Source organism: Tenrec ecaudatus, chromosome 5 (assembly GCF_050624435.1).
Source record: "Tenrec ecaudatus isolate mTenEca1 chromosome 5, mTenEca1.hap1, whole genome shotgun sequence".
In the NCBI taxonomy this organism is placed as follows: domain Eukaryota; kingdom Metazoa; phylum Chordata; class Mammalia; order Afrosoricida; family Tenrecidae; genus Tenrec; species Tenrec ecaudatus.
Genome location: NC_134534.1, coordinates 113389365 through 113533543, shown reverse-complemented (window position 1 = coordinate 113533543; position 144179 = coordinate 113389365). Strand labels below are relative to the sequence as shown.

Below are 144179 nucleotides of genomic sequence, written 5' to 3'. Positions count from 1 at the left end.
GTTAAGGTGCTTAGCACGATTCTCTCCTCTTTTCATGTGTGCATTAATTGCAATAAAGTGACCTCTGATAACTGCTTTTGCTGTGTCCCACAAGTTTTAGTGTTTCTGTGCTATCGTTCTCTTTATTTTCTAGGAAATTCCTAATTTTCTCTCTTATTTCGGCTATTACCTAGTCTTCTTTTAGTAGTGTGTTGTTGCGTCTCCAAGTGATTGTCTTTTTTATTATTATTCTTTCTGTTATTGATTTCTAGCTTTATGTCCCTCTGGTCAGAGAAGATCGTTTGAATGATGTCTATGAGCTTGCATTTCCTCAAGCTTGCTTGTGATCTATTTTAGAATATGAGCCATGTGCATTGGAGAAGAATGAGTATTTTTTTGCTGTTGGTTGGAGAGCTCTGTAAATGTCTAGGGGTCCAGTTGTTTGATTGTGTTGTTTAGCTCTTCTGTTTCTTTATTGAGTTTCTTACCTGTTGATCTAAAATGGTGTATTGAGATCACCTACTATTATTGTTTATCTGGTGATTTCTCTTTTCATCCCTTTGAGGATTTGGTTGATGGATTTTGATGTTTTTTTGTTGGGTGCACATGTTTATTATGGCTAAGAGCTCTTGGTCTATTGATCTCTTGAGCATTATGTAATGCCCATTCTTGTCTCTCCTTATATCATGTACCTTGAGGTATATTTTGTCAGAGATTAATATTGTCACCCCTGCTTTCTTCTGGATTGCCATTAGCTTGGTAAATTTTTAAAAACATTTTATTAGGGACTCATACAACTCTTATCACAATCTATACATACATCAATTGTATGAAGCACATCTGTACATTCTTTGCCCTCATCATTTTCAAAGCATTTGCTCCCCACTTAAGCCCTATGCATCAAGTCCTCTTTTCCCCCTCCCTCCCCACTACCCTCTCCCTCACGAGTCCTTGATAATTTTTAAATTATTATTTTATCATACCTTGCCCTGTCCGGCATCTAGCTTGGTAAATTTTTTGCCAACCTTTGACTCTCAGTCCATTTTTGTCTATGAGTTTGAAATGTGCCTCTTGAAGGCAACAGATTGATGGGTCTTTTGTCTAATCCAATCTGATACCCTTTGTCTTTTTATTGGCGCATTTAGTCCACTGACATCCAGTGCAATTAAATCTAATTTTAGATTAGTCGCTGTCATCTTGTATTATTTGTGCTTGATATTTCCTCTACCCCCACCTCCTCTTATAGGGTGGTATATTTGAGGAGTTTATATTTGTCTTTGTTTCTCTGATAAATCTGTAATGTTTGGGGTACTGTTTTCACTTAGTGGGTTTCTAGGTGGTGTTACACCCTTTAGTGGTCTCATGTTTGATTGCTGCAGTTGTTGGTTTTCTGCCCATAACAAACTAGAAAGTATTTTGTTTTGTAATGTTGGTTTTGGTTTTATGGATTATCTAAATGTTCCCTTCTTGCAGAAAACTTTTATTTCTACCTTCAAATTTGATGGAAAGCTTTGCTGGATAAAGTATTCTTGGAATGCAATGTTGTCTTTTAACTTTTGGAATATGTTGCCCCAATTTCTTCTTTCCTGCATGTTCTCTGTGGAGAGGTGTGAGTTTTTTTTTAAATATGTTTATCTTTATATGTGACTGCTTTATTTCTTCTCAGGATTCTTTCCTTTTCCTTGAAGTTGGATAATATGACTACTATATGTCTTGATGGGGGTTTAATCTGTTTGGTGTTCTCACTGATTCCTGAATGGTTATAGTCTCTTACTTTGTGATATTGGCAAATTTTTCTTCCAAAAATTCCATTACTATTTTTATATAGACTTGTTTCTTCCTGCTCAGGTACTCCAACAATTCAAATATCATTTTGCTTCATGGTATACTACACCACTGTCAGGCTTTCTTCAGATTCCTTTGCTTTTTTGTTTGCTTTTCTCATTTGCTGAATTCTGCTTGGTTGTCTTCTAGTTCACTGGTTCCATTTTTTCATTTTTCCATTTTATTGGTCAGATCTTGTACTTTGTTTCTGTCTGCTGTGCCATTCCTAAGTGCCTCAATTTCCTTTGGGTGTGAAGTTTCTAGTATATCCTTTTTTTCATCTGTTTTCTGGATAGTTCCCCTAATCTCTTGTAAGGTCCTAAGCAGCAGTCTATTGTATTCTTTAACTGGCAATTTAAGGGCTTCTTTGTCAGAGTCCAGCTCCGGGAGGGTTGAACTGGATACCTGAAGAAGGTGTGGAGTCAGCAAACACAGATGAGACAGACACAAGAGATGTTCTGGTGGAAGCAATCTCTCTTGAGTTCTTCCAAACAGCTTTATTTATACCATAAAAAGTTTTGCAGATCACTACATAAAAACAATGCTTTATGATTAACTCCAAAATCACCCTTATGGTTTCTACTAAAACCTGATAAAAGACCATTATAAAGTCTGTAATTTTTTTTCTATCACTTTCTGTCTTCTTCCTGGTTGTTTCTTTCTGTACTGTTTGACTTATAAGTTGCATGCTATTCTTGATTGAGGTGTTCAGAAAATTTGGTTAGACTCATATCCTACTCACTGCCCTATTTTTTGCTCACAATGTTTCTTTCCTGGTTGACTAACTTAACATAATGAAACTACCTCCTATGCTACTTCAAAGCCTAATATCTACAAGCAGAGTTAAATGCTTCTCAAATCTTTTCCTTTACAAAGTCTCCCATGGTAGCTGTTCCATTGTCCTACGTGTCTTTTATATTTTATTCTCCTAAGGCACCATGGGGAGCCAAACCATCTGATTCTTTGCCAAAAACTTAATGTTTCCCCTTTTATGTGTTTTCTATTAATTTTAAACATTCTTTCTCCTTCTCTGTAAGCCCCCGTCCAAGGTAAAGGGGTGTCAGTTGGGAGAGGCAGTCTATAAGGTCTTCTATATCAGGGAGGCCAAAAGAGTCTCCCAGTGCCTAATCTGAATGGAGTCCAGGGTTTTTCAGCGGGGTAGATGTTCTCCTCTGACCTCAACTTTGGGGTTTCTCCCTCACTTAATTTCCACATATTCTCCTCAGAATTCCCAAAGATGTCTCGCTGTCTAAGCCTCTCCAATGCCTTTCCTTAAGGAAAAGCCCTAATATTGAATCAAGTTTTATATCTGATTCCATTCGTAATTCTCAAGACTGCCCTCGCATCCACTTCAGGTGTGGTGAACATGACAATGCACAAAATTCTCAAGAATGGAAAGATGGCAACGGAGTGACACATACTAGAGGGACTCTGCAGAATCCAGCCCAGGAGAGTTGCTTGGAGGGAAATTCAACGCTGCTGGATCACAGGAGGTGCATCATAAAGATAAGTAGGCACAGACCCATGGGGTTTTGAGGGGCTGGGGGATTTTGGCTTACCTCAGTGGAAGCCAACTGGGGCTTGACCTTAGCCCAGCCACTGCATCTGCCCGAGACGGGACCATTTGGAGCCTGTAGCGGGACTTGGTCTCAACACAGCCAGTTTTCCCCTGCGACAGGATCCTTGCAGCTTCACCGGGCAGGGATCGGGTTCAGATACATTCTTGCTTCTGTTTACATCTCTGCTCTTTAATCCCACCCATCCTTGGAAGACTGCACAGGGTTTTTTGTGTTTTTTTTCACGGCACAGCCACAGCTTTCCTCGCTGCTGTGAGCAGGTACTAAACCCAAACCCTCAGAGCTCCACAGGCAGGTATCAGGGTTCAGCTACATTGCTGCTTCTGTTAACATCTCTGCTCTCTGTTCCCCCACTTCTTTAAGGGCTGCTCAGCGGCTTTCTTGCGACTCTTCTTGCAGCTCAGCTGCAGCCTGCAGCTGGGGCTTGGGCAAGGAATAAACCCTTGCAGCTCCACAGGCAGGGAGTGGGACTCAGCTACATAGTTGCTTTTGCTTTCCTGGCTTCCCTATATCCCAAGCACACCTAAACAGTCTTACTTTTTAATTTTTCTCCTCCTCCTTGTCTCTGTCCTGTTCTATCACACTCCACCACAGACTTAGAGAACACTCCCTTTGCCCTAGGGCATTTACGCCTGGGGCACACCCAGCTAGGTGAGCTCCACCCGGCATAGCTATCCAAAGGCTAGGAAAAGGCCTGCTTTCTCTCCAGGTGATACTCCGCCCAACTTCTCACCAGGGAATTCCTGCTTGTGTGCCTGGGGGCATAAGGCAATTCAGCCAACATTTATCAACACTCCAAGAAATTGCAGGAACTTCAGCCCAACCTCTGCAACACCAAGGCAGGCAACCAACCAGCCTTCTGGGGCACTCCCTGATAGGGAAGCCACAGGAGGATAAAGTGGTAGGTTAATCCCATAGTAAAATCAGCTGTAGGCAGTTCGAAGAAGCATTCCTATAAGTCTTCCAGAGAGAACCTGGAAAAAGCACCTGGTCCCTCTAAAACAACTCAATGCAAACAGCCATCAGCCAACCTCAACGGAAAAACAGGAGAAACAAAAGGCAAAGGCAGAAGATGTCCTGAGCATAACAACATACATAGAAGAAGCAGACATTGAGATGCCACACAAAGAAATAATCAGAATGCTTCTGGGAGTCATACAGGATATGAGGGAAACAATACAGAAAAAGAATGAAACGATAGAGGAGATAAAAGCCATACACCAAAGGGAAATACAGGAGCTTAGGGAGTAGATAACAAAAAACAGTAGCAGAATCACGGTCCTTGAATCAATTGAAGGAATCAGAGAACCGCATCCGTGACTTGGAGGACAGCCAAGCAGACTTTAATAAACGTGAACAAAAATCTAATAAGATCATCAGAGAAGCTGAAGAAAACCTAAGAGCTATGTCTGATGCTATGAAGTGGAATAACATTAGAATTATTGGCTTACCGGAGGAAGACACAACAAAGAAGTCATCTGCAACAATAGTGAGATAATTCTTGGAGAAAAACTTCCCCAGCCTAATGAATGAAAAGCAGGCAACCATCCAGGAGGCTGAAAGAACACCAGCAAGATTGAACCCCAAGAAGGAGTCACCAAGGCACATAATAGTTAAACTATCCAAATTTGAGGAAAAGGAGAAAATCATGAGAGCAGCTAGGGAAAAACAAGCAATCACATATAAAGGTTTCCACATAAGAATATGCTCAGACCTATCAGCAGAAACTATGAAAAAGAGGAGAGAGTGGAGTAACATATTCCAAAAATTAAAGGAAAACAAGGCATATCCAAGATCACTCTACCCAGCCAAATTAACAATCAAGATCGATGGAGGAGTAAAAGTCTTCCCAGACAAGGAAAAACTCAAAGAATATGTTAGATTAAAATCCAGCCTTACAAAAGATCCTTGCCGACTCAGTATGGGCAGAAAAACAACACTCACCAAGCATAAATAAGAGACCGTCACATAGAACAACCTCACCCAGAGGGCAACAAAGATAAGACAGACCCCAAGACAACAATGGCTTAAGGATGGAAAGAAGTCAAGAATGATACACACACAAAACACACACTAATGAGAAAGGAAAGTAGGAAAACTCCCAACAAAAAGGAATAAAATGACATTACAGAGTCCGCACATGGAGATAAAAACCCTGAATATCAATGGCCTGAACTCAGGCATTAAAAGACTGAGACTAGCAGACTGGCTTAGAAAACACAACCCATCAATCTGCTGCCTACAGGAGACACATCTCCAGGCTACAGACAAAGGCTGGAATCAAAGGCTGGAGAAGGACCTACCATGCAAACAGCAATACAAAAAAAGCAGGGGTTGCAATCCTTATCTCGGATAAAATTGACCTCAAAGTGAAAACCATAAAAAGAGATGAGGAGGAACACTATATAATGCTCAAGGGAATCGTAGACAATGAACCACCAAGCACTGTAAACATATATTCCCCGAATGAGAGACCAGCTCAATACGTCAACCAAACACTCCAAAAGATTAAGAAAGAAATCACAGACTTGACAATTATAGTGGGTGACTTCAACACACCACTCACTGAGAAAGACAGATCACAGGGAAAGAAACTCAACAAGGAGATTAGAGAGCTAAACTCCACAATTAGACAATTTGATCTGATAGATATTTACAGAGCTTTTCATCCAAATATAAAAAATTTCACATTTTTTTCAAGTCCCCATGTCACATATTTGAAGATAGACCACATGCTGGGGCATAAGGCAACTCTACATAAATGTAAGCACATTGAAATAATACAGACCTCTCTCTCTGACCACTGTGCCATAAGACTGGAAATCAACAAAAAGAAGACAAAGAAAATAAGAGCAAATAATTGGAGGATGAATAACTCTCTACTGCAAAAGGAGTGTGTACTGGTGTAGATCAGAGATGAAATCAGGAAATTTCTAGAAACCAACGAAAATGAGCACACGCCGTACCAAAACTTATGGGACACAGCAAAGGCAGTCATCAGAGGAAGTTTCATAGCAATACATGCACACCTGAGAAAGGAAGAGAGACTCATGACTGATAGGCTGACACAAAATTTACAAAAACTAGAGCAGAGTCAGCAGGACAATTCTACTAAAAGCGAAAGAAAAGAAATTATAAAAATCAGGGCTGAGATACAGGAGAGGGAAAATAAGAAAACTATGGGGAAAATTAATATCGCTAAGAGTCGGTTCATTGAAAGGATAAACAAAATTGATAGAACACTGGCAAACCTAATCAAACAAAGGAGGGAATAAATCTCAATAGCAAGAATAAGGGATGAAAGAGGGGTCATTACAACAGACCCTAATGAAATCAAAAGGATAGTTACACAGTACCATGAAGGATTGTACTCCAATGAATTCAGCAATTTGGAAGACATGGACAAATTCCTGGAAAAACAATCCCTCCCTAGACTATCCCCGGTGGATATCAAGAATCTCAACAGACCCATAGCAATAGAAGCAATAGAAAAGCTTATCAAGGGATTACCAACAAAAAAAATCCCCTGGACCAGATGGCTACACTGGAGAATTCTACCAAGCATTCAGAGAAGAACTAACACCAATCCTACACAAACTTTTCCAGAACATAGAGAAAGATGGCAAACTCCCGAACACCTTCTATGAAGCTAGTATAACTCTGATACCCACACTGGATCCCACAAGAATCGACAACTACAGACCAATATCTCTAATGAACATTCATGCAAAAATCCTTAACAAAATCTCAGTCAACAGAATACAGAAGTATATAAAAAAATAATTCACCATGACCAAGTGGGATTCATACCAGGGATGCAGGGATGGTTCAACATACGAAAGACCATTAGTATTATTCGTCACATTGACATGAAAAAACTATAAGAACCACATGATAATATCAATAGACGCAGAAAAACCATTCGACAACATCCAACACCAATTCCTGTTTAAGACATTTGTGAAGATAGGAATGGAAGAAAAGTTTCTAAAGACAATACAAGCTATATATGAAAAACCAACAGTTAACGTGGTAGTCAATGGAGAAAAGACTAACACAATCCCACTGAAAAAGGAGACCAGACAAGGATGCCCCTTGTCCACATTCCTATTTAATATCGTGCTGGAGGTTTTAGCTAACAGCATAAGGCAAAGAAGAGACATCAAAGGTATTCATCTGTGGAAGGAAGAGGTGAAATTATCATTATTTGCAGATGATATGATTTTATATATGGAAAATCCCAAAAGTTCCACAAGGGGAGTACTGGAAGCAATAGAGGAGTTTGGCAGAGTGGCAGGATACAAGATCAACAAACCGAAGTCCATCAGACTGTTATACACATCAGCTAAGACCACAGAAGAAGAGATAAAAAAGGTGGTACCCTTCACAATAACTAAATACAAATTGAAATATCTAGGGATATATCTGACCGAAAAAACAAAAGATCTATACAGGGAAAACTATAGAACACTATTACAAGAAACCAAGAGCGACCTCAACAAATGGAAGAATATACTATGCTCATGGATTGGAACACTCAATATAGTTAAGATGTCAGTTCTGCCAAAAGCACTATATAAGTTTAATGCCATTCCGATACAATTACCCTCATCTTTCCATAAAGAAGTGGAAAAACTGATTAACAACTTCATATGGAGGGGGAAGAAGCCCAGAATTAGCAGAGAACTCCTCAAGAAGAAGGACACCGTGGGAGGACTTGCTTTGCCTGACTTTGGCACATACTATACAGCCACAGTTCTCAAAACTGCATGGTATTGGTACAATGACAGATACTCAGACCAATGGAAAAGAACTGAAAACCCATAAATAAAGTCATCAGCATACAGACAGCTGATTTTTGATAAGGGCCCCAAAAATATCAAATGGGAAGCAGATGCCCTCTTTAACAAGTGGTGCTGGAAAAATTATGGATATTTACCTGCAGAGAAATGAAGCAAGACCCTTATCTCACTCCATGCACAAGAATAAACTCAATGTGGATCACAGATCTTGAAGTTAAACCCCAAACTATTAGGGCCATCAATGAGGGAATTGGGACCAACTTGAGAACTTTGGCACAGGGAATACACAGGCTATCAGAAATAGGAAAGGACACAAACACAGAGGAGGCACAAATTGACAAATGGGATATATTGAAGATAAAACACTTGTGTACATCAAAAGAAGTCACCAAGAGAGTAATAAGAGAGTCCACAGACTGTGAAACCATCTTTAGCAATGACACATCAGACAAAGGCCTTATTACTAAAATCTGCAATACTCTGCTAGCTTCCAAAAAAAAGAAAAAAAACTAATAGGCCACTTGAGAGGTGGGCAAAGGACTTGAACAGAAGTTTCACAGGGGCAGAAATCCGAATGGCCAACAAACATAAGAGAAAATGTTCCCGATCTTTAGTCATAAGAGAAATGCAAATTAAAACAACGAGGTACCACCTGACACCCTCAAAGGTAGCCCAATTAAAAAAATCAGAAAGCAACAAGTGTTGGAGGGGCTGTGGGGAGACAGGAACTCTCATTCACTGCTGGTGGGCCTGTAAGTACGTACAGCCACTATGGAAATCAATCTGGCGATATCTAAAACAGATGGAAATAGAGTTATCATATGACCCAGCAATCCCCCTACTGGGCATATACCCAGAAGAGGCAAGAAACAAACCAAGGTCAGACATCTGTACTCCAATGTTCATTGTGGCACAGTTCACAATTGCAAGGAGCTGGAAGGAACCCAAATTTCCATCAACTGACAATTGGATTAAAAAACTGTGGTATGGTTGCTTAGAGAAGGGGTATACTCTAGCCCAGGTGGCGACGAAGCATGGTAGTGTGGCAGGAGGAAAGTCAAGGGAGATGGAGGAAAGAGATAGGAGTCAAAGGGCATTTATGGAGGTCTAGACAAAGACATGTACATGCAAATATATATAGGAGGATGGGGAAATAGATCTATGTGTCTGTATTTATAGGTTAAGTATTAAGGTGGCGGAAGGACCTTGGGCCTCTACTCAAACACTCCCTCTATGCACGAATACTTTCTCTTATTAAATTGGAACTCTATGATGCTCACTCTCCCGAAAAAACAAAACTGTGGTATATACATACCATGGAGTACTACGCATCACTAAAAAGCAGTGATGAACATATGAAGCACATAGCGGCATGGGAAGAACTGGAGGAAATCATGCTAAGCGAAATAAGTCAGGCACAAAAGGACAAGTACAACATGAGCCTGCTGAGGTAAGTATTTTTTTAAAAATGCAAAAGTGGCATAGGGGAAAAAGCTACTGTATACAAACATTTTTGGGTTGAAGACTGTGTAGTATGGCAGAGACCAGATCAAATCCAGTGATGCACATGGTAGATAATTGGGGAGGAGGTGGGGAAAGAAAAATAAAGGGGTGAATATAAGGAAGAAAAGGGGAGTGGGGGCATGGGGCACTAACCCACCCAAGGGGAGGGTATTGTTTATATCTCCACAGGGAAAGAGGGACCAGATTTCAACCTAGTGCTGTAAGGTGTGAATGCAACATTCCAATGTGGAGTAGCGAACCAGTTGAGTGGTCTGCGAGGCTGGCCCCAGTACCAAAGATTAAGTGAATGCCTGCCCTCCCCCCAGAAGAATTTGTTTCAAAGGACGACATTGATTCTGCAGCTCTGGGAGAGGTACATTTCTGATCAGAGCACACGGGAGCAGATGAATGGGGAGGATGAGAGAGTGGAGCACATCCTGGCCCACCAGGTCATGAGGATGATGTTCCTGAGTAGAGCAGCCAGTCCACAGAGAGAACAACATGGCTGGCCCCGCTATGAGACATGATGCCCCTCAGTGGCCAATGGTGCTACAGGGGACAGCACCGGAGACACATGTGCGAATTGCACCTGACCTGATCCCACCACACCGAGGCAAAGCTCTGGAGGAGTGCAGCAGAACAACAAGGGAATGGAGTGGCAAGGTCCTCAGGGAATGCTGAAAGTGGGGTGGGGTGCCCCAACAGACTGGACTGGAAAACATTCCTAAAGGCCACAAATGATCCTTGAACTAACTACAAGCTTTTCTTTCTTGATGTGTTTTGTTTTGTTCTTTGTCAGTGGTTTGTTGTGTACTGTTGCTTTGTTTTGCTATGTCTTTTTTTGTGCATGTTATTATCTCCACAGGTCTGTCTAAAGATAGGCTCGATGAACGACTTGGAGGAAAAACAGCGGGACCGACAGTTCTGGGGGGACTTGTGATAGGAGGATGTGGTGGGTAAAGAAGTAGTGTTAACTAACCCAGGGAAAAGGGAACAAAATAGGATCCAAATTGGTGGTGAGGGGGGAGTGGCAAGCCTGGTAGGGAATGATCAAGGGTAAGGTAACGTAAAGGAGATGTATAGCTGTAACCCAAGTGGGGACGGAGCATGATAGTGGAGCAGGAGGAAAGTCAAGGGAAATAGAGGAAAGAGCTAGGAGGCAAAGGGCATTTATAGAGGTCTAGACAAAGACATGTACATGCAAATATATATATGAGGATGGGGAAATAGAGCGATGTGTCTATATTTATAGGTTTAGTATTAAGGTGGCGGAAGGACCTTGGGCCTCTACTCAAGCACTCCCTCAATGCATGAATATTTTCTTCTATTAAATTGGCTTTTTTTTTGGTGGTGTTTTTCTTTTTTTTTTTTTTAATTTTAACAATTTATTGGGGCTCATACAATTCTTTTCACAGTTCATATATATACATACATCAATTGTATAAAGCACATCTGTACAGTCTTTGCCCTAATCATTTTTTCTCTTTTCTTCTTTTACATTTTATTAGGGACTCATACAACTCATACCACAATCCATACATATACATACATCAATTGTATAAAGCACATCCATACATTCCCTGCCCCAATCATTCTCAAGGCATTTGCTCTAAATTGGCATTTTATGATGATCACCCTCCGACAAAACTGCTGAAGCCAAAGCGGGTGAACAAGTAAATGTGGTGAAGAAAGCTGATGGTGCCTGGCTATCAAAAGAGAGAGCGTCTGGGGTCTTAAAGGCTTGAAGATAAACAAGTGGTCATCTAGCTCAGAAGCAACAAAGCCCACATGGAAGAAGCACACCAGCCTGTGTGATCACGAGGTGTCAAAGGGATCAGGTATAAGGCATCATAAAAAAAATCTTACCATAGTGAATGAAGGGGAACGTGCAGAGTGGAGAGCCAAAGCCCATTTGTCGGCCACTGGAGTTCCCTTCACAGAGGGGTCTAGGGGAGGAAATGAGTCAGTCAGGGTGTGATGTAGCATCGATGAAGAATACAGCTTTCCTCCGGTTCCTATATGCTTCCTCCTCCCATGCCCCCCTCCCCCCACTACCATGATCCGAATTCTACCTTGAAAGTCTGGATAGAGCAGAGGTTGTACACTGGTGCAGATAGGAGCTGGAGGCACACGGAATCCAGGGTGGATGATACCTTCAGGACCAGGGGTGTGAGGGGTGATAATGGGAGGGTAGTGGGGGAGTGTGTTGGAAAAGGGGAACTGATTACAAGGATCTACATGTGACATCCTCCCTGGGGGACAGACAACATAAAAGGGGGTGAAGGGAGACGCTGGATAGGGCAAGATATGACAAAATAATTTATAAATTATCAAGGGCTCATGAGGGAGAGGGTAGCGGGGAGGGCGGGGAAAAAAGGACTTGATGCAAAGAGCTTAAGTAGAATGCAAATGCTTTGAAAATGATGAGGGCAAAGAATGTACAGATGTGCTTTATACAATTGATGTATGTATATGTATGGATTGTGATAAGAGTTGTATGAGTCCCTAATAAAATGTTTTTTTAAAATCTCAAGAATGAATATAACAACAGCAAATATTTGAGGCATGTTGGAAACTCTCGCTGGGAAGCTCTGCTCTGTAGATGCTTCTTCTAACAGGCTTAGATTTGCTAGACAGCATGGCTGGGATGGCTCCCAACACTTCTTCTGTGAATATCATTGGATTTGGTTAATCTTCTGTTGTTGGCTTTGTGTCCCTTGGTTTTTTATGACAACTGCTGGTGGCTGTGAGTCACACCTTATAGTGATTGAGCTGTAGGTGATCCATAGTCTTTTGGGTTGTGTGTGTGGTGGGGTAGAGAGCACTTTAAGTTAGAGGAGGATCAGCTAGATGCTAGAAATCAAATTGTGTGTAGATGAGGAGAGAGTGATAGTTAGGTGGGTAGAAAGAATAAAATATAGGTGCTCAATTGTATGATTTAAGTGGTTGTATTTATTGTAGGAAGCCTCCTGGCTAAGTATAGTAATTTTTTTGAATTGGCGAAGAGGACTATAAAAGATGTGTTGTTACTTGGTAGATTATAAGAGCATGTGTGCTCCTCAAGCAGGGTCTTCAGATAATGATGGTTGAGCAGCTCAGGGTATATCAACAGTACCAAAGGCATTTATTAACTGTGTATATTATATAGGGATAGTGCTGTCCTTCTGTTTTTATGTTTATAACAGAAGGCCCTTTTATTGTGGCTTTCAGCAAAACTCAGTACTATCTACTCTTTGTTTGCGATCCCACAGTGGAAATAGGCTGTTGGAGTGGGGGCCCACAGTGGGGGTCAGGGGAGAGGGGAGACATCCAATCAGGAGGTGGTCCTGCTATAGGTCTAAGTACCTTTGTGCACCAGACACCTAAATAGGGGAATGGGGAGCTGCTGAGAAACACAGGAATGCTGGATTCTAATACCTCTGGTGAGAAAAAGAGTTTTATGGGTTTCTTACTCAAAAGAAAATAGGGGGAAATCTTATATACTCTTGTAGCCCCCAATGGATTAAATTTGTGTTCCTGTATTACTGGGGCCAGATCCATTTTGAGTTAACTGGGAATTTTTATCTGGCAGTCATTAGGGCTGTGCCCTCACAAGATGGGGAGGAGAAGGGATACAGTAACAGAGTGTAACTTCTACAAAAAATCAAGAGAGACAAAGCCAACAACAGAGATTAATCAAGTCCAATGGAATACACAGAAGAAGGGAGGATGGTGGCACTCGCCATCCGACTGAGCCTGCTAAGGTAGCAGAGAGGGAAGACTGTAGTGGGTCCCACTGCTCTCCCTACAAAAATTGGAGAGGACGGTCTAAAATAATCCTGGATTGCTGACAGTCCAAGTCCTTCATCTAAGTTCCCAGAATTAGCCTCCTCACCTATCAATCTCTGAGCCACTGCAAGGGGTGTTATAAGCAGGGGATTCTATCTCAGCACCATCTTTCTGGACCCTCCTCATGGTTGCAATCATTATGGCAACAGATCACCAGGCCTTTCTCCCATGGCACCATTGGATGAATTCAAACCAGCAACTCTTTCATTAGCAGTTGAGTGCACACTGCTAGTAGATGGGAAAAGAAGAAATAAGTTCAAGAAATCATTATAAGGCATATTGGACAAGCTTTGGGACCTAATTAAAGTTAACTGTCTGTCTACTCTTTGCTCACAATCTGTATCTGTTCCAATAGCAGTTCTTATTCACTCTACCAATGACCAAACTAGATTCTCTAACCGTTCTAAACGAGCATCTCTCCATTTCTACTGCTCTATGCATAATCTCCTCAGGCTCCCTTCCATCGAGTCAATTCTGGCTCATAGAAAAACCCCTGTGGGTTTCCAAGACTGTAACACAGGAGGAGAAAGCCCAGTCTTTCTCCTTCAGAAGTACTGGTGGTTTTGAACTGTTGACCAGGCAGTTCACAGCCCAACACATAAACACTATACCACAAGGGTTTGTAGATGATTATAATAGACTCCTAATGTTCCCACTCCCACCCAATTGCATAGAACAGCCAGAATGTTTTATTAAAATATAGATTACCCTGTGCTTAAAATCCTCTAGTAAATTCCATCACATTGAATGAAATTAATATTTTTATCTGACTTGCAGGATTTTACCCTGATTCTTTCTCTCACTTTATTGTGAATTCCCCTCTTGTACTGTGCTCAATAATGGGCACAGTGTGAATTCAAACATAATTGTCAGGATGGTACTGGACCCAAGCAGTGTTTTGTTTGGTTGTACATTGGGTTGCTATGAGTCAGAACCAACTTGGTGGCACCTTCCAGCAACAACTGTGCTCAAATAAAAATTTCAGAAAATATTACTTGCTAGTGACATAAATGGTATCACATCAAAACCAACCCTATAACTTTGAAGTTGAATTCCAACTCATAGTGTCCTTACAATCACATGGAACACCCCATTGTGTTTCCAAGGGTTTAATCTAAAGAAAGCTGATTTCTACATTCTTCTCCTTTGGAATTGCTGGGTGGATTCTAATCATACAACTTTTGGTTATCAGTCATGGGTGTAACTACTGTGCCACCTAGGTTCCTTAATGGAACATTATTCAGCCATAAGGAAAAATGAAGTGCTGAAAAATGCTGCAACATGGATGAACCTTGAAAACATGATGCTGAGTGAAATAAATCTGTCACAAAATAACAGATGTGGTATGATGCCAGTCTTATGAAATGTCTAGAATAGGCACAAGTAGAGAGATCAAAGTTTGTCAGGGTGGGAGGAAGGGGAAAAAGTCAAAGCACTTATAGGTCACTGAGATTCTGTCAAAGATAATAGAAAAATATGGTTGCTGTGAGAGCCGCTACCACTGGATCCCCAGGATTTTGCATCTACCGGCCAGTGATGTTTCTATGTTCTACATCATTGCATGTGGCTTCATGAGTCTGAAGAGGGATTTATGGACTACTATCAGATTTATGGGCTAGTATTGGACTAAAGGACTTGATCTGGATTGGGCTGGGATATTTGATATGTAATTACTCCTTGATATAAAGCTCTTTCTATACATAGATGAGTGTCTCGGGGTTTGTTTCTCTAGTCAACCCAGCCTAACACACAAAGGAAGAGAACCAGCAGCTAGTAATGACAGTATTGTGCCTGTTAGATACTTATATTGTTTCCATTTACTCTCAAACCAAGTCTGCAAATGACCTATTAGAATCCACCTGAAGCTCATAAGAAGCAAAAGGATTTTTCCAAGAACACAATTCTACGGAAAAGTCATAATTTGAGCCTGTGTCTCTGAAATCTAGTCCTGCAAAGAACACATTCCTCACAGAAATAAGGTCGAAGAGAAGTTCAGCTGAGGTAATGCTTATTCTGTTAGTGGGAAATGTTGGAATTAAAAATAATCCGCTGGGGCGGGGAATGTGTGGATGTGCTTTATACAATTGATGTATGTATATGTATGGATTGTGGTAAGAGTTGTTTGAGTCCCTAATAAAATGTAAAAGAAGAAAAGAGAAAAAAATGATTAGGGCAAAGACTGTACAGATGTGCTTTATACAATTGATGTATGTATATGTATGAACTGTGAAAAGAATTGTATCAGCCCCAATAAATTGTTAAAATAAAAAGAAAAAGGAAAAAAATAAAAATAATCCGCAAGCAAATCAAATTTTAAAAGGTTAGTAAATGGAAAAACAACAGGCTTGCCAGGAAAGGAAAGTTTAATCCATGTGTATGTTTTGAAACCCTAAAAAAAAATTAAATTAGATTTTAAAATGGCAAATTCATAGTTGAGGTGATTAAGAGAAAGCACAATAATTGGCATGATTGCAGTGAAAATGAATGCTGGCCTCTAAATCCAGGGGGAGAGCATACTCAAGGTCATATTTTGGTTCTGATGAGTTTGTTTTCATTTTCTTCAGTGTCGACTTGAACTTGCTTCTAAGCACTTGATGGTCTCCTTGACAGTTTTCCCCTGGACTTCAGACTGATGATACTGAGTGCCTCTATTGTCCCTTTCCGTAGATGTAGTCAATTTGATTCATGTGTATTCCATCTGACAAAGCCCACCATTTGTGTTATTGAAAAAATGTATTTTCAATAAATAAGTCGTTGGTTGTGCAAAACTTCATCATGAAATCTCTGATGCCATTTCTATCAACAGGATCATATATTCAAACCACTGTGCCAGAGGAAGACATACATACCTACACCTGTGAAGATTTTTCAGTCTTAGAAACTCTATGGAGCAGTTCTATTCTGTCCTATTTAAAATAAAGAAAAAGAAAGAACTATGTAATTTTCATCAATACTGACCCAGTAGGACAAGGTAGTACTGCCCCTATGAGTTTTTATCACTATAACTATTCAGAGGGTCACTCAAAACAAGCAAACCAAGTTCACTGCCATTGGTTTGATTCCAACTCACAGCAACCCTATGCGGTCCCAGTAGGGCCACTAGAACCTGAAATTGACCCAATGACAGCAGGTTTGGCTTGAGTTGGCCAAAAGAATGAACAAGTCTCTCATAGGAGGACAGCCAAATTGCTCCCTAGAAGTAACCATAGTGAGACTTTGTCTCAAATACTTTGGTTATGTTATCAGGAGGGATAAATCTCTAGAGAAGGGATTTCCCATGCTTGATAAGAGGGTTAGATAGAGTAAAAAAGGACCCTCATGAGATGGAATGACACTCTGGTTGCAAAAAATTGGCTCAAACATAGCAATGTTTGGAAGATGGCTTAGGACTGGGAAGTGTTTCATACTGTTGTGCATAGTATGGCTAAGAGTCAGAACCAATTAGAGCACACGTAACAACATCTGTGCTCTAGATGTTCTCTTTTTCCACAGCCAAACCCATCCTCACCTAAGTCTCTGCATAAACTACTTCTGATGGCTAGAATGCTCCCACCCACTGCACACACAAAATAAACAGTTAATTAAATTATAAAGTAGTACAAATGGCTCAGTGCAACTCACTCCCATGAGACAGTTGTGAGACACTGGTTATCCTTCAAGTCTTGAGGGCTGCTGGGTAGTCATCTGTAGAGAAATTCAGGCTATCTGGCCACAGGCAGCAAATAGCAAGGCAGGTCCCCAACAGTCAGCTAGATGACAGAGTCCGACAGTCCCCAGCTCAAGAGAACTTTCACCAGTAGCAGAGAACAAGCTAAGGCAGCCACACACTGGTCTAATCATCAAAGAGTAATCCCACATGTGTTCATTGGTCAGGTTGGCAAATAAACCTATTACAGTAGTTAAAGCAAACAGAAGAAATGATGAAGTCAGAGAGCTGGATAGAAAATATCAAAGGGCAGCTCCGGAAGAACAAGTCAAATATTATAATGAAATGTGCAAACATGTCATTGATATCACACACAGTAAAATCTTACTGAGGATCATCCAACAACAGTTGTATCCGTACATTGACAGGGAGCTAGCTGCCAAAGGTTCAGGCCAGATTCAGAAGACTTGGAACAAGGGATGTCATTGCTGATATCAGATATATCTTGACTCAAAGCACAGAATACCAGGAAAAGGTTTTATTCTCTATGTTCAGGCATTCGACTGTGTGGACTATAACAAACTATGAGTAACCTTAAGAAGAATGGGAATTCCAGAACATTTTATTGTGCTCATGAAAAAATACAAAAACTGTTCATGGATCAAGAGGCAGTTCTGCAAACAAAACAAAGGAAAACTGCATGGTTTAAAATTAAGGAAGGTGTGCATCAGGGTTGTATCTTCCCATCATACTTACTTGTAGAAAACAGAACCAGGAAGACAAATTCTCTATGCTCATATTTAATGATTCTGGGAGGCTAAGACTTTCGTGGAGGGAGGACTTCATGCTCATGAGTTGGAGATGCATCCCAGTCACATTCTCCTAAGTAAAAGTTGTTCCCCACGATGTGCCCCTGCAATAATGCCAAGTTTCAGGTACACTTGCATGCACATGGTTGCTTCCTATCTGCTTGAAGGTTTACAGCTTCTACCTGAAGGTTATATACCATCAAGAGCAACAAAACTGCCCCACCCTCAGTAGGGCCCATTTCCTTCTGATAAGGAGCACAGAATGTTCCCCTGGAGAAGAGCTCAGGACACTTAAGGTCAAGCCAGCTCAGAGACAACCAAGGTTAGGCTGCTATCTTAACTCTAGAACCCCCTGATCTTCTTACGTATGTACCTTCCTGTCATGTATATACCACTAGCTCATCCCCTTCCTGTCATGTGTATACCCCTAGCTCATCCTCTTCCTGTTACTTAGGCCTCTAACACAACCCCTTCCTGTTATGTATGTGTATGACATGGCTTATGTGCCCAACATTATATACACGTGTTAGGAGAATACATTACTCTCTCTGGTTCCAATCAACATGGAAGAAGTGAGTCTTTCATGCCTTGTTGGATATTTCTTTAATTTACCCTGCAAGTTCACAACCACCCCCTTGGACCCATTCAGTTGTGGAGGCTGGTCCCCACACTCATTCAATCTGTATACTGAGCAAATCATCAGAGAAACTGGATCATCTGAAGAAAAATGTGGCATCAGGATTGGAGGAAGGCTTATTAATAACCTGTGATCCACAGATGACACAACCGTACATGCTGAAAGTAAGGAGGACTTGAGGTACTTGCTAATTGGACTACAACACAGGGTCAAGAAAACCAAAATCCCCAGGACTGGACTAATAGGTAACATCAATTTTGAATTTGTCAAGGGTTTTGGGTTCCACAATCAATGCTCGTGGAAGTGTTCGGTTTCTGGAGTTGGCAATACCTCGGTTCTTTGCTTCTCACACTGAAAGAATTCATACTGATGCCTGTTTTGTAATTCAAGTGGGTTTTTATGAAGCACAGGACAGGTTTCAGGCTTTACGCTCTCAAAAGGCCCGGACAACCATGTGGAAAAGAGCACCCACACGTGCAAAACCGGTGGGGGGCAAATTCCAGGGACAGAGTGGTCAAGGATTAAAGGGGCAAGAAAGTGCCGAGGCCAGAAAGCAAGGCGACCAGAGTGCAGGGGCAAGAGGGTATCCCTGTCTTTATTCTAGTCCACCCCTGGCTGGAGGAAAACGTGGTTGAAGGTATTGGTTGACCCCATTGGCTGGGTTGAGCCCACCTGGTAATGTCATGAGCCTGAACCTAGTTTGGATGGACCAACCAGGTGTACCTCCCACCTGGCTCAGGGGATTGAGTATGAGCATGCCCAGTTTGGGGTCTTCATAGGCATCTGATGGTTGCCTAATTTCTTTCCAACCTCTTCTAGGGGATCTTTGCAGGCATGGGAAGGGACAACCCCCTGTCCCTAAATCTAGTTACCTAACAGAAGCAGAAGGCAAGAGATTTTTTTTAAAGTATTGCATTAGGAAAATCTTCCATGAGCCCTCTTTAGAGTATTGAAGAGCAAGAAAGTTATATTTAGGACTAAGGTACCTTGACCAAGCCATGGCATTTTCAATTGCCTCATATGCATGTGAAAGCTGGACACTGAGTAAGGAATACCACAAAGAACCAATGCATTTGAAAGATGGTATTGGAGAGAAATATGGAAAATATCATGGACTGCTAAAAGGACAAATGGATCTGTCTTCAAAGACGTACGTCCAGAGTTCTCCTTAGAGGCAAGGATGACAAGACTTTGTCTTACATACCTTGGACATGTTGTCAGGAGAGACTAACCAGTACCTGAAGGACATCATGCTTGGTAAATTGGAGGGACAATCAAAAAGTGGAAGGCCCTCAAAGAGATGGATTGACACATGGTTACAACAATGGGCTCAAGTATAGAAACAATTGCAAGGACAGTACAGGACTCAACAATTTTTCATTCTGTTGTTCATAGAACTTCTATGGATCATATTGGATTCAATGGTACCTAACAGCAACACTCTACAATTAAGAGTAAGTTTCAGTCTCTCTGACATCCACTTTGATCTTTTCTTTCTTCTTTGTGTTTTAATTATCTTTTTGATTTCTTCATAAATGATAATCTTAATATCATCTCACAGCTCATCAGCCCTTCTATCATTAGGGTTCAGGGCATCAAATCTGTTCTTGGGATGTTCAAGGAATTCTGCATGGGATCTCCTCGAGATGTATTTTGGGTCTAATTGAATTGTTTTAAGTTGACTTCAACTTCAACTTACACATGAGCAATTGATGGTCTGCTTACACAGTCACCCTTGGTCTGGTGTTAGCTGCTGATATTGAGCTTCTCCGTCATCTCTTTTTACAGACATAGTTTTTATGGGTTAAAATAAATGACAGCCACTATAATGTCTTGATAATTTAGAAGTGTCTATTTGGTTATAACAGGACTGCTAGAATCTAAAAGCAATTCTTTGATTTCAGTCCTGAGTACACATTTCACTCCATCCTTAAAGGCAAAAACTCATTTATCATTAGTTTAGGACTTAATCAAGAGTGGACAGAAGCAGAAAGCAAAATTAATGTTACTATTCTTCACAGTTAGTGAACATTACAGGGTACAGCATTGATTATAATAACCTGGTTCTGGTTGCAACTTCAAAAGGAACAATATTATTAATTACAATGTTCTGATTTCAAGAACATGAGAGTATATTCTAAAATCAATCGCTAGTGGGACTTTCTGGGATGGGAGGGAGAAGGAGGCAGATCATTCGCCAGCAACAAGAATGGAGTTTCTTTTGCTAGTCTGCCTCATAATCAATTTGATTTCTGTGAATTCCATCTGGAGAAGTCCATGCCTTTTGTGTTGTTGAAAAAAAGGTATTTGCTATGAAGTCTTTGGTTTTGCAATGTTCTACTATGCTATCTCCAACTTCATTTCAATGATAATGACTGTAGCTTCCAACTCTTGTTCCTTCCTCATTGTTTCCCACTTTTGCATTCTAATAAAGAAAACTGCATGATTCCTCAAATTCTGATTGAAGATGTTGGTAAAAATTTTTAATTTCTTCATCACTAGCTTAAGTTGTTAGACCATAACTTTGAATAATAATCATATTAATTGGATTTACTTGAAATTTGATAAATATAATCCTATCACAGACAGCATTGTGTTGCCATCGAGTAGATGCCAACTCATAGTGACCCTACAGGACAGGGTAGAACTGCCCCTTTGTGTTTCCAACACTGAAACTGTTCATGGGAAGAGACAGCCTCCTCTGTCCAGCAGCCCACATGAGTTGAAGAACTTCCAGTATATTAACTGTTCCACAAAAGTGAGTTGAACTCAGCCCTCTGTACTGCTGTGTGGACTAATTAGCTATTATATTCCTTAGTGCTGTATAAATATATGTATATGTATATGTATATTAAATGATTTTATGTAATACATATATATAACCATAAGTTTCCTGGTTTTATTTTTCTAGAGAACCCTGCCTTAGCACAGCATGCAATAAAGATTGTTGAATGAACATCAAGGATGGAGGAATAGTTTTGAAACTCTCTGATTATAGCATTCCAATAGTATGGTCACTTTCAGAGCACTTCTAACCTGTACTAGCACTTATTGCCTATTATTGTAATAAATTCTTTTATACATCAACTTTTCCCCTGCTTGTTCAGGTTAAGGACAATTTTATTATCTGACACATGGCACGACACAACTGTTTGTCAAACGAATTGATGAGTGAAATTTCTCAGCTGATTTTTAACTTATTGTTGAAAACATTCCTCCTGCATCGCTTCAAACACTATCTCTTCTCTTATTTGCAATGGAGACCTGCACATCAACATTTAACTGTCCTCCGGAAAGGAGATACCAACTAATCTTGGCTTCCCAAGTTATTGTTCCAAATTTTAAATAGCGAATACCCTCACAAAGTCAGTGGTTCAACTCCAACAATGGCATTTGGGGGGGAAGTTGAGGTTTTCTGCTCCTGTAAGATCTATGTTCTCACAAACCCAACATACAGTCACAATAAGTTGGAATCCACTCGGTAGCAGAGGATTTTTTGGTTTATGTCTTTCAACATAGACATATATTTATTTACACTTTTGGAGGTAATTTTTCTTCTTTTTTAAAGTATGAATAAATGATTTAGAGTAGAAAGTTTATCTCTGTTGTGCCTTTGTCTCTCACTCCCTAGCAGACACAACTGTGTGTACTATCTAGTGCATACTTCCAAAAACATTCTATGCATATGCTCTTAAAATTTTTAATTGTTTTATTTGCATGTAATTCACATATACTCTTTGATAGTTCAGCGATATTAAGAAGAGTTGTGCGATCATCACCACACTTCATAACCATTTCTTATTTCTCGTACTTATTAGGTCTCCATGTACCCTGCTATGCCCCTAGGTAAGTATTAATCTAGTTGCTATCTCTAATGGATATACCTATCCTGGATTCATATACCAAAAAATCATACAAAACAAGAAGCAGAAAAATAAAACAGAGAAAAACCTTAATTGGAAAGAAAGCAGAGAATATTTAAAAACTGAATCAACTTTAAAATGGGTCAAAGGAGAGATCAAACGATGTTTCATTTTAACTTAGCTGCATCCACCAGTCTGCTTTACAGTCTCTCTGTCTGATAGCACGGCTAGTCACATTCCTAGACGACGGTTTGAGCGGAATCACTGGAGGCTTAATCCAGGTGGGAACACTGAAAACGGATTTTAGGCTTCCACTGTCACCCATAGCCTTCTGCAAATAGACGTTCAGAATCTAAACTCGATACCCTTTCCATTCCTACCTCCCAATTTGGATCACACACCTTTTTCATATAAATGATCCCATAGCAACATTGTTCTGCAATGTTTATTCCTTTATAATGAGCACACTATCTCATTCTATAGCCCTCTCATTTTCCTTTGGTGTTGTTTATCTTTTTATCACTCATTTGTACTAGCCCCCACTTTTTTAGTAACTCTTTTCATCTGCAAAAATACTTCCCTAGCTTCTAGCTCTTGATTTTTTTTGCAAAGTTTTTCATACAGAGCTTTTCAATTTTATGTTGGGAATGTATCAAGTTCTTTGTTTATGGTTTTGTTTATAGTTCTGTTCATGTTTACAAAGGTGTTTCCTAATATATGGTTGTTCTTGTTTTCTATCGGTTTGGGGGGCAAAGGGTGTTGGTAATATTCTCATATCTATTAATATTTTCATGGACTACTTTTTAATATTTAACTTTTTAATCCTTCAATTTCTTTGTGCATAAAAAGTGAAGTTGGAATTCTACTTTTTTTCCTAAGATGATTACATGTTGACACATATATTTTATTTGCCCCTTTTCCCGTATTTAGTCAGTCATACTTTGTCCCACTGATTTGATATGCCACCTTTTCCATGTAAGAAATTCCTACAGGTGTTTGGGTTTGATGAACCTATTCTTTCTTAACTGCTTGACCTCAACTGCTGTTAAAGACAACCTGTGGCCTCTGGGGAAAGCATGTTCCTTTTCCTCATTCACTCATTAATGTGGGGGTGTTAAGACGCCTACTTGCACCTGTTTGTAAATGTACACTGCCAAGATCTCCAAAAGCTGCCCAGTGTTCTCAGTGTCCTTACTGATTAGAATGCGCTGCCCAGTTTTCAACAATGTCTATCACAGTTTGGTTCGGGCTGAGCAAAATACCAGCTCCAGGTAAGCAATGTGTCGCTGCTTGCCAGCATTAGCAGCACTTCCGTCTTTAAATGGGGAGGCATTTTGATCTCAATCCCATGAGCACCAGGTCTCACCAAGCAAACAACTATATTTTGATCCATCTGTAAAAGAATCTCTCTGTGAGGTGTCAGTTACCTCCACCCAATGTTTCCTTCTTCCCTCCCATGTTGTTTACTCACAGAACCAACCGGGAAAGGGAGTTTTTCTTGGCAAAATTTTGCTTTTTATTAAGCCCTCTCAAAACTCTTACTAAAAAGCTCTTATTCAACATAAGGCTTCTTAGTATTATTCAGTCCATCAAACAAGTATTTCCCAACGTAAAGAGGCTATGTTACCAAGGAGCTGTGAAGAACATAAAAGTAAAAATGGAGGCTTATGTGTGCCTGAGAAATTAGGGCACTTGACCTTTGCTATGGAAGAAAAGGAAATGCCAGAAGAAAGGCCAGAAAGGTGCATTTGTCCACATAGTTTTGCATTTAGCTCTTGTGGTATGCTTGGAGTGTGTGTGTGTGTGTGTGTGTGTGTGTGTGTGTGTTATTTGAATCCCCTGCAAAGAGAATATAATGTAGGATAACAGGTTTTACAAAGGTGGAGTGTGTTTGTCTGCTTGTTTCAAGATGACAGCCAGGAATCAAAGGCCAAAGTGCACCCACCAAAACACTTTGACTTGTGCACATTTCGAAGCTTCAGTTTAGAGGATGTGAAAATGCTAAGGAAGTTGAAAGCTGCTGAGGAAACTTCAGAAACAAATAACACACTCCTCATAGTACAATCAGAAACATCCCTGTAAGGGTAAAAGTTTGGCTGTGGGTTCATATTGGGTAAGTTTGGGCATAGTACCCAATCTTTCTGAGAACTACTTTTTCATCTGAATATTGGAATAAAAATGATACTTAACTTAAAACAAAAATTCATACAACTGGGTCAATGAGCAACGACATAATAAATGGAGAAAAACTGAAGTTGTCAAGAACTTCATTTTACTTGGACCCACAATGAAAGCAGAAGTCAAGAAATCAAACACTGCATTGCTTTGGACAGACCTGCTGCAAAATATCTCTTTAGAGTGTTAAAAACAGAGATGCTACTTTAAGGACCACACTTGACTCAAGTCATTATTTTCAATCTCATAAACAAGTGAAAGCTGGACAATGAACACAAAAGAATTTTTAAAAATTGATGCCTTTGAGTATGGTATGGTTAAAGAATAGTAAATATACCATAAACTCCCAGCATGAACAAATCAGTTTTTGGAAGAAGTACAGCCAGCTTGCTCCTTAGACTTGAGGATAGCAAAGCTTCATCCCATGCATTTTGGACATGTGATCAGGAGGGGCCAGTTTCTGGAGAAGGACAGCATGCGTGGTAAAGTAGAGGGTGAGCAAAAAAGTAGCAAGACCCTGATCACTATGGTTTGACAGAGTGGCTGTAACAATCGGCTCAAACAAAGCAACAATTGGGAAATGAAGTAGGACCAGGTCGTGCTTCATTCTGTTGTACATCAGGTTGCTATGATGTGGTGTCTAACAGTAACGCGGAAATAGTAGGGACATAAACAAGCACCAACATTAAAATTACACCCTTGAGTTACAATTAGTCTGTTTTCAGGCTGCACTAATATGAACTGTTGACTTGTTCATAGTAAAAACTGAAGTGACTGAACACTGTTTACACGAACAATGAGGGTTGGGGATAGGGCGATGCTGTCAACAACACTCATTCACCGAGCAGAACCATGCCTGCTGGAATTAAAGCATGCCATGAAAAAGCAAAGAGAGCGTAATACAAACACACTCCAAGCAAGTGATCTGAATCAAAGTCTTAGGTCGCCAATTCCATAAGCTTAGGATAGCAGTCATCTGCTCCTTCTCACGCTGGGACAGTTCAGCTAGAAGTCCAAGGAGGTGTTGCAGTTCTTAGATCTGCTCCAGGAGAGTTTAAGATAAAGTCCTCTGGGGTTTCCATATTAAGTTCTGCTGGTGCGACCTATGACAGATGTTGTGCACCTCAAAAAGACAGAGCCTAAAGTCTCAGTTGTCTCCAGCATGTGGCCTGGCACTATCTCTCCAGACTTCCAGACTGGTGTATATTCTAGGGGGAACCCTTAAGGAGGACAAAAACAAGAGAAGCCAAGTCATCCAGATGAAGGAGACAACAGCACTCAGGCTATAATAGAACAGATTCCCAGAAGTGAGGCCTCTTAACAGGAACATGGAGGACAAAGGAATCTGTCACAGAATCATGACTGGCAGCATCTCAATTCATTTCAGACACAGGCAGAACTACACAATGGAGAAGGGACTATGGTTGGGAAACTTAATTATTACACATTTGAAACAGTTACAAGATTGATTTAGAGCCCTCTGGCTACTTTAGTTGAGGTGTGAATCATGGTTATGTCCCTCAATTTCCACCAAGGCAAATTCCTGGTGGTGAGATTGTACCTCACTATGCTGGTGAGGAGAGTCTCAGTAAGCACACTCTTCCTGAGAGCAAAGTTTTTAACATTACCAATCAATGGTCAAAAAGAATTCAATAGAAACGGAATCCACTAGAGACACAAGCCATAGCCTTTTGCAGACTTCTCAACTGAGTCAATTCCAACTCTTAGGAGCCCTGGTTGCATAATAGGTTGCCTGTTGGGCTGCTAACTAACTGCAAGGTCAGTAGTTCAAAATCACCAGCAGCTTCTTAGGAGAGATGAGGCTTTCTACTCCTATAATAAGTTACAGTCTCGGAAACCCACAGGGGCAGTTCTACTCTATCCTAGAGGGTTGCTATCCTTTTTACAAACCTAGTACTCATGATTTAAACTCTAATGCAAAGCTAGAATCTAGAAAGGCTAAATGACTTGCCCAGAGCTGGAAAATAACTGAAAAATGGTGTCAAAGTCCAAGACCCACTGCCGTTGCTGCTTATATTGGGCACGTATTAAATCTTACATTCTGAGCACCAGGTGTGTGGAAGGCTAAGTTGATAGCCTGTGGGGTAAAAGCCTTCAGGATCTTCATTTTCTGCTGAGGCACAACTCAAAATAAAAAGAAACAGATGCACATATCTATTAATAAACAGAACCTGTAATGTATAAACCATGAATCTAGGAAAACTGGAAGTCATCCAAAATGAAATGTTACACGTAAAGATTGATATCCTAAGGTTTAGTGAGCTGAAATAAACTGATATTTGTCATTTTGAACCAGAAAATCAGATGATTTACTATGCTGGGAAATGACACAGCCAAGAGGAATGGCGGTGTAAGATTTTGTCTGACATACTTTGGACATATCAAGGATATCATACTGGTTCGTGTGCAACAGCAGCACAGGCAAGGAAGACTCTCACAAGATGGATTGATGCAGTGGCTGAAACAGGGCTTGGATTGGGACCGCTTGTGAGGACCTCACAGGACTATGAGGTGTTTCATTCTGTTATGCATGAGATCACTATGCTTAACTGACTCAATGGAACCTAACAACAACAACAACATGGATTAAAACTCTACTACGTTCCTTCTAACCCTTCACTAGGGATGAAAGTAGTCTTACCCTCAGGCAGAGTGTATTGGAAGGACATTACCTCCACCTCTCTCTAGTCAACCCAAGAAGCAATCTCCCACAGGGGCTTACCTGGGTATTTTCTTGATGGGCATCACATTATTGTGGCTGGTGCTGGGGATTACATAGCCATGAGTCACACCCTATCAGTCATGCCCTAACTATTTTGGTCAGAAGGCATGGACCAATCTTGTAGACTTCTCTAACATAATGTACATGTGCCAGTCTGTTATGTTACCACTTCTGTAGTTCCACCTGGAACTATGATGTATTGATCTGCTGGAACCATTCTTTTGTGACAGTCTCCTTTGCCCTTCCATGTCCTTCTTAAAGCTCTGTATCTCAGTAAACCTCCAGACACCATTTATGACCTCTTGCTAGTGGCCTCTCATCTAGATGATGCATCCCTGTCTTTATCCTGTTTAATAAATGTCCTTACGTGAGGGACGATGCTGGGAGAGTGGAGGGTGAGTGGGTTGGAAAGGGGGAACTGATTACAAGGAGCCACATGTGACCTCTTCCCTGGGAGAGGGACAGCAGAGAAGGGGGGAAGGGAGACCCCGAATAGGGCAAGATATGACAAAATAACGAGGTATAAATTACCAAGGGCATATGAGGGAGGGGGGAAAGGGGAGGGAGGGGGGAAAAAAAAGAGGACCTGATGCAAGGGGCTTAAGTGGAGAGCAAATGCCTTGAGAATGATTGGGGCAGGGAATGTATGGATGTGCTTTATACAATTGATGTATGTATATGTATGGATTGTGGTAAGAGTTGTTGGAGTCCCTAATAAAATGTAAAAGAAGAAAAGAGAAAAAAATGATTAGGGCAAAGACTGTACAGATGTGCTTTATACAATTGATGTATGTATATGTATGAACTGTGAAAAGAATTGTATCAGCCCCAATAAATTGTTAAAATAAATAAATAAATAAATAAATAAATAGATGTCCTTAAATTATATTTGAGATCAGGGTCTCTTTTGTACTCTAAAACACTAGTCACACAGCATGTTTCCTGAGAAAGAGTATATATATATATATTTCAAAAAAACAGCCTTGGTAGTGCTGTATATTAGGAGTTGGAATGCTAACCTCATGGTTGGTGTGGTTCAATCCCACCAGCCTCCAAGGAATAAAGATGAAGCCATTTGCTCCCACAAAGATCTACACTCTCAGAAACTCCATTGAGTCATTCTTCTCTGTCCCACAGGGTCACTATAATTCAGGAACGACTCAATGGCAGTGAGTGAGTACCCAAAAAGGTTTGGGAAGCACTGCCTACTGCTTCAACATAGAAACATAATTTATTAAGACATTGAATAATCTGTGCCAGGCCCAGTGAAAAACACTTGATAAACCTCTACCCAAGAAACTAGTATAAAATCATGTAATCCTGTGAAAATAAGGTAGTGTGTTAGGATACAAAAGAGACCTCAAATCCCAAATATAATTTAAGTCTTAACATGGAAAGACAAGGTGAAAGCACATCCTCGGGATGAGGGAGATCATTAGAAGGATGTCCATAGCATCCAAGAGTTTATATAGATTGAGCGGCTCAAAGAGAACTAAAAGGACAAAGGACGCTGTCACAAAAACATGACTGGTGGCAGATCGATACATTACAGTTGCAGGCAGGACTATAGAAATAGGAATGGGTTATACAATTGATGTATGTATATGTATGGATTGTGACAAGACTTGTATGAGCCCCTAATAAAATGTTTTTAAAAAAAGAAATAGGAATGGGATCACAATTGAGTCATGCACATTATTCTAGACTCAAGAGCTTACAAGATTGCTCCAGGTCCTTTGGACCAAGGCAGTCAGGGAATGACTCATGACCATGAGACCCAGTATAGCAATCTCCCTCAAGGTCACACTCAGCAAGTCCCTTCATGAGACTGCCCCTCCCTGATCTGGTTGTTGTTTTTGTTAGGTGCCATTAAGTCAGTTCCGACCCATAGCAACCACAACACAATAGCATGAAACAACTCATGGTCCCAACTGCACTATCTTCACAACTGCACTATCTTCACAATCGTTCCCACGCCGAAATCTATTGTTGTAGCCACTGAGTCTTTCTATCTTGTTGAGGGCCATCCTTTTTGTCACTGCCCCTCTACTTTACCAAGCATGATATCCTTCTCCAATGACTGGTCTCTCCTGGCAACATGTCCCCAGTACACTACTCAAAACAAAGTCTAGCCATTGTTGCCTCTAAGGAGTACTCTGGGTGTGTTTCTTCAAAGACAGATTTTTTGTCCTTTTAGCAGTCCATGGTACTTTTAATACTCTTTTCCAGCACTACAATTTAAATGCAGTGTTCTCCCCTGCTCTTCCTAATTCAAATTCCAACTTTCCCATGCATATGAGGCAATGGAGAATATCTTGGCTTGGGTCAGGCACATCTTGGTCCTGAAAGTAATATCTTTGCTTTTCAATTCTCTAAAAGTGGTCTTATGCAGCAGATTTACCTAATGCAACATCTTTTGTTCTCTTTACTGCTGCTTCCATGAGCATTGATTGTGGAACCAAGCAGGAAAAATTTTTGACAGCTTCAACCTTTTCTCTGTTAGCATAATGCGACCAATTGGTCCAGTTCTGAGGATTTTGCTTTTCTTTACATTGAGTTGTAGTCCATGATGAAGGCTGCAGTCCTTGCATCCACAAGTACCTCAAGCTCTCCTCATTTTCATCAAGCAAGGTTGTGTCACCTGTGTAGTGCAGGTGGTTAAAAAGCCATCCTCCAATCCTGGTGCCATGTTCTTCTTCACGTAAGTCAGCGTCTCTGGTGATTTGTTCAACATACAGATTGAATAAGTATGGTGAGATGATACAACCCTAATGCACACCTTTCCTGGTTTTAAACTATGCAGTATTCCTGTTAGGCAGCTTAGCCTAGGGAATTGGGAAGTCCATTTACGCATGCCCAGGAGAGCCAGCATAGGACAAAGCTGGATCTTCCCGCCGGTGGGCGCGGATGGGTGTTACACCTGGAGCAGCCCACCTGGGCCAGGTGACTGCAATTCAGCCAATGGGGTCGACCTGGGGTCGTTCACCACGCCTCCCCCGGGAACCCTTGAAAAGGCTGGAACCGGAAGGGAGAGAGGTGGTCTGGTCGTCTTTGTGGGAGGAGAGATTCTTGCGAGGCCGCATGGCCAAAGGAATCCTATGGGTGCCACGTAAAACCTGAAGCTTCTTTTAACTCTCATTAAATTCACTTGGATCACAAGCCCGGCTTCGGCGTGAAATCTTTCTCGCGCGGAGCCAAGGACTGAAGTTGGAATCTAGCCAGGAGAGAGAAACCTTACATTCCCTTGTTCCACTTGCACAACTGCCTCTTGATCTATATGCATTTTCCTCATGAGCACAGTCTACTATTCTGTACTTCCCAGTCTTCTCAAGGTAATTCATAGTTTATTATGGTCCACACAGTCAAATAGCTCATCATATTTGATAAAGCACAAGTAACCATCTTTCTTGTATTCTCTGCTTTGAGCCAACATCCATCTGACATCAGCACTGATATCCCTTATTCCATGTACTGTCAAGGGAAGCCAGCCCCTAACACATCATTACGGGTCTGGTAGGCGCAATTGTACAGCGATAATAAGTAAAGATCATAGTAAAGTCATAGAGAGTGTGAGAGATAGAAATATTGAAATAAATGGGAGTCAGTCACAATTCATGGTAGCATGCTCACCTCTGCCCCGCATGATGGTCCACGTGGAGGGAGAGAGAGAGTTTAATGGTAGCCCCGGCCCCTTTTATATTCTCTGGGGACATGCAAGCCCCCTAATTACAGGTGAGGACATACGTCACAGGAAGGGGCTATACTATAGGTAATCCAGTAATCAGAAGGGGTGGTCTAGGGACATACACGCAATTGGAAGGGGAGGGATTGGGGTTATACATCTGACAAGATGGGCGAACCCTAGATTCAAGATGGCGACCTAACCTTGATCATCCTTGGACGGGTTTGACCTCAGGGGTCTCCTACAAGGAAACAGACAACTACTATCCTTATCAGAAGGGAGTGGGCCCTATTTGTTGTGGAATAAACAGAGGTAACTACTTGCTCTAGGTGGTTGATAGCTCTCAGGGAGAATAATCCCTGACCTACTTCTGATGACCTCCAAGTATAGTCATTCCCAAGCAGCTGTCTGGCATATATTTGGGGGAGACAGCTTGGGAGAAATCTTTCTGTATCCCACAATGTACCCTTCTAAATCCAGCCTGAACCTCTGGCAGGTCCCTGTTAATGTACCGCTGCAACTGTTATTAGATGATCTTCAGGAAAAATTGACTTGCATGTGGTATCAATGAAAATGTCCTATACTTTGAGCATTCTGTTGGGTAGCCTTTCTTTGGAATGGGCACAAATATGGATCTCTTTCAGTCAGTTGGCTAAGTAGCTGTCTTTCAACTTTCCTAGGATAGATGACTGCACATCCCCAGTGCTTCCAGGAAGCATCCTGGTCTTTTTAGGGAGGTGGTAATCCATTTTAGAATGCATTCCGCCTGAGGCCAAGACTGTTCAGATTCATTCTTAATGGTCTGAAGGAATTCACTGGAGGCTTAGTCCATGTGAGGAATCTACAAATGAATTTTAGGTTTTCACCATTATTATAGCCTTCTGCAAACCTAATACACAGAAAGTAAACTCTTATACAGTAGCAAAGCACGCTTAATTTTGTAAAAATATTTTATAATAAGGGAAGCAGATACATGGAGTTTTCAGATAAATATTCAGTGAAACAGATATAATTATATATGTAAATATATTAATATAACATCAAAATTTTAATTGGATTGAAAAACAAATTTAATATAGATCTAAATGTTAATATCAGTTTCCTCTGGATGGTAGCATTCTGTGTGATTTTCTTAAATATATTTTTATTGTGGCATTATTATTTATAATACACATGTATTACTTATTTTTTTCTTTGTACAGACTGATTTTTAATATACAGGAAGAAGGAATCCCTATATTGTATGCATATGATATAAAAAGCAGAGAAAAGAAATTTAATTCTGTCCTAATTTTCTATTTCTCCCAGCAAAAACTTCCCTTTCATAGACCAGTCATCACTTACCAGGGGGAGGGGAGGCCTGAATTATGGGGGTTGGAAGGACATCACAAAGCCCCCATTGAGTAGGAAGGACAAAATTCCATCTCTTCCTCAAAGATCCAGGTAAATATTTCAGTTAAACCACAAATTTCCCTTAGTCGTTATTAGAGATTAAATAGTGTGAACAGTACAGATTCACACTGTCTATCCTTTGGGTATCAACCCTATGGCAGGGAAGGTCAAAATGAGTTGGGGCAGGTGTCGGATGGGTTTATTCACACTCAGGCAGCTAGGGCTCATGGGTTCATCCCAGGATATAAGATAGCTGGCCTGTGAGCTAATGAGAACCTGACATCTGATGGCCCAGGAAGGACACTGAGAAAGTTCAAAGGTAGAGATATCTACAGCTTAAAGGTAAGTACAAAACACAGAATTCCTTTGCCTGGCATGGTTTTCTTTGTATAACTCTGTTATATAAAAAGATCGATAGAATAGTTTGTGTTTTAGATAAATTTGTGACCCTATCCTATGTTTAGGATTTGTTGATAACAAACTCATCTTAAAAATGTGTTTCTTGAGGAGAGGAAAATTCACATTTATTGAGGACCTACTGTGGCTGCAACAATGAGCTCAAGCATAGGACAATTGTGAGGATGGAGCAGGAAAGGGCAGTGTTTCATCCTGGTATGTCTTCAGTTGCTTTGGGTCTGAAAGGTCTCGATGACACCTAACAACAACAACTGTACATTCTAAACTATGAGCTAGATGAAGGGAGCCCTGGGAGTGCTTAGTTGCTCAGCTATTAACCAAAAGGTCATCCACTTGAACCCAGCGCAGCTCTGCAGGAGAATGAGACGGCAGTGTGCCTCAGGAATCACAACCCCAGCAACTCTCTGGGGCAGGTCTACTGTGTCCCAAGGGTTAGGATTGACTTGGCGGCAACGGTTTTGGGTGACTTATGTGTGTGGTCACCTTTAATCTTCTTACTGAAATGTTGTCATTCTTGGGATTGTTTGTTGATTATAGAAACTGGAAGTGGTTCTAGAAAGAGGCGAGTGCATGAACTGGGCAGGCAAGGAAGAGACGGAGAGAGTGAAAATGGTGATGGGTTGGGTATGAGACAGGAAAGCAAATTAACAAACTAGACACTCTCAAGATCTGCCTTGGGAAGCCAGGTGAATGACAAAACCACCCATAGAAGAAGTAAATCAGGAATGGGAACCGGTTAGGGAAGTCTGCGTTCAGTTTTATCTGCATTGAATTGGCCTGTGGGCATCCAGGTGGCAATGTCCAATGGGAAGTTTACAGATATAGGTGTAGTGCTCAGACTGGGGAGACAGATTTGGGGGTCATCAGCATATGGCATTGATGAGGACCCTGAGAAGACAGTTCAAGGGAGGGGCTTTCACTCCGTGACTTAAACTTTGGACTTCCTTTCCATCCTTTCTTCATGTTCCTGTGTGAAATAAAAGCTAACCCTTCAACAGCTCTTATTGTGTGCTGTGCAATCGTCCCAAACATTCTAGGAGGAAGATAATGGCAGGATCATTGCTGAGGATATGGGGATCAAACCCAAACGATCCACTCTTAGCCAACACTACCTTGCTCTAGCTCGGTGCTCACAGTATAGAAGAGATGGAGATAGTAAAAGAAGAAGCAGTCATGTTTCCCACTGCTCAAACGAAACTCACTGCAACTGAGTCTATGCTGACTCATGGCAACAGGGTAGCGCTGCTCCTGGGGGTTTCCAAGACTGTAACTCTTTACATGACTAGAAATGCCCATCTTTCTCTCAAGGAGCTGCTAGTGATTTTAAACTGCTGACCTTGCAATTAAATTAGCAGCCCAACTCGTAACCCCTACACTGCCAGGGATAGGACTTAAAATTGACATTGAGCTCAATTTGCTTCACAGTCATTTCTTCTCAATGAACCACTCCCCACCCACCCTACCTTCTCTTGTTCTGAGAAAAGCAAACACTACCACAGATTTAATGACTATTCTTCTATTTGTTCTATCTGCTTTTGTTAGCATGTTTTGCTTCTTAACTAGGCATATATGTGCTATCCAGGAGTCCGTGAGTGGAGCAAATGGTTAAGTGCTCAATTACTAACTGCCAACCTACCCAGAGGTGCCTTGAAAGAAAGGTCTGGTGATATACATCCAAAAAAGTCAGGCAATGAAAACCTGGGAGCGCAGTTCTACTCTGACACACAGGAGGCCACCATGAGTGGAAACTGACTTGTTGACAACTGTGTGGTCGTTGTTGTTTGTTGACTGGTGTGTGCACTCTCACTCTTAAGTTATGCCATGGCCCTTATAAATAAGATGCTCCCTTTATTGTTACCTGGTTCGTGCCTGCCTAAAAACTGCCCCACTAGTGTAAGAACAAATCCTGTAATCCATTATTCCAAATGAAATGTCATTCTTTAAGACAACACTTAAAGTCCTTGAGGCCTTTTACATGTGCAAACATACAAGGACATTTAGGCATGCTCCCTGTAAAACAGATTTCAGTGCTGAGGCAGGACCATGTGGAAGAGTACCTGGGTAGAAGAGGGAGCCCTCCCATGATTACTGAAGAGCTGGTCTTCCCGTTCATGCCTCCAAAGCTGCTTCACCCACAGCCTCGTTCCTCTCAGGTGACAGCAACCCTCCCAAGTGTTCTAGATCTCAAGGTGATGGTCAGGATCTTTTGTTTCACATGAGAACCTCCCTGTGTCTAATAGTTCACAATAGGCTTTCAATAAATATTTGTTCAGGAATTAAGCAGACATCCCCGAGGGTGGTAAGTGTATGACTCCATAAAAAGCCCATGTTTTCAAGACAAAGAGACATGGGAATTGCACCTGACCTGATTCCGCTACACCAAGGCAAAGCACTGGGGGAGTGCAGTGGAACAGCAAGGGAATGGAGCGGCGAGGTCCGCAGGGAATGCTGAAGGTGGACTTTGGGGCCAGGGCATGGTGCCCCAACAGACTGGACTGGAAAACACTCCTAAAGGCCAACAAATGATCCTTGAACCAACTACAAGGTTTTCTTTCTTGTTATGTTTTATTTGTTCTTTGTCAGTGGTTTGTTGTTGTTTTGTTGTATATTGTTGCTTGCTTTTGCTCTGTTTTGTTTTTGTGCATGTTATTATCTCTGCAGGTCTGTCTAAATAAGATAGACTGGATGAACAATCTGAGGGAGAAAACAACAATGGGACCCACAGTTCCGGGGGAAATGGGATAGGGGGATGTGGGGGGAAAGGAAGTGGTGTTAACAAACCCAGGGACAAGGGAACAAGTGATCCAAATTGGTGGTGAGGTGGTTGTGGGAAGTCTGGTAGGGCATGATCAAGGGTAATGTAACAAAGAGGTATTGCTGAAACCCAGGTAGGGATAGAGCATGATAGTGGGACAGGAGGAAAGTCAAGGGAAATAAAGGAAAGAGCTGGGAGGCAAAGGGCATTTATAGAGGTCGAGACAAAGACATGTACATATGAAAATATATATGAGGATGGGGAAATCGATTTATGTGCCTATGTTTATAGGTTTAGTGTTAAGGTGGCGGAAGGACATTGGCCCTCCACTCAAGTATTCCCTCAATGCAAGAATACTTTCTTCTATTAAATTGGCATTCTATGATGTTCACCCTCCCGACACAACCGCTGAAGAGAAGGCAGGTGAATAAGCAAATGAGGTGAAGAAAGCTAATGATGTCCAGCTATCAAAAGAGATAGCATCTGGGATCTTAAAGGCTTGAAGATAAACAAGTGGCCATCTAGCTCTGAAGCAACAAAGCCCGAAGGGATCAGTTATCAAGCATCAAAGAACAAAAAAATCATATCATTGGGTGCACATCTCCATGATAAGATCTTTGAGGACAAATGGGTGCATAATCAAATGTGGTGAAGGAACCTGATGGTGCCCAGCTATCAAAAGAGATAGCGTCTGGGGTCTTAAAGGCTTGAAGGTGAACAAGCGGCCATCTAGCTCAGAAGCAACAAAGCCCAAATGGAAGAAGCACACCAGCCTGTGCAATCATGAGGTGTCGAAGGGATCAGGTATAAAGCATCATCAGAACAAAAAAAATCTTACCATAGTGAATGAGGAGAGGAGCGCAGAATGGAGACCCAAAGCCCATTTGTTGGCCACTGGAGTCCCTTTGCAGAGGGGTCTAGTGGGGGAGATGAGTCAGTCAGGGTGCGATGAAGCACCAATGAAGAATATAGCTTTCCTCTAGGTCCTAAATGCTTCCTCTCTCCCCTCTCAAGCCCCCCCCCCCACTATCATGATCCAAATTCTACCTTGCAGTCTGGCTAGACCAGAGGATGGACACTGGTACAGATAGGAGCTAGAGGCACAGGGAATCCAGGGCAGATGATACCTTCAGGACCAGGGGTGTGAGTGGCGGTACTGGGAGGGTAGAGGGAGAGTGGCTTGGAAAGAGGGAACTGATTGCAAGGATCTACATGTGACCTCCTCCCTGGGGGGATGGAGAACAGAAAAGGTGGTGAAGGGAGACGTCAGACAGGGCAAGATATGACAAAATAATGATTTATAAATTATCAAGGGCTCATGGGGAGGGGGGTAGTGGGGAGGGAGGGGTAAAAAAATAAGACCTGATGCCTAGGGCTTAAGTGAAGAGCTAATGCTTTGAAAATGATGAGGGCAATGAATGTACAGATGTGCTTTACACAATTGATGTATGTATGGATTGTGATAAGACTTGTATGAGCCTCTAATTAAACGTTTTATAAAAAGCATAAAAAAATAAAAATTATCTGATCAAACAGGTTCTATCTATGTGTCCCAAGATCCACTATAAAAAAGTCTGAACCTAGAGTACTATCTACTGATGAAAATATTGGATCTGAACAGGTAGGTACTCTGTTATTGTTCACTGAGTAATTCTCAGGGCTCATAAAATCTTTTCTATTAAGCAGTGCTGCCTGGAACATGTCCCATGTCTTCCCAATGCTGTGGTGAGCCTATTCTCTACTCCTTGACCCCTTATCTCCTCCCTCTGGAGGACTTGAGGTCTTCAAACTTGGTAGGCTCTTTTGTAATCAGTTAAGTGCCCACTTGGAGGAAATAAAGACAGGGTTGGGAGTTTTTACTCACCCCTGTGACTAATGCCAGCAGAGGGAGAACTATAGGGAAAACCCAACCTTGCGCTCTTGGATTCCGCATACTTACATAAAGACTTTTACCAGGCTCTTAAAACAGCTTTGGCATATTGGTGACTCAAACTTTCTTGGATGGAGACTGGGGATATACAAGCTATGGACTTAAGCCCAAACTTTACATCTTGCTAGGATTCTTGTCACAGAAAGGAATCAATCCATTTTAAATGGTAACAAATATAAGTAGTTCCCCCCCCCCACCCCACCCCTGGACTTTTCTTTGTATTTCTTTGCTTCTTTTTAAAAAAATCTTTTCTCCATTATTATGAACTCAAAATTTTTCATAGCTCAGATGCATTTCAATCCACTAGAAACATTGTTCTCTTTGATGTGGGAGTTGTCTGACTACTTTTGAGGACCTTTCCAAATCACTCCTATAAAGTCTTCATGTTAAAAACTTTCTTGTTTCTAGCACAAGTAGTTCTAGGTGAAATGCTCTGATTCCTTTTTCCCAGGGACAGTAGTTAGAAAGGGAGACCCAAATATTTGAGACAATCTCTGTCTCCAGTGGTTGTAATTTTTTCCCACAGTACCATATTCAAAGGAGCCCCGGTGAGGCCGGCATTAAGAACTCCACTGCTAACCAGTGACCTGGCGATTTGTGCCTGAAAGATTAATCTGAGGAAACCCTATTGGACAGTTATATTCTGTCAGAGGGGGCTTCTATGAGTGGGAATTGACTTGATAGCACACGACAGCCTTAGTTAACTGGCTATCCAAAACCACCCGCCTCCCCCTCACTATCTGTGTCTTGTTTTCTCATCTATGAAAAGGGACCAAAAAAATGGTGTCTCCCAAAACCGAATGACCGGCACTGTAGTGCTTAGAAGATAGAGCCTACGGAGGTTAGAATTTGGGCTGGCTCCACCAATATTCAAGTGACAGAAGATTCTTCCATTTTATCACCTAGAGGAAAGAAAGCAGTTAATGCTATTGATCACCCCAGCTGTAGAATTTTATAAAATTGATTCGTATTTTGGAAAACTGAGGACATTTTATACCCAATTTGAGTGTAAAATTATCTGTGTCTCTAAAACCTAGTCCTACAAAGTGTCAAATGCTGCCCACAAGTGAATTTGAAGGGGAGTTCAGCTGTGTTATTAGCTCGGAGGGCTCATTCTGCTGGTGGGAAGTGTTGGAATTAAAAATCCAGTATAAGCAAAGCAAGTGCAAAAAGACTAGTGAACTGGAAAACCAATTGGCTTGCCAGGAAAGCAGCGTTTAATCCATCTGTATAGTTTTAAATCCTCAAAAAAGACGTTTTGCAAGTTCAGGCTTAGTTGAGATAACCAAGAGAAGGTACAATTATTGGTATGTCATACTTACAGTCATCACAAATGAAAGCTTGGAGTGCAAACTACAGACGGACAGGGATGATACCCCTCTTGCCTCTGCTGTCTCACTAGTACTTCACATAGTGATTGGAGCAGAAAGGTTTGATGATCAGCAGTGTGTCCAAAGACAAACAAAGGAACAAAGGTAAAATTCCTACAAACCTATATGTCCCCGGCAACACACACATTCACACAGGAGTTCCAAAGTGGACTCAGAAAGCACAATTTCACACTGTTTAACTGAATCAATATTGATACATTATTATTAACCAAAGCCTATCTCAAATCCTTGCTTCTACTACTCTGAAAATGTCTTGTGAGACGATTTTCCCAATGTAAGGCTTGTCATGATCTCTTGACTGCTGCATCATGAGCATTGATTTAGGCTCCAAGCAAGGAAAAATTCTTGACAACTTCTAACCCTTTCTCCATTCATCATGATGTTCTCTTTTGATCCACTTGTGAGAATTTTGGTTTTCTTTATATTGAGCTGCAATTTACATTGAAGGCTGCAATCCTTGATCTTCATCAGCAAGTGCTTCAAGTCCTCACTTTCAGCAAGCAAGTCATCTGCACACCTCAGCTAGTTAAAAAGTCTTCTTCTAATTTGGATGCCACATTCTTCTACATATAATCCAGCTACTCTGATTGTTTGCTCAGCATACAGATTGAATAAGTATAGTGACAATGTATAATGCTGGCACACAACTTTGAGCCCCTGGGGGATGCCAAAATTACTATTTTTTCCAACCATCAGGTTTTTTTTGGGGGGGTGGGGTAATCATTTTATTGGGAGCTCTTACAAATCTTGTTACAATCCATACATCAATTGTATCCGACATAATCGTACATATATTCCATCATTCTTTTCTAGACTTTTACTTTCCATTGAGCCCTTGGGATCAGCTCCTCTTTTTTCCCTCCCTCCTTTCCCCTTCCCCCTATCCCCCTCATAGCCCCTTGATAGATTGCAGATTATTACTTATTTTAAAATCTCATACCGATCACTGTCTCCCTTCCCCTCTGGTTTCTGTTATTCTTCCCCATGGATGGGGATGTGTGGTTATGTGTCATTCATTGTGATTGGTGCCCCCCAAATTACTATTTTGATGTGATATAAATTAAAGAGTGTAGAATTCTTGAGGGAAGGGTTCTTCTTCCTTCTGCCTTTCATTGTCCACCAGTCAATTCCAGAGCTCTGTGGTGGTATTATTGTGTTATGCATTGAGCTGCTAAACACAAGGTCAGCAGTTCTAAGCCATCAGTCACTCCTTAGGAGAAAGATGTCACTCTTGACAAGTTGCCCTCTCAAAAACACACAAGGGAAATTCTACTCTGTCCGATAGCATCGCTATGAGAGGAAAGGGCTAGGGAGCTAGAAACGCCACTTTCAGGAAGATATAGATCTAGATGGGAGATATGTCAAGAAACAATAGCTTCACTCTCATGTGGTTTGTTTAATAAAGGTGTCTATGATTTTGTAGCAATACATTTTTACTTACCCTCATATATCCATCCTATATCGTTATAATAAAAGTAAGTCCTGCTCTTTTACAGAAAACTCAGAAATGCTTAAAAGAGAAAATAACAACCACCCATACAAACTGCCACTAGTAATATTTAGTAAGGATGCCTAGGGGCACACTGCCTAAGTCCTGGCTAACCGACAAATGGTCTGTAGGAGAAAGATGTGGCGATCTGTTTCCATAAAGGTGACAACCTTACAAACCCAATAGTGAAGTTCTGCTCTATGCGATAGGTCTGCCGTGACTCAGAATTAACTTGTTGGCCAGGGATTTGGATGACTTGAAAAAGGAGTCCCGGGAGTGCAATGATTAAGCGCTCAGCCACTAACTGACTCCATGGAGGGGCATAGGGATGGAAATGACAATCTGCTCCTGTGGAGGTGATAGTCTAGGAAATCCTGTGGGACAGTTCTTTCCTGTCCTATAGGGTAACTGTAAACTGCAATGAATTTGAAAGCAGACAACAACATTTGATATATTTTTCAGGTCTTTTTGTTTGTTTGCTTGTTGTTCATTATATGCAGTATTCCATTTTCTTTTTAATTCTAGATTTTTGCTCCTACCAAGACCACAAAATTATAACTAATAGGTACAGAACACTTTGTGTCAAGTGCACTGGGAATTCCTGGTTTTGAAAAGAAACTACAGCTCATTTAACAGAGGAAAGCATCCTTTGGTTCCGTGAGCAATTGGTCATTTTTCATTTATCAACATTTCTGTGGTTGGATTTTTCTAAATCATAACTTAGTGTACAATCCACACACAACAAAGTTGCTGTTGAGTCTATTCCAACTATAGCAAGCCCATGTCCAGCAGAGTAGCATGGTGCTTCATAGGGTTCAATAGCTGTGGTTTTTACCAACTTCATCACCAGTCTTTCTTCTGAGGCACCTCTGGGCCTTATATCCCCAAATTTATTTAGCCTATTTCATCTTTTCAGAGAAAAAAACAAACAAAAGCAAATAATTCAATATCCCGCCGGCAATGTAAAACCTTCCGTACTACAGGCATAATTCAGGATCAAATGTAGGTATCTGCTTTTGCAGCCCCTCTGGGTCATCCAGCGCCCCAGGGAGCGGTATCGCCCACTTCTGGAAATACTAAGGTAGACTCAAAGGACCGATCATTTGCTTAGAAACAAAGCACTTAATCAGTTGTGCCACCAAAGGTCTCTGATCCACTAATGGGGAAATAATATAAAGCCTTTGAAATCAAGCAGACCTAAAACTGACGTCTCATGCTCCCCTTCTTCACTAAACAGCTCAATAAATTCCTTCCATATCTTGCCCCTCAATTTTCCCAAATGCAGTATAATCATTGTTCTGGAGGAAACCCAAGACGCTGCCTGTAAATTGCCTCATATGACACCAGCAAAGAGCAAATAATCAACGTGACAGCAGCCAACATTCCCTCCCAACCACAAGCACCATGCTCTTTCACAGAGGACTATAGAGAAAGTGTCATTACCTGTAGTGTGTGCCTCAAGAGTTTCCTTCCCATCAGTGGAAAGGGGAAGCCAGTATTGGTGACTAAAGAGGAAGATGAATGAGGTGGGCGGGCCTGCCTAGAGCTGACCAATGTTGACTGGCAGCCTCCACCCTCCCGCCCCGCCCCAAGCAGGTATCCAGTGGAGTCACTCAGTGGAGAGCTGAAGCTTCCAGTCAGGTCCTCGCACAGCAGGGGACATTGGGTAGCAGCATAGGCTGTGCTCCTCTTCACAGGCGCGGGCACCTCCACCCCCACCTGCGCCTGGCCAGACAACTGGAAATCATTCAGAGGGAGAATGAGCCCAGCGGGCAGGACAACTTTCTTGGAGCTGCAGAGTATGGAAGCGCGGGGAGCTGAGGGCTACAGCAACACGACTTTCCAGGTAAGCCCAAGTCTCATCGAAGTTTATAGAAAACCAAGTGCAAAGAAGCCACGCTCCTTACTTGCTTCCTTGGCAACTGTACAATGCCAGTGTTATTGAGGTTGTTGCTGCAGTAAGTTTCTTTAATGGCACTCATTAAGCCTATTTTTCCTTCTTGGCTTATTCTCAGGTTAACAAACCTGAAAGACCTCTTTTAATCGGATTTATTTTGCTTTTGACTTTGCCCTGTCTCTTGGAAAAATGACTGCTTTTGTTTCCTTTGTTTCCGTTTTTGTTTTGGGCTTTTGCAGGGATATGGCATTCGCCTGCCCAGTGCCTTTAATTTCTCTGAGATGAGGAACTAAGAAAAAAGGAATGAGCTGGTGGAGGGACCCAATCCCTGATGGCATTAGTGACTCCCAGTTCTTTGTCCCTAATCCAGGCCTGATCTTTTCTGAAGGGTGACCCAGGGCCTGCCCCAGACTAACCCGGTTGTGCAAACCAGTCTCATGTCATCATCGACCAAAACTCAGCATTAGGTGATTAATGCTGCTGATCCTGGGCTGGGTGCTACCAAGCTGGAGAGACTTGCCATTGAAGGAAAAGAAAAAGAAAAAATTCACAGACTCTTGTGACAGGAATGGGGATTTTCAGGGAGGCTCCTGGTTGTCTAGTCATGGGAGTTCTGGAACTGATACAAACCACATGAGCATGTGTCCCCAACCTCTTGGGGTGCAGGGTCACTAGGCAGAACAAAACTTTAAGGTCCTAGCAAAAAACAAAAGTAGAGGGCGGGTAAAAGAGATGAAGGAGCTTTGAAGTGAGAACTGACTGTCCCACCCACAGCTGTTTTATCATATCAGAGACAACAGTGGTGCCCATCCCAGTGCTGAGGGATAAATGAGAAAAGAAAATTCAAATCGCCAGGCAATTATGGTTTCTGGAATCCTTGAGGATAGACAAAGGTAATAAACTATTGCTCTGATCTCATCTTTAAATCAAAACGATTCCATGAGGTCTTCTTTAAGAAAAATAAACAACAAAAAACTACATTTCTTAATTAGTCAAAGGCTATGTGCTTTAAGTTTTGTGTTCCTTTAAGAATTACCAATGTGAGAACACCTGGACACCAGCAACCCAAAAGGTCTTATGGGGAGCTGAAAAGACAGTGAATTTGAAAATGATGGCGGTAGACTAATTTAGGAAAAAACAGCCAGAATGGTAATAGAACTTTACAAGTGTGAGCAGTGTCACAGAATTTTAACTGCAGAAATTGTTGGAACGGTGTACACTTTTACCAAAAAAAAAAGGTTATGTCACCAGGAACTGCCTGCTCACAGGCAGTAAAGAGAATGCTGCACATGTACAAAGGAGGCACTTTCTCTCTCTCACTCAGAAGACCAGGCACCAACACTAGGACAGTGGTTCTCAACTTGTGGCTCGCGACCCCTTTGGAGTCGAATGACCCTTTCACAGGGGTTGCCCGATTCTTAACAGTAGCAAAATTGCAGTGATGAAGTAGTAATAAAAATAATTTTATGGTTGGGGGGGTCACCACAATGTGAGGAACTGTATGAAAGGGTCGCTGTGGTATGAGTTGGGGGAGCCAGCCCCCACCACTAATCACGGGTTCAGTAAGCACAATTGTACGGTTCAGATATGTATATAGCATAATATTATCATAGAGAGAATGAGAGATAGAAGAGAGTCAAATAATGGAGTCAGACACAATTCATGGTAGCATGCTCACCTCCTGGATGGCCATGATCTTACCAGCCAGGTCCACGCACAGTGTGGGCTGAGGCAAGGTGGGGTAGGGACGACCCGGCAGGATGCTCGAGTATCTGGCAGGGGGCCAATTAATTGCTAACCCAGGGTTATATCTCCTTAGGGGAGTGTGATTGCAGGTAACCACATGCCACAGGAAGGGGCAGTACAAAAGGCATACACATTATAGGAAGGGGATATACAATGGGCATAGGTGTAGCAGGAAGGGGATGAGCCAGGGCTGTACACATGATAGGAAGGGGAGGAACTAGAGGTATACATGTGACAAGAAGGGCAGACCCTAGATTCATGATGGTGACTTAAGCTTGCCCACCCTTGGGCGGGCTTGACCTCTCTGGTGTCTCTGGTGTCAGACACCTACTATCCTTATCAGAAGGGAGTGTGCCCTACGTGTGGGATAAACAGTGGTGTCTGCTTGATCTAGATTACTGATAATCCTTAGGGAGAATAACCCTGACCTACTTTCCAAGTGTATAGTCATTCGCAAACAGCTATTTGGCCTATATTTGGGGGAGACGGCTTGGGAGAAATCCTTATGTTTCCCACAGGTCGCAGCATTAGGAAAGCTGAGAACCACTGACCTGGGGGTTCCTGGGTGATTTCTTCCAATGCATGCTTTTTAACAAGGATTTCTCAAGACTTTTACCTTTTCCAAATGTCTGTGCACATAAGGTTGCACAGCAATTTGCCTTCAGCTGTAGTGGTTGTGCATGGGGCTGTGACCCACGGAGTGGCAGTTTGAAACCATCACAGGAGAAAGACTGGGCTTTCTACTCCTGTAAGTGGTTCCAGTCTCGGAAACCCCCAGGGACTCACTATGAGTCAGCATGGACTCGATGGCAGTGAGGTTGAGGGACTAACCTAAGGGTTGGAAGTTCTAAACCAAGCACAATAGCAACAAAACCCAACAGATCATTCTACTCTGTAAAACATGGGTCTCTGTCTTGGAATTGCCTGGACAGCAACACCTTTGGGTATTTATTCCACATAATTATTAACTTCACTTGGGGTATGCATTATTAACTTCTCTCAGATTTGTACTGACATCACTTCAAGAAGGAATGATACACTGTTCTTGTCCTCTAGGAGAAGGGCAGACTGAAACAAGGTAGCAACCACAATAATTTTTCCATGCCTTTTGGAAGCCCCAGTGTGTGTGTGTGTGTGTGTGTGTGTGTGCGTGTGTGTGTCTGCCCCACTGTGGAATCCATGAAGAGAGAACTTCAATAAGAACTTGAAGGATGGCAAGGGATTTCCAACTCAACAGAGAATTGCAGGCTAAGAGAACTCTCTGTGCACAGAAAGCACCTGTGCCCAAGATACGAATAGTATGGAAGTGGGGAGCAGGGTGCAGGGGCAGGCAGGGACCAAACCACATGGTCTTCATGCATGCTAAAGGACAGAAGGAAACTATCGAAATATAGAGACTATTGAAATGTAACCTTTTCCAAGATTGCTCTGGTAACCCTGGACTACAAAGGAGAGAGATATATGTGCAGGTGGAATTCTGGTTAGGGGCTTAACCCAAACTAGACTAGCATTTCTATGATCTATACTCAAGTACTAGCCAAAAGGTTGGCAGTTTGAACCCACCCAGAGCAACCTCTAAAAGCAACCCTAGAAATCTGCTTCCAATCAGCCTTGAAAACCCAAGGGAACAGTTTCTGTCCTGAAACATGTGGGGTGATCTTGAGTGGGAGTTGACTTGGTGGCAACTCAACTCACAGCAGCAGCAAGGCGAGTGGCAGTGAAGCTGTCTATTGAGGTTGAGACCCAGCTCCCATAAGCATTAACATTAACACTAAACGTATTTTGTGTTATGACTGGGACTTCAGAGATTGGAGAAAATGAAATAAGAAACATTATTGTGGCAGAAATGAGAGGGAGGAAGAGAGTGACAGGCTCAGGGGAAGGAAGATGATTACTGGAGTGGGATTATTAATATCTATTCATAAATTAAGTATTAATATCCGTAAATATAAATAATTTACTACGTGTAAATAAAAAAGCATTGCTACTAGGTTTCCAGTTCATACATGCGTGAATTTTTCCCCAAAAAGCATGCTTGAACTTATCTCTGCCATCAATAGATGGCTGCAGACAAGTTCTCTTAGTAATAACTTGTCTTAATCTCAAAAGGTGGCCATCAAAAGTAAGGTTTCAACAAAACCGTGGAATCCAAGGAGGTCTGCTGGTCCAGTTCATCTTAAAGTACACTGTGGTGGGGATTCCAATGGGCTAATCTTGGTAGTTTTTCTTACAAGGCACAGGATGCTTGCGGGGCTTAAAAAAAAAAGTTAAGAAGATGGAAAACTGCATTGGTGAGGGAAGAGGCCAGGAAAGTTGTGCCAGCTATTGTTTGCTTGTTTTTCCATCACAGTAATGCACCTGCCCATTTTGCAAGGGGAGCAAAGACTGTCCCACAAGAATTTCCTTGACAAACCCTCCCTTACCCACTGGACAGCCTTGATAGCACCCTTAAGACGTCTTTTGTTCTCCAAATTCAAAGCACATTTAGAAGAAGCGTGATTCAAGTCCCTCAGGGATGCTGGAGATTTACCATTGTGACATGGTATAAGGTGGTGAGTGCAGAATTATACACGGCAGATATTTTGAGAATTGATAGCTTCATATTTTGATATTTCAATTTAATAAAGGCTTCTATGATTCTGTAGCAATACTTTTTAACTTATTTTCTTACACTGTGTTAATATTGTGAAATACATAGAAAACACATAAATTCACATGCAATTCATTGAAGAGTAAGCATTTATAGAACTGCTACCCATGTGGAGAAATAGGACATTGCCATGCCCCAGAAGCCCCACCCTGCACATTCATTCATAAACCTCCCTCCCTCACCTATTAGTGACTACCTCGTGGATCATGCCTCTGGCTGCAAACTATGATGTCAGCACTTGGAAACTACCAGCTGCTCCTTGGGGGAAAGATGAAGCCACGGGTCAAGTCTACTCTATCCTACAGAGTTGCTATGAATTGGAATCCACAGGATGACAATGAATTTTGGATTGGATCCCAATTTTTTGACAATTGCTTCCTTGTTTTTCTTACTACTTTACTTTCTAAGTATGGATCCTCAAGCACAACTTTTGCCTGGTTTTTAACTTCATATAAATAGAAACATACGATATGAATTCTTTGATTATCTTCTGTGGAACTTAGAAGGACAAATCTTTTTGTATTTGACTTCTTTTGCTCGTAATATTTGTACAATTCAGCCATGTTGTTGGAGTTCATCCCATTTCAGTGGTGTGCAACATTCTATTGCATAAATGCTCCCACAATTGATCCTTTTTACTGCCAGTGGATATTTTCATTGCTAAGTTTGGGACTCAAAACCAAATCAAATTCACTCCCATAGAGTGGGTGAATCTCAGTGAACCAATGGAACAGGTAGAACTCACCCTGTAGGTTTCTAAGACTGGAACTCTTCAGAGAGTAGAGTAGCTCATCTTTCTCCCATGTAGAGGCTGGTCCTTTCCAGTTGCTGGCCTTGTGGATAGCAAGTAGTCTAACGCCTCTAATTTTCAGATTGACAATTGATACAGATGTGGTTACTCTGCTCTAAAGGAATCACTATTGTATGCCCCTCCTGATTAGCATGTAACAAATTTATTTGGGGGTCATATTTGGGAGAGAAATTGCTAGATCTTTTTTAATACATACATATTTTCAATTTTAGCGTGTCACATTGGTTTTCTGTAGTTTTGCCAATTGCTTTCTAATCAGCAATATGAGTTCCTGTTCTTTCATACCCTTACCAATTTTTTTTAATCCGTACCAATATTTATTTCTCTTTTCAACTTCAGTTATTCTGGTGGGTGTGTTGGTGTTGCTGTGAGGTGCCTTCAAGTTGGTTCTGCCACATAATGACCTTATGCACAACCAACCAACACACTCCCTAATTCTCCACCATCTTCACTATTCTTCCTAAGCTTGAGCCTATTGTTGCAACCATAGTGTCAATCCATCTTCTGGAGAGTCTTCATCTTTTGTGCCACCTCTCCATTTTACCAGGCATGATGTCCTTCTCTGGTTTCTCCTGACAACGTGTCCGAAGCATGTAAGATAAAGTCTCAACATCCTTGCCTCTAAGAGGTACTCTGGCCTTACTTCTCCGAGACGGATCAGTTTGTCCTGTTAGCAGTCCATGCTACCCTCAAGACTCTTCCCCAGCACCACAGTTCAAATGCATCAGTGCTTCTTTGATCTTCCTTACTCAGTGTCCAACTTTAACAAGCATATGAGGCAATTGAAAATACCCTGGCTTAAGTCAAGCCCACCTCAGTCCTCAAAGTAGCAGCCTTGTTTTTCAGTTCTATCCAGATTTACCCAGTGCAAATCCTCCTTTGACCTCTTAACTGCTGCTTCCATGACCATTGGTTATAGATCCAAACAAGGCAAAAATCCTTGACAACTTCCATTTTTCCCCATTTATCATTATGTTGTCTATTGATCGAGTTGTAAGAATTTCAGTCTTCTTTACATCAAGTTGTAATTATATTGAAGGCTAAAATTCTGGATCTTCATCAGCAAGTGCTTCAAATTCTCCTCACTTGCAGCAAGCAAGGTTTTGTTTTGGCATCTGCACATCTCAAGTTATCCATAGTTCATTATGATCCACACAGTGGAATGCCTTGTCATAGTCAATAAAGCACAAATAAACATCTTTGTGGTATGCTCTACTTTCAGCCAGAGTTGTACATATCACTGATGCTTTCATTTGCATTTTCCTGATTATCACCTACATTACCCACTATATCACCTGTTTAATAGTCACTGGATACCTATTTTATGAATTCTTCTTTAAATCTTTTGTCCACTTTCCTTGGATTTTGTCCTTATTGACTTGAAAGAGTTTGATAAGTGTTCCCAATACAAGCTTGTAGGACTTTACATAGTTTACAAATGTCTTCTGCCATTCAGAAGCTCCTTTCTCTCATTGATGGTATATTTTGATGAATACAAGTTGGTTGCATTGTAGTTCCATTTATCAGTTATTCTGTAGCCTATCAGTGCTTTATGTATCTATTTAAAACATTATTTCCCTATCCTCCAAAATACTTCCCCTTCCCAAATATTACCTTCTAAAGCTTCCAGGACATGTTGCCAGGAGGGACCAGTCCCTGCCCAAGGACATCATGCTGAGTAAAATGCAAGAGCAGCAAAAAAGAGGAAGACCTTTAACAGGATGGATTAGCACAGTGGTTGCAACAACGGTCTCAGGCATTGAAATAGTTGTGAAGATGACACAGGGCCCAGTGTTTCTTTCTGAGCACATAGGCTCATTATGGATTGGAACCGACTGGACAGCACCTGACAAGAAAAAGCTTCCGCTGGCCTTTCACAGTCATCAATGTTCATCTCTAGGGAGGGATTTGTATAGAGAGCAATTGTAAGGTTTTAACAAACTGGGAGAAGGATCCAGAAATGGAAGGCATGGAAGTTGCCAACATAAGACATTGAACAAACGCTCAAAGTGTCTAAGAGTGACGTGTAGGCAGGCTTCAGAAATTAGATTGTTGTTTAAGGCTCATGCTTGCCATCAACTTTCCTCCTGATCATGTATCAGCATCATCTCACCACTGGCAGAGTGTTTGCCTGCTCTGCCTTCATTTGGATAGGTCCTGTTTCTGGAAAGTATGAGAGTGGGCCAACGTGCCTACTACATTTTGTGCAAAGCACAAGGAAAGGTTGGTTTGCTCCAGGAATCACTGAGCAAGATGGTCAAGTTTGGGAAGTTAGTTAATTGGAGGTCAAAATGCAGGACATCATAAGTCAATTCAGTGGCAGCATGGATCAAAATCTGTTAAAACACTGACATAGACTGTAACCCAGATACTTTAAGTATAAGTGTTCTACAATTAGAAATCATTAGCATGCCAATTAACTGCCAAGTAGTAACTACTTTGCTAACTTTATGACAATTACTTCTTTGATTTTCTGAACCTTACAGGATTTTTGCAAACAGTGCAAACCACTCAAGCAAACGTTTTCTAAGCACATATGCATATGTGCCTATTATTTTCAGAGGCCCATCATTTGCAACCAAAAAGTCTATTGTTCTTCCTTCACACACTAATCTGGGTATTCATACCCAGTCACAGTATTACCAGCCACACACAACATCTAGCCTAGGCTTCCACACAACCTGGAACAAGGAAGCTTAAAGGCTGTGGAGGAAGTTTAAAACTGTACCCTCTACTTTTTCCTCTTTTACGCATCATTTGTACCTAGATTTGCTTGTGTCTAGAGGAAAAAGCCTAGATTGCTGTAAACCAAGTCACTTTCATGACATCATGGAGGAAAATTATTTGGTTTGTTATAGGGCTTTTCCTCACTGAGGCCTTCCTGAAATGGTTCTCATTAAGGCGGGGGAAAGGAATCACTAAGTGTTGACCAACCCAGAGGCAGGGGAGCAACAAGTGATCCAAAATTAGTGGCAAGGAGGGTGTGAGAGGCCTGGTAGGGATTCAGCAAGGGCAATGTAACCGAGAGAAATTACTGAAACCCAAATGAAAGCTGAGCATGATAGTGGGACAAGAGGAAAGTAAAAGGAAATAGAGGAAAGAACTAGGAGGCAAGGGGAATTTATAGAGGTCTAAATACAAGTCTAAATACAGGCATGTACATATATTTATATAGGATGGTGGGGAAATAGATCTATGTGCATATATTTATAGGTTTAGTATTAAGGCAGCAGATGGACATTGGACCTCCACTCAAGTACTTACTCAATGCAAGAACACTTTATTCTATCAAATTGGCATTCCATGATGCACACCTTCCTGACATGATCGCTGAAGACTAATGTGTGCATAAGCAAATGTGATGAAGAAAGCTGTTGGTGCCTGGCTATCAAAAGACATAGCGTCTGGGGTCTTAAAGGCTTGAAGATAAATAAGCAGCCATCTAGCTCAGAAGCAACAGATCCGATATGGAAGAAGCACACCAGCCTGTGTGACCACAAGGTGTCGAAGGAATCAGGTATCAGGCATCAAAGAACAAAAAAGCTTATCATTGTAAATGATGGGGAGGGCAGATTGGAGACCCAAAGCCCATCTGTAGGCCACTGGATACCCCCTTACAGAGGAGGAGACGAGCCAGTCAGGTTGCAGGGTAGTAATGATGAAACATACAACTTTCCTCTAGTTCTTATAATGCTTCCTCCCCCCACTATCATAATCCCAATTCTACCTTACAAATCTAGCTAGACCAGAGGATGTACATTGGTACAGATAGGAACTGGAAACACAGGGAATCCAGGACAGATGATCTCTTCAGGACCAGTGGTGAGAGTGATGATACAGGGAAGGTGGAGGAAAGGTGAGTTAGAAAGGGGGAACCACAGGGAAAGTGGGACCAGACTTCAACCCAGTGTCGCAAGGTGTGAATGCATTATCCCGGCATGGAGGACGGAACCGGTGGAGAGGTCTGGGAGGCAGGCCCCAGCACCATAAATTAAGTGGATTCCTGCCCCTCCCCCGTAAAGAACTTGTTCCAAAGGACGACATTGACCCTGCAGCTATGGGAGATGGACATATTTGATCAGAGCACACGGGAGCAGATGAAGGGGCAGGAGGAGAGAGTGGAGCACAGCCTGGCCCACCAGGCCGTGATGATGATGTTCCTGAGTAGAGCAGCCAGTCCACAGAGAGAACAACATGGCTGGCCCTACTATGAGACATGATGCCCCTCAGTGACTAAGGGCGATACAGGGGACAGCACCGGAGACACAGTGTGGGAATTGCACCTGACCTGATCCCACCACACCGAGGCAATGCACTGGGGGAGTGCAGCGGAACAGCAAGGGAATGGAGTGGCAAGGTCCCCAGGGAATGCTGAAAGTGGACTTTGGGGCCAGGGCGTGGTGCCCCAACAGACTGGACTGGAAAACGCTCCTAAGGGCCAGCAAAGATCCCTGAACTAACTACAAGCTTTTCTCTTGTGAACTGTTTTGTTCTGTTCTTTTTCAGTGGTTTGTTTTGGTTGTTTTGTTGTCTGGTTATATACTGTTGCTTTGTGTTCCTCTGTCTAGTTTTCGTGCATGTTAGTGACTCCACAGGTCTGTCTGAATAGGACAGGCTGGATGAACTATCTGGAGGAAAAACAACGGGACCGACAGTTCCGGGGGGGGACTTGGGGTGGGGGGTAGGGGGGGGTAAGGAAGTGGTGTTAACAAACCCAGGGACAAGGGAAAAACATGGGACCCCAAAGGGTAGAGAAGGGGGAGTGGCAGGCCTGGTGGGAAATGATCAAGGGTAAGGTTGCTTAGAGAAGAGGTATACTCTAGCCCAGGTGGCAATGAAGCATGGTAGTAGGGCAGAAGGAAGGTCAAGGGAGATGGAGGAAAGAGCTAGGAGTCAAAGGGCATTCATGGAGGTCTAGACAAAGACATGTACATGCAAATATATATAGGAGGTTGGGGAAATAGATCTTTGTGTCTATATTTATAGGTCAAGTATTAAGGTGGCAGAAGGACCTTGGGCCTCTACTCAAACACTCCCTCTATGCATGAATACCTTCTTTTATTAAATTGGAACTCTATGATGCTCACTCTCCCGACACAACAGCTGGAGCCAACATGGGTGAACAAGTAAATGTGGTGAAGAAAGCTGATGGTGCCCGGCTATCAAAAGAGATAGTGACTGGGGTCTTAAAGGCTTGAAGATAAACAAGCGGCCATCTAGCTCAGAAGCAACAAAGTCCACATGGAAGAACACACCAGCCTGTGTGATCGAGTGGTCCCAAAGGGATCAGTTACCAGGCATCAAAGAACAAAAAATCATATCATTGACTGCACACCTCCATGATAGGATCGCTGAAGACAAATGGGTGCATAAACAAATGTGGTGAAGAAAGCTGATGGTGCCCGGCTATCAAAAGAGATAGTGTCTGGGGTCTTAAAGGCTTGAAGGTGAACAAGCGGCCATCTCGCTCAGAAACAAATAAGCCCACATGGAAGAAGCACACCGGCCAGTGCGATCACGAGGTGCCCAAGGGACCAGATATAAGGCATCATGCAAAAAAAAAAAAAAAGATATAAGTGTGTGTATGTATGTGTATTTATGTGTATATGTATATATGTATGTGTATATATATATTATATTAAATGAAGGGGGAAGTGCAGAGTGGAGAGCCAAGGCCCAAGTGTCAGCCAATGGAGATCCCCTCATAGAGGGGCTTAGGAGAGGAGATGGGTTAATTAGGGTGTGAGGTAGTATCGATGAAGAACACAGCTTTCCCCCAGATCCTGGATGCTTCCTCCCCCCAACTACCATGATCCGAATTCTACCTTGCAGGGCTGGATAGGACAGAGGCTGTACACTGGTACATAGGAGGGTTGGAGATACAGGGAATCCAGGGTGGATGATACCTCCAGGACCAAGGGCGTGAGGGACGATGCTGGGAGAGTGGAGGGTGAGTGGGTTGGAAAGGGGGAACTGATTACAAGGAGCCACATGTGACCTCTTCCCTGGGAGAGGGACAGCAGAGAAGGGGGGAAGGGAGACCCCGAATAGGGCAAGATATGACAAAATAACGAGGTATAAATTACCAAGGGCATATGAGGGAGGGGGGAAAAGGGAGGGGGGGGGGGAAAAAAGGAGGACCTGATGCAAGGGGCTTAGGTGAAGAGCAAATGCCTTGAGAGTGATTGGGACAGGGAGTGTATGGGTGTGCTTTGTACAATCGATGTATGTATATGTATGGATTGTGGTAAGAGTTGTTGGAGTCCCTAATAAAATGTAAAAGAAGAAAAAAAAAAAAAAGAAAGGGGGAACCGATTACAAGGATCTACATATAACCTCCTCCCTGGGGATGGACAACAGAAAAGTGGGTGAAGAAAGATGTTGGACAGTGTAAGATATGACAAAATAATAATAATTTATAAATTATTAAGGGTTCATGAGGGAGGGTGGAGCCGGGAGAGAAGGGGAAAATGAGGAACTGATACCAATGGCTCAAGTAGAAAGCAAATGTTTTGAGAATGATGATGGCAACAAATGTACAATTGTGCTTGACACAATGGATCTATGTATGGATTGTGATAAAAGTTGTATGGCCCCCAATAAAATGATTTTAAAAAGAGAGAGAGAGAGGTGAATCACATATTCATCATTGAGTAGGGAAATGGAAAGAAAACAGGAAGTCATTACGGATATTAAAAATGGATAGATGAAGAGAGTTACTGAAAGTGTAAGGCAGCATCATCTAATAGAATTATATAGCACAAACTCAACCAAAAAACTTACTGTTATGTGTCCATTCCAACTCATAGCGACCGTATAGGACAAGGTAGAACTGCCCCTATGGTTTTCCAATCTATAACTCTGTAGGGGACTAGACAGCCCTGTCTTTCTCCTGTCACATGGTTGGTGGGTTCAAACAGCTGACCTTGCCGTTAGCAGCCAAGCAAATAACCACTCTGCCACCAGGGTTCATACAAATCATGTTAAAATGGTCGAATGAAACAAGTGTGATTTTAATACTATATCATTTACTCTAGGAGCCGCTTTCCATTTTGTGATATGAACTCGGTAATCATGTTCTTTTTAAAAGAATCATGTTATTGGGGGCTCTTACAGCTCTTATCACAATCCATACATACATCCATTGTGTCGAGTACATTTGTACATATGTTGCCATCATCATTTTCAAGACATTTTCTTTCTACCTGAACCCTTGGTATCAACTCCTCATTTTGTCCCTACTCTACCCTCCCTCGCTCCCTCATGAACCCTTGATAAGTTATAAATTTTTTTTCATGTCTTACCCTGACTGATGTCTTCCTTCACCCATTTTTCTGTTGTCCATCCCCTAGGGAGGGGGTTATATGTAGATCATTGTGATCGGTTCTGCCTTTCTGCCCCCACCTTCCCCTAACCCTCCTTGTATCATTACTCTTATTATTAGTCCTGAGGGGGTTAACTGTCCTGGATTCTCTGGATTTCCAGCTCTTATCTGGTCCTGTGTACATGCTCTGGTCTAACCGGATTTGTAAGGTAGAATTGGGGTCAGGATAGTGGGTGAGAAGAAAGGATTAAAGAACTAGAGGAAATTTGTGGTGTTTAATTGGTGCTAGACTGCACCCTGGATGGCTCATCTCTTCCTTGTGACCCTTCTGTAAGGGGATGTCCAATTGTCTACAGATGGGCCCTGCATCTCCACTCTGTGCTCCCCTCATTCACATTGATACAATTTTTTGTTCTGAGTCTTTGATGCCTGATACCTGATCCCATCAACACCTGATGAGGTGATCATGTTCTTAAGGAGCACTAATAATCAGGGTTTTGTGGGGTTGGGGGGGGTGTATGTTGTCCAGAAAGATATCATACCTGAGATATCTAAATCAATAGCCTTCAGCCACATGCAGCTATTTAGTACTTAAGATATGCAATGAAGGACCTGGATGTTTAACTTAATGCAAATTTACATGATGAAAATTACTAGATTCAGTTGCTAGAAGACATTTATATATGCTTGAAAGAAAGTTGTGCACTAATTACTGTTGTAACTAAAGTTTATGAAATATAAATAAAATATTTTTGATGAATGTTCAGCACCTTCAGTGAGTATATTTTAAGTAATATAATGGGTTATGCATTGGCCAGCAGTTCAAAAACAGCAGATGTTTCTCAGGATAAAGATGGGACTTTTTATTCCCCTAAGGAACAGCTCTACTCTGTCCTATGGAGTAACTGTGAGTCAGAGTTGATGCAATGGGAGTAGTATTGCTTTGACAAGGGAAAGGAATGTAAAATACCTTCCCAATAACTTTCACAGTGAGTACAAGTTGAAATGATAATATTGATTGATAGTCTATTGTTAGCTTCTATCGAGTTGGACCCTGACTCCTGGCAACATCCTGAGTTTAAGAGTAGGACTGTCGGATGTAAGTTTCCTGATTGCAATCTTTACAGAAGCAAAATTCCAGTCCGTGTCTTTGGCAGAGCTGTTTGACTGGTTTGAACTGCTAATACTTAGGTTAGCAAATTATCACAAGCGGTTTGTGCCACCCACAGTTCTTGTTGAATATACTCGGTTAAATAATAAAAAAAACAAAACAAAACTCACTGCTACCGATGCCCTAAGGAACATTGCAGAGTAATTTACCTAGCCAGATGGCAAACAGTTGTGATAAAAGTAATGTATGAATCCCCCCTGGAACAAGGTCTCAAGGTGAGGCAAAAGCTTTCAAACCATGAAAAAGTCTACCAGTCACAGAAAGCAGAGGATCTAGGAAGGCATTTTCTACTCCACCCCTGGTCTCTCCAGTTGCCTTTCTCTCCTGACTTGCTCGATTTTAGGAGAACTCTAAAAATACAAGAGCTGCTATCTCTTGTTTGAGTTTGACCTGAGTGTCCTAGCCAAGTAAGATGGTAAAGGTAACAAGTGTGAAAACAATCGCTTCTTCAATACAAGTGTGTTAAACAAATAAAACCCTGTTTTGTTCTCCAAGATTGAAAAAGTCCAATGGAAGAAGACATATACACGTATGTTGTGTAACTGATGCAAATGTTTAATATGCTTGGTTGCTAACAGAAAAGTCAATAGTTCAAATCCACTAGAAGTGTTTCAGGAAAAAAAGGCCTGATGGCCCACTTCTGAAAAATCACCCATTAAAAACCTTATGGAGAACATACTATTCACCAAAAATAAAGTACAAATTGCTAACAAACACATGGGAAAAAATGCTCATAATCACTAGCCATCAGGGAGATGCAAATTAAAACCACAATGTAATGCCTCTTTATACCCACAATGCTAGAGCACCCCCCCCAAAAAAAAACAGCAACAACAACAAACAAATGCTGGCGAGAATGTGGAGAGATTGGAACGTGTATGTCCTGTTGCTGGACTTGTGGATATATGCAACTAACATGGAAAACAGCATGGTGGCGCTTAAGAGCAATTGAGAATTGGAATCCCATAAGATCCAGCAACACGACTATTAGGTATATACCCCAAAGAAATAAGAGACACACACTAGTGGATGTATGCTTTCCCATGTTTATAACAGCACAGTGCACAATAGCAAGAAGCTGGAAGCAGCGCAATTGCCCAACATTAGCAGAATGAGTAAAGAAACTATCATGCATACACACAATGGAATACGGTCCATCCCTGAAAACCAGTGATGAAAGCATGAGACACCACACAACATGGAAGAACCTGGAAACCATTCTGCTGAGTGAAGGTAATTAACCATAAAAGGACGAATTGTGTATGAGCGCACTCCTACGAGGAGAAATGCCAATCAAGAAGATCTTAGAGAGTAAGTCACAAAACAAAAAGGTCAAAAGCCTGCCAGCCAGTCATGAAGCATATGTCACACCCGTTATGTGCACTTCCTCAGAATCACCTTGAAAGAGGTGATCTCACATTGGCTGGGGAGACTCTTTCAAGAAGGGTGAAAAGAGAGAAGACCATTCATTTGATGCTACACCCCATTGAGACAGGTTGTAACAAATCAGCAGGTCCTCCACAGAACTGAGTAGAGAACTTTATTGGAAAATCAAATTCAGACCAGGAGAGGGGGGGAGCATCTACATTTCAGAGGAGGCAATGGTATTTCTGTTGGTGGGTTTATGATAGGTCAATGGCAGGAGCAACCTCACATCGGGAAGGGACATTACACAATAGTTATAGGGAACCTGAGTGTTCTGGAGAGACACTTTAAATATGTTTCTACTCAACCATCAGTGAACCATGCCATTGACTAAGCACTATGACACCCTTAGACACTGGCCTTGCAAGGAACATGACATCTTGTACGACCCACACCAAAGGGACTCAGTGTGGAAACTCGACTGAAGGAACTGGGCCCCACCACAATGACCTATACCCTTGGATTTAGGACTGAAATACTCTGATGGGAAAGGCACCAAGAATGGCCGCCACCACCACCCTCCCCCCACAACTGTGGAAATGGTGGTCAGTGGATCTTGGCTAGGACCCCTGGCTTAGTGGATGTCCAATGAAAGGGACCCAGAACCACCATATATTTAGTACCTCAATGTGGGAGAACCCAGCTCCTCACACTATCATGGGTCCGGTAACTGTTAATTATACAGTTAAAATATGAAAAGATTAAAGTCCTAGAGAATAAGAGAGCTAGAAGAGAGAGTAAAATGAAGGTGTCAGACACATTTCATAGCAGCATGCACACCTCCTGAGCTATCATGATCTCACCAGCCAGTCCGGGCACAGCTCAGGCAGAGAGGGCAGGAGACTGTTTCTGGCCAAGGCCCATAATTGTAATTGATTACAATTAACCACACACATCACAGGAAGGGGATTTACAATGGCATAAGTATAACAGGAAGGGGATGAGCGAGGAGGTATATATGTAATAGGAGGGGGAGGGATTAGGGGTTTATATGTGACAAGATGGGCAGACCCTAGATTCAATATGGCAGCCTAACCTTGGTCACCCTAGAGTGGGCTTGACCTCCCTGAGTTCTCCAGAGAAACAATCTATACTCCTTATCAAAAGGGAGTGGTCCCTACCTGGGTAGGACAGACTATACAGTCTGAGTGCTCTAGATGGCTGACAACCCCCAGGGAGAAAAACCTTTGATCTGCTTTCATTGGTCTCCAAATGTATAGTCATTTACCATGTGTAGCAAGCAGCTAGGTTTGGAAAATATTTGAGGGAGACAACTTGGGAGAAATCCCACACCTCAATGCTCCCCTTGCATTAATATGGCAGCTATTAATCTAAGAGGCAAGGATCAGTACTTGTAAATTTCCCCTAGCACCAACTCCCCTGTTTCGTGCAACCAGAGCTCAATCAATTAAGAAATCAGTCTATATACTGCAACAACTCCAGGATTGCAGCTCGAAGTTAGACAATACTTGCAGAAACTCTTCATACCAACATTATCCTAAATTCTATGTCATTGAATAAATTATTGATGTTATTAATGCAATTAACTTTACCCCGGGGGGATAATTGACAATATTGTTCCTTTTTGTTTCTTTGATTTTTTTGCATTTGTTTGTTTGTTTTTGTTGTTGTTGTTGGGTTTGGGTTTTGCTTTTGTCATAAAATGACCGCCAAAGTAAAAGTCGTTCATAACCCATGGGCAAGCAGATAGATTCTAGGCTCCCACTTAATTCTGGCCCCAATCCAAGAACAGTTAGTTCTTCTTTTTTTTTTTAACAATTTATTAGGGACTCATACAACTCTTATCACAATCCATACATATACATACATCAATTGTATAAAGCACATCCATACATTCCCTGCCCCAATCATTCTCAAAGCATTTGCTCTCCACTTAAGCCCTTTGCATCAGGTCCTCTTTTTTTTTCCCCTCCCTCCCCTCTCCCCCCGAACAGTTAGTTCTTATAACATGACCCTGCTCTATACTCGCCTTCATGAAGAGATCACCAAAGATAGGAAACTACCACAAAGTGTAGTGAAGAAAGCAGATGGGACACAGCTGTGTTAGACAGGGTTTGTTTCTAAAGAAACAAAACCAGAACGCTAATAATTTTAAATATATTTAGATAGATAGATAGATAGATAACATAAGAAATAAGCAGTTAATTAAATTATAAAGCAGTACAAATGGTTCACTGCAACTCACTCCCATGAGACAGTTGTGAGACACTGGCAGTCCTTCGAGTCTTGAGGGCCACCGGGTAGTCCTGGAGAGCAATTCAGGCTATCCTGGCACAGGCAGCAAACAGCAAGGCAAGTCACCAACAGTCAGCCAGATGACAGGGTCCAACAGTCCCCAGCTCAAGAGATATAAATTCCAATGGTGTGGCGAAGCAGGTCTTGAAGGAACCTCAAATTACAGCTACACAGTCCATGGGTTAGGTGTCCCACAAGTAGGGTAGCTTGCTAACTGAGGCACAGAACAAGCAAGGCAGCCGCACACTGGTCCGATGATCAAAGAGCAAGAGACAAGAAAGGCGAGGCTCACTGAGCCATTTGTCTCTCTGCCTTTCAATTAATCCCACGTGTTCATTGGCCATGTTGGCACAATAAACATTAATTATCTCACCAGCTATCAATTGGAATAGAGTCTGGGGTCTTAAAGGCTTGGATTCAAACAGCACCCTAAGTGAGGTCTGAATAAGTCCACATGAAAGAAGAGCAACAGCCTGTGTGATCCAAAGATGATAACAAAATTCAAATATGGTGAAGAGAAAAAGAATCAGAAATTAAATTGTGAACACCCAATTTTTAAAAGACTATGGAGAACAGCGGAAACCCAAAAGCCATTTGCAAACTATCTAGTCTGATGAAGTCCTGGCAGATCCCCACTAGTCACAGGCCAGGGACTCAAACAGCTTAGCTGTCACACGGAGATTATTGTGCACTTGATTTGTTGTAGCCCACTGTCCGTTCCCAGAAAGAAAACAACCCAGACTGCCGACAAGTTCAACAGAAAAAGGTTTATAGCCTGCGCAGGAACCGTCAGCCCTCTTCGAGAGGAGACTGAGCGGTGGCCTGTCTAATTTTCCAAAGGTTTTTCTACTTTTGCAATGTGCAGGTGTGCAAGCAAGCAGAGTACAGAAGCAGGAGATTGCGGTTAGCCATTCTTAGTCAAATAATCACTGTTTCCTTCGGTGCAGTCCGTTGTGCTCGTCAGCACAGCCTGCGTCCCTAATATCACCTAGTTTATTTACAGTTTATAGCTAGTTCATTTCTGACTCCTGTCAGCTCAAAATGGCTTCACTCTTGTCAGGGCTGTTTAAGCTTTTCCTAGCACTACTGTGGATTATGGTGGATCAAACCATGGTACCATATGCTTTGCTCTAGGTTTAAATATTTCTTGCTTGTTCCACCACAGAAATTTCTTCTCTGTCTTTTTAGAAATATTATGGTGATCTTTGCTCTCTTACCTTTTACTTTTATCTTTATATTATCATTTTCTTTTTGCTGCATTGTTTTCTTTTTGTTTTGCTTTTTTGTTTCATTGGGTTTCCCAGCTTGTGAACCACAAAAGGAGCGGCCGCATAGAGACAATAACTCATACAATGATCTATCCGGCAGGTGGGGAAGAGGGATTTGGAGAGCAAACAATGAATGCAGGAGGGAGCATTGGAACTAATTGTGATGGTGTGTATACCACTCTCTTTTAAAAGAGATTTAGCTATGGAATACTGATACCATATCAAGATAATTACGAAAAAGAAAAGAAACAAAAATTGACTACTGGTTATCATGAGTGAAGGAGGAAGGGTTTTTCTTCAGGGGCATTGTGTTTATGTTAATCGTGGGTTAGTTTGGAAAAGGATTTCAACAATAGTTGTACAACAGTAAGAGTATAATTAATGGCACTGAATTATACATATAAAAGTGGTTGAATTGGAGAATGTTTTGTTGTGTATGTTTTTGCCACAATTAGAAAAAACTTAATTAAATGAAGAACAATGATATAAGGAAGAAGAAAATGTTCTAGAATTAATTGTGATGATTGTACAACTCTCCTTGATATGATCAAATTATTGAATTGTATAACATGTAGATGAAGTGCCAATAAAAATGTTTTTAAAAATTATTTTAATCCTATGGATAACAATTTTATTCTGACATAATGCTGATGACCTGAAGCAGGATCAATGGCAACTGATTTGGGTTTGGGTTTTGTTTTTCGCCCACTAGTGGGTGGGTCCTACTTCCTGTCAGTATCTTCCTCTTTCCTCTATATCACCTCCTAACTCCACGGGCTTTTAAAAGAACTTGTTTCTCTAATGCACATTACTGAGCCCTGCGTTTCCCATTTACCAGAGGTGCCAGTGGCTCAGGAACATTTGCAAGAAGGAAGTTGATCAGAGAACACAGGTCTGACTTGAGTAACCAGGGAGGTTTGAAACTAGAAACTTTGAGTGTCAGAACCAAACAGATAAAGGAAGTGGAGAGCACATCGGACCCAGCGAGGCAGGGACAGAGACAAAGGTGGCTACAATGCCACCAAAAACGCTTTGAGCAGTTAGCAAATGCTTGTCTTCCTGTGGCCACACAGGGCCACTTCCTCATTCCCCTGCTGAGCATGAGGTCTTTTAAGTCAGGGAAGAGGCGAGAAACAAGCAGGACAAGGAGCGATTTGAAAGCAAAGTTGTCCTGGAGTGTTCCTGGGGCTGGTTGCTATGTAGGTGACCTCAGACCTTGGCTGGAACAATAAGCAGTTCTCGTTAGGAGGTGGTCTACACTTTCAGCTGCTAACCACAATGTCAGCTGTTCAAACCCACCAGCCACTCCAAGGGAGGAAGATGAAGCTGTCTACTCACATAAAATTCTAAAGGATTGGCACTCAAAGGAGCAGTCCTAACTGCCAGATTAGGGTTCTAACCACAGAGCATAGATGGGAGGCCAACAGAACATACACCAACGAAAAAAGTGTCCTAGAATGGCAAAGCCGATGCTCTGGGTTAAGAGTTGAGGCTTGAGAAGCAGACTGCCTGGATCTGCCAGTCTCACCACTTACCAGCTATGTGATCTTTGGCAAGCTATCTCACTTTTCAGATCCAAAACAGGAATATTAATTATCACCTGCGTCATAGGACTATTGAGAAAATATATGTAAAATACTGACCTCTAGGAAATGCTGAAACATCAGAGATGAATAATTACACTATTTCTTTGGGGATGCTATTTTCATGCAGGGCAACACCAATTTAAAGGTCTCAGTGTGAAATTCCTACAGCTGATATCAGAAGCCACATATGTAAAATCTGTGGGAAGGAATGTGGAGATGCTAACAGACTAGCTATACATCATTGTCCTGCTGTCATCAAAACATAAAACTTCTAGCTCCTTTGGCCTCTGACTGAGCAGGGCAATAACTCTGTATCTGTGTCTCATCAAAAGACATAAAGTTACTGTTTGTGGCAGTTACATACTCTCCTGTCAAGTTGAGTGAAGGGGTGGAGCCTGGCCTGTCAAATCAGTTCATAGCCAATAATGCCTCTGTGTGGGCATGGCCTTCTCCTGAGGATTTTTAGGAACTCCTCTCTTCCTCCCTGGAGGCAGGCCACACAGTCTCTCAGCTACACATTCCTGTTGACAAGCCATATGGAGCTACGCTGATGGAACCAGAGCCTTGAGGGAGCCACGTGGAGAACTGTGCCAGTGCAGAGATGCTTCCACAACCACTGGATCCACAAGACTTTCCAAACACTGGCCTGTGAGCTTCCTACATTGACATCATTGCATGTGTTATGTGATTCTGAAGAGGAATTTGTAGACTGGTATCAGACATCTGGGCTAATACCAGACTTAAGGACTTAATCTAGACTGGACTGGGATGTTTTCTTAATATACAATTGCTCTTTGATATAAAGTGTTTTCTTACATATAAATGAGTGACTCTGGATTTGTTTCTCTGGTCTACTTGACTAACTCACAGTTCAAAATTCTTGTTATCTTCAGATCTATTTCTGATTTAATCTAATTAACTTTGTATTCCTTAAAAAAATGTCCAATGCAACAAAGTCAAATGTATTTCTTTAAAGATCTTTTATTTTGTATAATTAATGTGTTGTTCATTAATTGACATTTGTCTAATCAGTACTCTTTGGAATCAAGTGTTTGAGGACCAAGACAATTTTATAGGAAACCAAAACATAGCCCCTTTTATACTCAAAGTGAACAAATTCAAATGCCAATTACACAATCTATTGATGCCCTGTCGCAATACAGTTCAGTTTAGATCAACATTTACGAGAACCTGACCATAACCTCTCCAAATGGTAAGGTATGTCGATGACTCAGGCTTTGGCATGAAATGCACCTCTGCGTAATCAGGCTGGAGAACAGCTGGCTTCCACATGTAGGTGGCTGTAATACCTTCCATGTAAGGAAAAGTTTTCAGAAGCAAAACATATGCCCCTTTCATAGAAAATCACCTACTCAAGACCAGAGTGCTCACAATTATTCTTAAATAAAAATAAGAATGTAAGTGGTTCAGTGGGTTTAATGGAAAAGTAACTAGAACTGAGATAATAACCTGTTCACACATTATGAGATGTGTAACCACTGTCACTGGAGAACTTGTGTAGAAGTTACTGAATGGGAACGTAGACTGTTCTGTAAATCTTCATCCAAAACACAGTAAAATATTATTTTAAAAATAAAGGGGAAAAAAATCTAGATAAGGTACAATTACTGACATCTAGTGTCTCAATTAAGTATTGCATGGTGTCCCACGAACTTTAATTTAGGATGGGGTGTGTTACAGGAAAAAGTCTTCCCACCTCTAGCCTGTGAGCCCAGAGTAAAAGCACTATTGTAAACAAAGACAATCTTTATTCGGCTTGCGGTCTAAATTTGATCCCTTCAGACAGACAGGGAATTCACCTGTGAAGAAAAATTCAAAGAAGGAAGTAAAACTAAGAAGAATCTTACTTTCAACCAATAGACTCAAAAGGATTATTTTCTTGCTTACTTTATCCCCCACCATCCACCCCACCCCCGCTTTCTTACTCTTCAATGGTAGGAAGATGGTTTTCTGGTAAAGGATGTTCTAGCTGAATTTTTGAAATTTCAAAAATTAGTATGCACACCTTAAAATAATCAATCACTTAAGACCAAAAAAGGGCAGAATTTATTTAAGGAGTTAGGACAGAAGGGGGGGCTAAAAACAGCAACACCAGAGGAAGTGAGACAAAGGACAGCACACTGAAGGGAGGGCAATGGTTGAGAAGAAACAACGTGGCTGTGAATGTTTAATGGATCATCTCCATGATCCACAATATATTGGTTGGTTTGGAAGTCAGGAGCTTGTGTGATATTGTCATTCTCATATGATAAAGTAGGAGGTCTCAGGAAATTCAGCTTGTATTTGAACCAGATATCACCATGGAGGAACCCTGTTGATGCAATGGTTAAATGCTTACCTGCTAACTGAAAGGTCAGCAGTTCAAACCCAATAGCCACTGGACGGGAGAAAAATGTTGCTTCCATAAAAGTTACAGCCTTGGAAACCTTGTGAGTCGGGCAGTTCTACTCTGTCATATAGAGCCACCATGAGCCCTGGTGGTGTCGTGGTTAAGAGTTGGTTTGTGATCTGCATGGTAAGCATTTCAAAATCACTAGCAACTCCAGGAGACAAAGACTGGATTTTCTATTCCTGTGCACAGTCTCAGAAACAGACAGGGAATCCCTATGAGTCAGCATTGACCCAATGACAATGAGATGAGTCACTGGAACTGATTCTACAGCAAGGGATTTGGTTTGAGGGCTGTTGTTTGTTTGTTTGTCTGTCTGTCTGTCTGTTTGGTTGATGACCTAGAAACCCAAACATTTTTTAAAAGTTATTGCTTTTGTTGTTGTTGGGAATATAAACAACAGAACAGATGTCAATTCAAATATTTCTACATGTACAGTTCCCTAGATTTACTCTCTAATCCAGCGGTTCTCAACATGTGGGGCGAGACTCCTTTGGGAATCGAACCACCCTTTCACAGGAGCTGCCTAACCATCAGAAAACACATATTTCCTATTGTCTTAGAAACCAAGAAACCGCTCCTCTATCCGTCTCCAGATGCAGATAGGCCCACATGCAGACAGGCCCACATATGAGTACCCGGTTGAAGACTGTTACCCATGCTACACCATGCTTCAAGAAAATTTCATTTATTTATAATTAGAACTAAATATTTCACAATATAGAATTACATATTTTTTTGTGATCAATCACTATGCTTTAATTATGTTAAATTTGTAACAATGAAAATACATCCTGCATATCAGATATTTATATTATGATCCATAGCAGTAGCAAAATTAGAGTAGCAGTGAAAATAATTTTATGGTTGGGAGTCACCACAATATGAGGAACTGTTTTAAGGGAAGAGGCATTAGGAAGGTTGGGAACCACTGCTCTAGTCGCTCCAGTGCTGTCAATGTAACCCCATATAGCTCTTCAAAAAGTGCAATGCTCAAAGCAAACAATCTTTGCAGATTAAGCCAAACTATTATTTTATTTAAGTAAGATTTCAGGGTATATATTTTTTATTTTAAGGCTTAAAGGTTATTTCTGAACAATAGTTTTGGGGAGAACCCATGCTTTAATCACAGTGCAATACAATATTCTAAAATGCAGTGGTCCTAAGGTCAAGGGTTTATGTTGATCCCACTTCCTTTCATTTACTTATATGGTATATTGAAATTGTAACAGGAGAATTGGTGCCATAGTGGTTATGCAGTGAGCTGGTAACAAGATGAGTCGTTCAAAAACACCCACTGCTCCATGGGGGAAAGATGAGGGTTTTTACTCTGTCAAGTCACTGTCTCAGAAACCCTTGATGGCAGTTCTTTTTTTTTTTTAAGGCAGCTCTATGCTGTCTTATAGAGTCACTATGAGTTCTCATGGACTCCATATCAGTGTTTGGTTTTTCATTTTTCTGGGTGGTGGTTTCTTGGAATTTAAAATTATGATTTGATACAGTTGTTCTCATCTATTTCACCTTCAGAAAATGGCTATAGAAAAGTTATATCATTTGACAAAGCTCAGACAAGTCACATAGGTTGGAGGTGTGTTTTTAATAACTTCATTTAGGCCTCTGAGGGTTAAAATATTAAACCGTAAGTGAAATGTTCAATCTCACATAATTTGATCTTTATCCTATATGTACTCTATCAGGTGACTGTTGGTACTGTAAAGAAGAAGGCATTGATGGTTGTTTAGTAGAATTCTAGCTTTTTCTTCAGGAAATGCCATTCAATTCCCCACCAGTGTGACTCATGCACAGTCTTCACCCATCTGTTAGTGGATGTTTTGCATGTTTTTATAATGCTTAACAGCTTTCAGACTAAGACAAACTAGGGGAAAAGACCCAACATTCTATTTCCCAAAGTAAGTCCATGAAAATCATCAAAGAAGAACTTCCAGAATGCTGTGAGGATTAAAAAGTAGAGCGTTTTGCAAGGGTGGGAGGGTTGGTAGAGGGAAGTGCAAAAATAGGAGCTTATACCAAGGGCTCAAGTAGAAAATGTTTTGGAAAAGATGATAGCAACTATGAACAAATATGCTTGGTTCAATTGATGTATGGGATGTTATAAGAGCTGTAAGAGCCCCCAATAAAATGATTTTTTAAAGATAATTAAATTAACAAGGAGAGAGTTATATTGAGGAGCCACTGTTCAGACCAGTCCGCACAAAGTAGAATTACTATATCCTCTGAATCACTGGGTTTCTCAGGGTGATTTTATGTGGAAATCTAAGGAACTAAAAGGAAATCTTTATGTTTGGTTAAATTTTACAATTAGTCACAAGTTTATTATTGAAGTTTCAGTTGAATAATCATGAAACCAAGAAGAACTTGTTTTCCACTTCAGAACGCCAGCCTGCCCAAAAGCACACGTAAAGTTTTCAAAAATCATTTTAACAAGTAGGGGTTTTTCCCATGGAATTCATGGAACATTCCGATTGTAATCCTAATTAAATATCATCCTAAGAACAATCACATGTTTTAATATTCCTTCTTTTGATTTCTCCTAGTCTGCACAAGAAGAAAATTATGCAATTTTCTATAGAAGCTGGGTATCAGATGCTATAAACTGCCTTGAAATACTTATGTACAACAGCCACAAGTGTTCTTACCCTTCCACAGAGCAATGGGGATGAGAACACAGTCATAGTAGTAAGTGTATAAAGTATCTAGAAATCTGATTTCTAGAATTCTAGGCTAGAGATAACAGGCTAAAAGGTAATTACGACCCCCTCTAATAAAATGGAGGAGCCCTCGTGACACTACAGGGTAAGCATTGGATTGCTGACTGCAAAGTCAATGGTCAAAACGGACTACCAGCTGCTGTATGGGAGAAAATTGAGGCTATCTGTGCCTACAGTGATCTGCAGCCTGGGAAACCCAATGTCGGGTCACTGAGTTGAAGTCAGCTCGATGGCAATGACTTTGGTGATTATGTAAGGACGCCCTGGTGGTTTTGTAGATTATGCATGGAGCTGCTCACCTCGAGGTCAGTGGCTCAAACCCAATAGCTGTTCCATCAGAAGAAGTGGTTTTCTGCTCCTACTCCCATGCGCAGCTGCAGAAATGCACAGGAGCAGGTCTACCCTGTCTCAGGAGTGGCTGTGAGTCAGGATCCACTTGATGGCAATTGAATTTGCTTGGTGAATTACAAAGATTCCAATCTGAGAAGAAGTCAAGAAACAAATATCGTAAGGGCCCCTTTTAGGCACCAGTCAACAACCCACACCACCTCATTGTTTCTGTTGGAAATGCTCAATTAGGAGACATTGTTCTTCCTGAAAGGACGGGAGTGAAATGGTGAAGTCACACAAGCTGAACCATTGATAGATGCTCTTGCTGCAACTTGAAGGAGTGTCCACTCTTCTGCCCCACCACCAAGTGTGCATGAGTAGATAAATACGCACACACACACACACACACACACACAAAACCTGTCCCTCAAGTAAATTCCAGATTCTGCCACCAGGTGGCAGGAATCATCAGCACCAAGAAGCTGAAGTTCAATAATGGAGCCAGGTAATATCAGTCAGGGTTCTGGAAGGAAGTGTAAAATCACCAGATCCTTGGAACTGCATTTAATGGATAAAGAGACTAGATCTTTATCACACGTGATGTAGAAGAGCTGTGTCCTGCTTGTCTACAAACATGCTTAATTTTATGTTTAACTTTATATGAGTGAAAATGCCGGCATTTCCAAAGGTGGGAAGAGAATAAATGAATCTCTAGGTATTCACCAGCAAATCCATAATATGACTTCTAAAAGTTTGTTAAAAGTGGAGTTAAAAGATAGTAGCATTTTTGAAACCCCTACATATGTGTGTTTATATGTGTGTGTACATATATGTATATGGTGTATGTGTGACTCGTATCTATAGTCTCTACATGTTTTTTCATCATGTGCACATACACACTATCTTCTTACATCAAGTACCCAGAGGTACTGCATCGTTGGGTGTAATTAGCACTAGTACAACATTAAAATAGCTAATTCATTCAAGATAATTAATCCTACAGATAATGGGGATAACAGGAGGCATTACATTACAAGGGTATAGGAACACCCTCATTTCATGGTGCCTCATTTGAGTTTTGTTGGCAGCTGCTGTCATGCCAACCCAAGAACAGACAAACAATATACTGTCCGGTCTCTCTGAGTGGTCATTTGTGGCCTGAACCACTGCGATCCACGGGGTTTTCATGGACTGGTTTTCAGGGCTCACCAAGCTTCTCTTCTAAATCTGGTCAAAGCCCTTTCAATAGGCAAGCTTCCACTAACACACTTGCAATGCAATGGAGCAAGAGCCACTCACTCACTGCCATCGAGTCTGTGCCAACTCACTAATGCTATAGGACAGGGTAGAACTGCCCTGTGGGCTTCCAACACTGTTGCTCTTTGGGGGGATAGAAAGCCCCATCTCTATCCTGCAGAGGGAGAAAGAGTAGAGCCCAAAAGAGATCAAAGAAATGAACGAAATTTCTGCCGTATCTGGAAACAGCAGCTGGGGACTCAGGAACCCCGCCAACAGCGAACTTTACCCAGTTCCCTAAAATAACCCCGAGGCGGCATTACGAAAGAAGCCGTCTGATTTCTAATCTTTACTACCAGAACTTGCTTTAAATGAAAGAAACACATTTCCAGCATGTCCCAATCCAGCAGCAAAGGATGAAGCTATCCAGCCTGAAATGAGGCATCCTGTATTTTGCTTTCTACATTGAGTTTTACTAGGTGAAAACCTCCGAGGTGCGCTCGAAAGGAGTCTCCACTTACAAAAAGTTACATGGCCTTTTATTGGTGCTGGTAGTTGCTAATCAAACCAGATCTGCCTCAGTGTGACCCCATGGGCAACATTATGTGGCTTAAAAACACAAGGCAAACAAACTTCATTATGGACCTCTACTCCACCTCCTGGAAACCCTTTCTAGGACAGGGAAGGGCAAGTGCCCTCAAGTTGGCCTGCACAAGCCTTCTCTACCAGAACAAAACGCATTTGTGTTTGTTCATGAGCCCAAGAGCCATTAGCTACTACTTGAATGAGGAACTTCTCGTCTTTGCTTGTCCTTTGTCTCATGCATGGAATGAGTTTTTATTTGTTTTGTATTGCTCTGGTTTTCTTTGTTCTGACATTTTATTTTTGCAATTTCTTCTTTACCTTAGAATGAGGAAGACAATCCTGAAAACCGAAACACACCAGGGAATGATGCACGAAGGAGCAGAGCTGTGCGAAAGAGAGATTCTGGGGACCCTAAGCAGGTGCGACTGCATCGCCGTGAGTAGAGGCGTAAACCACAGAACCCGCTGCGCTGCCTGCACCCAAAAACAGCAGGAACGGGAAGCATGCTCACAGTCGCACACGGAGGAATGAGTTAAATAGCAATTAGCGTTTGTAAGTCAGAAACGTGAAGAAAACACATGCTCAGATGAAGAGGTTGTTAGATTGGGGAAGGGAACGCGAGCTCACCTTGGGCGCACGGAAGAATTATTACCAGTTGAGATGCAAACACCACAAAAGGAGTTTTATTTGCTAGCTTGAGCTAGGGCCTTTTCCCCTACGCTGCCCTGCGCAGCGGGACCTTGCGTCCAGAAGGGAATCAGCCCCGAGTTCTTTGTTCCCTGGACTTTTATGGGGCCAGGGGCGGGGGGCAGTCCTGTGTTGCTGTTCTTTAAACTTATTGGAGAAAACTTCTGGCATCAGTGTTGTCCAGTGGTGGTTGGAGAGTAGTTCCGCGCTATATTCTCTTGACTGGTCAATTGGGGGATGGTGGTCGCTGCTCCCTACTGGTCAGTCTGGGACAGGTGATGCCTTCTCTGACAGAATTACTTCCATGTCCAGGAATCTGAAATTAGAGCTCAAGCCTGCCCCAGACTTTGGTTTTATATGGCCTATCATGGTGCTGGTGCCGGCAGTTGTAAACCAGGACCCCACAAGGTCTGGGTTTTATAGATCAGTTTCCGGATGGGAAGGCTTTCTCTGGCACTGCCCTGGGACAGATCTCAAGCTCATTGCAAAGTAAAAAGTATCAAAATAACAAAAGCATGTGAAGTGTCAGACAAGAGAAGACTCCAAGACGTGGTTCTAAACTTGTGTTCCACGACTCCTTAGATTCGCGAGGGCTCCTTAGTTGTCCCTGGGGGAACAATATCCTCTGCCATCTCATCTCTACCCACACAGTGCCACTTGTCTAAGTTATGGGTACGATTCCATCTGCAGAATGAAAAATGAGCAAATCATCCTTTAACAAGCAATTCTGAATGCCTTGTATTTGCTATTCATTGTGGGGAGTTTGTGTCCTTTCGGGGGGGGGGGGAAGTTTTCACATTATACAAGATTACCAAAACCAAACCAATGTCATCAAGTTTCTATTTATCATGATGTTACCTATTGGTCCAGTTGTGAGGATGTTATTCTTCCTTACATTGACTTGTAATCTATGCTGAAGGCTACCATCCTTGATCTTCATCAGCAAGTGATATTGGAGAAGAGGTGGAAATTGTCAAGGATTTCATCTTGCGGGGATCCAAATCAATGCTCATGGAAGCAGCAGTCATGAGATCAAAAAATGTTGCACTGGGTAAATGTGTTGCACAAGACCTCTTTAGGAAACTGAAAATCAAGGATGGTACTTTGAGGACTAAGGTGAACCTGCCCAACACATGGTAATTTTCATTGCCTCATACACATGTGAAAGCTGGACACTGAGTAAAGAAGACCATTTGAACTGTGGTGCTGGAGAAGAGTAGTGAAGGTGCCATGACTGCTAAAAGGACAAACTGATCTGTCTTGGAAGAGGGCTAGAGTGGTCCTGAGAGGAAAGGATGGCAAGGCTACGTCTTAAATACTTTGGGCATGTTACCAGAGAGAACCGTCCCTGGAGGAGGACATCATGCTCGCTAAAGTGCAGGGGCAACGAAAAAGAAGACGTCCCTTAAGGAGGTGGATTGGCACAGTGGCTGCACCAATGGGCTTGGGCAAAAGAACAATTGTGAAGCTGATGCAGCGTCGAGCGGTGTTTTGTTCTGTTGTGCATCGGGTCCCTGGGGGTCAGAACCAACTCCGTGGTGCCTAGAAGCAGCAGCATAGGGTTTCCAAGTCTAAATCGTTAAGGGCCAGACAGCCTCATCTTTCATCGAGCAGTTGGCGGGTTTTTGAACTTCTGACCTGCAGTTAGAAGCTCACTGCCTAACCCACACCACCACCAAGGCTGCTTTATAAAAGAATAACTGGTAGAAATGTTGGACAATTTTACAGTAGTATAATGCATAAAACAACAAATTACCTGGGGGAAATAAAAATAAGCATTCAACATCTTGGAATACCATCTTCCATTATTTTCATGCAAACATATACCCACATGCATATTACCTGTGTTGGGAATCATGGTATACATGTTCTTTGGCAGCTATCTCAATTAGCTTATTATAAAAAGTGTTCATGTGACTAACTGCTGTGCAGTAAACAAAAGAGTAATCAATAATAGTGCTAGACATCCCATCATTCACCGCCATTGAGTTGCTTCCAACTCATAGTGACCCTGCAGGACAGGGTAGAACTGTCCTTGTTGTTTCTGAGACTGTAGCTCTTTACAGAAGAAAGTTCTTTCTCCCAGACATCCCATAGATAGCAGGTAATTTGGGGCAATTTCACTATCAAACAATAATAAATCATCTAATTAATAGTTTCCCAAACTTATTTGGTCTACCTCCCCTTTTCATTAAAAAAAATTACTTAGTGCTCCACTGGCAATTAAAAACATTTGTACTGTAGCCCATAATCCAGGATAAAGCATAGCTATCTGCTTTTCCAGGTTCCTTGAATTGTTCCAGTGCTTCCCCAGGTAGGAGTATCATCCACTTTGGAAAGCACTGATCTAAACTGAACAGAAGCCAAACTATTGGTCATGCTAGATATTACATGCAAGACATTTTTAACTCACATCTCTACCCTGTCCCTAGAAGGTAAAGCGTGGGCTCAGCTATCTTCTGGTGCATTGTCCTCTACTTTCTTGGTTCCTTGAGTTCAGCTCAGGAAAAAGAAAGTAGCTGAGTCAGAAGCATAACAGAGTTTGACATCAATGGACTAGATGAGAATCCTTTCCACTCAAAAGCCTTATAACACTAAATTTTTATGTTCAGTAAAGTGGATCAAAAGTCACATTGGAGCTGCCAAAATTGAAAAGCTGAGATTTGGTATTATGCCTCTTAGAACATGTTCAGCGTTACAATACAAATACATATAGATAGATATAGATATTTTCCTCTCTGGGATCTCCTCTTGTTGCTCACAGTGTTGCAAAAGGTTGTTTGAAATATTATCGGAAAATGGAGGCAATAGGATGTCATCTGTGTCATCCTGCGAGCAACATGGGTTCTGGATACTGGAGAGCTCAAACTTCACCTAGAAAGATGACTCAGAGCGGAGGTCCATGCATATAACTCATGCAAGTCATTAGATCTCTTGCTATCAAAACAAAGGAAATAGTTCTCCTTAGACCACTGACAATAGGACTGTAGGCTCCAGTGAGGTGTGTATTGGGCCTTGAGGGTGCTGAGCTAGTGGTCATATCTGCAGACAAAGCTGTGTACAGCCAGAAAATACAACCAGTTTTAATCTTGTCCTTTCAAAACAGTTGCTGGCAGAACATAAAGGGAGATTTATATGGCCCCTGCTATTAACTTACTTTAGCACTTGCCTGGAAAGAGAGTTAGTGTTGAATGATGACAGTAAAGACAGGAACAAAAGGCAAAAATATGAGCCTATTCCTGAAAGAAAATACCATTGGCTTCTTTGGAAGGAAATGAGGAGATAAATGTGATGCTGAACGTTTATGATTATAAGCTAAATTAACACAGTAGCTGCAACAATGGGCTCAAACGTAAGAACAATTGGGGGGATGGTGCAGGACCAAGCAGTGTTTTGCTCTCCTGTACATAGGGGTTGCTGTGAGTCAGAATGACGTGACAGCACTTAACCACAAGGGGGAACTACGTGTGCAGCAGGTAGGAAGAACGATCTTATTTTAAAGACTATTTTGAACTATCTTTGTCAGCATTCTAAGCATAGGAGTTTGGAGTACATTTTGCCCAGAATTTTCATTTTTCCATCTGTGTTAGTCGAGTTAACTATACAAACAAATTCATAGACACTCAAATGTATACAAGAAAGAGCTTTATATGAGAAAACATCCCAGCCCAGTCTACATCAAGTCCATAAGCCTGATATTAGCCCATATGCCTGTTACCAGTCTATAAATTCCTCTCCAGACTCACACAACACAGGCAGTGATGCTGAATGCAGGAAGATCTCAGGCCAGTGGTAGAAAGTCTTGTGAATCCAGTGGCGCTGGAATCAGCACTGGAATGGTAGCCACATGGTGCTTCCCGCTCCAGGGCTCTAGCTCCATCCGCATAGCTCCATGTGTCTTGTCAGCAGGAAGACAAAGCAGAGACTGTGGGTCTGGCCTCCAGTGAGCTATTTATCTCCATAGTGCTTCCAAATGAGGTCATCAAACTGTGACCTGATTGACAGGCTAAACTCCACCCGTTCGGTCTTAATAGTCTCAAGTTGACACCAGATTATGTAACTACTACACCATCTTTGTTCTAATGTTCCATTTCCAGGGGGAGGAGTGTATCAACGTTGAACAAGATTCTCCAAAAGACATAGAGAATATAGAAGACAATGAAGATGTGCATCCTAAAGGGTATGGTTTTTACACCAGAGACAGAACCACACCAACCTTCTATTCGATTTTGCCACTTTATCCTTTCCTAATTTTTAACATTAATTATGATTTATTAGAGATGATTACCGCCACCAATCTCCCTTCCCACTATCTAACCAATGCCATTTTCAGAAAAAAATAGTGAAGCTCTGGGACAAATGATATGGCCAATTCAGGCCACTAATATCCTGGGAAGCCAAGATGCAAGATTTCACTTTACCCAGGACAGTCCCTAATTAAAAGTGTAAAGTACCCAGTAATTGCTCCAGTCCATGCAGAAGTAGTAAATTAATCATCTCAATGAATTAATCTTCTTAATGCTAATCAATAAGCAGTTAGTTTCTCAAAATTCAATTCACCTTACATCCCAAGAAAAGGATCTTCTTACCTTGTTGTCTCCTAAAAGCACCCAGTCTTAGTTACCGAGTGCTACTGTAACAAAGATGAATCTCACAAAGGGTAGCTTAAAGAAGAGAAATATAGTGTCTCACAGTTGGGGAGATTAGAAGTCCAAATCAGCACCAGCTCTCAGAAAGTCTTCATGGAAGTCCCAGGCATACCTTGGCATTCCTTGGCTTGTAGCGAAATCGTCACATGGTATGTGTCTTCTCCCTGTGTGTCTTTGTATTTATTCTGCTCTTTGTACAAAACATTAACCAGAAGGGACCAAATTTAGAGCCCACCCTACTCTGGTATAACCTCAATGACATAACAAAAGAAAAATTCTATTTCCAAACAGGATCATATTTACAGTACTTCATCATATCTATAGTGCAGGGACACAATTCCATCCATAATACCCTCCAAGTCCTTACAACACCAGGAGTAAGAAAGACAAGATTATGTCTTTTTGTCTGACCAGGGAAAATGAACTCAGGGAAGGACTTACCCACAAGTAGAATTACATTATAAATTCAGATTCTACAAATCCTAATCCAATATTATCTGGGATTCTACCATAACACTACAGAATTGGTCCTATTTTTAAATTTCTATTTAAGTTTTATTTAAGTTTCCACTTCTCTGAAGTACTTTTGTAGAATTGGGTTGTGGCTCTTGTTGCATCGACATTATCAGGACTACCGACCACCTCAGAAACCTGAGTTCGATTTCATCCTTCATGAGTCTCAGAAGGACACTGGAGGCTGAGAAACCCCTGGGGTGGCCAGAGGTACTCAGGTTACACTTAGCTCATGAGACCTAAACAACCACCAGGCGGTAGGGAATTGCTCACTCTTGATAACTAAATAGTCCAAATGTCTCTTTCCTGTCACTTTATCCAGAGTCCAATTGCAATAATGGACTGCACATATTTGCTGCAATTTAAAAATCTAGTAATTACAACCTAATAGACGTGCTCTATTAAATATCACCCTCTCCCCTTGGTATTTTTAATATGAATCAGTAATAGGATAAAGCAAAATTCATTTTTCCTACATTGAACCATGAAAAATTTAATCTTCACTACATGTTCTTGCCTCCAATATCTTCTACTATAGTATTTCTAATTGTCAATACTCAAAAAAATAACAATGAAACTTTTCAGAAACAATACTTTTCATTGCTATATGTGATACATGCTAATGTTTCCTTTTTGTTTAATGCGAGAGAAAGATGGGCTTTCTGCTCCCACAAACAATTAGTCTCAGAAACTCACTGGGGCAGTTCTACTCTGTCCAGTAGGGTTGCTGTGAGTCAACATTGACTCAATGGAAGGAAGCTTGTTTTTTTGTTATGCTTTGTTTTTGTTTAATGATGATTATCATGGGTTATGTGGACTCCAGAACCCACAAGAGAGCGCAATAACAGTTGCAAAGTACTGTCCAAGATAAGTGAGATATCCTCCCGTTTCATTCATCGACTCAATCAATGTTAAGCACCTTCGTGGCCAACGTTCTACTCCTGGTTCTCTGAGGCTTACAGGTACCTCTTTTTCAGGAGGTTATTATCAGTCACGGGTTCATAACAAAACACAATCAAACAAGATAAGGAAAGAGCAAAAGAATGCTTCGGTCCAAGGAGATTGTAGAAGGCTTCATAGAAGCTAGGTTCTAGAGATGGGCCCTGGAATGTGAAGATTTGGATATGTCTCCATGATCGCCCAAGAGGAAGGAAAGTGGGGACATTAACCAGCAGAGACGATGTCTCCCAGCTACAGGCTGGATCAAATCCTGGCGACTGGGAGGCATCGAAATGAAATGAGAAGTGGTTGTTAGAGAAATGTTAACTTGGCGGTGCAAAGACTAAATGAGCAAGTAGATCCCTTTCATTAGGGGAAGTCGAAACTTGTGTCAGAGGTGGCAATGAAGATTAAGACAACCTACAAGGTAGGCAAGTTTCAGTGCAGGTGTGTAGGGGACCAGGAACATCTTAAGTGTAAGACAGGCCCTCTTCAAACTTATGACTGGTGGCTATGAACATTACTGAACCTAGGAGAAAAGCAGTGCTATTGCTCACGTGCGGACTCATCAACCCTGTAACGAAGTCCCTGATGGAAGTGAGAACATGCCAACAAAAAGACATTTTTCAACCCAGTGGTGAAAAGCCCTCACATCCACAAAGCCTCACTTTGCATTGCAGGCACTCAGCTTAAATGTAAGAAGCTGATCAAGGACAGGGAGGCACCAACTTGCCAGAATTTCATGGACTCAAGGGGATGACCAAGTTTGTTAATTTTTTTAATAAAAATTTTATAACCCTAATGAAATAGAAACCATATTCTCCTGTAATTCCTCTTCAGCTTTTTACTAGTTATTCATCTCCCCTGCTCTTTTCCTAGAAGCACGTTTTCAGACCTTCTACCCACCTCTGGGCTTGACTTGCTCATTCAATAATGTTGACCAAAATGTATTCTAAAATAGAAATGAGCCCTTCCCATTGCTATTTTGTAGAGCATAGCATTTCATGAATTTGTGTGGTGTGTTTTCCAAAGGCAACCATCAAACCAAGCCTTAATTAGCCCATTTGTTTTTGTTTTAGGAATTTACTTCTGTCGGCTATTTTGCTTTTATGTTGTTGCAGGTATCTGGGAAAGAAATATGATGCCATTTGTGGAGTTTATAAGAAACACAGAACCACTCTTAAGAATATCTTCTGGGGCATTTTAGTAGCAGGTGAGAAAAAAAGGGAATGGGAAAACCCATGTCTCTCTTTGGGAATCTCCCAAAGATTAGTTAGCTTTGAGTGGAAAGATGCTAAACCTCCCCTCCTCCCAGATCTCAATGGGCTATGGAAGGAAAGAGGAGGGGTAGTCACAAAGACCCTGGGTCTTGGGTCTCTGCATGAGATACCTAGGCAACTCATTCTTTTTATCCTAATTATAAACTAGCAGCCACTTTTTCTGAATTATCTACCCTCGTATCTCATATAGAGGTGGTTACGGTAATGTAAATGTGAGAGGGTGGATTAGTTCATGCAAATTCAGAAAATAAATAATGTTTAAGTGGCTTGAAGACTTGGAATCACTCTGGTGGCACTGTGGTTACAAGGTGGCAGTTTGCACCTCCCAGATGGTTTTCTGTGCCTGGAAATCCAAACCAAAGGGGCAGTTCTACTCTGTCCAATAGGGTTGCTATGAGTTACAGTGGACTCAATGGCAGTGAGTTTGGGGAGGGGGGGGCGGGGATTTGGTTAGTTTTCTTTACTTTTCTTTTTCTAAGGAAGCATGGTGTTAACCATAAGGCAAAAAAACTAAGTGTCAAGGGGAATGTGAACAATTGATGTATGATGCTATTTTAAAAACATAAAGAAGAAGCTAGGAGCATCCCACCTGCTTCTCTTGCCTTGAAGGCAGGATCACAAACGGGGGTCACCAAGTCGCCTCCAACTCATGCAGCCTCCATGTGTTTCAGAGCACAGCTGTGCACCCTGCGGCTCCACTGGGTGCCAGTGCGCAAGAAGACACCACACCTTTCTTCTGAGGTGTCTCCAGGTGGCCTCTGACCTCCACCCTTTCAATTAGCAGACACAGTAACTCCACCAAGACAGTGCTCTCTTACCAGATGAACATGCCTCTTGTTTGTTTGTTTCTCTCCCTCCAAACAAAGGGGTTCAGAGCCTACATTCAAGAACACTGAAGGCGTAAACACTACCGCCAGGGTCCACAAACATGATCCAGGCTTCTGAACCCCACAAACTTCCTAGACATCCAAAACAGGGGGCGACATTGCTTTTTTTTAAACTTAGGCCTTATTGACCAAAAGATGGAAACTACACATTCTGCAAATGTAGGTGAAAGCAGCCAAAGAGCCAGTGCAATGCATGAATCACTTGCTTTGGATATTTTCCAGTATAATTTTATTTACAAAAACAAGTGGCAGGGAAAGGTTCACCCGTGGACCAGAGTGTACCATTAACCCTTGCTCAAGGTGAGGGACTTCGGTGGGTTGTGTGTGGTAATATATATAACTTAGCTGGTTCATTGAATGTTGACCTCCCATAAAGAGACCCTATTTTTCTTATTATCCCAGAATCTCTTCTTTGAAAGCACCGCCTTGGTAATTGTTCCTATTCTTCCCCCTTGGAAATTCATCTGTGGGACAGAGAATAAAATAGAATTTTCCCACAAAACTTTTGGAAGCCCCCTTGTATTACCTGACTCAAGTTTAGGCCAAACCTGAACCACAAATCAAAAAACCATTCTCCCTTGACTAGTGGCTGCTTAAATATGTGCCTTTCCCAGGCAGTTGCTCACTTGCTAAGGCTGGCTGCCAGGCCCAGTGACAGAGCATCATAACTCAAGAACTCCAAAGGTTTTATAAGAAAAAGACTTCACCCCTGCCTTTCTAGCATTCATTGTGAGAATATTGGAGACTTTCTTTAAAGGCAAATACACACACACCAAATACCAAATCAATTAGTCAGCAGTGCTAATACCCCTGGCAAGAGTACTTCTGCATTCACTGTGCTTTTTATTACCCCTCTCTTTGCGAGTCCAGTGAGTGACTGGCAGATGGGTGCTCCAGGGCATGTTTCAGCTGTGCCGGTGATGCTGTACCTGCATTTGTTTCCCCACAGGTTACCTGGCAATGGTGATTGCAGCTTGCGTGCTGAATTTTCATAGAGCCCTTCCTCTCTTTGTGATCACTGCATTGGTCATCTTCTTTCTTGTCTGGGATTCCTTGATGGCTAAATATGAAGATCGGCTGGATGAGCTGCTATCTCCGGGAAGAAGACTTCTGAACCAGCATTGGTTCTGGCTGAAGTGGTAAATGCACTTGGTTCTCTTATTCCAGTGGAGAGGCATCTTAATTTTTTCCAGCACTTTTCCAAAAATCGGTTCTTTGTTAGTTTCCCCCACCTACAGGGTATGGAAGCTAAAACTGCCTAGAAAGAATTTATTTTGTAACGCCTTCATTTTATAAACAGGAAATTGAGGCCAAATTAAGGCAATGATTGTGTTTAATTGCCCCTCCAGGTTTCAAATGCAGCTGTGATAAAATGTCCCAAAGATATTAATTTAATAATTTCCACATTAAAGAGAAAACTATGTACTTGTGTATCCAGAAGTAGTTGTTAAATATAAGTAAACAAAATATATTTACATTATTTGAAAGAAGTACTTGTTAAGAAAATTGAGCAAAAAAAAAAACTAAACAAAAAATAAATAAATAAAAATTAAAAAAAAGAAAATTGAGCAGTGCAAGGATTTCATCCCACGTGAAGTTCCCGTGTGAGGCAATGAACACACACATCTGCTAACGAAAAGACTGGTGATTCACAGTCACCCAGAGGCACCTGGTGACCTGCTTCCAGAAAATCAGCCTTTGGAAACCCAGTGGAGCTCAGTTCCACTCTGACTCACATGGAGTCACCATGAGTTAAAATTAATGCTACGGCAGCCTGTTTATGTCTCTCCAAACACCTTTATTCCTCTCTGAGGGTGTTGTATAGCCTTGAGGTCCAAGAGTTCTGGAACACGTGGGTGGGGGGTGGGGGGAGCCATCTTCTTCTACATGTATCTATGGCATGGAGTATCGGTCATCCCTGGTAGCTGGACAGGGGATGCGGGTGACCCCACCTTCTTACTTGCATATTTTAAGTTCTGTTGTCATACACAAGTCCTTCTTGAATGTAATCAGTTCTGTCTTTCCTTTATGACTTATTCCTTCATTTTCAGCTTACGTAGTAGCATGTAGTGGAAATCATTAAAACACAAGTTTGCTTGACTTTATGTTATATGTTCATGACCTCAATTCCAGAGATCAGTTCGAATGTAAAGCACAGCTTATCACAACACACTTGTGTCCCGGTTCTGAGAAAAGGAAAACATCCCATGTTGGGTCAAGGGAGATGCATTGCTTAACTCTTTGGCTGTTTGCCTTGGTAACCACGACAAAAGAGTGTGTAGTAGTACAATTCTGAGAACTGCAGCTTCCTGCTGCCAAAGCATGTCACTGTTGCTAACAGTGCTGAGTAGTGTACGCTCCAGGAAAGCTTGTTTCCCTTTTTCAAGTTAGGCCAACCAATGACGTCAATGCCTCCTTTCGCATTCTCTTAGGGTGCTTTGGAGTTCCCTGATCCTGGCAGTGATTTTCTGGCTGATCTTTGACACCGCCAAATTGGGCCAACAGCAGCTGGTGTCTTTTGGTGGCCTTATCATGTATATTCTCCTGGTATTTGTATTTTCTAAGCACCCCAACAGAGTAAGTATGAAACTGGACATTTTGGAATTTTGTTGTGTTTTGTTTGTTTGTTTGTTTGTTTGTTTGTTTGTTTGTTTGGGTTTTTTTTCTTCTTATCCCATATAACTTGCTCAAAATAATTCTTGTGAGAGAATCTCCATAATTTTCAATGTTAGTCTTACCTTGGTGTTGTTGCTGAGTGACGCTGAGTCCATTCTGACTCACATTGACCCTGGTTACCAAGAAGGAAACCGCTCTGTCCTGGGCTGTCCTCGGTAGTCTCTTTATTTTCTGAGGTCACCATGTCAGTCCATCTCTTTGAGGGCCTCCCTCTTTTTTGCTGGTCCACTTCTTTACCAAATGCAGTCTCATTTTACAGGAGGCCGATCCTTCCTGTGAACGTATCCAAAATACATGAGATGAAGTCCCACCACCCTCCCTTCTAAGGAGCATCTGGCTTTGTTTCTTCCAGTGAGGAGTTGTTCGTTCTTATGCTGTTCATGGTATATTCATTATTCTTTTCCAACACCATAATTCAAAGGCATTGATTCTTTGTAAACCTTCTTTATTCATCACCTCGTTTTTATATGCATATGTGACGTTTTAAAAATGTATGGCAAAAAAAGAAGTATGACGTGGGTCAGGAGCAACTTAGTCTTCAAAGTGACATATAGGCTTTTTAACACTCTGAAAAGGACTTTTGCAGCAGATTTCCCAAATGCCATATGTTGTTTCATATCTTAAATGCTGCTTCCATGGGTATTGATTATGGATCCAAATAAACTTGAATCCTTGACAACTTCATTTTGTCTCCATAATCTATCATGATGTTGTTTGTTGGTCCATTTTTGAGGGTTGTTTTCTTTATGTTGCGGTATAGTCGCTACAGAAGTCTTTGATCTCATTCAAGCCCTCTTTGCTTTCAACAAGCAAGGTTGTATCATCTGCATATTGCAGGTTGTTAATGAGTCTTCCTCTGATTCTGATGCCAAATTCTTCTTCATACATGGGGGGAAACCCCCCAAAAAAGAACAAATTATTTTTCAACGCGATGTATTTAAATTGCTTTTACAATACAACCTTATCACCTTCAAAGTACTCTCCATTACGCTGAATACATTTGTCAAATCTGCAATTCCATTCTTGGAAGCATTTTTCAAACCCATTTGTTTAGATGTGCACCTATCTCGTTTTTTTTTCTTCACCACTTCTAAGTCATCAAATCGCTGTCCTTTCATGTCCCTCTTCATTTGTGGATATAAAAAGAAGGTGCAGGGGGGCAAGATCAGGTGAGTAAGTTGCATGGAGCAAGAGAGGCATGCTACTGTTTTGCCAAAAATTGGCTCATACTGAGATGGTTGTGTGAGGAGGTGCATTGTTGTGGTAGCAAAACAAGGCCTCCCCCCCACCAAGTCTGCCACAAATCAGGCCTTTTTTTGTCATACACTGTTATACTGTTATGCAATCTTTTCAGAACCTCTAAATAGAAAGCTTGATTAACAGTCTGACCTGGTGGAACAAGCTCTAAATGCACTACAAGTCGACATTTTCATCCGTTCCAGAAGTTGCCGCATGTGCAGAGTGAGGTTTGTCATCACTCGACATTTCACCTCTTTTGAAACGAGAAAACCACTCATACACTTGAGTTTTCCCATAGTGCTGGGCTTGTTAGCTGTGTTCAACACCACAACGGTCTTCCCAAACCTACACAGTATCAACCCTTACATTTTTCATTCTCAGTAATTTTCCACTTACACAACCTATGAGATATTCTTTCCTTGCCAAATCCAATTTCTGTTCATGTACATGTACCCTACATCAAGTTCAGGCACACACACAAAGGCCATCCACTTTGATCCAGATTTCCCCTGACCAGTAAGTAATGTAATATTATATCATTCAATTCTACAGTTTATCCAATTTTCATTTTGTAATACAGACATTTTTACTCCAAACATGTTGTTAATTTCATTTAACAACTTTGCTCACATTGAATCCAATTCTCATCTTTGTTCTGCAAACCCTAGCCAATTATCTACTGAAAAACTCTGAGGCCATGAAGATTACATGGACAACTCAGCAACAGTGAAGTCTAGGTTTTACCGTCAAAAAGTGTGACCCAAGAAAATCTATATTGTTAAGAGACCACAGTCACCAGATATGATTCAAATTCGATGCTCTGTTCCATTGACCATCTCCATTGTTTCCTGTGGCACAATCCCACAATCCCTTGCAAGCCACTCATCTCAGTACCAACAATAAGAGCAGGTTGTCCCTTACCTCTCCTCTCAGCTGGGTCTGCTTCAGAGTTAATTGGCTCCTTTCACCCTGAAATGTAAGCTACTCCACAGGACTGCATTCCACTTAATTTACTTGTCTGATTGTCAAACCTTGGACACAAAGAGAAATTATCTTCTGCTTCTCCATTTCCAGAAATAATTACATGTGTCTTATATTTACTGGATGACAAGGAAGACCAGTTCCTTCTTTGTGTCTACATTACTTTATCATGATATAATGGTCACATATTCCCTCTGGGACTGGCAGCTTTGAAGTGCAAGCCTGAGTGTTTTAGATCTTATTCGTTTCCGATGCATCCCCCTGCCATCAAGTCAATTCCAACTCAAAGTGACTGTATAGGTACAGGATAGGGTAGAACTGTCCCTGTGGTTTCTGAGGATCCACCTTTTTGTGGGAATAGAAAGCCTCACGTAATCCACTGTGCCACGAGGGCTCCTATTTTTCCAATATTTGAAGGCCCTACAGAACAGAGGAGAGCTGCTCAGTAGTTTCTAGAGCTATAAATGTTTGTGGGCGCAGAAATTCTCATCTTCCTACAAGAGTGATTGGTGAGTTCAAACCCAATTCAGAACCCACTGTGCCACAGGAAGGAAAGGAGATGGAGCTCTTGGTGAGGAATCTTGGTCTTCCAGTAATACTGCTTGTGCCTACATTCCGTTGACTCTGGGAAAGGATTTCACGGATTCTGTCGTAGTCCTCTGCTCATGGCTAATTTGGTTTTCCTGAAAAGGTTGAATCTGAGCTTACTGCAGGCTACTTATTTACTTTCAGGAGCAGTGATCTGAGCATGTACCCCCCTCTCAGCATTGATCTTGTTCTAACAAAAAAATGTCTCTCTTGATCTTTGCCGTAGGTGTACTGGAGACCTGTTTTTTGGGGAATTGGGTTACAGTTCCTTTTGGGACTCTTAATTCTGAGAACAAACCCTGGATTTGTGGCTTTTGATTGGTTGGGCAAACAAGTTCAGGTAAGTCTGGCTTAAAAGAACACCTGGCTTTTATGATGGTTTTAACATTTGGATGTAATTCTCAGCCTGTCAGGCAGGTTTACTTGTCTTTTTTATTTGGCCAAAACTTTGATTCCATAGCCGGAGCTGAACAAACGATATTATTTACATAGCAAGAGCTCATCTGTTTAGCTTATTCATTAATATTTTTACTGCCCCTCCCCCATATTTTCACTAAGCCATTCCCCTATCCCTATTTCCCCCTTCCTCTTGCCCAAGGGCATCACACTTCTAGAATAGTCCTGCAAGCAGAAATAAACTTTCTTTTCATCTCCTGGTAACTACTGCTTCCAAGTGCCATCTTTGACTTGCTGGAGTAAATCACCACACTAGGCTTACTCAGCACCTTGGAGTCTGACTGAATACCAGAAACAACAGGAAATCTCTGCAGGTATATTTCAATAATATACCTCCATGCCTGAGAAAAGCAATCTTCCATGTCTGTCTAACCAATTTTCCAGGTCCCCACCCACTGCTGAATCTCAAGAGCTCTGAGGACATTGGCCTTGACGCCAATGGTTTTAATGATCTGCTCTCTTTCTTTATTGGACCTAGACATTCCTAGAGTACTCTGATGCTGGTGCTTCCTTTGTCTTTGGTGAGAAGTACAAAGATCACTTCTTTGCATTCAAGGTAAGCCCGGCCTCTTTTTCCTTATAGACACTGCCTTTTGCATAACTTTGCAGTTCTTGTAGACTCTTGTGTAGAACCTAACCATTGCCCCTGAATCAATTCCGACACACAGTGAGCCTGTAGAACAGAGGAGAATTGTCTCATCAGATTTCAAAGGCAGTGTCAGCATCAACTCGACCGATGGCAGTGAGTTTGAGTTTTTAATGTTTGTTGAAGCAGACAGCCTTGGGGAGTGGCTCATGTTTTAACCACCAACCTAGGTTAGCAGCTGGGATCTTCTCCATGCCACCCCCAGGGCTCCACTGACCAAAAACAGGCATAGGGCTTCCTGCCATGTCACGGGTGTGTAGTACATATCACTACCCTTTTTCTTCAAAGTTTCACCTGAAATCAGGGGCTGTTCGCATTTTAGTTTGGTGAATTGGCATTAAAGGAACAATCTGGAGGAGGACAGACATATTCTAATATGTGAGGGCTTCAAACAGTTTTTGGAGAAACAGTAGTAAAACACTTGGAAATTGTCCCACAAACTTCTTGAAGCCTCTTTGCACTTGGGGAGGATATGTATCTTTGCCTGGGGTAGTTAAAAAATCCACTCACCCGTGGCCATCTGCCAAAGGAAACACTGGCAGGGGTAACAGGATCTGGAACGTCACGGGACTGGGTGGCGGGGACATGATATATCTGACAGTAAAAAGCCCCAATGGTTGCTCATGCTTCTCCAGGTTCAGGAGCAGTGACAACCCTGAGTCCAGGAAGTCCCTTAGTATCTTGGCTGGTCACCCTAACACCCATGGTCCTCAGGCTGAGTGCCTCCCTCCATTCCTCTACCACTGCCTGACAAGGATCTGAACTTACTTAGGGGCAAAGCAAATTATTTTTGCCTAGTCAGGGACTCCCTATTTAATAAAAGCTCATTGTGGGAAAGCAAGGTATGTGCTCTTCATTAGGATTTAACTTAGCGGTAACTTTGTTAGACAAATAGGATTCATTCGGTGCTCCGTGATTATGAGAGCAACCAAAGAGCTACGGAGGCACCAAATCTAAGTCTACAGTGTTGGCGATAGCTCTAGTCCAGTGAGAATCCTGGAGAGCCGCGCGTCACAGAGTCGAACGGTGCCCCATAGAGTGATGAAGGCTGGCACCTTTGAGAAGCAGACTGCCCAGGTCTGGCTCCCCAAGCACCTGTGGGAGGTGCCAGCGTCTAACCTTCAATGAGAAGTTCCACGTGAGCGTGTTTGTGCTGCCACAGCCCACACCACCAGATGAAATGGTGACCTAACCAAGCTCACAGTCAGAAATCTCCTGGAGGTGTGAATGTGATCCATTTCTCTTTACTTTCTTCCCTCCCCGTGCAAAGAAACAATAAAGAGATTGGAGAATAGTTCTTCTTTTTAAGTTCCAAAGCATTGGCTTGTTACTTTTTTTTTTTTAAGAGACTTTTTAGATAGCAGTGAAACAACTTGGTCAGCAGATCAGCTATTCTCACAGTCTGGTCCAGGGAGGTCAAGGTATCTGTAAGACGCTTTCAGGGTCTCAGGACATCTAAACTATTTCAAACCCATCCTAGGATGTTATTTTACCTTGAAGAAAAAAACAACAACTTTCTTTTTAGAGCAGCATTAAGTTTTATGAAACTTAACGTGCCAAAAAATAACAATTCATGTCAACTCTCATTTGGGTGATTTTGGATCATAGCAGCCTTACATGGCTCAGAAGTGATCCGATTAGGGCACACCCACCCTACGCTAGTGTGGTCATATCAGCCTAAAGGAAATCTTGTCTTCACATACAGTCACCTCGCAGCTATAGGAGTCTGGATTACAACACCCATCTAAAGGACATGATCCTATCCATAACGGAGTGGAGTTTGTTTTGCTGGGAAAGCTCACCTGGTCCCAAGCCCAGGCACCGTCAGTTCCTGGCAGGGCTTCCCCAGGAAGCCCATCTCCTCTAGGTTGTTGTTCCTTGCCCTCAATCCAGTCCGACCCCTGGTGATCCCAGGTGTGGTAGAGGAGCCCTTTGCCGCAGTGCTTTCAAGACTGTGGTGGCAGAGCACCAGGCCTGGAGCCTCAGGGAGGATTCAAACTACTAACCTTTTGATTAACTGCTTGTGCTCCAAGGATCCTCCTCCTCTTCTGGAAGGTCCCTACAGATACTTGTTAAGAACTCTCTCACGGCCATCCAGCCAATTCCTCCCCCACAGAGACCCATTAGGGCAGGGTTGAACTGCCCTCGTGGGTTTTGAAGGCTGTAACTCTTTAGTGGAATAGAAAGAACGCCTGGTCTTTCTCTCACGGAGTGGCTGATAGTTTCCAACCGTTGACCTTGCAGTCCTCAGTCCAATGTAAAACCACTATGCCACCACATCTCCACAGATAACATTCAGCCTTTCTGTTTTTCTATGTGTGATTTTTCCGACAGGGGCCTGGCAGTGTAATGGTTACTCATTGGGCTGCGATCCGCGTGATCAGCAGTTCAAAAGCACCACCAACTCCTCGGAAGAAAGACTGGGCTTTCTACTCACGTAATAGTTACAGACTCCAATACTCACGAGGGGCTGCAATGAGTCAGCAATGACTCGATGGCAGGTAGCTTGGTTTGCTGTTTTTATTGTTCCTACAAGGAGCACTGATGGTATAGTGGGGCTGAGCTGCTAACTACTAGGCCAGTGGTTCAAACTCACCAACCATTCCAAGGGAGAAAGATGAGGCTGCCTCCTCCCATAAAAACTGACAGTCTCAGAAACCCATCGGGGACTTCTACTTTGTCCCATAGGATCACTAAGAGTGGCAATAGACCCGATGGCAGTGAACTTGGGTTTTGATTATTCCCACGCTGCTAAAATGTTATCACTTTTTAGGGACTCTGAGCTTTACACACTGAAACAGAAACAGGTTCATGTCCCGGGTTTAATTTAGAATTAGAGAAGACAGAAACCCCTGTAAAGTCGACGCTGACGCAAGACGACCTTGCAGAACAGAGTAGACCTGCTCCTGAAAGATTCTGGGTGGTCAGTCTTTACAGGAGCATGCTGCTCATCTTAATCCCACAGACTGGCCAGTGGGCAGAGTCCACACAGTGGTAAAGGTCACAGTGTCAGAAGGTTACGACTATAACATTCTACTCAGATTGGACTGGGGTCTGCGGCCCTCAACACTGGCTTCCTGGGGCAGTGGCCTCTTTCCTCTCCTAACAGAGCCAAGTCCCTGAGGTAATACCCCCGGGAGAAGCCTCCCTCGAGCTTTCAGGGACGTGGCTTGTCTGCCCATTAAGGCCAATGCAAGGCATATAAGTAAGTGGGCCTTGAATAAGGGCACGGAATGTCTTTTAATATCTATTATTAACAGACGTGTCTAAATTAGATCTGTACAGATTGTCCTTGGCTGTTCTGGGCCTCTCTGGAGGATACTTGTCTCTCAGCATTCAGCTGGGGGTTGGTTGGGCAGGTGGCGGTGGGGCACAGGGCTATATGGGAGTGGTGGGGAAAGGATAAGAAGAGTCTTAAAGCATTGCTCCATTCAGTCTCTGCAGGGCAGAAACTACCATGCAGGCATCCAAAGAGTACCTAGAAAATAGAAAAATACTAGCTTTATCGACAAAGGGTCCTTGGTGGTATGGGTTACACATTGGGCTGCTGAACACAAGGTTAGTGGTTCAAAGCCGGCAGCTGCTCCTCAGGAGAAAGATGAGAAGCTCCCATAGAGACCTGCACTTTCAGAAACCCTGGTGAGCAGTTCTGCTGTGACCTACAGGGTTTCCATGAGTCAGAATCAACTCAGTGTCAGTAGACGGACTGTTCCCAAGATTACCCACTTCGTTTGTGGTTCAACAGTCTACAAACAGGCAAAAGAATTGTTCTTTTAAAAGCTAAAAGAATGAATGCTTAAAAGGAAATGAAGTTTTGTTAAAGGTTCGCTCATAGATGACCCTTGAAAGCAAGATGCTGAATGAAGGCAGTCAGACACCAAAGGCCAAATATAATCTGATTCCACTTACAAGGGAGTTTCATAAATTTCATTACTTTTCATTGTATTTTCCTACAATTTTTGGAGCCCTCCTTTCCTATGGGAAATTTAGAAGAGGCAAATGCTTAGAGACAAACGGTTTCCAGGGCTGGAGGGAAGAGGAACTGGGGAGGCCTTGCGTTCCATTCAGAGTGATGACAAGTTTTCCAAGCGGATGGTGGTGCCCGTTGTATAACATGGTGCCTGTAACAGGTGTCACTAAGTTGTGCCCTTAGAGAGAAAGATTCAACTGGCAAGTGTCTTACCCAAATCCATGGGAGATAAATAAATATATTTCACGTACATAAAATGTGGAAAGAAAAGAGTGAAAGTTCACTGAGTAGCAGTTGACTCTGTGTCAGCCCTAACACGCTGGATCTGGTCTGTGTAGATCCCTGTTCCAGGTTAGGAGCTGAGGTGGTTCACCATTGAGCTGACCAAGGTTCCTATGTTAATTAGTGAAGAGAACCTTGTCTGTTCATTATCAGTGCAGACTATCTGCCAATGGCCTTCAATGTTGTGGTTTAGTTACTGCATACTTCCCCCAAATTGTTCTCTACTGCTGCTCATCAGTTTGTGTTGTTGGCAGTGGAAGTGAGGGAGAGCTGACAGATGGAAGTCCGCTGAATCACACTTTGAATGGCTGATTTTTAACTCTTCATTGATTTGGGGAGTGCTGAGATAACGAAGATGAAGTGTTTACCGCCAGCGAGAAAAGTCCCTTTTTCCTTATCTTTCATGCTCCAGTAGCTAGGTCATGCCTTTCACCTCCACCAGGCATCCACCCATCACCCAAACACTGCCTACAAATGAAGAGTTGAAAAAAGGGGGGTTTATTGCTTCTCTGAGATTCTACAGTAAGGAAAGATCTCTATAGCACAGGAAAGTTAAAAAAAAACTTATCAGATGCATTATGAAATATATTCAAGGATATCCAGAGCCAATTAGAACCCTTAGCCAGGGGAGGAAAAAAGAAGGCAGCTGGTCCCAGACTATCAAGAAATGGCTCCCAACAATATTAACCAACCACGGCTTCTTTCCCATGCCCAGATCCTGCCCATTGTGGTTTTCTTCAGCACAGTCATGTCGATGCTCTACTACCTCCGATTGATGCAGTGGGTCATTAGAAAGGTACGGGGCTCGGAGGGGCAGGTACACAGCTGCTTATTTCAAGGACAAAGGCTTGATGTTGGTCTTTCTGATATTCCCTACTCTTCCTACAAAGCTCCCTCCCTATCAGCTGATGAGATTCACCCCCCCACCCCACCCCAACCTGTGTAAGTTATTGAAGTGTGTCCACACCAAAGAACCAAATCCATGGCCATTCAGGCAATTCTGACCCCTAGTGGCCCTATCATCACAGTAGAATCCGTCCTCCCACCCCTCCTCCCCCAGGACTTCCAATGATGCAGATCTTTATGGAAGCAGACTGCCACGCCTCTCTCCCGGGGGCAGCTGGTGGGTTCAAGCCACCTTTCCACCAGCCTTTCTGTAACAAGCCCTTGAGCACTGTCCCCACCAGTCTCTTTCTTGTGATACCACAGGAATTCAATTTCTGGGACTTGTAACTCTGATGTTGAACCTGCTGGAGAGCTCTATGTAACCTGAGCAAAAGTAACAAATGACTCGGCCAGGTTCGGCATGTGCCAGGGCAACAGAGGCCCTTCCGTGGCCAATACCCCAAAGCCCCTGCTGATCTCAAAGAGGCTGCAAGTGTGAGCACGCCTCGCTCTGGCATTGCTAAACAAAAGTGAAAGCAACAAAGAGAGTCTGAGAGCATTTTATAAACCCTGAGAAGTTTAATCACATTTCTCTGCTCCAGAAATGCCAGTACTGCCCTCATGAATTAGATCAGTAGAAATGTTGGGAATTAGGACACTAGTAATGATGTAAGCTAGTCGTGAGGACGGATGCAGATGACAGTGGGATAGTGCTTCCAGCACTCGGGCAGGATCACAACTCCTTTGTTGATTCCTAAAACATAAGTTAAAAATGTGCCAGATAAGAGAGACAACCAGCACACCAGCAGAATCTAGAATTTCAGCAAGAGCTCTAAGAGCCTATAATTTTTATGTTAAATGTTTAAGCATTCAGAATAACAGTGCTAACCCAGAATTGATGCACCTATAGGGACAAGAAGTAGAGTAAGGGTTTTTGGGTGGTGCAGAGGGTGGGTGGGGGGGTGCCGTGGGGGGAAGGTGGCAAAAGGGAGCCAATGTCGTGGAGGCCAGGAAGAAAAAGACTGCTTGGAACCTGATTGTAGTAGCAATTGTACAATACTGCTTGATGTGATTGAACTTTGGCATGATATGATGTATGTATTAACTCCCAATTTTTTTAAAAAAGGAATAACGTTGTTTGTGTCTAAAAAGCAGGAAAGATGAATGGATGCAATAGGAAGACAGCCAGCCTACAGCAGGCACTATAGTCTCATGGTGAGAGGCCAGAACAAAAGTGCCACTCTCAACCTTGGAGTTAAAAAAAAAAAAAAAAAAAGGCTAAACCTCAATTGTAGGCCAACTCTGTCAGCACTCATGTTTATGCCACAGTTTCCTCTTCGGAAAAATGGACATAATTAGAGGCCCTCCCTCCAAGGATAATTGTGAAAATTAATGAGTCATCCAGGAGAGAGGAGCAGAGCAGGGCCTGAAATGCCGAAAGCCTGCCATGAGGTCAGCAGTCATTGCATTTATCACTTGTACAGTGACTCAGGCTCACCATTCAAACAGGAAGATTTGATTGACCTACTCTCATGGACTAGCTAAAATATACTTAGGCTTATTGCTTTCACTGGTTGGCAACATTTTCAATATTTTACTCCAGTTACAAGATTTTTATCCCTACTTTGAAATTTGGTGCACACAAGTAATCCACTAACGTCTTTCCTCTTTGTTTATAGGTCGGATGGCTAATGCTGGTTACTATGGGAACATCTCCTATAGAATCTGTTGTTGCTTCTGGCAATATATTTGTTGGACAGGTGAGTTGTAATATAACACACACACACAAAATTGACCAGCTGTAATGGATAGGCTCTTTCCAGAAAATTAAGTAAGACAATGTTACTGTGTTGGTGTTTCTTTTAATGTAAGAATAAGGATGTTAAAAGAAAAATTCCCTTTACAGAAATGTTGAGCTACCAGAGAGCAAAAAAAGAGAGAGACATTCTCTTTTAAGACCACTGTCTAATGTGGACTAGTGTATAATTTGTGTTCTTAGAAATTTGTGGAGAATTAAACCATTTTTTGCAAAAATAGAACTTCTCCTTGGAGATTCTTAATACATCGTTGAGCCCTCTAGCCTACCCTGCAGAAGTTAGGAGCTCTCCATGTACCTTGCAGCTGCAGACATGTCACAGCCAGCTTCAGATTCTGTAGTCTAATGCTGACCGAGAATTGGGTTTGTGGCAATGAAAGAGACCAAGACCAGCTTTCCACCAAAACTGCAACGCCCTCCCTACCCACGCTCCTTCTCCATTTATCTGAACTAGCCACCACTCTGTCTCTGCTGAATTTGAAGGAAAAAGCTGAAGAGATTTCAGATGACACTTTGCACCTCCCTGATTCATCCCATGGGAAATGCTATTTGCCTAAACACTCATTTAAGCCAAGAAATGCCATGCCAAGGGACATCTATCAACATAGCATGCCTAGGGGGTGTCTAAGTAAGAAGTGGTAATAAGCTATGCAGCTTCAGGCAAAATGGGCTCACACACCACAGAAATCAAGTGTGAGCATGTGCCAGCACCGGTGCCCGAGAAAATGTCCTCGGAGGTGAAAATCAAGTCACCCGGAAAACACAGGCCCGGCTTTCATCTGCTGAGACAGCAGAAGCAGCTTCTTAGGGGCAGGGGTCTCACTGCCGTTCCTGGGAGTTGAATTCTACAGTCCCAAAATCTCTCAGGACTAATCCTCTGGAGTTGATTACTTCTACCTGCAGAGTAAGAGGGCTCATGGACTGGGTTTCCATTTAGTCCATAAATTGAGGCTCAGCACATTCAGTCTCACAGAACAATTAGAAATAATGAGGGGAAAATTGTAAAATTGTGCACATGCTTTTGTGGTGCTCAATTTAGTACTTAATATGCTGAAAGTACAGCTATTACTAATGGAGAGGCCCACACTGCAGGCTCCTGCCCTCCTTAATGAGATTCAAGCCTTTCCATCTGCTGGCAATCCTCGGGTTACTGTTCCTAAGTATACCTTTAAGTCACATTCAGAAGCAAGTTAGACCAGGTGCATAGAGTTCGTATTTAGTCTTATTTTAGTGCAGGAAAGGAGCCCTGGATTATGACTGTGTAGGGTAAGCACTGGGCTGCTAATCACAAGGTCAACAGTTCAAACCCACCGGCCACACGTGGGAGAACGATAAGGCTGTCCCTCTCTTAAAGATGTCTTGGAAACCCTCGGTAGGATGGCTGTGAGGCAGAACAGAGGAGATGGTAGCTGATTTTAGTGTAAGAAAGGCCTCAACACTCTTTTTAATTTTTAAAGGCTGCAAATAAAATGATTAGGATGAAAGATTTGTTTCAAGCAGGGGTTGGTTCAGTCATTTCAAAATGAAGGCAAATTTTCATAACATTAAATAGCAAGTAGGAGTAGTCCCCAAGACTGAGATTCATAACCCAGGGTCTGTCTGTATACTCTTTGTACCCCAAGGGGAGGTATGAGTGAGATGCCACTCATTTTTATTTTGGAAAGGGCCTCTGGGTGCCTGCACTTGATATTAGTGGTCTTTGGGGTCTCTTGTGATTTCCCTGTGGTTTCAGCAAGGAGGCTTGAGGTCTGTTGTGATGAAGCTGGAAGATAGGAGTCACAAAGGCCCTGAAGCCACCAGTCTACAAGACCAACCTCTGGGTCGAGTTACTTGGCTGATTATATTCTAACCCTTGGGAAAATGTACCAAGTTCTCAGTGTCCCACGTCATCACAACCCTAGGCTAACTGGAAGGTTCATGGGCACTGCCTTCCAAATTTACGCATCCATTACCACAGCTACCTATGGATAGATTCCTAAGCTTGAACATGCACAAAATCACCTGAATGACTTGTTAAAACACAAATCCCTGGGTCCCAGAATTTCCAATTAATTAAGTCGAAGAATCTGTGCTTATAATAAGTTCCCTGGAAATGCAGGTCATGCTGGTCTAAGTGCTGCACTTTGAACCAGAGTGGTGTTTGAGTGAATTCCAACTCATGGCAACCTGGTGTGTATCAGAGTCCCATGGGGTTTCCAATAGCCAATGGTTCCTAAGTAGATTGTCTCTTCTTCTGAGCCAACCTTTTGGATAGCAGGGTTCACAGCTGAGTGCGTTAACCATTTGTACCTCGCAAGGACTCATATTCTCCAAAATTTAATTGGCAGCTTTTAGTCTAGTCACCTTTCCTTGTCTATAGACAGAGTCGCCACTGCTGGTTCGACCATATCTACCATACATCACCAAGTCCGAGCTCCACGCCATCATGACTGCTGGATTTTCCACTATTGCCGGAAGCGTCTTGGGCGCCTACATTTCTTTTGGGGTAAGAATTATAGAAAATTCAACCTCTTCTTTCTTCCCATTGTTACTGGGTTGTCGGCCTCATTGCCAATGGGAAAGGAAGCCAAGGATATATTTTGTTTGCTTCCTAGTTGGTTACATTGCTCTGGCTTTTGAGTGCAGTGACTTCTAGGAGCTCATCCCCCTGCTACCTAACTGCAAGTTAGATCCACCGAGAACAGATCAAAGTCACACAAGGAGGTTACTGTGGTTCAATTTTTTTAAATAAATCATTTTATTGGGAGCTCTTATACCTCTATACATCAATTATATAGAGCACATTTGTACATATGTTGCCATCATCCTTTTCAAAACATTTTCTTTCTACTTGAACCCATGATATCAGCTCTTTTTTTCTCCCTAACCCACCCTTCCACCCTCATAAACCCATAATAAATTATAAATCCTTATTGTTCTCATATCTTACACTATCTGCTGTCTCCTTGACCCATGTTTCTGCTTTTGTCACTCAGAAGTGGGGGAAGGTGTTATATGCCGATCACTGTGGTCAATTCCTCCTTCCTCTGCCCACCTTCCTTCTATTCTCATGGTATCACTTCTCCCATTACTGTTCCTGGGGATTTATCTGTCCTGGGTTTTGTGTGTTGAGAGTTCCTAGCTACACCAGTGTACATACTCTGGTCTAGCCAGATGTATAAGGTAAAACTGGGGTCATGATAGTGGTGGTGGGGGAGAAAGATTAAAGAACTAGAGGAATGTAGTATGTTTAGTTGGTGCTATACTGCACCCTGGCTGGCTCATCCCTTCCTCGCAACCCTTCTGTGATGGGATGTCCAATTGTTTATAGATGGGCTTTGGGTCTCCACTCCAGCCTCCAATTTTCACATCAATGTGATTGTTTGTTTGGGGTCTTCTGGTGCCTGATACCTGGTCCTGTTGATATCTCGTGATCACACAGACTGGTGTGCTTCTTCCATGTGGGCTTTTTTGCTCCCCAGGTGTGTGGCTGCTTGTTTATCTTCAAGCCTTTAAGACCCCAGAAGCTATATCTTCTAGTAGCCAGGAGCCATCAACTTTTTCATCACATTTGCTTATGCACTCATTTTTACTTCAGCAATCGTGGTGCCAGGAAGGTGAGCATCACAGAATGCTAGTTTATTAAACCATGTTCTTGTGTTGAGGTAGAACTTGAGTAGAGGCCCAATGTCCATCTGCTACCTTGATACGTTAACATAAAAATATATGTACATAGACCTATATCCCTATCATTATATATGAACATATTTTCATTTATACATGCCTATATTTATACCTCTATAAATGTCTTTTGCCTCCTATTCCTTCCCTCTATTTCCCTTTACATTCCTCCTGTCCCACTATCATGTTTGACTTTCATTCAGCTCTCAGAAATTCCTCTTGGATACATTGCACTTGATCAAGCCCCGCCAGACATTTTATGCCCCCCTGCCCATCAATTTTAGATCTCTTGGTGTTCCTTTGTCCCTGAGTCTTGGCTCCTCCCTTCCTTTCCCCCATCTCCACCTCTCCCATGTCCCCCAGAATGGTTGGTCCTATTGTTTACTCCTCAGCATAGTTTATCCTGCCTATCTTATGTAGACAGATGGAGAAAACAAAAAGCAAAAAGCCTATAAATAGTTCCAGGTCTGTCTGTTTACTCTTATGAATGTTTTCCAATGGAGTCTGATGAAGTGTCAGGCCTGCCCCCTGAAGTCTATTTTGGGGAATCCTCGGAAACTTCATTGCTTTGCTCCCCTTCTCGCTCTGTTCTGCTCCCTTCGTGTTTTGTCCTGGTGTGAGGGGTCAGACCAGGCATAATTCCTGCACTGTGTCTCCAGTGCTGTCTGCTGTAGTGCTATGGGTCAGTGAGGAGAAGCCATGTCTCATGGTCAGGCTGGTCCTAAGGTTGTCTCCGTGCATTGACTGCTCCAAGCAGGAATGTCATCCTCTGGGCTTGGTGGGCCAGGATGTGGTTTTCTCTCTCTCTCATTCTCTCTCTCTTTCTCTCCTAGTTTTCTCCTGTGTAGTCTGAGTAAACCCACCTCTTTCCCAGGGCTACATCTTCAGTGTTCTTCGCTGTAGTGCACGCTTCTGGAGAGGGGTCAATATAGCTGGGATTGGGGCCAGCCCCACAGACCTCTCTGTTAGTTCACTGCTTCATGCTGGTGTGTTTGTTGCCTTCAAGGCTTGATGCACCAAGTTGAGGTCTGGTCCTTCACTCCCATTCCTGTGGAGACATAAACAATGCCCTCCCCATGGATGAGTTAATGCCTGAGCTTTCCCTTTGGGGCATTGGTGGAAATGATTCAGCAGGCTGCCTGTCACCAACTTCCCTGGGTTCAGGCTGCAGCCTTGTCCTTCTGGGGTTTCCCTCTCACCCTAGCCTATTCTGTTGTTTGGAGTGTAGATTGGATGACCCTCTCAGGGGACACTGCATGGATGGTTGCCAGCCAAGAGGGTGGCATTGTGTAAGCGGTTTGGTGGAGAGCATTGAAGGGAGGCTCCAGGGGTGGATTGAGGCCATCAGCAGTCAGCAGACCATGGTGCCCGGCCAGGGACGGCTGAGGTAAAAACCGTGGGTCCAGCGGCAGCTTGATGGGATGCTGCAAGGTCTGGGGCCATAGCTGGAGGTAGACTGGTTCTGGCTACAATTAACAGTCTTTCAAATACTCTTTGTCATCCCCAAAACTGGTAGAACCAGTTTTTGGCCTGGGCTGCTGCTTTCAGTTCCTGTTAGCATTTCTTGTTTTGTTATGTTAAAGTTATGTTAATGGACCAGGTTCCTGGTGACTTACATTCAAAGTTACACATGGGAAGACAGCCTCTTGAAAGTGTTTTTAAGTTTTGTTTTGTGTTTTTAATGGGATTGTAGGGTATCCTGGTATGGTGTGTGTGTGTGTGTGTGTGTGTGTGTGTGTGTGTGTGTGTGTGTGTGTGTGTGTGTGTGTTTGTGTGTGTGTGTGTGACACGCCCTCCAGGGAAGACGGACCAAATTAGCCAAGTGGATTTGGGTCCATTGGGTGGAATTGCCCAGCTGCCCTGATGCGTAACCTCCCTCCTGCCATTCTGCAGGCTGTGCTCTAGGGATCCACCATGGGTAAGTATCCTAGAGGCTCTCCAATTGCAGCAAATTAGTGTCTGATTATCTGTTGTTACCCACGCTGGGAGGCGGGCATCTGAACAGAGGGGGAAAAGGGATGGTTGATGCATTTGCTCTGTTCCTGGCTGGGGAGAGGAAATGCAACACCCAGGAATGCAGGGGCAGAGAGGGTTGCGGAGAGGAGACCTCCGATGTGAGCCTTTGTGGCTAGTTCCAGAGAGGAGACCTCCGATGTGAGCCTTTGTGGCTAGTTCCAGGTGGCTCTCCTTGTGCCCGAGATTATGACCACCTTTCTGCAGCAGTCTGGAGAAACGACTGCACACTGTCGGTCTCAGATCACACGTGCAGGAAGGGATGGCAGACACAGTCCATCTGGACCTGGCGAGGGATTAGCGGAGCTCAAGCGCAGACGCAGTGGATTTAGAGCATTCCTGCGAGCCCTTGAATCACTCTATGGGCAAAAGCCGCAGGGGGATATCTGATCCACAGACCCCAGTACACTTGAACTATATTTCTGGCACTCTGCCCTCTTACGTCTTAATTTTCTGATTTAACAGCAGGAGCACCAGGTGGGTGCTTTTACCTGAACGCCATCTTGGAACAAACTCAGATTGAAATTTTTAAGAAGTAATATAACTGACATGAGTAAATGGTGATCTATATCAAGGATTGGAAAACTACAGCCTATTGGCAAACTTGGATGGCCCCATTTTTGCAAATGAAGTCTTGGTGGAGTACCAAAACCAAACCAAACTATTGTCTTGAGTCAATTTCAACTCATGACAACCCCATGAATTACCGAATTAAAGTGAGTTCCATTTTTTAAAGAGTTTCTGTACAGAAGATTGCCAGACCTTTCTACTGCAGTGTTGCTAGATGAGTTCAAACAGTCAATCTTTCAGTTAGTAGCTGAGAGCACATTGTGCCACACAGGTCCTTATTGGAGCTCAGCCACTTCTGTTTTGTTTGTCTATGCCAGCTTTTGTGCTACCAAATTGAATAACTATGACCTGCAATGTGAAAAAATATGTATTATCCATCCTTTTACCAAAAACAAAAGTTTATGACCCCTTACTTAGAACAGTGATTCTCTCCCCTCAGGACAGTGGTGAGAATGGCGATACCTGGAGGGTGGAGGGAAGGTGGGGAACCAAGTACAAGGATCTACATAAACCCCCCCCCCTTGGGGGACAGACAACAGAAGAGTAGGTGAAGGGAGATGTCAGACAGTATAAGACATGACAAAATAATAATAATTTATAAATTATCAAGAGCTCCTGAGGGAGGGGTAGCAGGGAGGGAGGGGAAAGTGAGGAACTGATACCAAGGGCTCAAGTACAAACAAAATGTTTTGAGAATGATGAGGACAACAAATGTACAAATGTGCTTGACACAGTGGATGTATGTATGCATTGTGATGAGTTGCATGAGCCCCCAATGAAATGATTAAATTTTTAAAAAGAGCAGTGTTTCTCAAACCTGGCTGCACATTAGACTAACCCAGGGAGCTTTTGAAAATCCCAGTGCCAAGGCCCATACACCAAAGTAGTCAAATGAGAATCTCTTAGTTTGAGATATAGGCTTTAGAATTTTTCCAACTCTTCCAATTCCAATATACAGCCAAGTGTGCAAGTAGATCAGGCAAGAATAGGAGCAGTAACCTAACATGGCATGTGTTCTCGTGCATAGAGCTTACACGTTACACATAGATGTAGAAATTACACATAGATTGGAAAATTTGATAGTACAAATGACACAGTTGGTGACATAGATGAGCTTCTTGCTCGACTTCACTCACAGTCTCCGAGAAGCAAAGAGTGAAGGGAAGGAAGGTGAAGAGAGCGCTTGGAGAACAGCAGTTTGACTGGGTCCCTAAATGTCCCTCTGGGCCCTGCTTCAAGAATGTGCTAAGTGTGATGGAAATGAGAGAAAACTGCCAATCTAGAATTCTGAAGATAAAGCGTTGCAATGGGGAGGAGAACGAGATTAAGGTCTACAAAGAGGAGAACAAATATAGCTTACAAATTAAAGGGATCTGGGCAAATAAAGAGCCCAGTATTGGGTTGATAACTGCAGGGTCGGCAGTTTAAACACTACTGGCCACACTGCAGGGAAAAACTGAGCTGTCGCTTCCTGTAACGGTTTGTATCTCAGACACTCTGAGGACCCGTTCTACTGTGCCCTGTAAAAGATTGTGGAAATGGATTTCAGGGCAGTGGGTTTGGTTTTTTGTTTAGTTACACCTCTATCTAAATTGATAATATAATGAAATACCAAGGGGCTTGAAAAACTTCATGGAAAAAATCCAATATCTTGTCATTCCAAGTTTCCACATACTTTTTAAAGCCATCTCATATGGCTGCCCTAGTGGCACAAGGGTTCAGCAATCAGCTGTTAACCAACAAAGTCAGCCATTTGTACCCCTACTGTGTCCGTTGGAGGAGCCCTGGTGCCATGGTGGCCTACCCCCTGGGCTGCTAACCACAAGGTAAGCAGTTGGAAGCCACTCACCATTCTGAAGGAGCAAGATAAGCCTTTCTGCTCCCAGAAAACCTTACAATCTCAGAAACCCATGGGGCAGACTGTGTCCTATAGTGTCACTTTGTGTTGGAATGGATTTGATGGCAATGAGTTTGGTTTGGGCTTATCTCCAGGTGAGAGTGACCTAGAGATCTGTTCCTCGAAAGAACCCAGCTCAGGAAACCCTGTGAGGCACTCTCTGTCATAGGGGTCACTGGAAGTATAAATCTACTCAGAAAAGCTAACAACAAGGATTATTTGAATATCCATAAGCACAACAGAAAACTTAAGGAATTTTGTTTGGAAGTTCTTACAACACAAGATTAGCTCTCTTCTGAAATGATTAGATGTCATTTTTGAACATCTCTCTCAGGATGTGGTCAAATAACACAAGCTCCTTCTCCAAGGGCCCCTTGGTTGGCCCATTATGCTAATGTTGCTCTTCCAAATTCAAAAGAAGCACTGTTTTCTAGCTTGGAACCCCTCCCTTCCCATCTCTCTCTTTCAAGCTTGTGGCTGTGCACCCAAGAACAAATCTAAGCCTAAGGCACTTCCTTTCTTCTGAAATTCCAGGTTCCATCCTCTCATCTATTGACTGCTTCAGTTATGTCGGCTCCTGCATCATTGGCTATTGCTAAACTCTTTTGGCCAGAGACAGAGACGCCTAAAATAACCCTCAAGAATGCCATGAAAATGGAAAATGGGTAAGTGGGGCACCTTCACCTAGCTGATGACGACTGAGGATGAGGGGACAATGATGCAAAGTCAAAGTTCAGCTAAAATTTTGATACCCACAGAGCACAGTGAACAAAGATATTGAAGTGAATTTAATTCCCCAGTGATAATTATCTAGCCTTCATCAATGTAAAATGACTGTTGCAACACTTGAAAATAATTTTTCTAGGTCTCTAAATGCTGGTATCTTCTTTTGACAATTATTCATGATAAAGATAGCGCATTGTAAGTACAGCATTGGGTTCATAACACCTTGATTTAAGACTGTTACAAAGACATAGGATGACCATTTCTGGGGATTGTTCCGTTTAATAGAGTAAAGGGAGGCCAGGCATCTGTCTGGGATACAGATAGCTTTAACCTCTTTTCTTTACCTTAGTTTCTCTTGTCTGGCTTAAAAGAAAGAAAGAAGGTGGGAAAGACTAAGGGACTGGGGAATAAACAAAAGTATTTTAATGAAGGAAAGAATTCATCAAACAAAGTGTTCTTGAGATTCATCCTTGTTTGTCTGTGGGCGGTGTTACCACAGAAAGCAAAAAAGCCAAATGGCCAAACTACTGCGTATAGTTTGATTCTACTTATAGATACTTCGAAGTTAACATACTTAGTCTGTGTTAGTTGGGTACAAAACACATAGGAAGGCTGTAGAAAGGGGATGCTAAAGAAAGAGAGAAGGTGGTGGATTAAGGAAAGCACACGGGGAATCAGGTGAGGTGGCATTTCATTCCTTAAGTGAGCTGATAAATCTGTATACCACTAGTTGTTATATTTTATCTATTTTAAGGATTATCTGAGTGGTGCAAATAGTTAATGTACTCAGCTGTTAAAAGGTTAAATTTGTTTCTACCCAGAGGTGCCTCAGAAGGAAAGTCTGGCAATCGCTTCCAAAAAGAAATAAAGCCATTGAAAGCCCCATGGTGAAGTTCAGCTTGAACACATAGGAAGTCATTATGAGTCAATGTAAACTCACAGGCACTGGGATTTTTTTTTTTAGATATAAGTATTCTTAAAAACTATGCAGTAAAATTAATTCTTGAAAAAGAACAGAATAATAGTCGACATCCATATGCCTATCATGTAGATTCAACAATTATGAAACTAACTCCATTATGATTTCATAGAATTCCAGCTATGATCCTGACAGTTTGTATTTTCATCTGGATGAGCTCTAGTTGTGCCATTTCTGTACTGTGAAGTCCACCCATTGACAACCTCTTGGTAATTCTGGAATTACTGTGTTTTGATTAAGTGAGTCGAGAAACCTCCTGGAAGCCGCAGCACAGGGAGCATCCTCATCCATCTCTCTGGTGGCAAACATCGCCGTAAACCTGATTGCCTTCCTGGCTCTGTTGTCTTTTCTGAATTCAGCCCTCTCCTGGTTTGGAAACATGTTTGACTACCCACAGCTGAGTTTTGAGGTACAAGACTTCTATGCTTCTGCCCACAATTTTGTTTCTGCCTAACATGAGTTTGGGAGCATTTTTCCCTAACCAAAAATAGTGTGCTTACTCATTGTCCAAGTATCCTATATCCACTCCTCATTTCCCCATCCCCTTTATTCTACCACCCTCCTTCCCCCAACATATACTCATTCTTTGCTGACCCTACTCACAAGATTCCAGATTACTCCCAATGAGCCAATTTTAACCATGGCACCTATTGGCTAAAGCAAGAGAATATGGAGAGATTTCTGAATCTGAAAGGAACATGGGCAAGCAGGAACAATCTTAGAGCTATTGATAAATCAGAAGAACTGGAAGCAAATCAATACTCAGCTAATAAACCCTTGGTTTTTCATTTCTGTAGATAATATGCTCCTACGTCTTCATGCCTTTTTCCTTCATGATGGGAGTTGACTGGCAAGACAGCTTTATGGTTGCCAAACTCATAGGTTATAAGACTTTCTTCAATGAATTTGTGGCTTATGAGCACCTCTCCAAATTGATTCACTTGAGGAAAGAAGCTGGACCCAAATTTGTGAATGGACAACTGCAATATATGTCAGTGAGTACTACTTTAATTTTTCAGCACACCACTTCATCCCAAACATACTCTCATCAAATAAACCTTTTGTTGTCAAGTCGATTCTGACTCATAGCAATACTATAGGACAGAGTAGAACTGCCCCATGCCACATTTTATCCTTCAGAGTTGCTAGTGGATTTGAATGGCTGACCTTTTAATTAGCAGCCAACTACTTAACCATTGCCCCACCAGGGCTTCTTCATTCATTGCCTAGTTGCCTCAATATGTCAGGCACTTTGATTATATCAGAAAACAAAACAGACCCTAAACCACTGGTCTCATGTAGTTCATATTTAACTGCCAAACTTGGATGACACCATGGAGAGCAGGATTGGACCTTCGTGACCCATAGGGATTTTTGTTGGCTGACTTTTGAAAGTAGATTTCCTTGGCTTTATTCCTAGGTTAACTTCTGACTGCAAATGAGTTGCTTCATACTCATAGCTACTCTATAGGCCAAGGTATAACTAACTGCCCCTGTGGCTTTCTGAGACTATAACTCCTTACAGGAGGAGGAGCTGGTGGTTTGGAACTGTTAACCTGTGGTTAGCAACCCCAAATAGATCACTATGCCACCAGGAGCCCTGGCAGATTTCTCGCTCTTCCCCAGATTCCCTCCCCACCAACTCCCAGTTCCCTCTTTCTCTCATCAAGTTGATCCTGACTCATTGTAACACTATAGAACAGGGTAGAACTGCTCTTATGGGTTTCCAAGAGTGTAACTGTTTGCAAGAGTAGAAAGCCTCACCTTACTCCTGAGGATCAGCTGGTGGTTTGGAACTGCAGACCTTGCTATTAGTAGCCCATCATGTAACAACTGCACCAGGCCTCCATAAGTTAACACAATGAGCTTTAGCACCTTGTAATTTTCAGCTATGTTGAACTAGTGTGTGTGTGTGTGTGTGTGTGTATAAATACAGGGAATCCTGTCCAGTGTGATAATTTACTTTTTTCTAATAGACTAACTTTTAAAGCAGTTTGCATTTACAGAAAAGTTATGCAGTACAAAGAATTTCTGTATACCCTTTTTTACCTGCTGCATGATGTCTTACATCTTGTGATAGGTATATTACAATGAATGAAACAAGATTGATATTTGATTGACTAAAGTTCAGAGTTTACATTAAAGTTCGCTCTTTGTGTTGTACAGTTCTATCAATTTTGACAAAACCATATTGCTATGTGTCCACCAATACAATATCATACAGAATCGTCTCCTTGTCCTTGCACTCCACCCATCCCTCTCCCTAGAAACCCCTGGCAACCTCAACCAGTCACTTGATCCTTTCACAGTCTCTATTATAAGTTTTTCTTTTCTAGAATGTAATACGATGGGAATCAGTATGGAGCCTTTCCATGCTGGCACCGTTCACTCAACAATATGCATTTAAAGTTCTCCTATGTCTTGATAGTGACTTGACCACTCCTTTATTTTTATTGTTGAATGACACTCCATGGTATGAATTTATAACATATTGTCTATTGAATCATTATCATAAGCAGGTGGCTTCAAGGAACAATTTACTTTTTCACACTTTAGGAGGCTAGAAGTCCACACTGAGGGTGCTGACATCAGGGGAGTACTCTGTGTGTGACTTTGGAAAAGGGTTCGTGTCATTTCTCAGTGTCTGCTCCAAGGATCCTTGGCCATCTTGTGGCCTATTTTCATTTTGTTTGTGCTTACTTGCTTTGCTTGCTGCTTAATCTGGTCTTATGTCTCTCAGAAGCCTTGTTTAAGACACACCCTACACTAAATACTGTCTCATGAACAAGACAAAGAAGAACCTTTCCCAGATTGGTTGGCAGCCACACGTATAAGGGTTAGGATTTATAACACTCATTTGTGATGATGCACAGTTCAATCCATAATAGTAAACAATCAGCTAAGTTTAGTGAAATGTTTTCTGTTCCCAAATGCTAGTTGGCAGGAGAAACATGTCTTGTCGTGTGCAAAACAAGCATGCCATTCTGGCAGAGTTAAGCGGTTTCGTGACTACAAAGATAGAGATGGAACAGCAGAGCGGATTAAGATTTGGGGTGATCCCAACCAAAGACAAAAACACAGAGGAGGTTTAGAAACATCAATTCCATGGCTTCTGGCATTGTTGCATCATGAGGGGAAAAGAAAACGTAGTTTCTCCAAATTTCAGAGTTCTCAAGAGCAAACTAGGAGAAAGAGTCACGGTAATTTTTTTCTTACCAACTAGAATGTGTCAAGTGTGTCCTGCTGTCACCTAGAAAAAGTATCACATGTGTAAGAGACAAGAGCCCTAGTGACACCTATCGAATTATGTCCATTGCTGGCCTCCATCTAAAACCACCTAAAATAACAGGTCAGACTAAATATGACATCTTAGCTACCTTAGCGCTGCTGTAGCAGAAATACCGTAAGTCAGTGAATTTAAAGAGAAATATATTTTCTCACAGTTCTGGAGCCTGAAAGTCCAAATCTCTCAGTTGTGTTAACTCCTGAAGGTCCCTCTATTAGTTTCTGGTGACTGCTAATAATCCTTGGCATTCTTTGACATGTCGACAATCTTCACATGGCATCTGTCTTCTCCATGTTTGTATCTCCATGTTTAGGACTCCCCCTGCTCTAATCTGACCTCAACAGTATAACCAAAGAAAACTCTATTTTCAGACATGATCACATCCCCAAATACAATGGCCAGGACTTCAATTCATATTGTCAGGGGACACAATCTAATCCAAAATTTATGTAGTACTTTGAATGAGCATTTTATTACTTACGTCTTAGGATGTGTTCCCTAGAGAAGTAAAACCAGTAAAAAAAAAATACATACTTTATAAAAGAGAACTAGATCACACAACTTGTAGGGGCAGACGCTTTCCAAGTCCATGAGTCAGATATTAATTAGGCAAGGGGCATCTCCTGACACACCTAGCTTCGGGAGCTGATGAACCCAAGATCAGCAGGCCAGACAGCAGGCTTCTGGCTGCCAAGGTAAATAAACCCAACACTGACAATAGGTGGCAGGCTGCTGGTGAGTCCTAGGATCAGTAGCCAATGCAACGGGCTGCTGGCACCACGTGCAAAGAGCCAGGCGACAAGCTAAGGACAAAGAAAGCTTTTCCACAGCATCCACTTATGTTGGAAACAGGCTACCCTACTGAGGAGATCTCTTCATGGGGGGGTCACGGTGTCTTTCTTAACTGCCAAACCATTGAGTGTCCTACCCCGGTCAAGTTCACAGAAAACCTTAATTATCACACTCCATCTCCCCCTTTTTAGGATAACTATATCTTTATATGGAAAACCCATGGTAGAGAAAGATTCAAGGAGTTGTCAAAGGAAAAGCAAACCACCCTCCCTCTTTGCAGCCCCCCATCCTTGTCCTTGGAGCATATTATGCCACTGTGTAGTCACTCAAAAACGTGTCTGAGGTAGCTTTCTAGATCCATTCAAGGGCATGGGATTTTTTTTTTTTGCTTAAAAAAATTTTTTTTATTAAAAGATTATTTTATTGGAGGCTCTTATACCAAGCCATACATCAATTATATCGAGCAGATCTGTACATATGCTGCCATCATTATTTTCTAAGGTAGCACAGGATTTTATGAATGGACAAGAATTTCTTGCCGTCGAGCTCTCTTGATAACTCTTGTCACTGCTTTGCTGCTATGAGTCTTGCCGCAGTGACTAGCCTTGTGCCTGGGGGGCTCTGTTCATATGCAAGGAGAGCTCTATGGTGCAGCAGTATTTTTCTGGTAGTGTGCATCTCTTCTTGTCATACAGTTATCTCAGCTTCCTTTTCCTCTCCTCCTTGTTATAAAACCATACTTGGCCCCATGTATGTTTTCTGTCCTCAAAGAGCTTCAGAGAGGAGAAAAAGCCATCTCAAGCCCTCTCTGCCATCCCTCTCCCCACAGTCTCTTAATAAACTTGCCTGCTTTGGAAACCAACTGAAATAAAATAAAGTGCTTGAAAGAGAGCAAGGGACGAGGAGGAGGAAGTGGCTGCTTTTCCAGAAATGGTAAATTGCGCAAATACTTGAAAGTTATTTTTCCTGTCTGCTATATAGACACTGATTGAAAATATCAACAAAGGAATTTCTAGATCCATGGAAAAGAAAAGGGGCCTTACAAGCAACAAAAACATGGCTATTTGACATGGCTATTTGAATCTTGACTGGGAGCTTTAGAAAAATCTAGTTAGTGAAAGAGAACATGGGATATATACTTCTGAGTGTACACGGGGCCCCTGCTTGCCTGGTTATTCTATGAATCAAATCAGATGTTTCAGTCTATAGGGATGTAAATGATCACCCCAGGTGTGTGGCTACCTTTGCAAGCTCTCCAAGCCACCTAAAGCTGAGAAGGAATTATCTGGCCTGCACATACCTTTTGACTGGCAGCTTAGAGCAAGAGAGCTAAGCCCCATCCATCTTCTCAGAATCCTGTAAGGGCTGTTCTCTCTCCCACTTCCAGCCAGATAAATTAATGCTCCTGTGGAGTAGTGAAAGATTTGAGGTACGCATAAAAGCAAACACACTTGATGGCCAGAATACAAGGAAGATTCTTTGATATCTGCAAGCTTTCTCTTTACTAATATGATTCCTTTAAGGTAAAAGGGTCTCCTTTTAACCAAAGCGTAAGATACATACTGAAAAGTGCTATTTTAGATGTAGCTTCAAAAAGTTTTGATGTCTGTGTCACCTTACCAAAATATAGAACATGGCCATCACCCTTAAAGTTTCCCTCATCGCTCTTTGCAGTCAGCACTCTTCCTCAGCCCAGTCCTGAGCCACGAAGGACGTGCTTTCCCTCACGATAGATTACTTTGGTCTGCTTTAGAGCTTCCTATAAGGGGGATCACAGAGCAGCTACACTGGCTTGTGTGCTGCTTCTTTCTTTTTACTGCACAGTAGCACTTCATTTTATGAATAGCAACGAATTGCTTACCCATTTGCCTCCCCATGGACATTTGGATTGTTTCCACTTTGGGGCTATGATGAATGAAAATGCTATGAATGTTTATGTATGTTATGTTATGTTTTGGCAGGTATAATATGCTTTTAGATCTCCTGGGAAAATGTCTAGAAGTGGAATTTCTGGGTCACAATATGCAGTATATGTTAACTTGATTTGGACCCGCCATACTTCTACAAACAAGCAGTGATATTTTGTATTCCCACATTAGCAGGCTCTATGAGTTTCACGTCCTCCATAATCATCACCAACATTTGTTATTGTCCTGTTCAACTAGTCATTCCAGTGGATATAAAGTTGTATGTAATTGTATCTTTAATGTGCATGATTCTGGTGACCAATGATGTTGAGCCTCTTTTTTATCAGCTTACTAGCCATTGGCATATCTTTTTTGTAGTAGTCAAAGTTCATCATCCCCTTTTCACCGTGTCTTGTTATTGCTGAGTTAGAGCAATGCATTATGCATGGTGGAGAGCACTTTTGTTAAATGAAAGCAGTGTGAATGACCTCTGGGATCAATTTTGTATCTCCAGTAAGCATAACAATCCCTGGGACATGTTAACAGGTGACTAGGCCATATTGAGTGTGAGAAGTCTTTTGTATAACATCATCTGAATCTATAGATCCCCTTTCCATCCTCCATCAGAATTGAGGGGGAGATGGGGAAAAAATGGGAAGCAAAGGGTATTTGGTTCTATGCATGGTGCATTGGTTTGTCGATATTAATTCTGTAGTCTGAGTCTGAGGTCCTTTAGGATGTCAAGTTAACTAAGCTGGGTTAGACTAAGTGTACATCTGTATGTTTATGCTTCTTTACAGGTTCGTTCCGAGACCATTGCCACATATGCCCTCTGTGGCTTTGCCAATATTGGGTCCCTAGGAATAGTGATCGGTGGATTAAGTAAGTAAGAGAGTTCAACAAACACACTCCCGACCTTCATCCCGCTCTATAACTCCATGCCATTTAAAAGAGTGTCCTGTAATAATAATAACTTCTTTTATCTATTTTTATCTCCTATGGGTACCCAAGATAATCTCAGCTTGAATTTGAGGGAAGACTTTGTCAAAAGAATTTCAGGAAGAATTTGTTCAAATGTACAGCTGCTGCTCCCAGCCCTTGGATAACATTTAGGTTTCACCTTGCATGCCGATCCCAGGCGATTTATAATAGCCACTGGGAAAAGGATTCTGAAGTCCAGTGTGTGTGTGTGTTGGGGGGGGGGGTGCTGTGGTGTCTACCATAGATATAGGTGGAGATGGTGCTAGATGAGCTGCAGATTTTGGAGGTCCCTTTTTGCAACCTATCAGTCTTGTCATGCACTCAAAACACGGTGAGCCCTTTGGATGAAACTTAGGACGTGTGTCTTCTTTGGAGAAGGGAGGCCTCTGAGCCTTTTCCTGTGGATCACCCAGACCAGAAAGTGTCTCTGGATGTGGCACTCATGGCGATGCATTTTCACTTGCTCTTTTGGCTTTATAGCACAGGAATCTATTTTCTCACGGTGCTGGAAGCTGGAAGTTCCTATTGGGGTCTTGGCCTTGTGTATTCCTTTCTTGTCCACCGGCGCGAGCCTTTCTCGAGTTCTTGGCCTGGAGACACTCTTCACATCTTGCCTGCTTTCCCCTGTGTGTTTCTGTGTCTTCTGGTCACTTCACAACACAGAAATGGTTAGGCTTAGGACACAGCCTATATTGGACTGAGCTCATTAACATAAAAGAAGACTATCTCTGAACAAAATCACATACACAAAGGCTAGGAATTCCACACATATTTTGGGAGACACAATTCAATCCGTAACACTGCTTAAATCTTGCATAGTTGTGTGTGTTTGGGTTTTTTTCCTTCAAATATACATTTCCAGGGTCCTTTTGGCTCTACTGAATGTAAAAGCTTCAGAGGCAGAGTCCAGGACTGTACATGTTAAGACTTCAGAGAGTGTTCACTGATGTCATTAACCCAAACAGTTTCTGTCTTGTCCTTCTTGGGACCTGGTAGGGTTGCACTTTTCAGCATCCCCGCAGTTGGACGGAGCCAGAGATTACTTTTGGCCAATGAGCTGTGATTGGAAGGGATCTCTGCCTCTTCTTGGCGGAAGCATTTATTGGCAGAGGAAGGTCATCTAGAGTTGTCTTTTCCCTCTGCTTCTGTGATGAGCAGTTCGGGGGTCTCTGAGTGTCCACACTGAGTAGAGCATCCCTACCTACCTGCAATGGACAGAGGGTGAAAAATAACTGTGGTCAGTGGGCCACTGAGCTATGGAGTGTGTTTGTTAGCACAACGTAAGCTCATGTTTAATGACTGGCTAATGATCCTCTGGAAAGTAGTCCAAAGCCAATCTGACACTGGGCAGGTCTTCAGGGACCTTTGGCTAGATGATGTCTCTGGTAAACATTTGTGCCTCTGTGTAAAGGTAGTAAGCATGTCTAGCTTTGACATTCTAATTTGATGTAGACTGACCATCAGACTAGTAAGACTCTTCTGAGGTCATTCAAAGAGTTGCTCCTGAAGAGTTGGGTGCCCGAGGAGATTCGATTAGTCAGGATTAATGTGAAGGGAAAGGGTGGAGAGCTCTCAGAATTAGGGACAATGGTTAGGCACATTCCCAAGACTCACCTCACCACTGGGATGAGGGCCAACTCTGTAACTGGAGACCCTACCTTTTCCATTTGAGCATAGCTTGGAACTACAATTTGATAAGTTGTTGCCTTGAATGAACTTTGACACACAGTGATATCAAATGGCAAAGCAGAACTGCCCCTGGGGAGGTCTACACTATAATCTTTATGTAAGCCGGTGTGGCTCCAGAATTACTAAGCAGCTCTTGAACTTTGAATATCTCAGGTGACCTGAGACCCCAAGGGCAAGTAGTGTAACTTATCCACTAGCTGCTCACACTTGTATCTGTTTCCTAGCATCCATGGCTCCTTCCAGAAAGCGAGACATCGCATCCGGGGCAGTTAGAGCTCTGATTGCAGGGACCATCGCCTGCTTCATGACCGCCTGCATTGCAGGTACCGTATCCCATCCCATCATTTGTTTCCTGCCTCGTGTACCCGCAGGGCCTCCAATGCCACCCCAGAAAACTGGGAGTCACGGCAAGTTAACTGTGTGGAATACAGTTGACCAACTAAGAACAGAAAGAAAGATCCCGACTTCATTAACCAATAATGTGAATGGCATTCTGTTCCATTTCTAGGCATACTCTCTAGCACTCCTGTGGACATCACCTGCCATCACATTTTCGAGAAGGCCTTCAATTTCAGCTTACCTCCAAACACAACGGAACTTGTCTCTTGCTGCCAAAGTCTATTCAACAGGTATTGTATATTTGAGTACAACTTCTTTACACCCCATTACTTAAAATCTAATCAGATCTAGTTACCCCCGCTCAATAGTTTTACAACTTATAAATAAACTAAGAACATATATGACATTTCTAGAAAGTTTTCTTTGTTTTACTTTTCTCAGATAAGATTAGTAGAAAAGGGAAACTGGTTACAAGGATCTACATATAACTTCCTCCCTGGGGGATGGACAACAGAAAAGTGGGTGAAGGGAGATATTGGACTGTGTAAGACATGACAAAATAATAATCATTTATAAATTATCAAGGGTTCACGAGAGAGGGAGAGCGGGGAGGGAGTGAGTGGGAAAAATGAGGAGCTAATATTAAGGGCTCAAGTAGAAAGCAAATTTTTGACAATGATGAGGGCAACAAATGTACAAATGTGCTTGACACGATGGATGTATGGATTGTGATAAGAATTGCAGGATCCCCCAACAAAATGATTTTTTTTAATTAGGAATCATAATACTTACTAGCTTACCTAGTATAACTCAATCATTTAATATGGCTGTGTGCTAAGCACTTGGTATGAATTATGTACTTAAACTTTGAAATCATTAAGTTAGGCACTGCTACATTTGTGTGTTACACACACACACAAACACACAAGGATAAGGTAGACTGTGTCACTTATCCAATGTCAGGAAATTAGTGCAAACAGAATCAAGATACAAAATTGAAATCTCTGTGCCCATAAAGCCTACGCTCTTACTCCCTAACTCCCAGTACTTCTCTTTCAAGGAGCGCAAGCAATCTAGGCTGTCCTGACCGCATGGTGATGGGCAAATACGGATGTAGGGCCACCAGCAATTCGTACTGGTCACTCTCCCCTGTACTGTTTCCATTTGCAAAGTCAATGTCCACTGCTCATCTACCCTCCTCAGAATGAAAGCACAACTTTAGTAGGATTCAATGCTTCCTTTGATTATTCTAGAGATAAAAAAGGGGACAGGGGTGGAGGGTGGTCTCTCGGACACCCAGGACTAGAGATCCAACATTAATTCCCTTATACGTCTGTTATTTAGCCCACCTTTACTAAACAAGTGAGGAAGAAAATTCATTTCTTGCCCTGTGTGATTTTTAATATGTGATCTTTTATCTATTTTTCCCATGGTCTCTACTAACGCCTTCATTCCATTGTGCACCAGCACTATCATCAGTCGTCCTGGTAAGGTCATCCCAGGAGGAAATTACAGCCTGTTCTCCCTGAAGGACTGCTGCAAATTGTTGAATCCGCCAACATTTGATTGCAGTTCGGTCCTTAATTCATTTTGAAGTCAGCCTCTTCTCCGGGAACCAGCTGAGCACAAATACTGAACTTTCCTGTTGTGGGGAGTGAGAAAGCTGTACTGCACAGACTGATAACTCCATCATGGAATCTGCTTGAATTGGAAGGAGTGAAGCAGAACAGGAGCAGCGGATCCTTCTGCTCTACAGCACTACCTCTTCTCCTTCCCGCCTTTCCCACCTTGATTCTGTTGAAATTGCATCTGACCACAAACTACAAGCCACTTCTTCTGATTACAGAGATGAATAGAGCCACCCAACAACGGGGCTAAAGTCCAGATGATCCTTTCATGGAAAAAGATAATAAACATTTTGAAGAAATAATATGAGCTGGCACAGGGTATTTGATATCCAGCTCTCCCGTCAAGGGGTATCCTGGTATAGATACCCTATAATTACCATGGTCTATTCCTGTACAAATGTGGTTGTGTTCCTGGTGACAAGACTGGGGTATGGCAATGTGTTAATGTTTGGCTCAAAAAGCAATGTAACAATTATATTTGAGGAAGGATTAGGTCCTAGTTGATAACTGAAAACCTTCTATGAGACTTTTAGATCAGGAAAGCATCAACATTAAACTTGCCTTGTGGATATTGGTGTCTCAGAAGAAAATTCCAGAGACATAACGACATACTCTTACTGGAGTGCTTATCAGCAGAACTCTTTGTGGCATAAAGAGCACCGTGTGGGATAGAACAAATATCAACGACAGAATCAAAAGGTGATTCAAAAAAAGAGAGATTCTGAATGTGAAAAGATTTTTGGAACATCTTAAAGTAATTTATTTTGTTTCTATATTATATATAATTCTTAGTTCATGTGTATATATAATTGGTTGATTGGGGGGCTTGGTAGTTGATGGAGGAGGGAAATGCATGCCCAAAGGAATCTTAATCTCTGAAGTATAATATACATAGATATTTCTAAATACTGTACATTTCCATTTTTCTTGGGTCCTAATTTTCTCTTTTATTTGTTAATCTTTAATTTAGTTAAATATAGCTGCGTGAGTTTTCCCCAGATTCCTATATTGTTGTGTCAATTAAGTTTTTTTCTTTTGATTTTTTTTAACTATGAAAAGGAATAGCTGCTTATTATAAAAACTGAAGATTGAATGTATATATTAAAACCCAAATATCTTTATTTTCACCCTGCTCAGTCCAACTCTATTTTCAGTCCCACACATCTGGAATCATCAATGTTCATTGTTCAAAGCATTCCCTTTACTTCTGTAAACAGAGAAAGTCACATGTGGGAGATGGTTCTGAACTCCCGGAGTTACCATCTCAGAGACCCACAGGAGCAGTTCAACGTGTCCTGTCGGGTCACTGAGAATCAGAACCAACAGGATGGCAGTGAGGGCTTTTGGTTTTATTTGAACAAAATGAGTCTATTTATTTCAACTTGCTTCTTTTTACTTGGTAATGCAGCTTTTTAAAATACGGTGAAACATAAGACATTATCTGAAGAGGTATACTAAAAAATACTCCAAGCATACACTTCTCTTAAGTATTGTGCCACAAAGATTCATTTCTACTTCTTGCTAATCTGTGGAATGTTTGGATATGGAGTTTCATTTTTCAGGTCAAAACACAATGACAATGAAAATTCTGTTGAGGATAGGAACTAGGTGGAAACATGAAAACCACCAGCACACACTTCTACCGCCTTCTGAAAGTGCTCATCACAGCATCAGTGCAGGGAGTTCCGCATCTAACCAGCCAACCCCGTAAGCAGCAGTGAAGGTGAATGGTATCACAAGATCAAAAGGGCTCGTGCAAGGAAGGGAGCACCTTTTGTATGAAGGGGGGATGTTTAACTTAAATCATCTAAAATTCTGAAAAATAACAAAGCATTTCAAGCAAACAAAACAAAGTCAATGGAGTTTATTTCTGTGAAATTATTTTAAATGGGATATGGTATATTGTTTCTTTCTATAGACATCAACCTAGTGGAAATTTTTCTTTACTTTAGTGGCAAAATGCCAGTAAAATCTGTCATAACTAAAACTATGAATATAGTACATCTTTATAGTACATTTTTAGTAAAATGTACTATAAACATGTTCAGAATACATGTCTCTGTTATTAATGTAAAAGAATGGTTGCATACAATCATAAAAAATAGAAATCACAAAAAAAAGAGTTGTATGAGCTCACAATAAAATGATAAAAAGCAAAAAAAAATAGAAATCACGCTGGTTAGGGCAGAGGTTGTACACTGGTACTTATGAGGGCTGGAGGTACAGGGAATCCAGGGTGGATGATACCTTCAGGACCAAGGGTGTGAGGGGCGATGCTGGGAGAGTGGAGGGCGAGTGGGTTGGAAAGGGGGAACTGATTACAAGGATCCACATGTGACCTCCTCCCTGGAAGAGGGACGGCAGAAAAGGGGGGGGGGAGACTCCGGATAGGGCAAGAGATGACAAAATAATGATGTATAAATTACCAAGGGCACATGAGGGAGTGGGGAGCGGGGAGGGAGGGGAAAAAAAAGAGGACCTGATCCAAAGGGCTTAAGTGGAGAGCAAATGCTTTGAGAATGATTGGGGCAGGGAATGTATGGATGTGCTTTATACAATTGATGTATGTATATGTATGGATTGTAATAAGAGTTGTATGAGTCCCTAATAAAATATAAAAAAAGAAAAGAGGAGAAAAAAAAAGAAAATGATTAAGGCAAAGAATGTACAGATGTGCTTTATACAATTGATGTATGTATATGTATGGACTGTGATAAGAGTTGTATGAGCCCCTAATAAATTAAGAAAAAAAAGAAGCGGGAACATTTAAGTTGAAATTAAGTGGAAAAAAAATAGAAATCACTGAAAAGGATTCTATATTTTAAGGATTAAAAATAATTTTCTTTATCTCTCCTTTCAATGTTAGTGAATATTTGCAAACTACGTTAAACTTGTGAACATTCTGATGCCCCCTCAATATACTTAGCCAGACGTTATCATTTCATATATCCCAGCCTAAAATAGGTACTGCAGTAATCTGTGCGTTTATTGCACTATTGGTACAAGTGCAATATTGAAATATTCCCATAAGAAAGCTCAGTAGCTAAAAGAATAGCAATCATTTATAAAAGAAGCAAATTAACAAAATCAATCAATTTTAGAGAGTCCTTCTTTATCCCTTCCCCATTCAATAACAGCTTGTATCTTAAACTAACAATATCAGTTCTTTCTACAAGTCTGTAGCTATTAAAAATACATTTCAATTATCAGAAACATAATGCTTACATGAAGGAAATAGCCTCAAAACAGAGAGCCATATACAAATTATAGTATATATTATTTGGAGCTCTCATATCTAACTAAAGAGACATAGTCAAATAAAAGGTGTAAACCTTAAAATAATAAAGGGGTAAACCTTAATTGAATCCTGCTTCAAAATAACCACATATCTATTTAAAATAATAAATTCAGTCTAAAAACAACTAGGGAAATCTGATCGCGGATTGACTATTAGATGATATTAGGTCATTATTTATGTATCAGCATGGTTTTTTAGGAGAATTTCCTTATTTTTAGGAGACCCTTTTAGTGTTTAGGACTAACAGCCATGTCTGCAACATCGAACTAGATCTCGGGTGAAAAGGGACATACTGCAGACATACACACATTTCTCCTATCTCTTCATAGGAAAGAAGGAGCCTGGTGTTAGACAAGGGCGGGACTGCTAGCACAAAGTCCGACGTTCAAACTCTGCAGCTGCTCTTCAACAGAAAACTGCAAAAAGTTACAGTCTCAGAAACCCACAGGGACGGTTCGATCCTATCCTATAGGGTCACCATGAGTCGGAATCGACTCGATGGCAGTGAGTTTGGTTTGTCTTGGTGACGCCTAGGAGTCCGGATGGTGCAGTGGTTTAAGCACTCGATCACAACCAAAAGGCAGTGCTTCGAAGCAACCAGCTGTTCCGAATGAGAACGATGTAGCCATCTGTTTCAGAAAAGATGGCGGCCTTGGGACCCTGTGGGGACTTTTATTATGTTTCATAGGGCCGCTGTGACTCAGAAATGACTGAGTGGCAATTGGCCGGTCTTGGAACTTTGTGTTATCTTTTGAGCCAAAAAAGGAGAAGGTAAGTGTATATTTTCCTTCCTGCTTGAGCGTAAAACAAATTTTTATTTATTTTTTATTAAGTCACAGGCTATAAAAAGTGGCTTTTCGTAGGACCATCTGGTTCGTTAGCACCATATGGAGAACCTATTCCAGATGGTTCTTCCATCGTGCTGTGTTCCTATCTGTATCTGGCTGCCACTCCTCCCCCGACTTCAGTACATTCAGGGCAGTTTAAGTCTCGCAAGGCATACTGTGTCCTTGCTGGCCTTCAATACCTTCTTTATGAGGATGCCTGCTTTTGAAATTGTTCTGTAATTGAAAGTCAGTCTCCAATGGGCAAATGCACAGTGCCCTACCAGCCTAATTACTCTGCAGAAATATAAAAGCAATTAAACAGAAAGATTCACAAAATGAATGCATGGTGGTAATCTGCGAGTTTCAAAGACCTTGCTGCTTAGGCATGTTGATTTTACCAATGAAAAAAACAACAACAAAACCAGGGACATTTTCCATATCTCATGGCCACACTCTATTCTTGGTTGAGATTCCAAAGCCTCTGGAAGGTCAAAGAATTTGTTTAATAGCCATAGGTTTCTGATTTATGAAGAAAAGGCCATTTATTCCCGCCTCTGCTTTCTGGAAACCAACAGAAAACAGGAGAATAAGAAGCAACCAAGCAAATCCCACCTTTAATGAAATTAGGAAATACTGCTGGAGTCCTGGTAATGTAGTGAGTTACCTGTTTGGTTGCAAATTGCAGGGTGAGAAGTTTGAAACCACTAGATGATCCTTGGAGCAAGGTCAACCCCTCTTACCCATTACGCCTTTTTCAAAACATTAGGACAGTGATGGGTATGAAGGGCACAGCCTGGAGCCATGAAACAGGCTCCTCAAATGGCAGCCTGAAGACTGATGGTTCTGTCAACTTACATTCAGTAGATATTGGTTTCTTAAACAAATGAATAAATGAACGCTGCCTGTTCACCAGATCACACTTTAGAAAAATTTGAGATCTAATTAAAAATGCATACTCATCATAATAATTGCACATGATATGTAAGGGTCTGCATTAGCAATTGGAAGTCTTCCTCTCACTTCAATCTCACTCCCTAGAGTGAGCCACAGTCAGCATTTTGCTGCTGTTAATTTCTCTATCTATGTAATAAGTGATACAATGCTATAACGATCAAAAGGGAGTGAATGGGTCTTCTTTCAAGCCCTGTGCCTGTGTCACCTTCATCTTCCATTTCATGAGAACACCAGGCATGTGATTTTCCTAATCTTATCACCTAAGCGGTGTTAAACTTTCTGCACAAGTTCGGAAACCTGGTCTTCTTGATAATATGCAATGTAAATCTGCAATTCCCCAATACCCAACATTAATAGGGTCTTTTGAAGATCATCAGATTATCTCTGCTTCTAGGAGTGGTCATTCTGCTAACACACTGGGAAAAGCTCCTCTGAGAAACCAAGAGCAAGTAAGCTGATGTTTCTTATAGGAACAGAAGTAAAATCCAGCAACTAAGAGCAGAGGTGCTGGAGGTAGACCACCAGGGTTCAAATCCTAGCTCCGCCACTCACTGTTTCCATTACCCAGGAAACTTGCATAACTCTTGTCTGTGTCCTTGTCTCCACAGGTAAAATGCAAACAGACATATCTCCTCTTCTGTATTCTGTGAGGTTTAAATAAGCTATTCATTAGGAGAATGCCAAAAACCAAAGTCACGCCCACTGTCATCGAGTCCATTTGAACTCCTAGCAGCCCTGCAGTGGGTTACCAGGGCTCTAAATCTTTATGGGCAGATAGTTTTATTTTTTCCTACTGGAATACCATTGAAGTATAATTTGTACATAGTAAAAGAATCAATCTTATTCATAGTTAGATGAATTGTGGAACGTGTGCACATGTGTGCATATTACCCAAATCAAGATGTAGAACATTTCCATTACTCCAGAAAGTCCCCACCCCCACTCACTCTTCTTCTCTATACCTCCCCCAGATAAATGAAATACTGATTTTTTTCCTCCATAGATAAGTCAGATAAATGGGTCCTAAACATGAAACCATACTGCTTTTTTGTTTCTGAATTTTCTCATTCAGCCTAATACATTTGTATCTTACTCAGTAGTTTGATTTTCATTCTTGAATAGTATTCCATACCATAAGCCAATTACGCACCCTTCTGTTAAAAGACATTCAGATAGCTTTCCATTTTTGTTAGTGTTTTCCTTTTCTTTAAAAAGAGTCCATTTTCCATACATTCTTGTGTTTTAGAATCTTAAAAGCTAAGTAAATCCAAGTTGGTATGTGAGAAAGATGTGTTTTACTCACATGATTCCTTATCACCTTTTCCATCCACTGTACTCCTACAACTCTTTACGCGTATGTTGTTCTCCACAGAGTTTTCCAAGATTGTCAGCTTCAGGTCACAAACTGGAAGATCAGTGATGACTAGGTCTCAAACAAGAATAACAGGACACCACGTTGTTAACTCTTTGTTCAATAGGACATTGATTAGCCAACTGCTCGACACACTCAATAAAAGTGCTTTTTCTGTCTTGCATTTGGAGAAAAGTCACTTGACCTTTCTAAGTCTCCAGTGAAATTGAGTTACGTAACTAGTTAACCTCATGGAGTTATGAGGAGCCCTGGTGGCATAGTGGTAGAATATTGGGCTGCAATCCTCAAGGTCTGCAGTTTGAAACTACCTGCTGCTTTGGGAGAGAAAAATGGAACTTTCCATTCCTGTAAACAAGTAGTCTCAGAAACTCACAGGTGCAGGTTTACCCTGTCAGAGGATTGTTATAAGTCAGTATGGGCTCGATGGCAGGTTATGTGGCAGGAAAATGATTTTTTTTTTAAAAAAGAAAGCAATCTAAGAGCATCTTGTAGATTAAAAGTATGATATGAAAGAAAGCCCATGCACAGTCAGGATGAACTATAACCACCGGTCACAGACGTTTGTCCCAGTAGTAGATTGGAAGGCATAGAGTAGTCAATGGTTGAAATTTTTGTTACATTGGAGTTATAATAAATTTGATGCCATTTATGGGAAAAATTAGTCCGTTCTGAAAAGAACTTATGAGAAAGAAAGGTCCTAATGCATTAGAATTTACCAATCACAGTTCATCCTATGGCCCATCTAAGTGGGACATGTCAGCAGTTTAGAATTTGCACTCAGTGACCATGGAACTGAAAACAGGGCATCGAGAAAGGGAGGGCTTCTGAATCTGCTTAAACCAAAAGAAACAGCATGTTCCTGGGGCTCAGGGAGGTTACCCTGTGCACTCGGACTTGATTATAGTTTCCATAGCAACTGCAAGGGAGTCCTCCAGTGACTGATGTGGAGAACACAATGTGCTCAGAGGTGGGCTGCAGCTGGATACTCAAGAAAGTTTATCTCCCCCCCCCCCTTCACTCCCCCCTCCAAAGCTTTTGAAGTAGAAAAAAAATCCATCAAAATTCCACTTTAAATTGGCAGGAGGATATTTGTCAGATCTCAAATGCTTTCACCCCTTTCTCACCAATACTGACAGGAAGGAAAATGTCGGACGGGAAATTTGTTTCACTTAAGGTTCTTAGATTTTTAAAACTGCTATTGTTGTCAATGCATCCTCGGCTCCAGTACATAACACAGACAACCTCCAGACATTCGGATGAGCAGGGCAGAGCCCCAGCCAGTATCCCAAGGAAGTGGCTGAGAGGGCCTGAATTTTCATTTTCCCCCCCTTTTCCTGCATTGGCAAGTGTACTCAGGAAGAAGTTTTTTATCTTTTTCCACAATAGTTTATATAAGATGGCTCCTGGTTATTCACATGTGCCATAGGAAAATACTCATAATTTTTTAGCTGTAAAATTTTAAAATCATTTTATTGGAGGCTCATACAAATCTTATCACAATACCTACATACATCAATTGTATAAAGCACATCTGTACATTCATTACCTTCATCATTCTCATAACATTTGCTCTCCATGTAAGCCCCTGGCATCAGTTCCTCATTTCCCCCCTTCTTCCCTGCTACCCCTCCCTCATGAACCCTTGATAATTTATAAATTATTATTTTTTCATATCTCACACTGTCCGACATCTCCCTTCACCCACTTTTCTGTTGTCCGTCCCCCAGGGAAGAGGTTATATGTAGATGCCTGTCATTGGTTCCCCCTTTCCACCCCACAACTGGTCCTGAAGGGTTCATCTGTCCTGGATTCTCTATGTTTCCAGTTCCTATCTGTACCAGTGTACATCCTCTACATTGGTCTAGCCAGATTTGTAAGGTAGAATTGGGATCATGAAAAGGGAGTGGGGAGGAAGGATTTAGGAACTAGAGGAAAGTTATATGTTTCATCATTGCTACACTGCACACTGATTGGCTCGTCTCCTCCCTGTGACCCTTCCATAAGGGGATGTTCAGTTGCCTACAGATGGGCTTTGGGTCTCCACTCTGCACTCCCCCTCATTGACAATTATATGATTTTTTTGTTCTTTGATGCCTGATACCTCGTCCCTCCGACACCTCATGATCACACAGGCCGGTGTGTTTCTTCCATGTGGGCTTTGTTGCTTCTGAGCTAGATGGCCACTTGTTTACCTTCAAGCCTTTAAGACCCCAGACACTATATCTTTTGATAGCCAGGCACCATCAGCTTTCTTCACCACATTTGCTTATGCACCTGTTTGCATTCAGCAATTGTGTCAGGAAGGTGAACATCATGGAATGCCAGTTTAATAGAACACAAAAGTATTTTGAGGGAGTACTTGAGTGGAGGCCCTATGTCCATTTTCTACCTTAATACTAAACCTATAAATGCATACACAAAAATCAATTTCCCCATACTCATATATAAATATATTTACATATGTACTTGCCTTTATTTAGACCTCTATAAATAACCTTTGCCTCCTAAATCTTTCCTCTATTTCCTTTTGCTTTCCTCTTGTCCCACTATCATGCTCAGCCTTCATTTGGCTTTCAGTAATTCCTCTTGGTTACATTACCCATGGTCACGCCCTACCAGACCTCCTACACCCTCCTCATCACTGATTTGTATCACTTGTTTTTCCCTGGTCCCTGGGTTTGTTAACACCACTTCATTTCCTCCCACCTCCTCCTCTCCCGTGTCCCCATGGAACTGCCAGTCCTGTTGTTTTCTCCTCCAGGTTGTTCATCTAGCCTATCTTATTTAGACAGACCTGCAGAGATAATAACATGCACAAAAACAAGACAGAGCAAAACCAAGCAACAAAAGAAAACAAGACAACAAGTCAATGACAAAAAACACACAACACAACTACAACAAAAAGAAAAGCTTGTAGTTATTTCAAGGACTGTTTGTTGGCCTTTAGGATTGTTTTCCACTCAGGTTTGATGGGGTACCAAGCCCTGGGCCCAAAGTCTATTTTTGGTATTACCTGGGGACTTCATTGCTATGTTCCCCTTGCTGTTCTGTTCCACACCCTTAGTGTTTTGCCTCAGTATGGTGGGATCAGATTGGGCGCAATTCCCACACTGTGTCTCCAGTGTTGTCCCCTGTAGGGCTATGGATCAGTGAGGGATGTCATGTCTCATATGATCTTCTCTATGGATTGGCTGCTCTGAACGGGAATCCCGTTGTCAAAGCTTGGTGGGCCAGGATGTGCTCCACTCTTCCTCCCCTTTCATTTGCTCCCATGTGTTCTAATCAGACATGTCCCTCTCCCGGAGCTTCAGTTTCAGTGCTGTCCTCTGAAATAAATTTTTCCAGGGGGGCGGGGGAGGCAGGTGTCCAATAGTTGGGATTGGGGCCGGACCCTCAGACCTGTCCACTGGTTCCCTACTCCATGCCGGCATGTTGCATTCACATCTTGGAGCATCAAGTTGACGTCTGGTCCCTCTTTCCTTATCTCTATGATGCTCCTCCTGTGATCCAGCAGTGTGGAATTTCCCTCTTAGTAACTCTCCTGGGCTGATTTCTGCAGAGCCCCTCAGGTATATGCTACTCAGTCGCCATCTTCCGGTAGATTAAAACTATCCTCCTATCTGTCATCTCAAAAAAAAAAAGCCATCATGTGCTAACAATCTGTGGTATGTGAGTATCCAGTGTGTACGTGCTTGATATTTTTTGAAGAAGCACTTGAGGCATAGTGGTTACGCGTTGGGCTCTATTCATATCTCTATGGGATGGAATCGACTCGATGGCAATGAGCTTGATATTCTGTAATTGTTTCATTTTTGACATATGCTGTACCCTTCATAATACATACTTTTCTATGTTGTTAAACATTCTTCTACATCATCTTAAAATGGCTAAAATTTATTCCATTATATGACTCTATCACAATTCAACCTATCCTCTTATTAGACATTTTGAAGATTTGGTAATAAGGATTGCAAATATTTCCCCTATGCTATCATTTGTATTTTCCCCCCTGTGGTGTTTTATTTTGTCTTTCTTTGTGACACAAATCTCTCTCCACTCCTGCCACTGTAATTAAATTTAGCCATCTCTCGGTTAGGGCATCTTGCATCATGAAAACCTAACCCCATTACAAAGTCATACCATAATGTTTTTCATTGTTTTGTAGAACTTTTGTGGTTTCATTTTTTTCACATTGAAATCTTTATACATTTGGAAGTTGTCTCATTATATGGTGTGAGATATGGGTCTGATATTAATTTTTCCAGATGATTACTTGATTGCCCCAGTATTACTAAGTATGGGCAATGTCTCTATTTTCTCTGTTCTTGAGAAGTGGCCCTTTTATCACATAGAAAGTGCCTTGTATTGGAATGTATATGGATTTTCTGTTCTGTTCCACTGATCTGTTTCCTACTGTGCGCATCGATTGTTTGCTGTAAAGTACAGATGCTCGGCCTTAGACTTAGGATGTGGACTGCTTGGCCCATAGAAGTTCAATAAAAATTTAAGTGATGATGAATAGGGGGGAAACTGCCTATATCTATCTATCTATCTACATATTTTCTAGAAACCCATTTATGAAGTCTTTAACAGGACAGAGTTGAAAACAAATCATCTGGTTGAGGGAGACTATCAGTGTGAAGCCATAAGGATGTCTAATGAGTGTCAATGGGATCAGGTACTAGGCATCAAAGACCCAGAACAAAAAAATCATTATCAATGTGAATGAGGGGAAGGATGGAATGGAGAACCAAAGTCCATCTGTAGACAATTGGACATCCCCTTACAGAAGGGTCACAAGGAAGAGATGAGCCAGTCAGGGTGCTGTATAGCACTGATGAAATATACAACTTTCCTCTAGTTCCTTAATGCTCCTCACCCCCACTATCACGATCACAATTCTACCTTACAAATATTGCTAGACCAGAGCATGTACACTTATACAGATAAGAGCTCACAACACAGGGAATCCAGGCCAGATAAACCCCTCAGGACCAATAGTGAGAGTATTGATACCAGGAGGGGAAGGAGAAAGTGGGAGGAGAAAGGGGGACCTGATCTCAATGATCTATATATAACTGTAAGGTCTCCCTCTCCGGGACTAGATTCCAACCTCGGTCCTTGGCTCCGCACGAGAAAGATTTCACGCCGAAGCCGGGCTCATGATCCAAGTGAATTTAATGAGAGCTAAAAGAAGTTTCAGGTTTTACGTGGCACCCATAGAATTCCTTTGACCATGTGGCCTGGCGGAGACTGCTCCGGGACACACGAGGATCTCTCCCCTCCCAGGAAGACGACCAGACCGCACAAGCAAGACAAGCTCCCCACCCTCCCCCTGCCTTCTTAAGGGTTCCTGGGGGAGGCGTGGGGAACGACCCCAGGTCGATCCCAATTGGCTGAATTGCAGTCAACTGGCCCAGGTGGGCTGCTCCAGGTGTAACGCCCATCTCCACCCACTGGTGGGAAAATCCACCTTTGTCCTTTGCTGGCTCTCCTGGGCATGCGTAAATGGACTTCCCAATTCCCTAAGCTGAGCTGTCTAACATAACCGCCTCCCTGGGGAATCGACAGAATAAAAGTGGGTGAAGGGAGACATTGGACAATGTAAGGCATGACAGAATAATAATTTATAAATTATCAAGGGTTTGGGAGGGAGGGTGGGGGAGGGGAGAAAATGAGCTAATATCAAGGGCTCAAGTAGAAAGAAAATGGTTTGAAAATGATAACAAATGTACAAATATGTTTAACACACTGGATGTATTGTGATAAGAGCGGTATGAGCCACAAATAAAATGATTTTTTTTAATTTTTAAAAGATGTCCAAGGGGTCACAGTCATGAGGATATCCAAACAGGACATAAAACACAAAGGAAATAGTCACAAACAGAACTGGCAGCAGATCAATTCTTCACAGTTGCAGGCAGGACTGCCAAAGTGGGAAGGGGGCCATGATTTGATACATACATTATTGTAGATCAGGAAATCTTCCAAGATTGGGTCAGGCCTTCCTCCTCCACCCTACCTCCCAGGATCTTGGTGTGGGGAGGTATGACACATGATCCTGGCCCCTGGTGTCTCAATTCCCATCAAGGGCACATGCAGGCAAGTTCCTGAGGGTGAGCTTGCAAATAAGCATGTGCTTGCCTTTCTACTGGGGCCTCTGTCCCTGTCAAGGACTATACATTTGAAGAGATTTGGGTCTTGCAGAAAGGTCGTATGGGGCTCGGAAAGAGAAAGATGGCAGCCATCTTTAAAAGCAAAATCTATAATGCAGTGGAAAATGGGAACTTGTTCATTACAGATTAGTAACTAGGCACCAGTAAGTCCATGCTTACCTTGCAACTTAGGTGATCTGACACCAAGGCAAATGGTCAGATAAGAGCAGTTTGAATCTAGGTTTGTTAGGTCTCTCTCCCCGGCCTAAATTTCAACCTCAGTCCTTGGCTCCATGCAAGAAAGATTTCACGCCAAAGCCGGGCTCGTGATCCAAGTGAATTTAATGAAAGTTCAAAGAAGCATCAGGTTTTACGCGGCACCCATGGGATTCCTTTGACCATGCAGCCTGGCAGAGACTGCTCCGGGACACGCAAGGATCTCTCCCCTCCCACGAAGACTACCAGACCGCACAAGCAAGCCAAGGCAAGCCAAGACCAAGCCCCCGTCCGCCCCCTCCCCCCAGTCCCTGCCTTTTCAAGGGTTCCCGGGGGAGGCGTGGTGAACGACCCCAGGTCGATCCCATTGGCTGAATTGCAGTCACCTGGCCCAGGTGGGCTGCTCCATGTGTAACGCCCATCTGGGCCCACCGGCGGGAAAATCCAGCTTTTGTCCTTTGCTGACTCTCCTGGGCATGCGTAAATGGACTTCCCAATTCCCTAGGCTAAGCTACCTAACAGGTTATCTACTGTCGGAAACAGAACCAGGAAGAGAGTATATTTGGGCAAACTCTGGCCAAGGTTCCCGTGGAGGAAACCGTCACATTCATGGATTGGAGTTGCGTCCCTCCATAATAATGCCAAATTTAAACTGCAGTTTGCAAAGACATGGTCACTGACTATGCAGTTGGAGGTCAACTGCTAAAAGACTATCTGCCTGAAGGTCTGCCTAAAGGTTATCTGCCATTAAAGGCAATCAAACCTTAAGTCTGCCCCACCCTAAGGAGGGTTCACACCCTTCTGATAAGGATAATGGATTGCTCCCCTGGAGGAGAACTCAAAGACACCTAAGGTCAAGCCAACTCAGGGACCACAAAGATTAGGCTGCCAATTTGACTCTAGAGCCCATCCACCTTTTTACATTTGTGCCTTAGTGTCACATGGATGCCTCTACTGCCTTCCCTTCCTGTTGTGGGTATGCCCCTAGCTCAGTGCTTGTCACGTAGGATGTTTGTGCTGAGTTGCTAACCACAAGGTCAATAATGCAAACCTATTAGCAGCTCCGTGGGAGACTAACTAAACTGCCTGCTCCAGTAAAGATGCACAGTCTGAGAAACGCAAGCGGGCAGTTCTAGTCTGTCTTGCAGGGTCACTATGAGTTCAAATTAGCACAACAGTCATGGGTTTGGTTGGGTTTCTGTTTATTTTCATCATCATGGTTTTTTGTTACTCATTAAAAATGATGGTTTGGGGTGGCTGGTGACAAAGGGAAGCTGATAAACATCAGAATTGGAATAAAAGTAATAGCAATTGGAATTTTAAAATCAAGACTACCCCTAAAAATGTTGGATGTATTGGTAAATGGAGACAGAAATAAATGGATGGTTACATGTGTAATAAAGCCAAGACAACAAAGCTCTAATAGTAGACTCTAAGCAGTATGTTCCATTATAAAGTCCTTTCAAACTTGCTATATTTTAAAACATTTTTTAATATGAAATATTGCGACTTCCTCCTTCCCTCTAATCCTAACTTCACTAAAAGTATTCAAAAGCAAAGGAAGATTGATTTTTGTTGTGTTTCATATAGGGTATAAAATATGTAATTCAGCTCTTGATCTATTTTTTACACTCTGTGTATGTGATTTGTTCCTTTCCCCCAAGAATTCATCCTTCTTATTTCCTGCTGGTCCAGCTGACGGCTCCAGCTTACACACATCTGCCACCAATATGGCTAATGTCCCAGAAACCACACCCACCCTAGCTCATTTTTCTCCTGCCTGTGGCTCCCAGACACCCAGCAGCTTCACACCCAGGAGATGGTAGAGAGGAAGAAGTTGAAGCCTATGATTTCCTGGACATCTGAAAAGTTAAAGTCCACTGCAGCTTCTTGCTGTCTCTATGACACAGGTGATGCTAAGGAGCTGCCAGCCAGGAAGCTGAAAGACACAATCAGAGAGCACCAGTTACCATGGAGAGGAGGGAACAGAGGGAGCTTTCTCCATTCCCACTGGTACCTGGCCTTTCAGGAGTCTAGAGCTGCTGGAGTTGCTAAAAGCCCCTCACCAACTCTAGTCAACTGGAGGGCCTTGCTTCATAAGGTAAGGGAAAGGAAAACTGCTGGGCCTTTCGAAGCCTGGAAAATAATGTATTTAAAGCAAAAATTCACTCCATTTTGAAAGGTGGTTTCACTTTGGTCATCTACTGTATCATAATCTTTGGAGAGTGGGGCCCAAGAATCTTCCGTTGTAACCACATCTCTAGGGTCATTTCTATGCAAACTGAAGTTGGAGACATACTCCTGTGGTCTGGCTCCAAAGAGCCCTGGTGGTGCATCGGTTAGGCACTGCACTTGCAAAATGCTTGGAAAGGTCAGCAATTCAAACCTGCCCAATGAGTCCATGGGACATGCGTCTGGCAATTTGTTCCTGTAAAGATTAACCCACTGCCATTGAACCAAGACTACTCATAGCAATCCCATAGGACAGCATAGAACTGCCCCTTTGGGTTTACAAAATTGTAACTCCTGATGGGCCTGTAAAGATGACGGCCTGGAAAATCCTAGGGAGGCAGTTCTCTCTGCCGCCTGGACTCACTGTGAGTCAAACTGGACTGATTCTATGGCATCTACCACCAACTTCAATGCGATGCTTACTGATGAATCCTCATGCCTGCTCCAACCTGTGGAATGTCAAGCAAGACCTTGCGCTCAGAAGACTTGTGAGCCCAAGGTCTCTTGCCGTCTGCCTTTCATTTTGTACCTGGATTGGTTGAAGAATTGTCTGTGGGGAATGAAAGGTATGAGTAATATGCTACTCAAAACAGTAATATGCTACTCACTCGCACTGCATCCAAGCTTGCTCCTTGCACTTGATAGCTAGGTTACGGTACTTTCCCTATACTCCTCTATTGACTTTAAGAAAAGGAAACACTGGCTTTGGTTTGTTTATTTTTGTCACCCTGAGCAAATAGGGCTGCACTAACATGTTGGTGCAGTAGAGAGATTAGTGGATAAGCAAGATATGCTGTCCAACAAATTACTTGAACTACACCTAAAAAGAACACCAAATAAATAAAGGCTTTTCCCCTCAGAGGGCTGCTGGAGCTTTTCAAAACTATTTTGTCCTTTGTTACCAACAGGTAGCTTAAGATTTTGAGCCTTTCCACGCCTTGATTCTTGTTCTTCACTCAAGAAAGATTTCAGGAAAGAGAGAGAGAGAGAGAGAGAGAGAGAGAGAGAGAGAGTGAGAGAGAGAGATTGATTTCAGGCTATGGACAAAATTGAAACCAGAGTCAGAGAAAAGGGTTAAACACAAAGAGTGACTTTCTGGAAGGAGATACGATTGGAAAAGAACTCCAAAAGGCCGTACACCTAAAACTCATTACCATCGAGTCAGCATTGATGAGATCAGAACCACTGTGGGTTTCCAGGACGACCTGTCTGCAGGAGTAGAAAGCCCAGACTTTCTCTCAGGTGGTTTTGAATGGCCAACCATGCAGGTTGCAGCTCAATATGCATAACCACTACACCACAGGGGCTCCAAGCTAGGCAAGGACCTGATTGAATGGAAAGCCAGAGCTTTCATTCTGCTAACGGTGAACCTCCCCCCATTGGCTGACTTTCCAGCTGGTCTGCTATTGACTGGTTCTCTACACTGCACCTCTTCTTTCCAGATATGTGCATCCCTGCCTCCGTGCACCCCAGACTTCATGTTGTCCCCTTGTCTTCAGACCCCAAACCAAGAAGCTATTCAGGCATTGTGGGGAGTGATGTGGCAAGCTCTCAGTTTTCTACCCAGCCTTTCACTATTTCCCAGTTTCTTCCATTGATAAGAAAATGTGCCTGATCTGCACTTCACCTTCCACCTGGAGAAGTGTGTGCGGAAAGGAGCTTCCACCCTTCTTTTGTGTCAAGATTCCTGTCATCTCCATCCCTTTTCCCCTTGAATGCTTCTCTCTAGCTAACACACTGCATCTAAATTAACTACCCAATTCACTTGAGCTAACAAACACCAACCCGGTTGCTAGCAAGGCCATTCCATTTGTGGTGACCCTGTGTGTGTCCGAGGGCAACTTTGCTCCATAGTCAGTGAATTTCCTTAAGCAGATCACCAGACCTTTCTTCTGAAGTACTGTTAGATCTCTTTGGAGATAGAGTTGTACCTCAGTCCTTGGCTCCGCAAGAGAAAGAATTCACGCCGAAGCCTGCCTCGTGATCCAAGTGAGTTTTATGAGAGTTAGAAGAAGTTTCAGGTTTACACGGCACCCACAGGACTCCTCCTGACCATGCAGCCTGGCAGCGGATGGTCAGCGTCACACAGACAAAGTTCTTTCTTTCTTTCTTTCTTTCTTTCTTTCTTTCTTTCTTTCTTTCTTTCTTTCTTTCTTTCTTTTCTTTCTTTTCTTTCTTTCTTTCTTTCTTTCTTTCTTTCTTTCTTTCTTTCTTTCTTTCTTTCTTTCTTTCTTTCTTTCTTTCTTTCTTTCTCTCTCTCTTTCTCCCCCCCCTCCCCCCTCTAGATTTCTGCCTTTTCAAGGATTCCACCGGGGAAGCGGGCTGGACGACCCCTGATCGACCCCCACTGGCTGAATTGAATTCACCTGCCTAGGTGGGCCGATCCAGGTTTAGCGCCCACCCACCCATGTCCACCTGCGGGAAACCTGAGCCTCTGAGCATGTGCAGTGCACCACTCCTTGTTCCTGCACTTGGCTCTCTGGGTATGCTTTAATGGACATCTTTTAGCCTGGCGCTAGTCTGCCTAACAGCACTTTGGTTCAACCACCTTTCAGTTAGTAACCAAGAGCTTACTCTTTGGAACTAATTCTCAGAACTTGACCATACTGCTCTAGTTTCCACCTTCCCAAAGGGATGCAAGCCACCTTTTCATTTACATATTGAATTCACAAACAAATAATTTTCCCCACAATGGAATCTTTAATTAGGATCAGCTTCATTTGAAACTGTGTAGCAAATGAGAAAAAGAGGTGATGAGAGAACATCATTAATAGCAACTGAAAATAACCTTTCATCAATTCTTATTTCCCTCAAAGAATTTACTCTCTTTTCCATTTAGGGACTATGAAATTTTTACTGCCATTAGCAATCACCTCAAAAAACATGCATAATAATAGCAATAATGATGATAAAAAGTGTCAACCAACATTTTTGTAGACATTTCCATTAAAAAAACACTTCCATTTATATTATTTCCTCTGATACTCATACCTGCCTGTGTGTGCAGTAGAGTATTTTTATTTCATTTCAAAGCCTCAGAGAAGAAAATTAAAAGGGAATATTATAGAGTGGTGTTACTTAGATATGGGTCTCAATTTACCACTTACAATCTAAGCAACCTTGGGCAAATGACTTAACATTTCGGAATCTCAGCAAATCTGCCAAGTGAAGATAAAAATAGTACTTATCATTGAAGAGATGCCATCATGCTTGCATATGACAACTCCCTCATCAATTGACATCCAATTGATTTAAGCTCATCAAATGACCTCATGTGTCAGAGTAGAACTGGGTTCATTGAGTTTTCAATGACACCCGCTTCTGCCAAGCAGCCACCTTTTTACCCCATTCGGGCACTCTCTGTAACTGTCGATGAAAATGATGCTGGAAAACAATGATCTCGGAAAGCCTGTCACTGTTCAGCCAAAAACAGACACCAGATTGGTTTGAGAAATTCTAAGTTCCTTTCTACAAATGCTGACAAGAGGAAATAGTGGGGTTTGCTACTTCCAAACTGCTTTCCAGGTGCAGTGAAATCAAGCAAGTTGAATACTTTAAACTCTGTGGCAGAGCTGATGGGTTCCAATGACCACAGAGATTAGCAGATCTCAGGAAGAGATTGGCAGGTTTCTACAATGATCACAGGATATAATTACTCTCAAAAGCCAGATTTTGCATAATCATTGGAAAATTATCTCTACCAGGAAACAGCAAACTACAGCTCTTGAGCCATATGAAGCTCTTTTGGTATATACATGTGACTCTGAAGTAAAATTGAATTATTTTTAAAGGGTCTTATTCAGATAATAGTGATTTCATTGTTTTGTAAAAATATGTTTATGGCCTTCAAATCATTTTTAAATCATTGTGAGATACAGAATTGGCTTATCCATCTCAAAGTTTGCACTCCCTGATCTATACCTACCCTTCTCCAGAGGCCATTAGACCACCATTCCTGACGTTTCACGCACCCCTCGTTTCTCTAAATTGGAGTGATGCTCCTGTGCCTGGCTTTATCAGAGCGCTACCGCGAGGCCTCTGAATGGGGATGTTTCACGTGTGGCTACTTACCTTAATGGCCTTGCTAGCTTCCTTCCGGAGTCAGGGCATCGCCACTGATTAAGCTTCAAAGCAATTTCTACTACAAAGGAAGAAGCTGTTACGTTTTGTATTTTTTAAGAAACTAAATCTTAAATTATATTATATTTCCAGTATTTTGATTAACAGCAGGCTAACTCTGTTCCCCTCTCCCTCTCAAAACTACTGGGACAAGAGTAATTAGATGGTCTTCTCAAGAATAAACTATTTAATTTTCAGAATCAGAGACAATCTGGACTCTTGACTTTAAACCTGAAGTTTTCCTGGAACAAAAACTCATTTATTAGCAAAACCAAGGGTGCAACCTCTCTGCCATCCCAGTTCCATTTGCTGAGCATGGAAAACAGGACTAAAGAGACAAAGGAACACTGAAAGTGTTAGGCGCTGGAGCGTGATGCAAACAGCGCGTTCTGCAGCAACAGAGAGAGCAGCTGCCCTGAAGTTGACTCTGACTCCCAGAGAATCCCCAGGAGTGTGTTAGACAACTATGCTCCAGGGTGTTTTCGGGGGCTGATTTTTCAGAAGCAGATGAAACAAAACAAAGTCCACTGTCACTAAGTCAATTCCAACTCATAGTGACCTTCCTTAGACAGGATTTCTGAGACCGAAGAAGACAGCTCCAAAAGCACTCAGACTTTTCCCAAGTAGTCTCTAGGTGGATTTGAGCCTCCAAACTTTCAGATAGCAGCTCGTTAGTCATTTGCGTTGCCCTAGCGTGTCTCTGACTCATTGAAGCATCTATTAAGAATCAGCCCAAAATAAAATAAAAGATTGACTTCTGCCTCATAGTTAGTGACACTCTCAGAAACAGTCTGCAACCATGTAAATCTTTACTGGAACTGACTGCTACATGTTTCTCCTGCAGAGCAGCTGAGCAGCTCCAGCCACACACCTTTGGCTAGCAGCTGAGTGCTTAACCACTGTATCACCAGAGCTCCTTAAAAATGAATCCGTTTCTCAAATGATACTTTGAATCCCAAAGCCTGGGAAATGCTTGCTTTGTCTTGCTTTCTCACTGTGGGCACAATTCACAACATGGAAGTCCACAGCTGGACACAAGGGGGCAGGATGTCACCGGCGAGAATGCTCAACCCCAGACTCCTATATCTCAAGAGCAAACCTCCTCCCTCTGGCCAGGACACTGGTTGATTGATTGATGACTGACTGATTGATTGATATCTGACATCCAAGAGGGCAAACGGAAATATTCCAATTAGCATTAGTCTGAACCCTTAAGTTAGTGCCAAGAAACTGTGCAGGTTCCATTCTTCAGCTCTTACTGATAAAGTGGGTGCCTCCTTAATCTTCCCAGACAAAAAGTAATCTCAAAGGGATCATGAACTTCTTTCAACACAAACAACCAACTCTGCATGAAACCCAATTTTCAAATGTATAAAAGAATCCAAAAAACGTCAGGGTGCTAGGGTAACCTCTCCAGAATTCCCAAAACGTCTTATTACAGTATTTTCATATAAAGAGTGCATTATCTCCTAAAACACAGAATTTCTGTTTGGGCAATGAAAACGTTTGGAAATAGTGGTGACCATTGCATTGCGAATGCAATGAAAGTCATTACATTGTACGCTTAAATGGTTTCAATGGAAATTTTTGAAATAGCATAGGTTTTATCATAATAAAATAAAATTTTAAGCCAAATCAAAATTACTTCTAGATAATTCAGCCATGACAAGCACTGCAAAGTCTAGATGTTCTTATAATGCTACTGATTTGAGCTCTCACCCTCTTGAAATGGGAATGTTTAAGGATAAAATCATTTAAACAGTAATTTTATTTAAAAGCTTTCTGATACATCCGACATACATGTATTATTTTAGAATCATCTTGAAAATTATCCACTTTAATGCTCCTAGTTCCCAGAAAAATGAACACTGGTGTTGCAAGAAGTTAATGAGCTTGTCCAATATGTTTAATTCAGAGCAGAGGCCCAAACTCTGATCCTCTGGACTATTTGTGATCATGTAGTTAACTGTGCCAGCAAAGTTGCTATTTCCTTTATTCTGCAGACTAGAGATTGGCAGCAATGAGGGGGAGAGGGCGAGTCCTGTGCTGTGTGATTTCAGCAGCCCAGTTTGACTCCACATTGTAATTTAAGAGCCGTGAGGACAAAAAACTGTCTGGGAAGCATCAGGCTGCTTACAATTATAAAGCCTTAAAAATAAAAAATACATATATAATAATAGCTAAAGGTGATTGGAAATGAGCCTCTGTAGAACCAGAAAAGGAATCTGACAGAGCACAACAGCGCAACACAGATCTGAGGTGGAATAAAATGCAGGCAGTGCCAAGTAAGCTCTCCAGGGACCCTGGAGACCCTGAGCCCTGTCTCACAGGTGTGACCATAGAGTAATGTGTCTGATTTTGAAAAAAACACAACCAGAACTTACACATCTAAGTGAGCCTTGCGTCCTCCAAACAGTGCCAGAAATGCTGCAGCAGCTCCCACATTAATTCCCCTTTGGGAAATGCCTCTAGGGCTTCACTGTGTTCTTCTAAATAATTGCTGTGGGCAGAAATGTGAGTCTTGTGAGGTTGGGGCTTTGTTTTTCTAAAACCACCAAAGGTACTTCCAGAGGTAACTCTTGGGGAAAAAAGATGGGTGGTCAAGCTAAGACTGAGTTGCACATATCATTAACCTGGTGATGTTTCGACATGGGGTCACTGTGAGTCAGAACTGACAACTTATCATCTGTCAGAAAAGATCCACCCTTACAATTCCGTCAGGAAAAACCTTAGTAAAGTATTACTATTCACTTGCAGTATTGACTTTAAGATAAAGGCTTCTTAACTCTAGTTATTAATCATTTTATATTTATTGAGAGGTTACCTTTCTGTGTACCAATTCGTATAGAAGCTCCTTTGAGGCCAAAGCTGCTTCCTTGGTTGAGCTGTGTGAATTTGTGGTTGTTCCACTCTCTGTGACTTACAAGAAATCCTATGTATAGTTCAAACTAAGATGTTTGACATCTTAATACAGTTGCATGGCGCTTGTCATGGAAAGAACTGTGTCTCCAAAAAGAGCTGTTGGAATAACAAGTCCAATACTTGTGTTTGGAGAATGGGGGTTTCCTCTCAAGATAAAATCAGTGAGGTTGTATTGATAGTTAGATAATGAAGTTATAATATCAGACAAGGTCATGAATCTATGTGGCTAGCGGTTTTTATAAAAGGAGGACAGGAAAGGGGAGCAGAGTCACATGGTGAGGGGCTAGGGAGGGGGATGTCACGTGAAGATATGTCTACAAGCAGCAACAGGAACTAGGACTTAGACTGCCGAATGTGAGATGGTGCATTTCTCTTCTTCAAAGTCACCCACATTTTTGGTATTTTCCATTGGCCACCTTAAGAAACTTGAGACGGTGGTTTAAAGAAATCAAACCAAAGTACACCAGCATTGTTAGCTAGTATCATTGCGCTGAGGTGGACAGCACAGTCTACGTTGAATTACCAAACAATGTTCCAGCACGTGATGCTGAGCATCATACAAGGTAAACATTTCTCCCATTTTGTACATTTTGGACTTTTTTTTTACTGATTTAAACTGCACATCTCAAAAATCTAAAGCAGTCTATCAAGCACGGCAGCAAATAACCTACAAACAGGGCTGTTCTATCGATAAGAAACACGAGATGATGGTGGTTGTGATGGTGATCTACATATTCAAAAGCAGGCTTGCTGACTTGCTATATCATCTGTCCCGAAAGCTAGATAATCTGATATCGGACAGAGTGTCTGGCACTTTCTCCAGGGAACCGAGCATACCCTCAGTCTTCCAGCAGGTCCAATGTAACCAGGTACATCATGAAGATTCAGTACCACCAGCCATATTTCCCCTCTGTCGCTTCTTCTCTTCATTGTTGCTGGTTTTGTTTGCCCAACATTCACCATGTTAGCATGAGAGATGCCACTCCAACCAGGCAGGCGCTGTGCCCTTCCTGCCCCTTCCCCCCTACTTATGCCAAACCTATGCTGGCATCTGTTTGACTATGCAGAAGGTGTCATCCAACATCACTAAACCTATCTATCAAGGAGAAAGGACCCAGTAGTGGTAGTATAGACCTTTCTAATTACTGTTTCAGTGTGAAATGTCACTTCATGTTTGGGTGAGTGTCTTAGTTGCCTAGGGGCCAACTAAGAAATTACCCCTGGGTGGTTTTAAAGAACCGAAATTTATAGTCTCAGTGTTGAAGAGGCTAGAAATCCAAATCCAGGACCTAGCTAGAGAGGGTGAACTGTCCTTGTCTATTTTAGTTTCTAGACTGGCAATCCATCGTCAGAGATCCTGGATCTGTAAACTCATCTGTTTTAGTTGTCATTGTCTCTCTTCCCACTGTGTGAGTGGGCTCTGCCTCCATGCAGGTCTTTCTATAACTCAGAAATGATTGGTCAGGGCCCAAGCGATAATAGTATGACCTGATTGATTAAGAAAAATCCTATTTCAAAGCACAATCACACTCCACTGGCACAAGGGCCAGCATTTCAACACATATTGGGGGGAGGTGAGGGTAGAGCTCAATCCATGCGCGTGGGTCTAGAAAACCTGTGTGCAAGTACTTGCCTCTAACGTTGTAGTACTCTCAACTCAAGAAAGCCAGCACTTATCAATACTGGCCCCAAGGAATTTACCCGGTAATGTGCAAAGCTATCAAGATCCTGCATTGAAAAGTCTTCCCATTCAGAACTCAGAACCCAGCAATCTTCTGAATACCTGCCTGGCCTGCGAAAAAGGCAGGCTTGGTCTCCAAGTTCAGCAATTCCCCTGAGCTGGCCCTAAGCCTCCCAGCCCCAAAGCTCCCACTCCTTTCATTACTCTTAACTAATAATAATAATAAGTCAGTTGGAAGTTGTTCTGAACATTCAGTTCTATTGAGAGAAATTGGAAGTTGTTGACCTTCACCTGAAAAATAAAAGTGAGGCTAGGTGTCTGCTGTCTTCCTGATACGTCTTAGGCAAACCAGGGAGGTATTCAGACATCTTTTTGCGAGTTCATGACTAGCTGGGCTGACTGGGCTTCAAGGTCCTTGTTCATAATTGCTTCCTGGAAAGTTATTTCTTGTTTTGTTCTGTTTTTAACCTTCTATAAATGGAAAAGCTTTATCCTTCCAATATTTTTTAAAGGAAAATTCGTTTTATGTCTTCTGCCCCAGGCCCCAGAGAGTAACTCCACTAATCACTGCAAATTCTTCCATACTTTCCCATCGCATATACAAGGCTTCAAAGGTAAAAGAATTTCATTATCTTTTAATTCCATTTTCCCACAAACTCCGTAAATCTCCCTTAGAAAGAAAGATAGATAGATCAATTGATTGATAGATAGATAGATAGTTTTTTCCACTGCTATCAATTCTGACTCTGTAGGACAGAGTAGAGCAGCTCTGTAGGGTTTCTGAGATTATAAATCTTTATGGAAGTAGACAACCTCATCTTTCTCCCATTAAAATGGCTGGTGCAAGAGTGGACTTAAATGACAAATGGATTTTTCCATGAACTTTTTGAAGCTTCTTCCTATATTTGTTGTTGCTAGATGCTGTTGAGTGATTTATAGAAGCCCTATGTCCAACAGAATGACACTGTCTGGTCCAGCACCATCCTCATAATGTTGTATTTGAATTCATTGTTAAAGCCACTGTGTTAATTCATCTCATACTCTTAAGCATAATATCCTTTTCCAAGAACTGAATTCACCTGATAGGATGCCCAAAGTACTGGAGACAAAGTCTTTCCATTCTCATTTCCAAGAAGCATTCTGACTCTCCTCCTTTCAAGAAAGATTTGCTTGTTCTTTGGGCAGTCCATTGTACTTTAAATATTTTTCACCAACACCTGATTTCAAATACATCACTCTTCTCTGATCTTCTGTAGGCACTGTCCAGTTTTCACATGCATATGAGGCAATTAAAAATATTATGACTTGGGCCAGGCCCATCTTAGTCCTCAAAGTGACACCTGTGCGCTTCAAAACTTAAAAAGGGCTGGCATAGCAGATTTTCCCCATGTGATACATCATTTTATTTCCTGACTACTACTTCCATTAGTATCAATCACGGAAGAAAGTTTAAATATAAAAGAGTATAAGAAAATTCTTAACAATGTCAATCTTTTTCTCCATTTATACCTATATACACATATATACTTTTTTTTAAAATCAAATTGGTTTTGACTCTCTTTACTTGCCTTTTCAGTCATCTTTTCATGTCAAAAACTTTCATCAACTGGAATACATTTCAGTTTCTCCTATTTTCCCCAATATGTCTGTTAATACTAATTTAGCCTAATCAAGATTCAATCCAGGACCATTCATTGTATCTTGTTGTTATAATATCAAGCCTCTTTTAATCTAGACACTCCTACTGCAGATTACTTAGACTTTGAAAGAATAGACCAATGGTCTAGCTGAAACTCATTTACAATCTTGTGGCTTCTTCGGTCTCTCTGCCACTAAGCTTATTCTCCTAATGTCATATTTCCTATTGAGATAGTTAAGGTTTATTGTGCCAATCTAACCGATGAATACATGTGGGATTAGATTCATTGAAGGGTGGAGAGATAAATGGCTTGGTTCTTGGTTCTCTTGCTCTCTGATAGTCAGACCAGGGTGCAGCTGCCTTAGCCAGTTCCCTACTTTATCTAGCCAGGCTCACTTCCTGTGACACATCCCTGAGGAGAAGCCACATGGACCTACCCTGAAGCAGCCCTGGATGCTGTAGCAGCCGTGTGGAGACCCCTGCCAGCACTGAGATGCTTACACATTCACTGATTCGACTCTCCTCCTGCAGTTGGCGTAACTGCCTGTGTTTACTGAAATTGAGGAGGATTTTGTAGATCAGTCAGACATTTGGACTAATGTTGGACTTATGGGCTTGGACAGCACTGGGTTGGGATGCTTTCTTAATGTACACTTACCCTTTACCTAAAATTCTCTTATATACATATGAGTTTCTGTGGATTTGTTTCTCTTATTTACCCAGAATAACACACCTGCAAATAGGAAATTACACCCAAAGGTTCAATAAGATTCAAATTAAAATTGTGGGAGGTTGTCACCAGCTGCTATTGAGACAGACTAGCACTAGCCACTGTAACGCCATCTTGTTGACTGCTGAATGACCTGCCTCCCTTCCCCTCCCATCTCAGAAAGTCCCTCTAGTGAATGATTTTACAATGTACTCATTTTCTAGAGATCAAAACATTGTAATTAATAATGTTGTTGCTTTTGATGTGGTAATCAGTATATTACAATTTTTATTTTATTAACCAGGATGTTATAATCAATGCTGTACCTTGTAATGCTCACTAACTCTAGAGAATAATAACATTAAATTTGCTTTCTGCTTCTGTCCATGCTTGCTGAAGTCCTGGACAAATGATAAATGAGGTTTGGTCTTTAATTATCAACTGAAATGTGCACTCAGGGCTGCAATCAAAGAATCACTTTTAGATTCTAGCAGTCCAGTTATAGCTGAATAAAGACTCTTCTAAATTATCAAGACATAATAATGGCTGCCATATATTTTAACCTGCAACACCATCAAGTCATCCTGAACTAATGATGACTGTGTGCACAATAGAACAAAAGTCCTAAGCTAGCACTGTGATCTACTGTGGACCCAACAACACTCCCCTTATTGGATAAGATATACTAACAGTTGTCCTACAATTGGTCATGTGCACTGGGTCAAGAGCATGATAGCCTGAGCCATCCAATAGTTTGGGACCAATTACTTTCCAGATTTTAAACCTTTATTTGTGTTTTATTGACTAAATAAAGGCATTGAACTGTGGGGATCATAACAAAATAAGGATAGCCTTGAGAAGAATAGGAACTCCATAACACTTCATTGCATTCATGCAGAACCTGCACATGGATTGAGCATGTTCAGCAAACAGAACTGGAGAATACTGAACAGTTTAGAAATGAGAAAGGTATGTGCTAGGGTTCTATCCTCTCATCATACTTAGTCAATCTGTGTACTGAACGAATAGTCAGAGAGACTGGATTATTCAAAGAAGAATGTGGCATCAATATGAAGAAGATGAAGTCTTACCTGTGGAAAATAAGGAGAAATTGAAGGACTTTCTGATGAAGAGCAAGGGACACATATTTCAGTATAGATTATAATTCCTGGTAAAGAAAACCAGACACTGGGCAGGGACTCCAAGGAGAAAAGCACAAAGGAGCCTTTGAGAGGGATATCCTACGCTTTCAGACTAAAGGATTTTCAGCATAAAGATAAGTAGACACAAATTTACTAATGTTAGAGATCAGCATTGTCTGCCAATTAGAATCCCTTTGGTTATCTCCCCTCAGCATTCAGACAGATGAGTGCAGATTTCCAAGTCGAGGAGCTAGTGGGGAGGGAGGAGTGACCAGTCTGGGGTGGATAAAAATATAAAAAGCGTTGGTTCTCTGCCCAGGCCAGAAGAGCCCCACTGGACAACACACAGCCCTGGCTCCCCAAGAGCAAGGATCGCAAAGCCTATGGAGCTGCACAGGGGTAAGTCAATCGGGCTGCTGAAAGCCGGAATAAGTGGGGAACACAAGCCCATGGAGCTCCAGCCCCACGTGGCAAATCTAATCCCCCCTCACTGAGATACAGCTGGGAATACCATCGACCCCCAAGACACCCAAAAACCGATCAAGGCCTTCAAAAACATGGCCACTCTGGGGCTTTTTTTTTTTTTTTTTTTTTTTTTACTTTTTAAACTTCTCTGGAAGGCAGCCATCACACACCTGGTTCATTAACAAAGTATTAGCATAACAAAACAAGGAGAAACCACTGCAGCTATTATAAGCATAGACAGGGAGGTTAGGTTTGAGACAGTCCTAGGGGCCCAGAGGCCTCTCAGGAACCTCTTACATAAGCCAGGTGTTCTCTGAGTAGGTCATGCCAGGTGATTGGTATAGACCTTATTCCCCCTCCCTTCCCCAACCATCAGAAAAGAGTGAACCTCATCCCCCCTGACCTGATTGACCAGAGGTCTATTCTCTGAAGATGATTAACTTAAATCACAAGAACACAGGACTTGTAGTGATACAAGACACCAAAATCATTCCCCTAGCCTTAATCTCAACCCTTTTCTGACACCCTACAAGATCACAAAGTAGTAAAACATCATACTACTAGATGTTGTCCCCAACTACATAAAAAACCTTTTCTCCACACAGTCCTGACCCCCCCCCACCCCACCCCCCACACACACACCAGGGCAAGGTATGGGACCCAGAGGCTCTTTCTGCTGGTATAGTTGTTACTCTATGTTTCATCACTCCTACAACCTCCCTCTCTTTGCAAAATGTCATTATTCTTATCATTTATCCTCAATCAAGACTTTCCTATTTGTAGGTATACGCAAGGATGGGGACAAAATATATCAATATAGCTTTACTTTTTTTGATGTGTGTATATATATATAAAACTGTACTTACATATAATTTATAATTTACTTATATATTTTTCTTATATATAAAGTTATATAAATATAAAACTTTACTTTTTCCATTCCAATTTAATTTGTTTATTTTTCTCATCACTTAAAATACCATCTACCCAGAAGCTATCACCCACAACAGAGACTAACCTCCTGAGCTAATCTTAGAGCCCAAAGAGTTAACAAATCTTCTGCATCTTACTCGAGAATTACTTTTCCTATTATTCTAATTTTTTTTTGCAGTGAGGAAACATTCCAAATTTTTACTCATAAAATTAACTGAAATGACAAAGGCAGAGTTACAAAGCCACACACCCATCACTGAACAAGAGGGAAACGAAACGTTCCAGACACATCTTGAGGAAAGTTCCCAAGAAACACGCATCCGGCCAGACATCTACCACTCAGCTGTGTTCCATAGTAGCCTGTGTTCATTCCTGCATTTTCTCAATGAGCTCTTCCTTGTATTTGCCTTTCTCTTTCCCAACCTGTCGAGATTTGGCTTTGCGTTCAAGAATTTTTTTCCGATCTTTGTCTAACTTCAGCCTGGTGATGACCACCTTGCTCGGGTGAATGCCCACATGGACAGTGGTGCCATTGGCTTTCTCGCGCTGCACCCGCTCGATGTAGATGACGTACTTTTTTCTGTACACCTGGACCACCTTGCCGACTTGCTGGCCTTTGTAGTGCCCTCAAACCACCTGGACCTCAAAGTCCTTGCGGATGGGCGTGGAGCGCACGTTATACTTCTGCCGCAGCTCCTTGGAGAGTGGGGACGATATGATCTTCCTGCGCACGTGGGAGGGTGCATTGAAGTGGGGTTTGCGGTTTTTGCTGAGGTACGAGGTCACGAACGGGTTGAACTTCATGGTGACCGTCAGGCGTCCGGCGACATCCTCCTATTATTCTTGTTAAAACTTTCATCTCTTGCCCTTCCCTTTAATTTTCCTTTCTTTAATCTAAATATCTAAAGTTTTACCTCAAAGCACTATTAACCTATCTTTTAGTTTCACTTTTCTTCTCATCAGACCTTTTCTTTCCTTCTCATCCTCCAAAATTAATACTGTTCTTACCGTATATACTCGAATATAAGCCAACCCAAATAGCAGACAAGGCACCTAATTATACCACAAAAACTGCATTTAAAATGTGCTGAAAAAACTCGGCTTATACTCAAGTATATACAGTATTTTTAAAATTTTATTTTCTATCAAATTCTAGTACCCATTCCTTCATCATTGAAAATCAGAAAATTTGGAGGCCTAATCTTCCTTATTTTAACCTACCAAATAACACTACCCTATCCCACCTATATTTTCACATACTGCTCTATTCTCTTTCCCTCCCTAATGCTTCCTCCCCCACTTTCTGGTCACTCCCCTCACATCTAGTCTACTCCCCTCCCTCCAGATACTTAATATAAACTGGCTTTCCCCTCTACTGCACCTCCTAAGAAAGTTAACCACTCCCATTTAACACCCCTAATAGCAACACCACGATGTCAAGGAAACAACGGAAGATAATGGTGCACACACACAAAAATAAGAAACAGAAACAAATAGCCGAATACGAACCAGATCTAATTGTAATGCCTGAAATTGAACAGGCTATGGATTTGCCAGAAAAATAATTTTTTAAAATGATGATGGCACTCATGCAACAGTTGAAGGAAGAGTCTGAGAGAAAAAGTGAAACAATAGAAAAGCCAGTGATTTCACTAGAGAAACTCCACGCATAAACACAAAAATCAAATACTACAATAGCAGAATTAAACAATACAATAAAGGATTATCACAATGCTTTGAAAGAACAGAGAAATAGAATTGAAGCGTCAAGAACTTGAATTAGTGAGCTAGAAGACAAATCTACAGATTCCAACCTAAAGGAAGAACAAATAACAAAAAATGCAAAAGAGACTGAGAACAGCTTGGGATACAATTAAGAGAAATAACTTGTGTCTTGTAGGGATTCTAGAAGAGGAAGAAGCAAAAGAAGCCACACAGATAGTTGTCTAAGAACTCTTGTAAGATAATTTCCTCAATGTCTAAAGAAGAAAAAGATAGTTATTCAGTAATTCAGAAGAACCCCAGCCAGGAGAGATCCCAAAAGGAAAACTCCCCATCATATTGTAGTCAAGATTTCTAATACCTATGAAAAGGAAAATATTCTCAGAGCAGCCAGAGATTAAAGATCAATTACATACAAAGTGTCAGCAATTAGAATAACCTCATATTTCTCAGAAGACACCATTCAGTCAAGAAGACAAAGGAATGGCATATACAGAGTACTGGAGGAAAAAAAATCTTGTACCCAGCAAAATTATCACTCAAATATGATGGAGAAGACAACTGTCCCTCCCCCAAAAAATTACTTTAGAGGATGGCACTGAAGCTGCAGCTGGGGAAGAGGGACATGTCTGATCAGAGCACATGGGACCAAATGAAGGGGGAGGAAGAGAAAGTGGAGCACACCCTGGTCCACCAGGCCTGGAGGACGATATCCCCACTATGAACAGCCAATGCACAGAGTGGACTATATGGCTGATCCCACTATGAGACACGATATCCCTTGCTGACCCATGGCCCTACAGGAGACAACACTGGAGACTCAGTGTTGGGATGGCCTGGTCTGACCCCACAACACCGAGGCAAAACACTAAAGGCGTGTGGCAGAGCAACAGGGGAAAGCAGTGCAGGGAGCTCCCGAGGGAGTGCAAAGGATAGATTCAGGGGCCAGAGCATGGCACCCCATCA

The 144179-nt window shown here is 42.0% G+C and overlaps 1 protein-coding gene and 1 pseudogene across 1 annotated transcript; one reads left to right on the top strand and one right to left on the bottom strand.

Moving 5' to 3' along the window:
* The first annotated feature begins 42201 nt into the window (after positions 1-42201).
* SLC28A3 (solute carrier family 28 member 3) lies at positions 42202-112793 on the top strand. Its single transcript, XM_075550719.1, has 18 exons — positions 42202-42288; positions 70190-70285; positions 74651-74733; positions 77776-77867; positions 79771-79960; positions 81254-81398; positions 84532-84645; positions 85240-85317; positions 90375-90455; positions 92224-92304; positions 94720-94845; positions 101035-101165; positions 102446-102614; positions 103003-103200; positions 108991-109072; positions 111085-111183; positions 111369-111489; positions 112667-112793. Exons 1-18 carry the CDS (start codon positions 42202-42204, stop codon positions 112791-112793), a joined length of 2100 nt encoding a protein of 699 aa, XP_075406834.1.
* A 29044-nt stretch (positions 112794-141837) lies between these two features.
* LOC142448907 (large ribosomal subunit protein uL24-like) lies at positions 141838-142295 on the bottom strand (annotated as a pseudogene).
* Between the last annotated feature and the right edge of the window lie 1884 nt (positions 142296-144179).

What these genes read in the sequence shown, in the direction of transcription:
- SLC28A3 (XM_075550719.1), top strand. Translation starts at nt 42,202, where the DNA reads ATGAGCCCAGCGGGCAGGACAACTTTCTTGGAGCTGCAGAGTATGGAA. An exon ending in GGTTGGGCAAACAAGTTCAG is followed by an intron (nt 84,646 to 85,239) that starts GTAAGTCTGGCT and finishes TATTGGACCTAG; the next exon opens with ACATTCCTAGAGTACTCTGA. An exon ending in ATCACTTCTTTGCATTCAAG is followed by an intron (nt 85,318 to 90,374) that starts GTAAGCCCGGCC and finishes TCCCATGCCCAG; the next exon opens with ATCCTGCCCATTGTGGTTTT.